Source organism: Gigantopelta aegis, chromosome 1 (genome assembly GCF_016097555.1).
Source record: "Gigantopelta aegis isolate Gae_Host chromosome 1, Gae_host_genome, whole genome shotgun sequence".
Classification (NCBI taxonomy): domain Eukaryota; kingdom Metazoa; phylum Mollusca; class Gastropoda; order Neomphalida; family Peltospiridae; genus Gigantopelta; species Gigantopelta aegis.
The window spans coordinates 33,186,702-33,317,607 of record NC_054699.1 but is presented as its reverse complement, the minus strand read 5'-3'; the positions used below and the strand labels follow the sequence as shown (position 1 = coordinate 33,317,607).

The window sequence follows — 130,906 nt, the reverse complement described above, 5'->3', positions numbered from 1 at the left end:
TTGTCCCCGCCACCATAACAAACAGCGAGTTATCATCTCGGAACTCCAGTGACAATGTGCTGCCGTGCGAGCCTCCAGAGCCAAACAAATGGATTCTCTTCCAGAGAAAATAGTAGGCACAATTATCTTTACATTGAGACGGCAGCGCTGCGATCCGAAGCACCAGTATTGATCGCCGGCCAGTCTATGACGCTGGCGAACCAAGACCTCCACAATCGCCTGTTGTCGTCTTCAACGTGTTTACAGCTCTTTTGCGATTGTTCGCTCTGAATGGTGTATAGTGAGGGAGGGAGTGGGAGGCAATTAATGTGTGTACGACTATCAGCCACAAAATAAAATTTTATTTAAACCCACAATGCATTATAGACAAAACATCGCAGTAAACCTCGGGAGATGCCAGCAATTGAGGGACCAATTGTATTATTTTGCTTTGTCAATTGCAACAATGCATAATCTTCAAACTTGGGGTTGGGGATGGTAGTGGGGTGTGTGTGTGGGGGGGGGGGGGGGGCGCTATACCTACAGGACAGTAATCAGCTGGTGTTACTTAAAGGGCAGTTACATTTTAATTAACGCATGCACACAATTTAGCAGAAACTCCGCGGAATCTAAGGGAGGCCAATAATTTTTCAGGGAAATATTCACCCATGCCTCTCTGGTTACGGACCTGACCACCCCTGTCAAATTACCCACCCCCACTTCCGTAGCCATGTAGACCCACTAGGTATAAAATAATAACAACATTGCCTCCCGTCCCGTCTCCCCTATTTAATGAATTCTGGAACTGGCCTTACTGGGGGGGGGGGGGGGGGGGGGGTCTACAGCTTTACAATCCATGCTTATTTTGTTGTGATACAGGGTTTTTCATATCTACATAAATATCCACTTTAATACATACATTCCAAGCATGCTGGGCGGGACTTAGCTAGAGTTTTTTTTTTATTATTGAAAACATATTTTATTGCATATAATGTATATATACAAAAGGATTGGGCAGAAGTCATCGAGCTTACGAGATCATCTCATATATTTACCAACATTAAATTTTACATCAACGGCGACTGCAATATTTAAATAAATGAATACATAAATAAATAAATAAAGTAAACGTTGATGAGAAACGATTGAATTAAATAAATAAATAAACTAAACGTTGTTGAGAAACGATTGAATAAACAGAAAAGGGAAAGAAATAGAAGCAATCAATGGTTTAACAGTAATAGTAATAGTATTCAATATTAACATTTTATCTTGGTTCAGTTGGTAGATCATTTGTCTAAAGTGCTTGTGTCGTAGGACTGAATTTCATCGGTGAACCATTAACACACACACACACACACACACGCGCACACATACACACACGCACACACACGCACCCCCCCCCCCCCACCAACACACACACACCGTCCGAGCCAGTGCCCTACTTTCTGGTATATCAGAGGCCGTGGTATGTGCTGTCCTATTTATGGGAAAGTGCATATAACATATATGTTGCTTCTAAATGTTTGACACCCAAATATAGCCGCCCCTGCGCGTGCTGTAACCTCACCGTGGTGCAGGGGTGTAACATTCTCTTTGAGAATGGCCAATACAGCACAAATTGAAGTTTAGAGTAAAATTCGGTGTCCGTAAAATTGTTTGATATTTGTATTTGTATTTTTGCACAGTTCTTTACACTGTTTTTGTTTGAACCTTGAATTTTTATATTGATGTTGATCATCACTTTATTTATTTGCATTACCATAGTTTGACACCCAATAGCCGATGTATTTTTCGTGCTGGGGTGTCGTTAAACATTCATTCATTCATTCATTCAAATATAGCCGATGATTAATTAATCAATGTTCGCTAGTGACGTCGCTAAAGAAAACAAACAATCAAACACGCTGTCGTATGCACACGCGTCATCTATTTACGACGTCTGTCCAGAACAGCGGTTACAGAAAGAAACGTCGTGTTGTATTGGCGGTTCATTCCATTGACTCTAAAAATCACTTTCGGCTGGAGAATGAAAATAATTATTTGTTTAACGACACCTAAACTACGAGAGGAAGAGAGAAAGAAAGAAATGTTTTATTTAACGACGCACTCAACACATTTTATTTACGGTTATATGACGTCAGACATATGGTTAAAGACCACACAGATTTTGAGAGGAAACCCGCTGTCGCCACTACATGGGCTACTCTTCCGATTAGCAGCAAGGGATCTTTTATTTGCGCTTCCCACAGGCAGGATAGCACAAACCATGGCCTTTGTTGAACCAGTTATGGATCACTGGTCGGTGCAAGTGGTTTACACCTACCCATTGAGCCTTGCGGAGCACTCACTCAGGGTTGGAGTCGGTATCTGGATTAAAAATCCCATGCCTCGACTGGGATCCGAACCCAGTACCTACCAGCCTGTAGATCGATGGCCTACCACGACGTCACCCAGGCCGGTAGAGGAAGAGAGACACATAGAGATATATATAGAGAGAGGGCGAGGGAAGGAAAGAGGATAGAGAGAGGGGCGAGTGAGAGAGAGAGAGAGAGAGAGAGAGAGAGAGAGAGAGAGAGAGAGAGAGAGAGAGAGAGAGACAGAGAGACAGAGACAGAGAGAGAGAGAGAGACAGAGACAGAGAGAGACAGAGACAGGGTTGGAGGGAGGTATAATCAGAGAGAGAGAGAGAGAGAGAGAGATGAAGGGACAGACAAAGATAGAATTATAGTTTGTTTCACGACACCACTTGAGCTCATATATTTATTAATCATCGGCTATTGGATGTCGAACATTTTGGTAATTTTTACATAGTCTTAGAGAGGAAACCCTCTACATTTTTTCATTAGCAGCAAGGGATCTTTTATATGCACCATCCCACAGACAGGATAGCACATACCACGGTGTTTGATATACCAGTCGTGGTGTACTGGCTGGAACGAAACAGAGAGAGAGAGAGAGAGAGAGAGAGAGAGAGAGAGAGAGAGAGAGAGAGAGAGAGAGAGACACACACACACACACACAGACAGACAGAGAGAGAGAGAGAGAGAGAGAAACGGGGACAGAGAGAAAGAGGGTGGGAGAGGGGAGGGGTCCCTTGCTATCACACTCAAACGGTGAGCTCCTAACCGTTGATTTAATCACTACATATGCACACCACCGAGGCCGATCCATATTGCTTGCTCTGCGACCAGCGATCGAATGGTGCAGTGAGCATATCGTATATACCATATACTTTACCACAGTCACGTGTAATTACGTCTGTTCCGTCTGGACACTGCACACGTCGTTTAACCGTAAATGTCAATTACCATAATTGATACTTTCCCGTACACCCTATCTCATGTTTGTGTGGTTAACATCTCCCACAATTTCTAATAAACTCTTTTCTAGGCTACAATGGCAATTTGACGGAAAGATGTATGGTTAAGCGTAAACATCACATAAATAAGTGTTATCTGAATTACGATATTTCATTCGCAAAGTATGTGCGTTCGTTCGTGGACTATTTTATTTTTCTATAAGGACATTGCCCCTTTAACTAGTGTATTAAAGGGACTTAGTCCTCGGACAACACTAAATGTTGTATTTGTCTAACGCTTAGTTTCTTTTAAGTCCCGTTCACACTGTCAAGGACCAGGATGCCGGGTTAGCCACGAATACGATCCGGCATCATTCGTGACACTCCGTTGTGGTCCGTACTAAACTGTACCGATCCTTAGCGACCCGTAGCGCAACCCATTGTCAACTAACCTCTATCCTTAATAATCCTTGGTTTATGCGTCGAAAACCATAGTTAAACCGTGGTGCATCAGTGAGGTTTTCATCCGTCGTGGATCCGGCCAGACGATCCTTGACAGTGTGAGAGGAGCTTTATATCTGGACCCCTTTTTACGAAGCGATCTTAGCGCTAAAATCACTTTGAGTGCATTTATAAGGTAGTTGTGTAAATTAGGTGATTTTAGCGCTTAGATTGCTTCGTAAAATATTGCCCTGGTCATTAATCACTAGAATTGGGTATTGCCATAATTTTCATACTGCAATATATTGCGATATTTAACCAAATGTATATTGCACAATCTTGAAGGCGAGTTAAATGTATCTGAAGTAACAATGTTTGACTTTCTAATAAACAGTTTAATTCTATTTTAAAAGTTTTGTTTACTGTAATGTTTGTCTGAAAATAAGGAAAACCAGATCTAGAATGACATTAATTTAACACTAGGCAAACACAAATAAAATAGTGTGAATATCTCACAGAAACAAGTTTAATACTGACAGGAAACAAAAATTGTTCCAATACAAAAGATACTGCTTCATGTTCTTAGTATGGAAGATTAAAGGGACATTCCTGAGTTTGCTGCATTGTAAGATGTTTCCGACAAATAAAATATTTCTATCATTAAACTTACATATTAAATATATTTTCTTGTTTAGAATATCAGTGTCTGTATATTCAATGTGTTTCTGGTCGTCTTAATATTTGTAAGAAGCTCAAACTGGATTTTGTCTTCAAATAATTTCGTACGTACGAAAAAATAATATTTTAGGAAATAAAATGAAATTTAACCTAGTACAAATATTAGAACGATCAGAAACACGTTTAATATACAGCCACTAATATTTTATGCAGAAAAAATATATTTGATATGTAATTACAATCGTTAAAAAGTCTCTGTTAGTCGATAACATCTTTAAAATTGCAGCAAACTCAGGAAAGTCCCTTTAATGTGTTCGCATTTTAGATTTCAAATTGGCTTTTCAACAGATACAATGTCACAAGTCCTATTAGAAACACGTTCCGAGGGAACGCTTGTTCCAGGGATGCATAATACTCGTTTCAAAGCTAGAATAAATAAAGTTTGATTTACTACACCACTGAAGCACATCGATTATTTAATCATCGGCTATCGGATGTCAAACATTTGGTCAAAGCTAGAATAATACAGGATGTTTGGGTTTGGTTTCCACCAAAGAAGGAAGGAAGGAAGGACATATTTTATTTAACGACGCACTCAACACATTTTATTTACGGTTATATGGCGTCGAACATATGGTTAAGGACCAAACAGATGTTGAGAGAGGAAACACGCTGTCGCCACTTCATGGGCTATTCTTTTCGATCAGCAGCATGGGATCTTTTATATGCACCATCACATAGACATAATAGCACATACCACGGCCTTTGGTATACCAGTCGTGGTGCACTGGCTGAAACGAGAAATAGCCCAATGGGTCCATCGACGGGGATCGATCCTAGACCGACCGCGCATCGAGCGAGTGCTTTACCACTGGGCTACGTCCCGCCCCTGGAAGACAGATAGTGTTTTCCCATGACATTTGACAAGGCATAGTACTTAGACTAACTATATTAACGTTTAGGGCATTTTCACAAGTTAGATGATTCTTGAGAATGGCAGCTAGTCGTTCTAATGGCGAAACCTCGCTCGTGGGAGCAATCATGGTAATGCTAAAACATCCTTTTGACTCTGCCTTGAGCAGAGACACAATTTTGAAAACGTAAATGATTTTTATCGTTCAGGTTATATCCATATTGCATTGTTGTTGTTTTATCACTTTTGTCATGTCGGTAGACAAGGTCATTTTCCTGAATTACAATTCCAGTATTCCGGATATAACACAGTAGAGATGCCTTTAGTTGTTGGCCAATCGCAAACCATCCTATTTCTAATGGCGGTATTAGGTGTATTGCTTAAATCAAAACTGAACTTTTTAAACGTCCCAATGGATATCTAGTTTAGAAGGATTTCGAAGTTATTGTAGAATCCCGGTAACTTAATATGAAAGCGTTTGCCTGTTAGTCGGTACCAAAACCGCTTATCTTGTATGGCAGTAATTAACATTGGTTAAACCAAAAGAAGACTGTTTACTTGGTCACATGGATATCCAGTTTTGAAGGGTTTTGTAATTTTACATTTCTGTTACTTCTTCTTTCAATACACTGCATGTACATGAAGTTATTAAATGTATTTTAGCGTAGATAAAGTAATTAGTGCACATTCCACTTTTCATACAGACACAATATACATTACATTTATTTCATAAAACAAGCTATACTTTTAACACAAAAAACCTAAATCACTCCCCTTCCCATCCATCCATCCATATCTCTGTCTCTCACTCTCTCTATCTAATTATATCTCCCTCCCTCTCCCCCTCTCTCGGTCTTACTCTCTCCGCTCTCTCTCCCTCGCTCCCCCCCCCCCCCCTCTTTCCTTCCCTAGCCTTCTCTCTCTGTCTCTCTTCCTCCCTCGCCCCCACTATCCCTCCCTCGCTTTCTGTCTCTTTTCCTCGCCCCCCCCCCCCCAATCTGTGTCTTTCTCTCTGTCTGTCGGTCTCTCTCTCACCCCCCTCTCTCTCTGTCTGATTATATCTCCCCCATTCTCTCTCTTTTTCTCCACTCTCTCTCCCTCGCCCCCTCTCTGCCTCTCTTCCTCCCTCGCCACCACTCTCCCTCCCTCGCTCTCTCTCTCTCCTTCCCTCGCCCCCCTTTCTGTCTGTCTGTCTAACTCCCATCTCCCTTCTCCCTCTCCTCGCCATCCCCTCTCTCTCTCTCTCTCCTCTCTCTCTCTCTCTCTCTCTCTCTCTCTCTCTCTCTCTCTCTCTCTCTCTCTCTCTCTCTCTCTCTCTCTCTCTCTCTCTCTCAGCCTTTACCACTTAAAGTAGAGTCTACCTATTGTGGTAAATTTATATTAGCGCATCGATGTACACTGACATGATCACACCGGTTTAGTGTGATTGATTCCACATGTCTATAGCGTACAACAAGGGACCGGCCGAACATTGGTCTAGTTGAACTGAGACTCAGTGCATTCTGTTCTGTATATTCAGCAACACTATATTAACACCAGTCAGTGGATCGTACAAATAAAGGCGACAGTTTAATATTCTATCATGGTGGAAAGGAAATAAGGAAATGTTTTATTTAAAGACGCACTCAGCACATTTTATTTACGGTTATATGGCGTCGGACATATGGTTAAGGACCACACAGGTATTGAGAGAGGAAACCCGCTGTCGCCACTTCATGGGCTACTCTTTTCGATAAGCAGCAAGGGATCTTTTATATGCACCATCCCACAGACATGATAAAATATACCACGACCTTGATATACCAGTCGTGGTGCACTGGCTGGAGCGAGAAATAGCCCAATGGGCCCAATGGGCCCACTGGCGGGGATCGATCCCAAACCGACCGCGCATCAAGCGAGCGCTGTACCACTGGGCTACGTCCCGCCCCTAAATGTCAGGGGAAAGACTTGTTTTCATTTCCATGGGGGTTTTCAGTAATCATGATGGATTATGTTAAATATCATAATGTGTAATGGACCCTTCGTTCTGTGGTGTTCTATGACTATGACTGTCAAAATGCGAGGAAACCCGCTGTCGCCACTTCATGGGCTACTCTTTTCGATTAGCAATAAGGGATCTTTTATATGCACCATCCCATAGACAGGATAGCACATACCACGGCCTTTGTTACACTTTGTGGTGCACTGGCTGGAGCGAGAAATAGCCCACTGGGCCCACTGGCGGGAATCGATCCCAAACCGACCGCGCATCAAGCGAGCGCTTTACCACTGGGCCTATCATGGGTACGCGTGCAGTTAAAAATTAGGTACTTTTAGGTTAATATTACATTTATACAAGATGGATAAGCGTACGAGACAGGGGGGGGGGGGGGGCAACTACCCCCCGTGCTGGAGCAAAACCTCAGATTCGGGCAAAAATGATACAGATATTCGGAAAAAATGCGCTAACCTGAGATCGTTTTAACCATGTATTTCCATCATTGTGCCCACAAAATTAGTTGTAGTCCATGTACAAATGCGTAGCGATTCTTTTGCAACTTTATATACATGTAGCTGATGATATGAATAAATGTTGTTATCCAGATTCGGCAACAACCAGCCTCACCCATCGCCCTACAAAAATGGGAGTCCGTATGCCTATGACAAGATGTCTAATTTACTTTTGTATGTATGTACGTACGTACGTACGTATATTGGTAAAAAAAAGAAAAAAAAGAAGAAGAAAAAACCCCCCACAAAAACAAACATACACATAACTAAACCCAGGCCGTGGTATGTGCTTTCCTGTCTGTGGGGAGTGCATATAAAGGATCCTTTGTTGCATTAAGATAATAATGACTACGTGTCAAAATTAGGCCTACCTAATGTTTGACATTCAATAGCCGATGATTAATTAATCAGTGTGCACTAGTGGTGTCGTTAAACAAAACAAACTTTAACTTTAACTTTAACATGGGGAAAATGAATGCAAAAAGATTCATTGAGCTGCGTTTCCTCTGCATGATTCTCTCAGTCAAATGTCGAAATAACCATGTTAGACACCATATTAGCTGTAATTTAAAATTTGCCGAGTTGTCGTTTAACAAGTATTCCCATCGTCCCAGTGAAAGACGGGACGTAGCCCAGTGGTAAAGTGCTCGCTCGATGCGTGGTCGGTCTGGGATCGATCTCTGTCGGTGGGCCCATTGGGCTATTTCTCGTTCCAGCCAGTGCACCACGACTGGCCGTGGTAGGTGCTACCCTGTCTGTGGGATGGTGCATATAAAAGATCCCTTGATGTTAATCGAAAAAGAGTAGCCGATGATATAGCGACAGCGGGTTTCCTCTCTCAATAACTGTGTGGTCCGTAACCATATGTCTGACGCCATATAACCGTAAATAACATGTGTTGAGTGCGTCGTTAAATAAGAACATTTCTTTCTTTCTTTCCATCGTTTTTCCGCCAAAGTATCATACCCTAAACCAAGATTTATCTGTAAAAGTGACGCCACATGAAACGAGCGTCCCATACCGGGATTTTCCGTATTTAAGCCCATACGAAATGAAGCCCTTGAAACGAGCTACTCTCGATTCACTAATATCAAAACCTATATTAGCTCGGCCATTTACCTTTCGACCGACCGTTCAAAATTGCGCCAAATTTCCTCAATCAAAATTGCGCACCCCTTTTCTCTTTGGCATTAACGGCTCCACTCAAAATTCCATAGCACCACCACCACCCCCATCCGCCTGCTACCGATTCGATCGGGCTGCTGGTGCTCCCTTGCACCTGCCAGTGCAGGCGGTCCCTCCTCTCCCCTCCCCCCACCTTTCCTGACATGGACGGAGGGCGTGCGACAGGCGTGCGCTACAACAGCTTGTTCTGAATGTGCACGTAGAACCCTATGACCTGACCTGACCTGAAGCCCATGGGCTTAAACACTGGAAATGTTACCGTATTGAATTCGGATAATTTATAATAAAAGTTAAAATTATAATAGGAATCTCCCCTGGGTTACAAAAAATACATATTTGGGTGATTCTCCAACTACGTGGCAAATTGCAGTGTTTTTGACATGAAAATATTTTTAATTTTGTAGTGTACTTTTGGTGTATTTATCATAAAACTAAATGTGTCATGACCCCAAAACAACCACAAGCATCGCACTTTTCTCCATTTTTGTAACTTTGTTTTGTAAATTCAATTAAAAAAAAAACCTTCAGAAAATCATTGTGTTCAACTCCATTACAACACTTTATTGACAAAATACCACATCAGTGGTAATAATTGAAACCAGCAAGATTACATTATCTAGTAAAATTTGCATAAAAACAATTAGGGGCATATGCCGGTGGATTCTTCTTCTTCTTCTTCTTCATCTTCTTCTTTTGCGTTCAAGCTATAGCTGATCATGCTTTAGATTTGGAGTGGTGGATTCAAATGTAATGTTTGCAGCGAAAATATGTTTTTGGAGTGTTTAAACCTGTTTTATGTTTCCAGGGGTATATTTTTTTCTCAACCAGTAAACATAAATATGAGAAAGTTTGTTGCGTCGGTCTTGTGGGTTATACTATCAACATTCAGTGCATACAAACGTAGATGTGGTCATTCAGTTCAACTTAAGCAGTCATAGCTGTAGCAACAGCAACCCTCTGGATCCGGTTATAACCAGTATATGTTGTTCACTTACAAAATGTAACGGACATGATGTTTTTGCAAAACCACATACTTACGTAGTTCCCAAAAGTCTTCAACAAAAGTAAAATCATGCATATACAGGGCCGTAGCTAGGATTTTTTGGTTGGGGGGGGGGGGGGGGGGTGCAACTGAGTAGTCAATAGTCTAAAACTGCTTAAACGGTTAAGAAGAGAATTTTCTTTAAGTTTCTATAATGCTAACCGAATTTGTTTCTGCCCCCATGCTAGCTACGACCCTGATATACCATATGCATTTTAATGTCCATATACCGTAATTGGAGAATGTCTATTCAAATTCGATAACTGATGGAAATAACAATGCAACATCATGCTGGTTTCAACAATTAAAAACTTTTGTTAAGAGGACTTGGTCTAGTCTGTGTGAATCCCGGTGTATGGGCTCGCTAGGCCTATACTCGGCATCCGTTCGTTTACTGATCTTCACACTATAACGGAATCTTCACACTGTTGTGTCCTAATAAGATATAAAGTATTTATGAAGCGTAGTTAACAATGAAATCCATAAATATTGTCAAATTAAAATACATTTTCTAATTATCACATTTCGTATTTCATTGGAAATGAATTCAATACAGGGCCCAATTTCACAAAACATCGTAAGCCTAGTTTTGCACGTAAACGTAAATCTACGACTCAACCACAATTCTTATTACTATTATAGTTCGACAAATATAGTTAGAAGAACACATATTTCATTTTATTTTGTCTTTAAAATACTCCAGCTTCCGTCATGATGTAATTTTCTGAGTGAACTGAATGCCAAACACGTGTAAACGGACGACCGGTATAACTGCTAGTAGCAGACGTTAAAGGGACATACCCTAGATTTTAAACACTAATGCATATTTTTTACTATTAGAACTGTTTTTGTTAACTGAAATCATACTTTACTTAGATTTTATTGTTTAGATTAATCCATTTACGTACATTCGAAATGTTTTTGGCCATCCTGGTGTTTTTAATATCACAAAATGCATGTCTCATATTTTTAAAAACGCACGTGCGTCTGAGAAGTAACAGTTATGGAGTCGAGTTTTAGTCTATTTTTAGAGGATATTTCACCATTTCAAAGCCACAGACTCTTGTTTCACTCAGTTGTAACTTTATCCAAATGTGTTACAGGTTTGTAGACTAACTAAACTTAGTGTTAATTTTCACGGGTTGAAACTAGAGCATGTCCCTTTAACTTACGATGTTTAGTGAAATGGGCCCCTGGACTACAAGACAGCTGTCTATTTCTAATCCTTGTAAGGAATATTTGTTTAACAACACCCTCATCAGAAAATGTTAGTGAGAAACTTGGTCTAGATAATGAGAGAAGAAATCTGCTGCTGACACATAAGCTACTTTTATTATATATATTCCACAGACAGGACAGGACAAAACATGCCATGGGTCCAATGAGAAGAATCGATCCTATAACCCATCACGTCTCAGCGGAGGGTTTACTACTGAGCTAGATAACGGAATTATGACAATATACTCCTTTAAAACAATGTTTGGTGAACCCGTCAACTCCTTTACAATTAGAAAAGTAACGGAGTTGACTGTAACGGAGTTGACGATTTTTGTCTTATTGTGCTAGCAGTGGTCACGTGGCACACAATGAAACTGAAACAAATGTGGTTCAAATAAATGACCCCTTTCAGTTATTATATTATTGTTTATTAGTTTCTATAGTTACTTATGTCTTAATTAGTGTGACAGAGTTGATGAATGAATAAAGTCACTAACGTGTTTTTCCAAAAAGAAATTTCTCACAAATTGCTAAAATATTTTTCCAGAAGCAGGGTCGTCCATTTTGAAGTTAATCACCGGCCTCGGCGATGTCGTGGTTAAGCTATCGGATATAAGGCTGGTAGGTACAGGGTTCGCCGCCCGGTACCGGCTCCCACCCAGAGCGAGTTTTAAGGACTAAATGGTTAGATGTAAGACCACTACACCCTCTTCTTTCTCACTAACAAGTAACAACTAACCCACTGTCCTGCACAGCGAGTTTTAACGACTCAGTGGGTGGGTAGGTGTAAGGCCACTGCACCTTCTTCTTTCTAACTTAATGACTAACCACTAACCCACTCTCCTGGACAGACAGCCCAGATAGCTGAGGTGTGTGCCCAGGACAGCGTGCTTGAACCTTAATTGAATATAAGCACGAACATAAGTTGAACTGAAATGAAATGAAATTCATCTCGTATGAAACAAAGCGCTGGGGCGTAGCCAGAGAGGACAAAACGCCGAGGAAATTTCCAGACCAGTAAAATAAATATCAGTGTCATGGGAAAAATAAAATAAATCTGGGGAAATTCCAGACGAGGCAAGCATGCTGGCTACGCCATTGGTAATTCATTCTTGGATTACCCTTACAAAGCAGTAATATAGGGCGGCAACAGCTTGACGTAACTGAGTTGATGAAAATTTAGTGCAAACCTTTGGAGAGCCTCTGTTATAGAAGTATTGGTACGACGTGACTGAAAATCTCAAAACATACATTTCGAAATCTGTCTCTCACCACTAAAGCCTGAAATGAGCGCAGGAACCAGATACAATGACGTATTTATAATACTACAGTTTTCACAGGATACCATGCATTAGGACAGGTATATTGGAAGACCCTCAGATGTTAGGGTTGAACATTTTAAAATAGATTATGTTCAATACCTATTCCGGAGAATGTTCTATATAAAAAAAAGAGTTTTATAAATGATCAAGTGACACTGAGTAATGCATAATATATAGTGTTAAATGTGTAGGGTCCACAATAGTTCGAACATCAATTTGATACCTTGGAGGATCACCCATTTATTATTACAAATAGAGGAAACTTTATACCGGATATTGTAGCATAATGTACTAGAATTAAAATGCATAATTATCATAGTTGCAACTATATCGCTGTCTTTAGATTTAACTGTGATTTAAACAAATCTTTAATATTAATTGATACCGTGTATAATTAATGTGCCCATACTTAAATACCTCGATAATATGACAATTGTAATGTGCTGACAGTGTCTTCGCCAAGAAATGATGGAAGGAAATGTTTTATTTAACGACGCACTCAACACATTTTATTTACGGTTACATGGCGTCGGACATATGGATAAGTACCACACAGATATTGAGAAAGGAAACCCGCTGCCGCCACTTCATGAGCTACTCTTTTTGATTAGCAGCAAGGGATTTTTTATATGCACCATCCCACAGACAGGATAGCACATAACACAGCCTACCAGCCGTGGTGCACTGGCTGAAACGAGAAATATCCCAATAGGCCCACCGACGGGGATCGATCCCACACCGACCGCGCATCAAGCGAGCGCTTTACCACTGGGCTACGTCCCGCTCCCTTCACTAAGAAATTAAAGCAGAAATGACACGGTACGCGTCGTTAGAATCTACCATTTATCTCACAACGAGTTGTTTAAAAATGTATCTAACCAGCGAAAGCGAGTTTGATACATTTTTTAAACAACGAGTTGTGAGATAAATGGTATCTAACAGACACGAATGTATTATTCTGTTTCTTATATATCATTAAAAAAACAGGTTTTAAGCACATTTTAACATCTTTTTCGACTAAAAGCTATTTACAGCCGTTGCACTTGTAGCTAACTAATTACGCTCCACAAACACATGATTGTCTAGTTAACTATACATCACAGTGTAATCTATTTCCGCCGTGTTGTTTTTCATTGGATGCATGGCACTGGTGATCTGGTCATTATCTAGGAGCAGCCAGTCGTGAAATTGTTAACACATGTACGTGTGTTAACAACCCATGTGTTATCCAAAATAACGCATGATGTTCTCACCAACGGGTGTGTAAGAAAGTTATATTCATAGGCGTCGGAAGCACTTCCCTCTTCCCTTTCCTTAACTAGAAAATTGAGTTGGCTTGAAAAAGTTAAAGTTTGTTTTGTTTAACGACACCACTAGAGCACACTGATTTATTAATCATCAGCTATTGGATGTCACCCGCTACATTTTTCCATTAGTAGCAAGGGATCTTTTATATGCACCATCCTACAGTTGGGTAAGGACAGCACATGCCTCGGCATTTGATATGGATGCATACATGTATGCGTTATTCCTCAGTTGAAAGTTATATTAAATCTCCCGGTCCTCCTCTAAAATTGAAGCATGTTTTGCATGTGACTATGTTGGTCACAAAACGATAATTATTATGTACTCCACTGCTGTCATAACTTCTACCTTTATTTATATTATAAATACTCCCCCCCCCCCCCCCCCCCCCCCCCCCCCCCCAACTTTTAAATTTAGCCCTGCCTAATTCCAGACAAAACAGTAGCCTAAATATCTTCTCTACGGTCGTGTTTTTCGAATTTAAGTCCGGGTCTATAATACGGGAAATCCCGGTACGAGTGTAGCTGATTGCATAGAAACCAATGCAAGCGTAATGTTGTCTTGTCACAGTCGGCTATTCTCGCACGAGACACTCGTATCGTGTTGCGTCGCCTTAATTCAGCATGTCGACGACTGTTGTAGTCTGAGGTTTGATTCGTGAAAGTAGCCGAATAAGTCCGAATGCACTGCCATCTAATATCGTTTTACACGTCACGATGTTTTGCAGTATGGGGTTGGGTGTAAGTTTGTTTTTTTAGTAACCTACACCGTCTCGTACTGAGGGAATTGAGTTATGAAGTAGCATGCATTCGAGGCTAGATACCAAAGAAACCGTAATCGGTCGAGATGTTCAGAATGATAGCAGACGACCTTTCTGCGGGAATGAAGTATTAATTATACATTATTTAAATGAATGAATAAAAAGCGCAATTAATCATTGGCTGAACATCTAACAGTTGACTTGTTTTAGTCCAATAAAGACTACAATTATTTGGGTAGAGTATTTAGTTGGACTACCTAAGTCTTTATTTTTATCCAATCAAAACTAACCACATCATACGAGGCGCTATTCGAAGCTACAATATGTCTGCGTCCATGAAAGTAAGTCGTGGAATTGTGTATATATAAATCAAATGGATATTTTAGTGTCCTTTATTAGCTTACCTTTCAACAAATAACAAAGTATTGTCCTTTGTTTTAGTAGTACTAATTTCAAATCCCGAATTTAGCTACAATTATCCACTGACTAAAACTTGTAACATGTTTTAAGAAACATGCCATAAATTTAATCGATGTAAATCGCCCAAACACAAATTGGCACTGTTAAACACATTATTATTATACATGCAGGATCACCACGTGTCACATACTGGCAGTCATAATGACAGGAAAAATTGTACACTGATTTAGAGCTGTTGTTACCAATCAACTAATGAGGCTGAGCATGAGTGACAGTGTTCTCCTTTACGCCCTCCTTTCACGTTCTCCGCCCTCCTTTATTTTTCTGCGCCACTCTTTATTTTCCAGTACTCTACTATATTTTATTTTACAGAACCTATCTCCATTATTTCCAAATGCACACTTTTTTCCACACATAAAAAAAACAACGATCAGTCTGCACACTGGACATCAAAGGAAACAAGCCACGTTGTGTACAAAAAAGCAAATGACGAAACCTTTACGACAGTTACCTTAACGTAATTTAACAGTATTTTTAACAGCCTCTATTTTGTCCCATACCTGTATCCATTTGTATGTTTAATGCACACAATAAAAGTTATAGTTTATTTGAGCAATCGCTGCAATGAAAACATTTTTATTTTTTACGGATTCGGCAATCTCCGATTGAAACACCCCCCCACCACCACACTATTTTTTCGCCAAAATCGTCACGTGATCAAAACGGTCATTCTGTTTTTTTTTTTCCACTAACTATCGTCTAATATTTTGTCCTGAATTGCCGATATAATTAGTTGTAACTGATGATTTTTACTTTCTGTCATTTCTGTTTATTCAGCAGTTCTTATAAAATATTGTAAACTTTTCATTTTGATGGGATATCACCGCTTATAAAAACAATGGAAGTTGTAGTGTTTAACATTAAAATCATTTATCTTGGGTGCCAAATAATATATATGTACACCACCTTTGCAAAAACGAAACTACATTTTGTCAGCTGGCGATAATATTTTATCACAGCGATCGATTCATTCGAAGATGGAAATAACAAAAAATGTATTCGACATTAGAGGATCACTTTACAAATATCTTTATTGTTTTTCGTATATCTTGAAATCTTTATTAAAATAATAATATTAAAACTTTGATCGGATCAGCAAAACCGGAACTGCCAATGATTGTCAGACTGATAACATTTTCAGTTCAATTAAAAGAGGAGTCGCCTTGTATTTCGTATAAACGTGTTTGCACTTTTTTGTTGGCAAAATAAGGAGTATGTCTTTCCACAAAGTCTACCAACACACAACAATATGGCAACCATGCTCCCCCCCCCCCTCCCTTTTTTTTTTTTTTTGCTTTTGGTTGTTGTTTTTTTGAAGGGTGGTGCCGTGCAGCCGCCCTCCTTTAATTTTCACCCAGCGAGAACACTGATTGAAGAAATATTTCTGTATTTACCCTTGCCATACCAGGTCCAAGACAATCGTTTGTTAAATATTTGACCATGATTTACCCTAAACCTTGTATCTACAGAATGAGTTTAGGCTAGCCCAAGCACTCTAGCAAGCTAGTGTAGTGGGTTTGTAAATTCCACTAGCACACCAACAAAATGTGCACTAGCCCAAATTATAACACACTTTATATAAGACTGAAAAACAATGTGTCAAGGAACCCAACCCCTTTAGTACCTAAAACCCCCAAAATGGCGGACCTGTTTTCTTCTCTCTTTTTTTTTATGTACATGAGTATACACATTTTTATTTTTTTTAATTTTTTTTGAGTATTATTATTATTAGTCCACTACCCCTGTGTTAAAAAGCCCTGGGTGTTGGGCTAGAGGATTTGTCGAACTCTGGGACAGTTATCACATTCTCTAACTGTTGGAAGTCTACCAATCTATATTGATCAATATTGTGCAATCTCTGCCTACCAAACAGTAGTCAAAGATTCCTGCTCTAATACAACAACAATCCTATGTTTGACGTTAAATACCTTTACGTCAATTATTTTCGAGTTCCCAGACAACAGATGTTTCACATAGTAATCACTAATACACACACTACAAGAAGAAACCTGTCGGCAACTACATATTTAACCAGAACATTATTGAAAAGGGGTGCAGTCAGGTTTTTTCATATAGTGTGTATTACTGTTAATGATTAATATGTGCTTTTTTTTTTTCAAGGAACTAAAAAATTATAATATGGAAAACTTAAGATTTTGGGTTGTAAACATACATCTATAGTACATGTCCAGGAGTGTCGGAAGTAATTAAAAGTTATTAAAAGCGATGTATATGATGAGATCTATAAGGAGCAGGTCAACTTGCCCCCTAACCAAATCACCTCCTTCCAACTTGCCCCAGCCGTTGGTCAACTCGCCCCACACTGTTTAGTCAACTCATATCGTTACTGTTTTATTAATTAAATATAACAATAGTTTAAGCTATATAATGTGCATTAAATATTGTTGAATATGCACATCAGTCACAAGTCCAAAAGCCTTCCCTGATCATTCCTTTAGTTCATTGTAATTGATTATTGGATCTCCTCAATATAAAACCATTTAATAAGTGATCGTAATACTGCAGTTTCACATATTAATAAATAAAATGACACCAAAGTTGTAGACGTCCATTTTTAATTTCATCACAATTATTTACGTACAGTAAAGTTTGGTGTGAGTTGTCCAAAAACGGGCGAGTTGACCACACACTGCTCAAGCCGAGTTGACCAGCATTCGACCTATACTATGTGAGCGCCATAGGAAGAGAAAAAACATTCCTGGCCCAAAACGTGGTATGGCCGTACCGCTTCCGACGCCCCTGATGTCTAAGATTGATGAGAATATTGAAATACTTTGCAATGTTTCAGATGCGGTTATCACATATCCTGAGACTGGTTCTGTTTGGCCTGATTACCCACAGCTGTTACGTACAAGCGAAGTCAAAGCATGTTGCCATCTCTCTGGATGCAAAATGGTCCTCAACACCTCTCCTCTTGGAAGCAAGGTTAGTTTTAGGCTGTTTAATATATGACCTACATGTACATTGAATTGTTCAATAGTTAAGCTGCCCTCTAAAATTCAGTAGCACGTTGATGCATTTGGTCACAATATCTTCTTAACATTTTCTTAGTCATCACAATTTTTTGGAATTTATCAATGTACAAAAGTCACCAATTGTATAAAATTGTGTACCGCGTAGCATATAACAGGAAGTTTGTTTTGTTTAACGACACCACTAGACCACGTTGATTTATTAGTCATCGGCTATTGGATGTGAAACATGGTCATTTTGACACCGTCATAGATAGGAAACCCGCTACATTTTCCATTAGTAGCAAGGGATCTTTTATATCCCACAGACAGGATAGCACATACCACAGTCTTTAATATACCAGTCGTGGTGCACTGGGTGTGACGAGAAATAGCCCAATAGGCCCACTTGACAGGAATTGATCCAGGGCTTCTAGATTATGCCATGCCCGACGGTTAGTGAATTTTTTTTTTCAAATGTTGCAGTTAAGTCTATTTTATAAATATGAATATACTGCCCACCCCCCCCCCCCCCCCCCAATGTTAGTGTTTTTAAGCTCTATCTCCCTCTTTAGGTGACGTATCTGATTATTACTATTATTTAGTAAAATTGTATTAAAGTAAAGTAGGGCTAGTGATTTTTTAATCGTGGCTAGTAAAAGTTTTAAATCACTGATCCCATGGTTAGTGGATTTGATAAAAAAAATTAGAAGGCGTGCGATCTCAAACTGACCGCACATCAAGCGAACTCTTTTCCACTGGGCTACGTCCTGCCCCGCATATAACAAAGTAATTTTATACTAAATTTATGATTGTTGGACATTTACACTTACAGTTTGATCAATTCACAAGGAATAAAAACCAGTTCTTGTAGTTCCTTTCATCCTTGTTATAGACTATAGTCTGGCAATGTTTCTCCCAGGATTTTTGTTCAGAGGGTTGACAAAATAGTTTGACGTTAACTGAGCCCCCAAAGGGCGCGAAAATGCTAGGGGAGTTCGGGGCATGCTTCCCAGTAATGTTTTTTTAAATTTCCAGTTGTTTTTAGATGCATTATGGAATACATGAGGGTGTCATGTAGGGTACACTTATAGAAGGAGATATTTTAAGGTAGATTTTAATAATAATGTTTATTATTATTAAATATTCTGTAATGCAATTTACCATTTTCTACAATGATGTATTTTTTTTGCATTTTATCAAACGATAACACAAGCCATAGAATGTTTTGGAATCTTTTGTTTCCATCCATGTTCATAGTATTTTAGCACATCACAGAACCAGGGGTCCATTACACATGATATTTAACGTAATCCGTCATGATTACTGAAAACCCCCAGTTTCCCATGGAAATGAAAACATGTCTTTCCCCTGACATTTGAAATCACGTGGCTTGATATCATTGGGGTTTTCTATTGACATCATCCGTTATGAATTGGTCAGTTCTAGCCAGTACACCACGACTGGTATATCAAAGGCCATGGTATGTGCTATCTTGTCTGTGGAATGGTGCATATAAAAGATGCCCTGTTACTAATGGAAAAATATAGCGGGTTTCCTCTCTATTACTGTCAAAATTACCATATGTTTGACATCCAATAGCCAGTGATTAATAAATCAATGTGCTCTAGAGACGTCGTTAAACAAAACAAACAAAACCGTTAAGAATTGAGTAACTGATATACGTGTAACAACAGAATGTTTGTGATTATTTAAACATATTTTTTATGTTTGTATTTTTCAGTGAATTTTTGGCACAAGAATCCAGTGATTATTTTTGGACTTTTGTCCAAGATATTTCCAATCTAAATCCAAATGGTCTACATGGAGGTAAGAAAACTGGACTATTATTAATTAGTCTAATGCATGCAGAGCTTGTGTTTTAAGAAGAGCGATTAGTCGCACCTGCCATTACCTGTCATGAAATTAAAATTATAACTTATGATCAATAATGACATTTTGTTTCCTACACTAGCATAATAGTCCTATATCTGTAATTGTGTACTTGTCATTGATTATAATGTGTGTGTATGCAGGGCTTCTGAAAAAAATTCAAAATCCATTGGCCATGGGATCAGTGATTTAAAAGATTTACTAGCCACGATTAAATATTCACTAGCCCTACTTTACTTAAAGTTGATACAATTTTACTAAATAATAGTACAAATCGGATATGTCGCCTAAAGATGGAGATAGTGCTTAAACGCACTAACATTGGAGGTTGGGGTGGGGTCAGGATATTCATATTTACAAAATGGACGTAACTGCAACATTTGACAATTTTGTTTTTCACTAGCCACCGGGCATGACAATAATAGTTATTTACTAGCCCAGAAACTCTTTGGATGTATGGAAATGGATAATCTAAACAATAAAATCTCAGTAATGTATGATTTCAGTTATTAAAAAAGACTCTTTAATAGTGAAAAATATGCCATAGTGTTTAAAAACTAGGATCTGTCGCTTTAATGTAAGTCCGTAACATACATGCATTTCATGAACTTGCTTGTAAAAACTGTTTACTTGTGTGTAATTTGAAGAGCAGATTGAGTAACAAAATTAACTGATATAATATTACTGTGCTTAATGTTTTGACAGGAATGCAAAGAGGAAAATGATATAATAAGTTTTTGAGACAAGTTTACCAATTACAAGTCTATTTAACTTTAATGGTGTATTTTATTTTCAGAAACAGACCAGTCCATTTACAACACAATTTTGAAGTATGCTTCGAGAGTTCTCTCCCCTGTGCAAATGAATTTGCTTAAATTCTCGCTTTCTCTCAGGATGTACTCGCCAACTGTACAGATGTTTCAACAGGTACGTTTTTAAATGTCCTTACTTTGCAGGTGTAATTTTGTTATTTGATTATTGTATGTTTTGTGAAAAAAAACCCACTCATTTCGTTGGGTACTTGCATTTGTTGATTAAGAAAGAAGTATCCTAAATTTATATTGTATGTTTACAAGTATTATATTTTTTGTTGTGTTCTTAAATTTGTTGACTGGACTAAACCACGAATCACATGGAAAAAGACCATCATAAACAATAGTGATTTTATAGTATATTATAAAGATTACAAAACACTTATTTCAAATAATAATTGAACAGGTACAGGGCTTTAGATTCCTGCATCAAAATCGAGGCAATAAACATTGTACCAAAAATACATATGCCCAAAAATAATCACTCCCAAATTAAGTACAAACATGTTGACCTCAAAATATTTAGTCTCAAAACCACTGAAGTGTTAAGTTTAATTAGATTAAAATAGCTTGAAATGCATTTCTGAATATTAACAACTACAGCAGCTGTTAATGATGGTCAAGGAACATTTTGTTTTCAAAATCTTGATTAGCGAGCGATATTTATAGACAATTAAAAAATGATTAGCAACTACTGTTTAATGTTTTATAATTGTGTAACAATCTCTAAAACTTGTGTACCGAATTGTGACATGATAGTGAACAAAATGTTTCCTGACAGTACTGAACTAAAACGACCTTCCTGCACTTACAAAAGACAAAAATCCCTGTTGTGCTCAAGTAGCGGGACGTAACCTAGTGGTACAGTGTTCGCTTTATGCGCGGTCAGTGTGGGATCGATCCCCGTTGGTGGGCCCATTAGGCTGTTTCTCGTTCCAGCCAGTACACTGGTATATCAAAGGCCATCGTATGTACTACCCTGTCTGTGGGATGGTGCATATAAAAGATCCCTTGCTGCTAATCGAAAAGAGTAGCCCATGAAGTGGCGACATCGGGTTTCCTCCCTCAATATCTGTGTGGTCCTTAACCATATGTCTGATGCCATATAACCGTAAATAAAATGTGTTGAGTGCATTGTTAAATAAAACATTTTCTTTCTTCCTTCCGTTGTGCCCAAATTAGTGAGATCTAAAGCCCTGATGTATATATAAGCCCGTGTGTAATGACCAACTGTAACAAATGTTTTGTTTGTAGATTGCAGAAGACGACGATGTCCCGGAGAAGTGTGGTTCATTCATCAGTGTTCATGGAGAAATCACCTGTGATCCACACAAGCTCTCCAGTTTGGTGCAGACTGCTAAAGACAGGTAGGTTGTCACATCACAAAAGAACTTCATTATTTAAGAATGGTCTGTTATTTCTTTTACGTTCATCGGGGTATGAAAAAAAAAATCATCCGCACACTGTGTGAATCAGCGAAGCCGTTCTCATATAAGTTTGCAGATAATTGTTTTTATTCATACCCAGATGAACGTAAAAGAAATAACAGACAATACTTATAATTAAATCAGAATCATGCTTGCTAATAATAACACTAATTAAAAAACTTCATACTGTATTATGATTTGTTTTTGGTTCATAAACAATAGTGCTCAGTAAGAAAGGTTGCCCATATAAAATGATATGACATTCCCTGACGTAGTAATTTTTACGTTCATCGAGAAATTAACAAACTCCCATTGCTACGTCTGGATCACTGGGATGATGTTATGTTGTAATGAATGTAACAGAAATTTAATTATAGTCATTTATATTAAGTATATATTATTTTTTGCAGAAATTATAAAGTGACAAATTTGAACAAACTTTTATTAGCTAAATATCTAAATAGATGAAAATAAGAAATTGGGTAATTTGGCTATTGGCAGGGCGAGTCCTCATGATTATGATATATGTGTTTAATAGCTGACAAAAGCCTTTTTGGAAAAAATTGGCAGTTTTTAGCCTGCGTACAGTAATTTTAAACCAGTAATTTTTGGAACCAATGAACACAAAGTTAAAAACCAAAAATTATCCCATCAACCAATATCATTAATTTTTACCCAGTTGAAAAAATCTGCCATCAGTGAAGTTAATGGACTATGGCAGTTCATATTGTAGATACCACATTTGTTTTTGGTAAGTACTGCTGTTAAGTTGATCCCACAAACTACAATGTACCAGTTGTGTTGCACTTGTTGGGACAGTGGGGGCTGGATTTAACTCAGTCAGTTGAACGCTCGCTTGACAGTGTTTCTCACAGAAATAAATTTTTGGGTATGGTACTATGGAATTGAATGCAACCACAGTCAACAGGGAATATGGAGGGGGGGGGGGTGCCTCCCCCAGAAAGAAAATGGGTTACTGCCCTGCTACATGATACGAGTGACTCGTACGAGTCACTCTGATTGCAACGCCAACAAGCAAATCGTAACGTGTGGCATGTCATACGATTGAATCGGCCCGAGTCACTCTTACGAGTCGTAGTTTAGAACCTGTTCTATTTCCATATGATTGACAAGTACCGTGTGGTAACACATCCGATCAACTCGTGCGATTGACTTGTATGAGTGACTCAGTCCGATTCTATCGTAAAGTGTAGCAGGCCCTTTAGGGTTAAGAAAATTATATAGTAATTAATTTATATAGTATTTAATTTTTTCAAAATGTTAACATTTTTGGGTATGGCGCCATATCCGTTTTACCCTCTGGCAGAAACCCTGCTTGAGGTGCTTGTGTTACAGGATTGATCCACATCAGTGAATCCATTCAACTGATTAGTTTTTTTCTCGTTCCAACCAGTGCACCACAACTGGTCAAAGGCCGTGGTATGTGCTTTCATGTCTGTGGGAAAGTGCATATAAAAGATCCCTTCCTACATTAGGAAAATTGTAGCTGGTTTCCTCTGAGACTGATGAATATGAGTCAGAATTACCAAATGTTTGACATCCAGTAGCCGATGATTAATTAATCAGTGTGTTCTAGTGGTATCGTTAAACAAAACAAACTTTAAATGTTTGTTGAGACACAAAAAGTTCAATCACAATGGTCTACTAAGGGGATTTAATCCTACAGGGCTTCTAGATTATGTTAGCCCACTCCCATGGCTAGTGTTGGGCTAGTAAATAACTATTATTGCGATGCCCGATGGCTAGTGAATTATTTTTAGGTCCAATATTGCAGTTACATCTGTTTTGTAAATATGAATATCCTGCCCTCACCACACCTCCCATTGTTAGTGTTTTTGAGCTCTATCTCCCCCTTTAGGTGACATATCCAACTATTACTATTATTTAGTAAAACTATTAACTTAAAGTAAAGTAGGGCTAGTGAATTTTTAAACGTGGCTAGTAAATTTTTGAAAGCACTGATCCCATGGCTAGTGGATTTTATTAAAATTCTAGAAGCCCTGTCCTCTGATCCAAACATCCAGGGTGAGTGCTCAGATCCTGCCTCTTATATTCTCAGAAAGAGTGCAGTGGAGATATTTTCCCAACCTACGTATCTCATTTCAGACCAAAGCCGGCAGTATACAAGTTTGATCACTTTTTTCCTGGAGCTGTATCTGACGATGTGATAGTGATTTTGTACGCTGAGCTAGGAACCGCCAGTTTTACACAGTTTCATGCAACGCTGGCCAAGATGACCGGCAACAAGGAAATTACGTACATATTGAGACATTTTATACAGGTACTTGCTTTCATAGAAGTGGGCCACTTGTGTTATTTTTTATTGCATATTAAGTAAAAAATATGTCGTTCTCAGTTTTAATCTTTTTCATGAGTGTTCAAACATATGGTTTTTTTTATCTCCATCCCCCATTTAAAAGTGTACCAGTACATCAAACATGTTGAGTTTTTAAACATTATTGTTATAAATGATTTTTGTTTTTTAAAACAAGTTTATGCTAGTATTAACTTCCTTGAGCAAGTTTCAGAGATCGCTACACAATATTAAAACATTAAACAATAGTTGCTAATCAATTTTCATTTGACTAGAAATATTGCTAATCAAGATTTTAAAACCAAATGAAAATGTTGATAGTTGTGAATGTCCCCTAATATATAAAACAAATAATGAAAACATTTGTTCAGATAAATGTCCAAAGTAGCCAGTGCCGTGTTTGTTTTTCAACAGAATCCGAGTCCGAAGAAGGCACGATTGTCTGGATATGGGATTGAACTGGCTATAAAGAGTACAGAGTACAAGGCCAAGGATGACACCAAAGTTGAAGGTTAGAAATGTTGTGGCATGATATGTCACAGTTTGTCCGGGACAAGTGGTTTTGGGTTCTGGACATTTAAATTAATTTAGCAACGTATCCAACAAACCAACTGTAAATTACAATATATTGATAAAACAGTATTGTATAAATTAATGTAATGTTCACTGTTGTATATTTGACAGTTTTGTTTTAATGGAGTGCATGTCTTTTGTTGTAATGGAGTGCTTTGTTTTAATGGAGTGCATTTTCTATAGACATTACCTGTCCTCAAACAAGGGCACCTCCTCCCCACGCAAGTGGTCTGGTCCGAACATCCCAACAGCCAATGGGATGGCCTAAATTCTTCTACTGCATACTGCTCTCTAGTTCCGGTCACATGACTGTAACTTCCTTCTTTTTCTCTTCGCTAAAGGGTCTGGACATCCTTTTGCTTGGCTCTGTTTGGAGTCAACTTTTTTATAAGACCTTTGATTTTGTATTCGTGTTTGGGTGAAATGTTTTTCACCTTCGTTTTCGTTAGCTTTCGTATGTTTTTTCGCGTATTTCGCTTGACTTTCAAAGCGTTTAATTACATGAAATGTTGTTTCTATTGCCGGTTGTCGTGTCGGACGCCATTTGCAAAATGGCGTCTTTGTTGACTGGCTTTGTGTTTGGGTGAAATGTTTTTCACCTTAATTTTCGTTAGCTTTCGTATGTCTTTCGCGTATTTCGCTTGACTTGCCAAGTGTTAATTACATGAAATGTTGTTATATCGCCGGTTGTCGTGTCGGACGCCATTATTTACCGGCTTTGTGTTTGTGTTATGGTTAGTTTTTCTTTCTTTTCACAGATTGAAAAATTACTATTATCATATCTGATAATGTTCAGCGACTAGTTCGAGTGTGTTTACGTTGCAAGAAGTTTACTGCCGGCGGCGACCCACACGACTTATGTCCAGGTTGTCGTGTTCCGTGTGGCCTCACTTCAAGATGCGACCATTTGTTCGGGCTTGTCTGATGTCGAGTTCGCGGCTTACCTGAAGGTGGTGTCAGTGAGGACCAAGAAGGTGGAATCTTCGCCTTCGATTGCTGACTCCGTGGCAGAAGTGTTACGTTCAATTCTACCGACCATGCTGAAAGAAACAATGGCGGCCTTACCCAAACTGGCGGGTTCGGGGTCAGGTCCTGTTCCAGTCCCCTCTTCAGGGGGTGCGGCTTCTTCAGCTCCACCGATACCTAAGACTTCGGATGACAGGCCTGCGGTCTCTACGCAGCCCTCTAAGAAGCCGGCTCATTCAGATAGACGCTCCACGGATTACAAGGCTCACCGATCTTCGGCGGGGAAGTCCTCTTCGGCGCATCGGAGCCGGGACCGTAGCCGCTCCACACGACCTGTACGGCTCCCTACGGGTTCCACAGATCGTCAGCGCCAACCTTCAGTTGATGTGGCTTCCAAGGCCTCCAAGGGATCTACACGGGACCATCCACGGTCCGGTTTAATCGGCGGCTTCCATTACGGTACATCGATTGGCCTGTGCTCGAGTTCTACGAGACTTTGGTGATGAAGCGCCTGCGGCATCTGTCATTGAAGAGCCCGACTCTACGGACCATATGACTATGAGGGATTGCTTGGCGGCCGTCTACGACATGTTGCCGTCCTTGCCACATCCAACGACGATGTGGTCATCCGTTCCTTGGTATCCACACGGGACCGCCCACGGTCCGGTTCTCCGGTATCTCCATCGGGCCATGACCAGAGCGACTGGCCTGTTCACGGGTGCTACGTGACTTTTCTGATGATGTATCAGTTTTTGCGGTGCTGGAAGATCTGGATGCGGCGGAACACCTGTCACTGAGGGACTGTCTGGCTGTCATATCTGATATGCTACCGCCTCTGGCCCATCCACCGGTTTCAGCCAAGAAGGGTCCGGTTTCGATGATCGCCACGGAGGTTCCACCGGCAGATGTCGGCATTCGATCGTTGGCTGCCATAGGCCCCCATCGGTTTACACGGCTACCAGTAACCGGCCCGTGCGGATCGTTGTTCCAGCAAGCAGACGGAGCCCTGTAACGAACTGGAAGATTGCGTCATCGGCTCACTGTTCGGTACCGTCGTCCCGTGATCGATTGAAGTGGTGCAGCGTCCAGGGTTCCACCGGCTCCTGTCGGTCCGTGTACATCGTACCGTCCACACCAGTCGGCAGCTGATTCGGCGTTCAGGGTTTACACCGGCTCCTGACGGGACCGTCCACGGTCCGTGTTTCCGATTGCAGCCAGTACATTGGATCGAAGTGTCTGTGCCAGGTTACTGACCGATTTTCCAGATGATGCGTCGGCACCTTCCGTTATAGAAAATCCGGACGCAGTGACCCACATGGCTGTGACTGATTGTCTCGCTGCGGTGTATATGCTTTGGTCATTGCACAGTCCACTGGCACCATTCTACAAGGTTTCCGTTTGAGGACTGATCCGATGTCGAGGTTTACTTGAGTAGACTTCGTTTGTGCCGTTCCCCATTCGTCACAACGAACGTATCCCGTCTTCAACCTATCCTTCAACGGTGTGGCGCCGGCCTTGGATGACGCTGTTTCCGGCGGGACCATACGTCTTCCTAGAACTTACAGATTGGCACGTCCTGTCGATGGCTTCAGTTCAGCGTACATGTTTGTACATGCTGTCCTATTTGATGTTATCCTGGTGACCATAACTCCTCATGTGCAGGATGCCAGAGGATATGCCTTGTTCTAGCCATCGACTTTGATGTTGGTCTACCTTATATCTTCCGTGACGTCGATGTGCACTACGATTGCACACTATCGTCAACCGACTTGCCTGAAGCGATTCATTCGACTTTCAGCACAAGCCGGTAATCTTGGCAGACCTGTGGTCTACATACGGCTGTTTGCCGTGAAGGGGTTCGACGTTACAAGCGTTCCGGGTTGGTGACGAAGACAGTCTACTGGTCCGGTCACTTGTGTTGAGATCCCGTGCACCGATATTCTCTTGTTCGAGGAAGGTTCAGCGACATTCGGCAGATCGTTCTCTATATCCGGTGGCGATGCAAGACAGTCGCTACTTCCGCTGGTTCCGGAAGTTATCCAGTTGCCATCACGTGGTACGAGGTTTTTACCGTCACCGTTTTCCTATGGTTCATTGCGGCTTATCAACTCACTGACGTTCACTGTTGTTACCGCAGAGTTCGTGACCGATGCTGTCTAGATGGTCTCTGCTGCTGTTTCGCACCGGGTGGTGTGACGGCCGTGGATTTTAGCCGGTTGCTGTTTTGCGGTGCTTCACTTCCAGGTATATCGGGCATATAGCGTAGCGAGTTGCTACGCTGTCTTGGATCTTGCCTGTATCACGGGATCGCTGTTTCCGATGTCTTGATTCCTGAATCACTCTATTACTGTTTCATGAAGTTTCATTGCAAGAGTAATTTTGACGTCGGCGCAACATTTGACGCTTAGAGGTCGCGGTATCCAGTTTGTTTCTGAATCCATGCATTCAGTACAATAACGCAGATTTGCTGATCCGGTTACCAGTCGCCTTGCAATCCAGTCCCTGTTGGTGGCTGTGGTTTCCAGATGAAGCTGATCTACACATCAACCTGTTGGAGATGTTGGCAGTTACAATGTCATCCTTCATTGGCGAGAGATGCTGTCAGGCACCTCTCTCATGGTAGCCACAGACAGTACCACCGCGGCGGCTTATATCAACCGTCAGGGCGGAACCCACTCCAGCAGTCTGCTGCAGTTGACTTATCATCTCTACAAGCTGGTCGACGAGATTCCGTTGCAACTTCGGGCTCGCCATATTCCAGGGGTTTCCAATGTACTAGCCGACACACTGTCTCGGCCGTCGTCTCCACAGCCGACGGAATGGATGCTCCATCCCGAAGCGTTTCGATGGGTGTGCAACAGACTTTGGACACCAAACATCGATCTCTTTGCCACACGATTCAACCATCAGCTGAGGGTTTACGTGTCTCCGGTGCCAGATCCGGAAGCTCTGGATCTCGACGCCTTGGCCATCAGCTGGGAACAGATGGACGCGTACGCTTTTCCTCCACCAATCCTCCTTCCAAGGGTGCTTCAGAGGTTTCAGCTGTACCATTGTCGCCTGTTGCTCATTGCTCCGACGTGGCCATCCAGGATGTGGTATCCAGATCTAATACGTCTTGCCGATCCACATCCTTTACCGCTGCCAGACTGGGATCATCTGTTGCTTTATCCCACGTCAAGACTATACCATCCACGTCCGCAGTTGTTCCAACTGCATGCGTGGACTTATCTCCAAGAGTTTGAGGAAGAAAGGTTTTTTCTTCACAGTCTACGGCAGCCATTTTGAAAGCTCACAGATCATCTACTACTGCGGCTTACAACGTCAGATGGCTTTGCTTTCACCGATGGTGTGTCCGGCAAAAACTCAAACCTCAGACGATCCAGATACCTCGTCTTGCTGATTTTTGCTGTATCGGCGGACCATTTTACAATTGAAGGGGTCTACCATTGCTGGGTACGTTTCGGCCATCGCTACTGTTCGTGATGTCGCTACTGGAACGAAGTTATTGGGTATTCCTGAGATCCATAAGATGATCAAAGGGTTTCGCCTTGATGATCAAGTACACCAGTTTCGGCCACTAAGATGGGACCTGAATCTGGTGTTACGATCGTTATCGACCGCACCTTATGAGCCGATCGAATCCTCTTCCCTGCAAGACTTGACGCGGAAGAAGGTGTTTTTACTCGGTTTTGCCACGGCTGCCCGTGTCTCAGAACTCCATGCTCTTGATGTAGACTTGGTACGTTTTCACCGAGATCGGCGTGCAGTCAACTTGGGGTTACTCATGAACTTTGTTGCAAAGAATCAGTTACCAGACCAAGCGCCTCATTCGTATGTTGTGCAGGCCCTCTCCTCTATCGTTGGTCCAGCGGACGTTGAGGACTTGGCGTTGTGCCCTGTCAGAGCACTGCACCAGTACATCGAGAGGACCAGATCTTTTCGACAACATCGAAAAAGACTTTTCCTTTCCTGTAACCAGAGTCGGTTGAGGAATATTACCAAAAACACGGTGGCCACCTGGATCCGGTCTTTTATCCTGACCGCCTATCAGGAGGAGGGTTTACCTGCTCCATCTGCTTCTAATCTGCATGAACTCCGTGCCTTGGCTGCCACGATGTCCCTGCACTGCAACACACCCATTCAGCACATTATCACTGGTTGTTTCTGGGCTATGGACTCCCATCTTCGCCAACTATTATCTGAGGGATATCTCCACAGAAGACGTTGAGGGGTTCCATCATCTGTGTCCGGTTGTTGCTGCACAGACTCTGTTGAATACAAGCTGTCCTCGTCACCATTGATGTCTGTCTGATTCTGGGCTGCATACTGAGATGTCCATCGAATCGACAGGTGAGGATTGCTTAGACTTTTGTTCTTTTGCACAGTTCACGTACTGGTGCCGGAACTTTTGTCTCGATAACCTTTACCCTGCACTGCATGTGGTTATTTGTTGTCGTTATTGAACTAACAGTTCTTTGGTGTACTAGACAGAAAACACTCGGGGGTCTTGTTCTGTTCAATGTTCTGACGGATGCACCTCATTAGGTTGTCGCTTGTTATTACAAAAATAACACTTCAATACGTGAGGGTTACCTAACACCTGCATCCCTGGTGGCTACGACTTCCCACCCTGTCAGAACCAGCATGAGATGTGGCAGCCGCCTCCTGATCCTTGTTCTGGGAGCCGTACCTGCCACTGCTGACGGATGCCACCATTCTGGTTGTTGTTACTAACATCACCTGCATTGGTCTGTGACGGGCATCCCTAGGAGGAGAGCTTACCAAGGTTGGCCTTATTCTTCCACTAGTCAGCCTCTTTCCGGTTGGAGAGTTATCACAAGCATCTACGGATCTCGGCACCCACCACCATCTGTTGAATGCTGCCCTTGTTTGAGGACAGGTAATGTCTATAGAAATGGAGAAAACTTGGAGTGTTTTCTCTTTTATAGATACATTACCTGTCCTCAAGATTTTATCCCACCCGGGCCTCCCCGCTTCCTGTTCTCTGTGTGATGCGCTCAGGGAAAAAGAAGGAAGTTACAGTCATGTGACCGGAACTAGAGAGCAGTATGCAGTAGAAGAATTTAGGCCATCCCATTGGCTGTTGGGATGTTTGGACCAGACCACTTGCGTGGGTGGGGAGGTGCCCTTGTTTGAGGACAGGTAATGTATCTATAAAAGAGAAAACACTCCAAGTTTTCTCCAGTCTTTTGTTTTAATGGAGTGCTGGTCTTTTGTTTTAATGGAGAGCATGTCTTGTAATGGAGTGCATGTCTTTTGTTGTAATGGAGTGCATGTTTTTTTGCCTAATAAGAGAATTCTTAAATATTACTTAACTCAAATACATTTCAGATGAGATGAGTTGAAATGGGTTACAATATAAATTCTCTCAGGACAGATAATCGATAATTCCTCATATCTCGTTAGTTATTCTCTCAATACCTGTTGTTGGCTTTTTTAATATAATAATTGTTTACCTGAGTGATCAGATCTGTACACTTAGAATATTGATTTCAATCAGTACAGACTACATGTGATTTACATAAATGTTTTTACATCATAGTTACACTTAGTGACAAAGGTATGTATGAAGGGATCCACCTTGGTTTATGTTTTATTAGTCATTTCAAAGTAGTTACAACCACAAAATCACAAAAATTAATTTTCCACATATCTATGCTACTTAGTTCTGCAGTAAACTTGATGAGTCTACTGTGACCATTTAATTAACAAAAATGTTAGTTAATTGGCCATTAAGTTTTATCTATCTATTCTCAACTGCAAAAATTCAGAAATTAGCAGAACTTGTAATGTCAGCCATCGTGGGATTGCCCACATTTGGAAATAAATGTGATAATATCTGCTAATGTCTCTTTTTGTTTTCTATACATTTTATTTTCTTTATTGAAAGAAAGAAGAAATGTTTTATTTAACGACACACTCAACACATTTTATTTACGGTTATATGGCGTCAGACATATGGTTATGGACCACACAGATTTTGAGAGGAAACCCGCTGTCGCCACTACATGGGCTACTCTTTCCGATTAGCAGCAAGGGATCTTTTATTTATGCTTCCCACAGGCAGGATAGCACAAACCATGGCCTTTGTTGAACCAGTTATGGATCACTGGTTGGTGCAAGTGGTTTACACCTTACCATTGAGCCTTGCAGAGCACTCACTCAGGGTTTGGAGTCAGTATCTGGATTAAAAATCCCATGCCTTGACTGGGATCCGAACCCATTACCTACCAGCCTGTAGACCGATGGCCTAACCACGACACCACTGAGGCCGGTTTTCTTTATTGAATATCCAGTTACATTTCAAGTTTGTTGTCCTAAGAATTCTTACTTGCTATGGTTGCCTGTCCATTTGAAGATGTTAGTGGATTGAGATAAGAAGATGCTGTTATTATTTTCAAAACCACCTCTGCATTCCTGCTTAAAACAAAAGTACAATCTTATAGTTGGTGTACGGCATCTTCATTCATGTAGGATGTTTTTTAGTTTTTTAAATGACATCCCACTCCAAAAGAAACCCCTATGACAAGTGAGATACGGGTGTTTGTGCTGTTATTATATTCAAGACCACCTCCCTATTCCTGCTTAAAACAAACCAAATGTTCACATGAAGCATGCTTCCCATAGTCTGCTTTTCTTCCCATAGTCTGCTTTTCTTCCCATAGTCTGCTTTACTTCCTTGTAGGATTATTTTTTTATTTTTTTTCTTGCATAACACCCCCCCCCCCCCCAACACCCCTGACAAGACAAGTGGAATAAGGGTGTTCTTTATGCTACTACTCTCTGTCGATAAATGATTTTTAATGGTTATTTTTTATGTACATGAAGATAATATGTGATTTCAGATGTATAAGCAAGATTGTTTCCTGTTTGTATTATGTTAATTAATGTATTTTGTACTTGTTGGTATATGCATTGAAGTTTGTATTGTCTTTGATTTCTGTTTGTTAATCACTATTACATGTACATGTAGATCTGCCAGTAAGTGATAATTTTCCCTCACAAATAATCAGTATGATTAATACATGTACCGTACTGCCTCATATTATTAACTCCTGCGTGATACTTGAAATCAAAACCAGGGACATAGAATCCATTGATTCAAAATATTTCTTATAAGTTTATCTCCCACCAAAACTTTGACATATTTCCTGCACCTTTTACACCAGCAATATGTATTAGTGTGTGATTTTGAGGAGAGTCCGGGATGCCTGAGGCTCACAAAAATCATATAGGACTCTCTAGCTTGCAGGGATTCTAGATTATGGTAGCCCCACTCCCATGGCTAGTGACATTCAGTGTTGGGCTAGTAAATAATTACTATAACTAGCCCAACAGGTAGTGGGGAAAAAACTCATGTCAAATCCTGGAGTTACATATTTTGTAAATATGAATATCCAGCCCCCTCTTTTCACCCCAATCTAAGGATTTTACCGCTGAATCTCCAGAGACTTGGCCTACAACAGACATGCCTGAAACCGTAGTGGTATATGGGCATGTTAAAAATACTCACTCCCTCTTTAGGTGATATATCAGATTAGTACGATTAGTAAAACTGTATTTATTTAAAGTAGGGCTAGTACATTTTTAATCATGGCTAGTACATTTTAAAAATTACTGATCCCATGGCTAGTGGATTTTTATAAAATTACTGATCCCATGGCTAGTGGATTTTTATAAATTTACTGATCCCATGGCTAGTGGATTTTTATAAAATTACTGATCCCATGGCTAGTGGATTTTTATAAATTTACTGATCCCATGGCTAGTGGATTTTTATAAAATTACTGATCCCATGGCTAGTGGATTTTTATAAAATTACTGATCCCATGGCTAGTGGATTTTTATAAAATTACTGATCCCATGGCTAGTGGATTTTTATAAATTTACTGATCCCATGGCTAGTGGATTTTTATAAAATTACTGATCCCATGGCTAGTGGATTTTTTATAAAATTACTGATCCCATGGCTAGTGCATTTTTATAAAATTACTGATCCCATGGCTAGTGGATTTTTTTTAAATTACTGATCCCATGGCTAGTGGATTTTTATAAAATTACTGATCCCATGGCTAGTGGATTTTTATAAAATTACTGATCCCATGGCTAGTGGATTTTTATAAAATTACTGATCCCATGGCTAGTGGATTTTTATAAAATTACTGATCCCATGGCTAGTGCATTTTTATAAAATTACTGATCCCATGGCTAGTGGATTTTTTTTAAATTACTGATCCCATGGCTAGTGGATTTTTATAAAATTACTGATCCCATGGCTAGTGGATTTTTATAAAATTACTGATCCCATGGCTAGTGGATTTTTATAAAATTCTACAAGCAATGGCTTGGCCCGCATGGCTCATAAGAATTATTTGTACAAATTATATTGATTCTTCGAAATGACAGTTAACATGTATATTAAAATCCTGGGAAACCACAGTCTTGAATCGCGATCTTTTCCATGGTTTAATGCAAAACATTTAGTGTATCTTCTGTTCTACTGGAGATGCACAGCAGGGCTTGCTGGGTTGGAGGTGGTCTTTAAAGATTTTGCAAACAGGGAGTCCTTATGACACTTACAGTTTTTTAAACCAAAATCACCCTGAAAACTACTTTCCTTATTATGCCTTTGATGTTTTTCTCTGTCTGTTTCAGTGCAGTGATGTGAATAACAGTCATTAAATGCAGACATTTTCAACTGAATTTAATAATGTATAAATATTGCAATATTGAAGATCGTGTTAATTTTGTTTTAGGTGAAGGCACCGAGGGGTTTCACTCTGACAGTACTGAAGAAGATATTCAGGGCTTCGTGTTTGCTAAATTAAGGTGTGTGCTGGCGTTTGTGTTTATCGAATATTACATGAATGGCCATTAGATGACATTTATTTTAATAGTACTATCAGTCTTGCAAATCTGTTGCACAGTCGACATTCTTTTTATCCTGCACAGTCGACATTCTTTTTATCCTGCACAGTCGACATTCTTTTTATCCTGCAACCACTGTTTCTTTTGACAGAATATGATGACGGATAAAGCAAAGTCATAGCCTGCTACTAACAGAATACGACTTTTGACATTACTCATGTGATATCAAACACATAGCTACAGTGTATATTACAAAATCACTCATTTGACCTCTAGGTCATTGTACATTGTAGCTGAAACAACAGAAATAATAGCTTTTTCCCTTAATTTTTATGGTCTGCAGGATAGAGATAATAACTAGTTAATGAGAAATTCCACTCAGCAGAACCTCGCAAAATTTCCCATTCTTACCATCACAGGATAAAGCAGGTATCCGACATCTTTAACTAGTTATTCTCTATTGAAAAATACTGGTTGTATTTAGTCACACTGACTGGTCCAATGAATCTTATTAAAACTCTTAATTCATAAATTAATAATTTTTGTTAACTTGGACACATCACAAAACTATATTTGTATATAGGTTAAAGTAAATGCCCAAAATTTTGAAATTTACCTAGTCACATCTTGCCACTGTTCCATAGTGAACACATAATAAACATCCATGTCCAGAAGGAAGTATGTAACATGAACCATGTGCTAGTTTATGAAATACAATTATTCGCGGCAGTACATTTTCATGATATCAAAAATGCAGGCGTTTTTTTTTAAATTATTATTTTTATTTTTTTATTACTGACACGTACCAAACTATACTTTGGTACATAACATTAAATCGACACTAGAGTGGTCAACAGAGGTATACGTAATATTATCCCTTTCTAAGCGACTCCGCTAAGTGCTGCAGCCACATGTCCAGCGGCGACCACACTGTGTACAAATAATGAAATTAATCCAGGATGTGTTTAATGATAAAAAATTACACATTCGCGAATAATACCCATTTTACAGTATTATACCATTTTGGATGTTTTCACCAAACGTCTTTTCAAACTTTTCAAACTACATGTAAGTCGGGGCTGGATGTAGGACAGTGGTAAAGCAGCTTGATTTGCATTTCGTCTAGGATCAGTGCCCGTCAGTGGGCACATTGGGCTATTTCTCATCTCAGCCACTGCACCACTACTGGTACATCAAAGGCCATGGAATGTACTATCCTGTCTGGGATGGTGCATATAAAAGATTCCATGCTACTAATGAAAACATTTAGTGGATTTTCTCTCTTAATATGTCAAAATTACTATATAATAATAATGTTTGACATCCAATAGCCGATGATTAATAAATCAATGTGCTCTAGTAGTGTCGTTAAACAAAATAAAATTTTAACTTCTTCAAATTGTAACAGCTTAAACACTGACTTTGGTAACAATTAATTTGACATGCTATTTACTCTTAAGGTAGTACTAAACCAGAGAACTTCCGGCTGGGTCAAAGTTCGAGTTGTACCATGTATGGGGTACCTGTAAAAAAAAGTACTAAAATTTTGTGTGGAACTAGGGTAGTCATAGACGCTACTCGCTTATCTCAGAAATGAGCAGCTTGACCCCCAATTTTTTTCTGATTCACTTTAAGGGTGAGGGGTGGTAGTATTTATATCTGTGGCGTTTATGTCGATTGATACGCTGCAGTTAGGAGTTTTAGCCACATACATGTATGTTACTATTGTGGTCTATGGAGTTTGATTTGGTAGTATACACCCTTAAAGCTCATTACCCTGTTACTAATTTTAATTTGTTGTAAATTACTGTTCACAGAGAAATTCATCCAGATAAGAAGAATGACCTGAAGGATTTCCGTAACCATCTGATCGACTCAACCACTGAACTTCCCACCCTCAAAGTCTGGCAGTTACAAGGTCTGTTGCGGTAACAGTTATTTTCACCTGGTCAAAATATATTTTGAGAGATTCAGAATTTAACTGAGTGAAAGATCCCTTGTTACTAGTAGAAAGTAGTAGATTTGTGGGTTTCCTCTTTCCTTTTTTTTTTTTTTGTTCTTAATATATTTATTACCCCAGATATTTATATATTGATAATGTCAGGGTTCTCTTTCCTGTTAATATTATCAAATGTTTGATTAATTAAAGCATTATAGTGGGTGTCGTTAAACAAAACAAACTTTATCTATATTTTTGCTGTTGTAACAGTGATAAAAATAAGCAGAATGTTTCACTAGTCCCCCAGACAATGACAAAAAGATCTAGACATCTATCAGTATTTTTACTTGTCTAAAAATAACATTTTATGGTTGCTTAAAATGAAACAATTTGTTTTTGTTTTTTCAATTGTCTGTTGTATAACCACTGAGGTGCGTTTTGCTTGTCCAAGCAGATTTTCATTTGTCAGGACAAACGGACATGTTAAGTGCTTATTTCAAACACTGAGTAATTTTCTTTGTTGAGCACAGAACCTGTAATATGTTTTTCAGTTGTGATCTGTGTTTTGTTATTTCCAGATCTGAGTATCCAGGCTGGTCAGCGAGTTATATCAGCCCCACCTGACGATGCGCTCCGGGTGCTCCGAGATATCAGTCAGAACTTCCCCACTCAAGCCAGGTAAACATTGTTTTCTGTTTGGATCAGTGTGGCATTAACAGGGCTATCAGAACATTTTGTCAAGTTATCTCAAAAATGCAAAATGTACCTAGCTATTTTCTAACAAAACATCAATTATTATACCAATTATTTTTGCCAAATTGAAATAAAATTGTCCAGTTGTTCACAAAATTTGCAATGAGATAGGAAAATTATGGATTATCTACCCTGAGAGAATTAATGTATGCTCCATACTAATTAAGGGCATGTAAAAAATCCCCAACAACCCATAAGTGCCCCTACTAGGTGGATATAGTTTTAAAATTGGACATTGCATTTCATGCACTTTTACAAATTTTAAACAAATCTTATCTTATCATTTATTTGAAAATTATAAAAATATATCCATTAATTTGCACAATTTTATGGTACATAATTTTGCTATCCGTGCCCCTGGGTAGAAACCCTGACTGAAAGTGTTTTTTGTCAGTAATTTAAATGTACATGTAGGGTCAACTCAAACAAGAGCCTTATGTGTTGGAAAGGTGCATACCCGGACCACCAACACATACTGACACTTTAGCAAATGAAAATTTTTAGAGTTAATAAAACCCCATGATTATTCCTGATAATTGGGGGCAGCCATTTTGTTTTGTTTTTGTGACGTCCGGTGGGATAGCTTGGGGCGAAGTGACGTCAGCTCCTGACCATCTCCTGTATGTACAGTGTAAACAAAAGCAGTAATTTTCGACAAGGCGCTTCTCTTTGATCAACCTGACTTGTAAAACAGCATAAATGACATAATAATATAATAAACTATTTAACTAAATATATTTCAAGTTGCATTAACGGAACAAAATGGGGGTTATAGTATTTTTCTCTGTTAAATAATCCAAAGGAAAAATGTACACTATTAGGCCTATTGATATGCTACGTTGGAGCAAAAACAACAACCCACGATACCCATGTGATAATTTTCTTTTCTTTGGGACTACGTAATTGGTCAGTTCTGTGGTTTTAGATGGAAAATCAATAGTTTTACAGAACTATTTACAGTAATAAACCATGTCCATTACCATTTTAGGGGCGACAGGTAATATTCCACAATACCAGTATGTATTTTTGTGTCTAGACAGCAGCATCAATTAATTGGCTTGTCTGGTTACCAATCAAATACACACCTGCCAATCAGGAATCACAGGTAGAAGCAACTAACAGCATAGACCAATTAACTAAGAAAACACTCTGTGTATCATTTCGGTACGTAGGTTAGTGCATGGGAAAAACATTGTTAATTATTTCGACTTGTTGTGTAGCCACTTTGACAATAGTATTTTATTTTGTATTGAAAAAGAATAAATATAGTGCTGGACATACTTATTGCTGGCTTACTGGGATGTATATTATTACAGAACATTGCAATGTATGACTATTTGTCATCCCGCAAAAACCAGGTAGATTGTGTTTCTCTAGTTCTAAGGCTCATTCCTGACGTTACGCGTTAAGTATTAAGTAACCACCAGCTCGCCAGAGGGCGTACTCACTGAGATGGTACAAAATGGCTGCGCCTGTTATATATAATAGCCGTCACATTTAACCATTTTATTAATTAACTATACGATTATACGTGTTGATATTAAGCAATAATGTGCATTATATATCGTTGAATATGCATAACAGGCCAAATGCCTTAATTGTCCCTTCCTTTAAGTTTTATAGTCATGTAAAAAGAAAAGGGAAAAATGTTTTAGGAAATAAATGTTTTTATGTTATATGCAATTTGTGAAAACTGGCCAAGATATAAATAAAATTGCTGTTTTCACTCATAGGGGAAAATGTTGTCTGCTCCACAGAGTTTGAAATTATATTTTCTAGATAGTTACACACACCCTACAAAGCAGCTCTTCTACTAGTAGACAAACTAATAAAAGAATAATCAAGCATAGAGTTTGCTAATAATTATAGATTAATAAATTACATGTATGACTTGTGTTATCAGGAAAGTTTACAGTGATTTATCCAGGATTTTTTGCCATGGTCCCATGACTGATGGGATTTGGAAAATTTGCGCCAGTAAATCAAACTTGGGATATGTTTCAGGCAAACTGAATGATGCAGTACACCACTGTTAAATTAATTTATTAGAACAGACATAATTAAATATATAGACAATAACTTAGGAGTTATGAGGAATTATGGATTATCTGTCCCGAGTGAAATTAATGTTGTCAGTCACAAGCTTTAGCGAGTGTCTGACAACATTAATTTCACGAGGGACAGATAATCTGTAATTCCAAGTATCGAGTGGGTTATTGTATTTATTACCCATAGTGTAAATAGTTTAGAAACTTAAACTTTAAACTTCTTACATGACACATACTATATAATATACAAGATGTGAAAATCTGAGGAAACTGATGACGTCACGAATGAAAAGCAATGACGTCAAAAGCTATCTTTAGGTACACAAATCAAATTTAAGCAAGAGAGGTCACCTTCATAATGAACTGATATTTCTAGTGGGAAGTGAATGAACTACAAAGAAATTAGTTTAGAGCATGTTTAATTGTTAACAAGAACAAATTGCTTAAACGATTTCAACAAAAACTGAACACTGGTGGAGCTAAATGTTTTCTAAAATCTCATCAACGAGAGATGACAGTCGAGGAAACAGATGACGACACCAAACTGTTCGGACCCACAGAATGCCTGGGGAAATCCCTGCTTTAAATATTACATAAAATGACTAGCTCTATACGATAGCTTCGATCATTATTTTTATATAGATATTAATAGGAATACATGATTAATTTTTAGTAATTTGAAATATTACAGAGGGATGCAATAAGTAATAATATCTTCTTTTTTTTATCTTTATTTAAAAATATTTTAAAATCCTTCTGAAATTTTGTAAAAGTTAAAGTTAAATTTTATTTTGTTTAATAACACCACTAAGGCATATTGATTTATAAATCGTCGTCTATTGGATGTCAACTATTTAATAATTCTGAAGGAACCTATGACATTTTTAGCAAGGTGGTTTTTCTAGAGTAGGTGAAACGACAATAAAGCTAATTTCATCAGCTTATTTTATTTTGCAGGTCTTTAGTAAGAGTAAAAGTTGATAATGACTTCAAGATGGAAATGGAAAGAAATCAGCAGGTATGGTTTAAGTGTTTTGAGTATTTGGCTCAAAATTATTAATTTAAAACATACATGTACTGATACAAAAACTAGTGTATACAAAAAAGAAGAAGAATGAAATGTTTTATTTAACAACGCACTTGACACATTTTATTTACGGTTATATGGCGTCAGACATATGGTTATGGACCACGCAGATATTGAGAGAGGAAACGCGCTGTCGCCACTTCATAGGCTACTCTTTTCGATTAGCAGCAAGGGATCTTTTATATGCACCATCCCACAGACAGGGTAGTACATACCACAGCCTTTGATATACCAGTCGTGGTGCATTGACTGGAATGAGAAATAGCCCAGTGGGCCCACCGACGGGGATCGATCCCAAACCGACCAGACATCAAGCGAGTGCTTTACCACTGGGCTACATCCTGTCCCACTAGTGTATACAAGTGCAGATAGCAGAGTTTTGTTTTAAAGGGCATTGGTTACCACAAAATATTAATAATATGTCTTAGAGTATCAGTCAACAGACACAGCCTGTATTAATTCAGTTTGACAACAGATACATCAGACTAGGACATATCTGGATAGTTTAATATTTAAAGTTCGATAATAAAAAAAAATCCAAACTGGTGAATTAAAGAATTGATGTATATGGGTACTTGTTACTATGAGTTTACTTGATAGTATTTCCACGCAAGTTTTCTCCACAAAGTAAAAAAGGCGAAACATACAATGTAGGAATTACTTTTCCATAGTGGTGGTGGCTATGGTGTCAACTTTAGCGCTTAAGTTTAAAATTAAAGGGACAGACCCTAGTTTTTAAACACTAAGGTATAATTTTCACCTAGACTCGACCTGTAAGAATAGACACTAAGTTTGGTTGATTTACAAACCTGTAAGAAATTTGGATACAACAGAGTGAAACAAGAGTCTGTGACATTGAAATACCCTTAAAAATAGACTAAAATGCGACTCCATAACAATTACTTCTCAGACGCACGTGCGTTTTTAAAATATGACAAATGCTTTTTGTGGTATTAGAAACACTGAAATGGATAATCTAAATATATACAATTTACCCAGTAAGTAATCTTTGATTTCAGTGATCATAAACAGCTCTAATAGTGAAAAATATGCCGTAGTGTTTAAAAACTAGGGTCAGTCCCTTTAAAGTTTGCCATTTAGATCAGTTTCTCACAGACTATAATATTATCCTAGCTCAGTGAAACTGTTCATCACAGGCACCAAAAATACTTTGGGCAGGCGAGACATTTAATTACTCAGAATTCTTGTTTATATGTGATACTTTTTATCAGTCCTGTCCTTATAATTACACAAATTTGCCTTTCAGATGTTTGAGAACAACCACGGAGTGATGCCCGGAGAGTCTGCCCTGTTTGTGAACGGGCTGCAGATTAACATGGACGTCTATGATATCTTCGCTCTGATTGAAGCCATGAAGTCCGAGGCCAAGATTCTCGAAGGCTTGCACTCCCTAGGCTTCAAGGTTCGTGACATTGTCATGTACACAAAACACACATTTAATTTGGGGAATGCACTCCCGAGGTTACATTGTCGTGTAATCAAAACAGACATTGAATTTGGGGATTGCATGCCCTAGGTTACATTGTCGTGTAATCAAAACACACATTGAATTTGGGGATTGCACTCCCTAGGTTACATTGTCGTGTACACAAAACACCCATTGAATTTGGGGATTGCACTCCCTAGGTTACATTGTCGTGTACACAAAACACACATTGAATTTGGGGATTGCACCCCAGGGCTCGAAATGCAGTGTTAGTACATGCACCGGTGCATGCCGATTTTTGCATGTGCATGTAACTTTTAAAACTGGGTGCACGCAGTGCATGCTAATATTTTTCAAGTACTGTGTATTGCTTATACTATTATCCTGTTGTCTACCAGATTCAGACTCAAGTTGTTGAATTTTGCGTATGCATTTCATAATCTGTTCGCCACATGAAAACGATAACTTTTATCTTATGGGCGCATCCATTTTGTATCCCATAATCCTACTTACAACAATGGCGCCCTTTCGTTCATTTCTGTGAAATATATTTGCGAAAATTGTGGGCAATATCTCGGTTATATCCGTGAACGGTATTAGGGAAGGTGGTCGAGACCAACTTTAGGGTATCCACGTGCATAACACAGATGTTGTCGTCACTGACAAATTGGACTCCGCCAGATTTGTGATCAATACAAAGTACCGTAACTGCCTTGAACATTTTCGACCTCAGATATGGGCACTTGATCAGATGATTGCGAACGTGCAGGTGCGTTACTCGCGTAGTTGACTCGAAGTCAGCCAGTGATTATTTCAATCGCAACTTCTCGTCGAATTCCGTAGGCTAATTTATATTATACCAACAGATCTTATCGAGTTAAAAAAGTTGATAACTTGCTTAATACAAAACACAAATATTCGTACGTTTTTGTAATAGGCCTATTATAGATTTCTGTAAGGCATGTCAGACAGTGATACTGATAGTAACAATTAAGACAGTTAAATTAAAAAGAAAATGACAATCAACACTGTAATCAAGGTAATTAAAATAGTATTTTCCTCATTGTTAACAGGATTTACCTTATTTTTGGTGCATGCAGAATTTAATGGTGCATGTAACTTTTTTTTCAGCATGCGCCTGGTGCATGTAGATTTTTATTTTTATTTCTAGCCCTGCACTCCCTAGGTTACATTGTCGTGTACACAAAACACACATTAAATTTGGGGATTGCACTCCCTTAGTTACATTGTCGTGTAATCAAAACACGCATTGAATTTGGGGATTGCACTCCCTAGGCTTGAAGGTTTGTGATATTGTTATGTACACAAAACATGCATTGAATTTGGGGATTGCACTCTCTGGGCTTCAAGGGATGTTTGGACTAGAACACTTGCGGGGAGGGGGTGGGGGGGAGATGCACTTGTTGAGGACAGGTAATGTATCTATAAAAGAGAAAACACTCCAAGTTTTCTTCATTTCTTTTTAGGGTAAAAGTAAGTGATGTAATGTAGATATCTGGGGATTCGGATTTGTGGAAATAAATTAACAACTTTCAAAACAAAACACAGTACAATTAATCCTTACATAACAGGACTGTGAGTGATCATGTGGTACCATTTAAAATATTACTATATTGAACATTCATGATAATCCTTTTGTAGTAATAATGTGGGTTTTTAAAAAAATTATTCACATGCTAAGGGGAGGTAAACATTGCTTGAACTAGTTTCAGGGGAGTGACGGGGAACCAGTTTGGTAGCTCCTTTTAAATGGTGAGGTCATAATTTCAACTCCAGAATTAGATTTATTTATCTGGCAATCACTGTATACATTGGCAAGATATGATGACTAGATAAATCTTTATATTTTCGGTCACTGACCAAACATATAGGTTACGTGACCTAAGCTTGACTTGACTCGATAATTCCAGACTAGATTTTCAATAAATATACACTTTAAATCATATGTTGAAGTACAGTAAATACAAATAACTTTTACTTTTGCAATAACAATACAAAACTTGTATATTTATTTATGAATTGGAGTTTAGAAATGCTTTTTGAATGTGACAGAATGTAGCTTGCATCTTACAAAAAATGACGTCATGTACCTTGTGCGTACAAAAAACTGGAATAAATAATGATGTTCCTGCTATTCCCGTAGGATTGCAGGATAAAAGAAATAACTGGTTACTGTCTTAAGTTATCAGCTTTATCCTCCTCAGGTCGATTGGCAGAGCCTCGCTGCATTCGCCATTCTAACCTTCGCAGGATAAAGCTGATATCTTAAGACAGTAACCAGTTATTCCCTATATATTATGGCTAATTCAGAAGGCAAAAAGAAAAATACTGATGACACCGTATTTGATATTAATACAGAATTTACATTTAGTATGTGATTTCAGTAAACAATACACATCTGACATGGACTTTAATAATAATACTAACCACAATTAAAAATAAATGTTCATTACTAATCAAAAATAAATAAAGTTTTACACTGTCTTGTTGTGTTGCCTGCAATTTATGGAACTTGTATCATAACGTTCATACGGCACCTTCTTCTCAAGCAAAGTGTTCTAGTTAAACAAAATAAAACTTTTAACTTTTTAAATCTTATTATATACACAACATGGGCCAGTCAGATTCGTAACTGTAAAACATTTAATTGATTTTAAATAACAGGATGTATTCTGGTAAATAACCCCTCATGTAAATAACCCAAACCTTGAATTCATGGGTCAGGTTTATTGTTTGTTTTGCCATATGATAGCAGTAACAACTGAATTATTTTAATGGAGTTCTGTATATGTACATGATGTGTGTATTGATGAGAGTGACTTGTTTCAGGGAGATGACGTACCAAAGCTGTTGAGCATTGACCTGAAGGGCAGTGACGACACTAAATACGCACTGGACATCAGACACACAGCCGTGCAGGTAAACCGCAGTCTTAGCTAGGATCTGGGTATAACAGGCTTGTGATTTTTGTAGCATTATATCAATATAAGAACAATAGATAGGTCGGAGTATCATTTCTAAAATGATTATTATCAAACATATCCAGTGAAATTCCTCTGAGTGGACACCCAGATGACCATGTAAATAGCTTTTGTTTAATGACACCACTAGAGCACATTGATTTATTAATCATCGGCTATTGGATGTCAAAGATTTGGTAGGGAGAGGCCTTAATATAGGCTCATGCCTGTTGGCCGATCCCAAAACAGCATATTTAATGGTTAATAAATATTGTTTAAACCAAACATTTGGTAATTTCAACATAATCTTTAGAGAGGAAACCTGGTAGAGTTTTCCATTAGTAGCAAGGAATCTTTAATATGCACCATCTCACAGACAGAATAACAGATACTACAACCTTTGATATACCAGTCGTGGAACGAGAAATAACTAAAAAATTCAGTGGTACTGTGCTCACATCATGCGTGATTGATCTAGGATCGATCCCCGTCGGTGGGCCGGTTAGGCTATTTCTTGTTCCAGCCAGTGCTCCACAACTGGTGTAACAAAGGCTGTATGTACTATCCTGTCTGTGGGATGGTGCATATAAAAGATCCCTTGCTGCTAATCGAAAAGAGTAGCCCATGAAGTGGCGACAGCAGGTTTTGTCTCTCAGTAATTGTGTGGTCCTTAACCATATGTCCGACGCCATATAACCGTAAATAATAAATGTGTTGAGTGTGTCGTTAAATAAAACATTTCCTTCCTTCTTTCTTCCTTCCTTTCCTGGCCAAGACTGACTCTTGACAATAACTTAACATTTTCACATAATATAATGTTCCTATTAAAACATGTTTTACGTCCGGTATTGTTTTCAGTTTGTGAATGATCTGGAAAATGACAAGAAGTATATGGGCTGGCCAAACAGTCTACAGGACTTTCTACGACCCACATTCCCAGGCATGCTGCGACACATTCGCAAGAACATTTTCCACCTTGTGAGTTTAATTTAAGCCATCTGGTTTTTTCTGTTGGTTTAGTCACTTTTTTTGTGTGTGTGGAATACCTTCCTACACATTACATCTATCTTTTTACAGCTTATTTTGGTTTAATTCACTTTTTTCTAAATGTTATTTCCAAGCTTGTAATTGTCACTTGTGTCGGTAGTCAGCCGCCATTTTCCTAAAATGGCAGCTGCTTTGTTTTTGCCGACTTATGTTATTTAACTTTATTTTATCATAATTTGTGCACTGAATTTTTATTTACTGTTAATTATTTTAATATAAAGGATAAATTATATTGGTTTAACCATTTTTGTTAAACCATGGCACACATTCAGTAATTATTGTTAAAATGAAACCTTTGTTCTGATCAAAAATATTAGTTGTTGAAAAATGTGATATTTTATTGATAGTGGATTCTGTAGTTCTATAGAAAAGATAAATTCTATTAAAGAAAATGTAATTTCAAGCTAGTGTAATACTATTCAGTAGTTTAATTATTATTTTTCTTCATTTTTCTTTTTTAATTGAAAAACAGATATTTATAGTGAATCCCGCAGAAAAACAGAGCCGAGAGTTGATTCGGATGGCAGAAGCATTTTTAGTTCACAAAGCTCCCATCAGGTAACTAATTTTTGTTTTGTTTTAAATGTTACAACTATATAACAAAAAGATAAAGACATTTTTTGTTTTTTTTTTGTTAAGACATCATAAACATATATAGATGATAATTTCAATGATGATGCCACGATATTTCTCTTTAAGTATAGGCCTACTGTGCTCCTTGACACCATTTCTTTTCTACTTCACCTGACCTCAAATAAAATGACGTCCGCACCAAAGGCAGGAAGGAAATGTTTTATTTAACGACGCACTCAACACATTTTATTTACGGTTATATGGCGTTGGACATATGGTTAAGGACCACACAGATATTGAGAGAGTAAACCCGCTGTCACCACTTCATGGGCTACTCTTTTCGATTAGTAGCGAGGGATCTTTTATATGCACCATCCCATAGACAGGGTAGTACATACCATGGCCTTTGATGTGCCAGTTGTGGTGCACTGGATGGAGCGAGAAATAGCCCAATGGGCCCACAAACGGGGATCGATCCCAGACCAACCGCGCATCGAGCGAGCGCTTTACCAGTTCTACATCCTGCCCCCATGTCTGAACCAATACAGTGAAGGAGAAAGAAAAAAGTTAGTCACGTGACCGGAACAGGAAGCAGAGGACTCATTGGAAGATTTTAGCCTTCCCATTGGCTGTTGGGATGTTCGAACCAGACTAATATCCCTGGAGGAATACGCCATTGTTTGAGGTCAGGTTAAATTTTCTTCAAAGAGAAAACACTCCCAAGTTTTCTCCATGTTGTGACATTTTTTTTAATGATTAGATATTTTGCTTGCAGACTTGGTTTGGTTCTTGCTGTGAACTCGAATGAGTCGGAGGATGAGAAGTCGGAAGCAGGAGAGGCGTTTGCTAAAGCCTTCAATTTCATCAAAGTGGATGAGAGTGCTGCCAAAGCTCTGTCGTTTATCACAGATGTAAGTATTTACTGTTATTATTAAGACCACTGGCAATGAAACAATTTGTTTTTTTGTACATCGTTCATTATAGATGTTATCAGGTGGACATAACCCAGTGGTAAAGTACTCACCTGATGTGTGGTCAGTCTAGGATCGATCCCTGTCGGTGGGCCAATTGAACTATTTCTTGTTCCAGCTAGTGCTCCACGACTGGTGTAACAGATGTTGTGGTGGAGTGGAACGTAGCTCAGTGGTAAAGCACTCACTTGATGCATGGTTGGTCTGGGATCGATCCCCATTGGTGGGCCCATTGAACCATTTCTCATTCCAGACAGTGCTCCACGACTGGTTTAATAAATGCCTGGCTATGTACGATCCTGTCTGTGATATGGTACAAATAAAAGATCCCTTGTTGCTAATTGAAAAGAGTAGCTCATGGTGTGGAAGCAGCAGGTTTCCTCTGATGATCTTAACCCTATGTCCGCCACCATATAACTAATTAAAATGCGTGGAGTGTGTTCGTAAATAAAACATTTCTTTCTTTCATTAGACACACATCTAAAATAAGTTTGGAATAATCACCTTGCATAAATTTTGCCTTTTGTTTTGAAGTTGTAATATATGCTTTCATTTCTTACATAACCTGATCTAAGGCACTTACCCTCTTAAGAAACAAAACATTGTTAAAATAAAAACACCAAAAGTATGATAAAACGTGGATAAACAAAATCCACTGCTAAAAATCGCATCAAAAACAACAGCAAATACAAGATGGCTTAATTAAACGGAAGCAAAAGAAAAGATGTTCGGACCGAAATGGAAGGAGAAAGAAGTAAGTAGCTGCCATGTGACCACAACAGGATACCTGTGGCTCATTGTAAGATTTTTCAAAGGAGGGGCAAAATATGTAATACATAATTTATGTATATAGATGTATATCTCTTACATCCAATGTAAAGCTAACATATACCTTGACTGAGAAATATACAATTTTTGTACATGCAAACATGTTTTTGGTATAGATCATGGCCCTGTTCCACGAAGCGATCTTAGCACTAAGATCATCTTAAGTTCATAAGATTGTGATGCACTTAATATGATCTGAGTGCTCAGATCGCTCTAAGGGATAAGATCGCTTTGTGGAACAGGGCCCTGATATAGAACAAAAACATTGGGTGTAAAGTGTACCACTTCCCACTTACTCCCCCTCCCCCCCCATACCCCCCCCCCCCCCCCATCAGTGGATGCCCATGTTTCACTCAACGTACATTCTCCTCTCTTACAGGTGTATGAGAAATACGATGATGATGTTTTGACTGCGGAGAGTGTGAAAGCAGAGTTTAAAAACCAGTATCCTGGGGAAGATTTGAACATTGTGTTTGGTAAAGAGAGTGACTATGACGATGTCATGAAGGTACGTACTTGCAATTACTTCACCAAAGTTAACAAATTTGTTCTTTTCTATAACTGTTTTGAACTGAATCTTGTTAGTTGGCTGTTTCAGCAAGTTTTTTTATGATGCATATACTAAAGCTGTGGTATATGCTATCCTGTCTGTGGGAAGACTGCATATAAAAGATCCTTTGCTGTTAAAGGAAAAATGTTGCAGCTTTTCTGTGAAGAATAAGTGTTAGAATTACCAAATATTTGACATTCAATAGCCAATGATAAATTAATGAATATGCTATAGTTGTATTGTAAAACAAAATAAACTTTTTACTTTGTATTTGTTTTTTTTAAAATTGATTTGTGGATTTTTCTCTCACCTTTATGAAGTAAAAAGTCAATATTAATAGGATATTAAACGAGCTTCCATTTCGTATCATGTTTATGCCCCAAGTGAAATAATTTTCAGTTGTCACAATCTTTAGCGAGTGACAATGAAAATTATTTCACGAGGGACATAAACATGATACGAAATAGTAGCGAGTTTAATATCTTATTTATTACCATAATCGATCTTAATTTATATCGCTCAACTCGCTTGATTGTAAGGTTGTACTGCACCAATTGATAACATCATCTTGTGACGTCGAAGTGTTACATCCCAAGTGGCATTTTAGTGGGACGTAGCACTATGATATGTACCAAGATATTTTTAACCATATGGGTAATAAATAGGTATTATTTTTTTGGACACTGCAGCAGTGGCATCAACTTTTGTATTAAAGTTTAAAGATTCACATTTAGATCAGTTTCTCCCAAACTATTAGTCCTGGGTCAATAAAACTCGGTTTATAGTTGCACCTATAGATGTTTATCAAAGTGCACCAAGAAACCTTACGGTAGGTGAGACATTTAATTTTCACAGAATTCTTGTAATTTACTAAGGATGGGTCATCATAAATGAGCAAACTTGTGCCGATCCTTTTGTTCTTTGTACAACAGGTCATAGGATTTCAAATTTCATGGGAAACACTTTTTCGGTTCTGTGCCTTGTGATCACGGGAACCCATCGGAAACTGTTTTTAGGTTCTGTTGAATAGTCGTACTCGATACAATAATCAATCGTTACTGTGAAATCCAAAAGCCTGGTACAATAAAATAATATGTGTTTTTATCAGTCTGTTTAATTTTCTTTTGCAGGCAGGATCCGACTACATCAGTCAGAGTGGCCTAGACAATCTGCCCCAGGTTCTGATGAACGGAATTCCTCTCAAGAAGAAGTTCCTCAGTCAAGACCTCTTTGAAGAGGGAGTTGTCAGTGAAATTCTCGCAGCAACTACTGACATCCAGCAGGCTGTGTACAAGGTACATCCAAGTTTTTATCTTTCTATTCTCATAGATCTATCCCCTGTAGTCCGTCCCATCTTCCTTTCACAAATGGGTTTTTTTGTGCAAATAATTTCAGTTTGGTTTGACGTAAGAAGAAAAGGAAAAATGTTTTGGAAAAGAACCCCAAACAACTATTTCTTGTGTACAATTTAGAAAACAATCAGTTCAGAAATAAATAAATAATTTGTAGTAAATTTTATAGTATGAAAAAAAAGGCATTCTCTGTGGGAAGGACTATAGTCTACAAAATAATGCTACATACACTCAGTGATACAGATTTGACATTTTCCTTCCAATACAGTTTTGAATCTCACACTGGGGATCTTAGCATTGTTGAATGAAATATTTTATCTTTACAATTCTTGATTGGATTTAAGCTTATGGCATTTTGGGGCGGGACATAACCTAGTGGTAAAGCACTCGCTTGATGAGCAATCGATGTGGGATCGATCCCCATCAGTGGGCCCATTGGGTTATTTCTTGCTCCAGCCAATGCACCAAGACTGGTAGATCAAAGGCAGTGTTATGTGCTACTCTGTCTGCGGGATGGTGCATATAAAAGATCCCTTGCTGCTAACTGAAAAGAGTAGTCCATGAAGTGATGACAGTACATTTCCGCCCTCACTATCTGTGTGGTCCTTAACCATATGTCCGATGCCATATAACCGTAAATAAAATGTGTTTAGTTCGTCGTTAAATAAAACATTTCCTTCTTTCTTCTTCTGTCCCAGCCTCCTTCACAGATGTTGTTTTTTACTAATAATTTCAGTTTGGTTTGACATAAGAAGAAAAGTAAATTTAAAGTGTTTTGGAAATAACGAAAAGATACAAATTTTTGTGTGCAATTTAGAAAGCAGTCAGTTCAGAAATAAATAACTTGTAGTAAATTTCATATTATGAAAAAAAGGCGTTCCCTGTGGGACGGACTATAGTCTACAATATCATGCTGCATACAGTTTTGGCATTTTCCTTCCAATACAGTTTTGAATCTCAAACTGGGGATCTTAGCTTTGCTGAATGAAATATTTTATCTTTACAATTCTTGATTGGATTTCGGCTTATGGCATTTCAAGTGAATGTACATCCAATAATAATAGACTCCATCATATGCGGTCATGTGGGATAGAAAAAGTACACCCGAGGTAGTGGAAATTTCTACCCAGAATGAGGCTTGCCAAGTCCCAGGGTCCCATGTTTCCACCACCGAGGGTGTACTTTTTCTATCCCACATGACTGCATATGAATGAGTCTTTTTCTCCCATCCATTCGATAAATAAACCATTATTTTACACAAACAAACAAAGATGGCTGAAAAAGTAACTTCTTTATTTGATCATTTTATCATAAATAAACCACTATCATATTTGCCGCTTCTGTTTCATGTGTTAATTAAAATGTAACACTACAAATTAACAAGATAGCTTTTATAATGAAGGTTTTAATAACAAACTATTGATCTAAAACTAATCATCTCACATTAATATGATGTCATATATTACCAACGACGTACTACTCCCCATGTTAAACTTATGACGTCATAGCCTATGCCAAACAGCTTTATTCAGTATGGGCTGATGTCATGGAATGGGTCTGTCTTGCATAGCTAGGAATGGGAGAAATAAAGGTTGTATGTATTTGCTGTTTGTGAGAGATAGATGCATGTCTCAACTTAAGCACTTGTTACCTCTAGCAATTTTGAAAGGGTTTTGCCAGAAACAAAATAGACACCTACGGCAATTTTAAATCAGTAGCTTTTGCAACAAATAAGCTATATTAAAAACAAAAAATTATCCCTTTGACCAATGGCAATAAAGTTTATCTAGCCCCAGACCGAAAGCAGTTCATATTGCAGCTACAGAAATTGCTATAAAGTGTCACCATTAATTTCACGATCCCCGTCAGTGGGCCCATTGGGCTATTTCTCACTCCAGCCAGTGCACCACGACTGGTACATCAAAGGCCGTGGTATGTGCTATCTTGTCTATGGGATGGTGCATATAAAAGATCCCTTGCTTCTAATCGAAAAGAGTAGCCCATGAATATCTGTGTGGTCCTTAATCATATGTCTGACGTCATATAACCATAAATAAAATGTGTCGAGTGTGTTGTTAAATAAAAACATTTCCTTCCTTTCTTCCTTCCGTTAATTTCAAGCTCTGTACATATATATTGTAACAGTTGTTAAAATGAACCTTTGCATGCTTTAGGATGCTTTATAGTTTACTCTCATTATGGTAAGAGGCCGGATTTAGTTCAGTGCTCGCCTGAGGTGCTTGCATCGCAGGATCGAACCACCTTAGTGGATCCATTCTCATTCCAACCAGTGCATCACAACTGGTCAAAGGCTGTGGTGTGTACTTTTTTGTCTGTGGGAAAGTGCATATAAAAGATCCCTAGCTGCGTTAGGAAAAATGTAGTGGTTTTTCTCTGATGACTATGAGTAACAATTACCAAATGTTTGACATCCAATAGCCGATGATTACTGAATCAGTGTGCTTCAGTGGTGTCGTTAAACAAAACAAACTTTTTTCTCTTTGTTTCATGTGGCACAAATTCATAGCACATGAATAAGTCTGCCACTTGATTTAGTTTGTTACTTGAACACAATTAGTAGTTTTATTTAAATCTTTTCAGGGTCATCTTCATGATGGATTGACTGTTTTGGATTGGTTAATGGAGAGGGACAATGTGCTGCCTCGTCTGAGTTCTAGAGTGCTCTCCCCTTCTAAAATCACACTGGACATCACAGAGAACATTGGTAGGGGCTATTCAGAAATTAAGTAAATGCTCGGAGGGGTAGGTAGGTGGGTTTATAAATCCAAAGGTTATTTGGCATTATACGGAGTGGGTATCTGTGTATAGAACAGCTGTATGTAATAATTTTTGATTTACTCATTTGGATTTTTTAAACGTTTTATACCATAGCAGTGTATAATAATTTATTATATTAGGTTATTTTAGCTGGATGTATTCACAATAATGATTATAAATCAAGTTCATTTAAACAATATTTATTTCTGTTTATATTAACAGATGGGATTGGTCAACAGGCATAGCCTATGTAAAGACCTTTCCCTACATTATACAATTGAAATATTTACTGGTCAACATAGAAAGTACAAGATATGCATTTAGTGTTGAAGAATATAAAACTATTGTATATTTAACCTGTCATAATATAAGTGTTTGTATATAAATTAAATCAAGTTAAACCATTAGTGTTTTTGTTTGGTTTGAAGTTTACACATGAAACAAAGCTCAATAAATGTTTTACCTACTGCATAGATGGTACTGAATATTTGTTTTCGAGTAAATGATTTTTATTTTTTTATTTTTTTGACATTAGATGATGAGATACTTCATGATCCAGATACTTTCTCCCATCTTCCAGCTAGAGATAAGACATCAGTCATTGCAGGCAACTTAAAGTACTTGGCACGCAAAGGTATGTTGAATTTGTCATGGAACTTAAATATTTTGCATGCAAAAGTAGGCTGACTTTGTCAGTAAATGGAACTTAAAGTACTTGGTATGCAAAGGTATGTTGAATTTGTCAGTTCATGGAAATTTAAGTGTTTGGCATACAAAGGTATGTTGAATTTGTCTTTTCATGGACCTTAGTGTTTGGTATGCAAAGGTACACATGTATGCCAGACCTGTCAACCCTCCCGGATTCCGCGGGAGTCTCCCGGTATTTGATCAAATCACCTTATCCCTGTGCGGGAGACAGTTTCTCCTGTTAAATGACATTTTTGTAAGCATAAAAAAAAATCGATCCTCTTTTGTCAAAATAACAGAAGGGAAGTAACTCTGCCTTTTTTTCTCATTCGGAAAATGTCGGCTACTTTCGGTTTCTGAGAATGTAACAGGCCGAATTGTCCCGACTGTTTAACCTTTGCCGAAGTGAGAATTGTGGGATAGCCTATTTATATTGTTAAAAAAGCACATGGAGTTTATAAAATGACGTGTTAACACTGTTATTATAATGTTTGTTGTCATTGTAATGGCTACGAAGCGTGTTGCCGCTAATTCAAAAGGCTGTGTATTGACATTCAGTGTTGCCATATAAAAAAAAAAAAATATCCAATTTAGTTCTAATAACACCTCCGACTTCCCACTGGATTACATAATGCAACTACATGTATGTCGAATCTGAACTGCCAGACTCCGAGTTGACAGCGATACACACGATCCATGTTAAAATCACATGTCACAGCAAGACAACGAAAAGACCAATTAGCTGTATAAACATACTTGTGCCAGTTAATTGTGTATGTTTGTGCAGTAAAATGTTGGTTATAAGGGTATACTTCAAGAAATTATTTTTGTACAATTAAAAAATGTTGTGTTTGACATTGACATAAAGTTACTCACGGAAATGGGTATAATTCCGGTATATTTCGCACGATGTCCGTAATGAGGTTTTACTTATGATTAATGAAAATACAATGTTTATTGCATCATTTTAATGATTTTAAATAAGTACCACGCCACCGTTCCTCATTATAGTAAAAACTGAATATTAATTTATAAGATTTATATAAATTCGTCTTTGGTACTTAGGTACACTAACCACAAATGATAATGTAACGCAACCTGTAAGGCTGTAAGTGTAATACCGTAAATGTACTAATTAAAATTTTTATTTCTTGTTCAAGTTCTTAACATTTTTGGATAAAATATTATTATTTTTTTAAATATGTATTAAATCATAATAATATTTAAACTTAAAAAAAATAAAATAAAAAATAAAATAAAAAATTAATTTTTTTTTTTTTTTTTAATGCCAAGATCTAAGGTTAAGAAGGTATATATGACATTATAAAGTATTCATATAACTTATTGTAATAATGTTTTTTTTAAATCTTGCGATTTTGGGTTAAATTGTGTGAATTTAAAAAATCTCCTGCTTTTTGACAAAATCTCCTGCTTTTTCAACACACACCTCCTGCTTTCTCTTGACTAAAGGTTGACAGGTCTGATGTATGCTGAATTTGTCAGTACATGGAATTTAAAGTGTTTAGCACACAAATAATGTGGAATTTGTCAGCTTGGTTACTATATATTGTTGTGTGTTGGTTGACTTTGTGGATAGACCTACTTCTTATTTTGCCTGTCAGTATCTGGTACAAAAAAATTGGTATGATGTACAAGCTGACTCATGTTTTATGTACGATTAGTTGAACCGGAGATATAGTCGATGAATGTTTTAATATTATTTCAATAAAGATTTCAAGATATCTAAAAAAACTTATAACAATTGTTTTTAAAGTGATCCCGAATGTGGGATAACATTTTTCTGTTGATTTTACTTCCATTTTCATCGAATGAATCAATTGCATTGATATCGCCAGTTGATAAAAGCTTCGTTTTTGTAATGGCGGTGTATATTGTATTTGGCACCCAAGATAAATATTTTACTGATGAACACTACCACTTCCGTTGTTTTTATAATTTATAGGTGATGATATCCCCTCAAAACTGAAAAGATTCTAATATTTTATAAATAATTGCTGAATAAACAATGAACATAAAGTAAAAATCATCAGTTACAACCAATTAAATCTGAAATTGTTGACAAAATATCAGACAAGAGTTAGTGGACACAAAAGACAGAATGACTGTTCTGATCATATGACAAGAATGACCGTTTGATCATTTGACAAATTTGTTGCCAAATAAGTGGTTTTTCAGTCGGAGATTGATGTAACAATGAAAACAAAAAAGTTTTTTATAGCTCAAATAAAATATAATTTTTATTGTGTGTATCAACCATACTGAAGTTTTTTGTCAGTTGAAGTTTTTTGTTATACCACAGCTTGTATCTGTTGATGTCCAGTGTGCAGACAGATCAGACTTCTCCCTATTGCCATATATGTTGTGTTTACTGTGTGTGTTGTGTTTACTGTGTGTCTTGTGTTTACAAAGTGTTACTCTAATTATTTAATTTTCATTCATGATCATAGAGCTTGGTACATGTACACACATTTCCTTTCGGTTTCCACGCTAATGCTGATGCATAGCTTCTGTACTCTGACTTCAGTGGACTTGGTTTGAGTTTGGAGTTTTCCTTCTCCTACAAGAGTTTCCTTACTAGGATTCTGAGACTCTCCAGCCCAGTTTTGATTTTGGAGGTTTTTTTCTCCTAGACAGTTGTCTTTCTTGACTCACGTCCTCTGTCTTTCCAGTCCATATTAGTCTAGTCTCTACCCTTTGACCAGTCCAGCTTGGGTGACCCTACCAGGAGCTGATGCTCCAGCTGGCATAGCTCTCCGAGTCCAAGAATGGACTATGAGATACATTTTCATTCATTTCAACTTATTTTCATGCTTACATCCAATTAAGGTTCAAGCACGCTGTCCTGTGCACACACTTCAGCTATCTGCGCTGTCTGTCCAGGACAGTGGGTTAGTTGTCAGTGAGAAAGAAGAGGGTGTAGTAATCTTACACCTACCCATTGAGTCGTTAAAACTCGCTCTGTCCGGTCCATATTAGTCTAGTCTCTACCCTTTGACCAGTCCAGTTTGGGTGACCCTACCAGGAGCTGATGCTCCAGCTGGCATAGCTCTCTGAGTCCAAGAATGGACTATGAGATAGATTTTCATTCATTTCAACTTATTTTCATGCTTACATCCAGTTACGGTTCAAGCACGCTGTCCTGTGCATGCACTTCAGCTATCTGCACTGTCTGTCCAGGACAGTGGGTTAGTTGTCAGTGAGAAAGAAGATGGCTTAACCACGACAACACCGAGACCGGTAATTATTTCAGAGAAGGAAACTTCACCCTGTCACTATGTGTGTTGTGTTTACTATATGTTGTGTTTACGAAGTGTTACTCATTATTTCAGAGGAGGAGACTCTTCACCCTGTCACTATGTGTGTTGTGTTTACGAAATGTTACTCATTATTTCAGAGGAGGAGACTTCACCCTGTCACTATGTGGGTTGTGTTTACTATATGTTGTGTTTACGAAGTGTTACTCATTATTTCAGAGGAGGAGACTCTTCACCCTGTCACTATGTGGGTTGTGTTTACTATATGTTGTGTTTACGAAGTGTTACTCATTATTTCAGAGGAGGAGACTCTTCACCCTGTCACTATGTGGGTTGTGTTTACTATATGTTGTGTTTACGAAGTGTTACTCATTATTTCAGAGGAGGAGACACTTCACCCTGTCACTATGTGGGTTATGTTTACTATATGTTGTGTTTACGAAGTGTTACTCATTATTTCAGAGGAGGAGACTCTTCACCCTGTCACTATGTGGGTTGTGTTTAATATATGTTGTGTTTACGAAGTGTTACTCATTATTTCAGAGGAGGAGACTCTTCACCCTGTCACTATGTGGGTTGTGTTTACTATATGTTGTGTTTACGAAGTGTTACTCATTATTTCAGAGGAGGAGACTCTTCACCCTGTCACTATGTGGGTTGTGTTTACTATATGTTGTGTTTACGAAGTGTTACTCATTATTTCAGAGGAGGAGACTCTTCACCCTGTCACTATGTGGGTTGTGGCTGATCTGGACTCTGTTGAAGGGAGACAACACATGTACAATGCAATTAAACAGTTGGTGAGTTTCCTCACACAGATTTTTATCTTAAACAAATCAAACTTTAAATGGCAACAGTTTAAAATGTGCTGTATTGTTGTTAAACAAATAAACCCATGATAGATGCCATGGGCCGAATTTACGAAGCCTGTTTTTTTAAACGCAGGTGTTTAGCTGTTTCCCTCCCATTCTCCACTGCAATCGAGACGTGACTTGTCTTTGTAAACACAGCTGTCAACATTCACAGGAGTTATCTATCTTCAGTCTGTGAACGCTACAACATAGAATGACAATCGAACATGTTGAGTGTATTTTGTTGATTGGTATTCGTATTTAAGGTGTTATTGCAATATCGAAAAGAAAACAAAAATATTATCTAAATTTGAGTAAATGTTATTGATGACGTAACATGCACATGGGTTCAAGTTCTCACTATTTGTTTAATTCTTTCTTTTAAAAGATATTGGACATTATTATTTAATAAAAACTGAAGATTTGTAAAGGATGTATTCACCGAAAATAACTGATAATACAGACTTTGAAGTAGATGATGGATGGATTACTCATCGTCGGTTGAAAGTGAAAATAAACTGTCGTAAACAATGACTTTGTGGATCGTGATCATAGGGTTTAAAAAAAATATTGTTCTGTAAATTTTATTTTGGTAATTAGACTCACTTATATGTCTCTAAACTATGACACACATCAAAATAGTGTTAAATTAGTTGGGTTTTTTTTACAATTTGAGGTTGAATAATATAGGTTCAATAGGGATGCAGAGATGATTCGTCCTCTGGACCTTTCGTCCACAGACGATTCGTTGACTAAAAATTCATCCATTGTTGAATTCGAGACGGTTGTCCACAACCAATAATTGTTCTTGGACAATTCGTCCACTATAATTTATTTTTGTATTAATTGTTTACCGTATATTTCGTCCACAAGTTGATAGTGCCACTAAAATTTAGTTTGTTTCATATACTAATAGTTTACCACAAAACAAAAACAGTTAGCCATTTCAATGGCTAAGAAATAATATTTTAGATATTTTGGTCTAAATGTTGTAATCGAAACGTCCAGAGAAAGAACTATCTGGAAAGCATTCAAAATTACATATTTCATGTTGAAAAGCTGGGTGGATAAGAGTTAAGCATTATAAATGCATGTAGTTACATGTGTTTAAGTCATAAACAGGCTTTGTAAATTCTGCCCCATATGTGCTCAGGCGTTGTTAAATAAACATTTAATTTCCTTTCCAGAAGCACAGTGGTGACATGCGACTGAGTGTTGTGTTTAACCCGGTTTCCAGTGACGGCGAAAACAAGATCAACAAAGCTGTGAATGCTGCTTTGAATGTTCTCGTTGGAAACAACGCCCGGAACTTCATCACGAAACTCGTCAAAGAAGAGACTGTCGAAGAGCTGAAGTCAGGAGAGAAGACGATGGAGGATTTAGCTGTCCATGTAAATAAATATTATAATATTCATCATCACCGATAATTGTCCATGTAAATAAAAATAGTATTCATCATCACCGATAATTGTCTCCCCCTGCCCCTTCAGCTCCTTGCTCCGTGGCCGTGATTAATTGTTGATCGATTGATTGATTGATTCATCAATTGATTGATTCATCGATTGATTGAATGATCAATTGATTGATTGATTGATCGATTGATCGATTGATTGATTGATTGATTGATCCATCCATCCATCCATCCATCCATCCATCCATCCATCCATCCATCCATCCATCCATCCATCCATCCATCCATCCATCCATCCATCCATCCATCCATTCCCTCCACAGGCTTTCTGCCAGAAAATAATTTGAGGATATGTCACAAAAACAAAACAAATCACAAGAGCCCTTGATAGGTGATTATGGGTTTAAAATGTTTTGAGCTTGGACGCTGCATTTGATGCACTTCACAAAATTTTAAATAGCAGTTCTCTTACTATAATCCGTCTGAACCTTAAAAATATACCCATTACTTAGCATGAATTAATGGTATGTAATGTTACACCCCCCCCCCCCCCCCCCATACCCTCTGACAGAAACACTAGTCCACTGAGATGAGAGGTACATGTATGTATTTTGTCTTGTGTCTGCCCATGCATCTTTCACAGTCGATACATATAGCTTTGTGAGTGCTGATGTAGCTGGTATTGTTGAAATTCAAGATCCCTAGCTACTTATAATGGGTTTCCTCTGAAGCCTGTGTGTCAGAGTTGCCAAATGTTTGACATCCAGTAGCCAATAATCAGTGTGCTTTAACTTTTTAATTTGAAATTATTGATTGATTTTTACTGGACAACCCTTCTCAGAAGCTCCTCGTGATTGGTCATTTCTTTGCTGAGTAAATATTTCTTCATACATGTATCTCTGTTTGCAGGGCATGGATATTAAGGCTTACCTGTCGGCCCTGGAGAAACAATCGGACAAGTTTTTACAATCTCACCAAGTATTTGCCCAGCAGGTGCTAGGCTTTCAGCCGGGAGACCGAGGCGTTGTCACAAACGGAAAGGTAACACTTATAGGATCAGGACTAGCTCTGGGTGAACAGAACATTTCGCCAAATCAACATTTTAAACTTTAAAAATGGCAAAACCCGAAGTTATTTTCTAATAAAATAACATTTATTACACGAAATTTATTCTCCTAATTAAAATAAAATTCGCCAACTGTTTTTAAAATTAGCAATTGGCGAAATTGGCAAGTGCCAGAGCCAGCCCTGAGGATATTAAACGAGCTTTCAATTCGTATCATGTTTATGTCCGCAGTGAAATAATTTTAAATTTTCACGAGCTTTAGCTTTATTACCCGTAATTGATCTTAATTTATATCACTCATCTCGTTTCGTTGATACCGGCCTCGGTGGCGTCGTGGCAGGCCATCGGTCTACAGGCTGGTAGGTACTGGGTTCGGATCCCAGTCGAGGCAGGGGATTTTTAATCCAGATACCGACTCCAAACCCTGAGTGAGTGTTCCGCAAGGCTCAATGCGTAGGTGTAAACCACTTGCACCAACCAGTGATCCATAACTTGTTCGACAAAGGCCATGGTTTGTGCTATCCTGCCTGTGGGTAGCGCAAATAAAAGATCCCTTGCGGCCTGTTGTAAAAAGAGTAGCCTATGTGGCGACAGCGGGTTTCCTCTAAAAAAATCTGTGTGGTCCTTAACCATATGTCTGACGCCATATAACCGTAAATAAAATGTGTTGAGTCCATCGTTAAATAAAACACTTCTTTCTTTGTTACGTTGACGTTCCTGCCAATCGATGACGTCATCGTGTGATGTCAAAAGAGTTACGTCTCACTTTGCATTCTAGTGGGATGTATCACTTTGATATGTACCAAGATATTTGTAACCATATGGGTAATAATAATAATAAATATCAGCTGATATGTGCCTCTCATTACTGTAAACTGGGTGGGTGGGTGGGGGGATGTATAAATATCAGCTGATATGTGCCTCTCATTACTGTAAACTGGGTGGGTGGGTGGGGGGATGTATAAATATCAGCTGATATGTGCCTCTCATTACTGTAAACTGGGTGGGTGGGTGGGGGGATGTATATAAATTTTGCTTTGTTCACCCTAACTTCCAATTTGTGAAATTTATCGGCAGTTATATTTCACAAACATTTAGGTGATATTCACGAAACAAATTCATGTCATAGTATTAAATGAAATGTGGTTTAAAATACTCTTAGGATTTAGTAGTAACACAGCAGTCATTGTCTGTATTATTATCATGTTTTCTGAGGGGCAGGACTTAACACAGTGGTAAAGCTTTCACTTGATGCACGGTTGATCTAGGATCGATCCCCGTCAGTGGACCCATTGGGCTATTGGTTTTATTTCAAATCCTGTTATATTTGATGTTTTTAGGTTCTTGGGCCCTTAAGAGACGGTGAGAATTTTACAACAGACGATTTTGCTCTGCTGGAGAAATTCATCTACTCTCAGTTCGCTAAGAAGATATCTGACCAGATCAAGACCCTGGGACATAAAGGAACCAAGTAAGGCTTTTAAAGGGGGGACGTTTGCAGAATTTAAGGTCGTACTGTACATGAATATGGATACCAAGTTTAGTTAACCTACAAAACTATACTACAGTTTGATAAACTTACAACAGAGTGAAACAAGAGTCTGATGCTGAAATGGGATTAGATCTGTCTCCACCGGCCTTGGCATAGTAGTTACCCCATTGGTCTACAGGCTGGTAGGTACTGGGTTTGGATCCCAGTCGAGGCATGGGATTTTTAATCCAGATACCGACTCAAAACCCCGAGTGAGTGCTCCGCAAGGCTCAATGGGTAGGTGTAAACCACTTGCACCGACCAGTGATCCATAACTGGTTCAACAAAGGCAATGGTTTGTGCTAACCTGCCTGTGGGAAACACAAATAAAAGATTCCTTGCTGCTAATCGGAAAGAGTAGCCCATGTAGTGGCGACAGCGGGTTTCCTCTCAAAATCTGTGGTCCTTAACCATATGTCTGACGCCATATAACCGTAAATAAAATGTGTTGAGTGCGTTTGTTAAAGGTAGGGTCAACTCCAACAAGAGCCTGATGTGTTGGACGGATGCATACCCGGACCACCAACACATACTGACACTTTAAGAAATGAAAAACACATAATTTTAGAGTTAATAAAAAAACATGATTATTCCTGCTAACTGGGGGCAGCCATTTTGTTTTGTTTTTGTGACGTCCGGTGGGATAGCTTGGGGTGAAGTGACGTCAGCTCCTGACCATCTCCTGTATGTACAGTGTAAACAAAAGCAGTAATTTTCGACAAGGCGCTTCTCTTTGATCAACCTGACTTGTAAAACAGCATAAATGACATAATAATATAATAAACTATTTAACTAAATATATTTCAAGTTGCATTAACGGAACAAAATGGGGGTTATAGTATTTTTCTCTGTTAAATAATCCAAAGGAAAACTGTACACTATTAGGCCTATTGATATGCAACGTTGGAGCAAAAACAACAACCCACGATACCCATGTGATAATTTTCTTTTCTTTGGGACTACGTAATTGGTCAGTTCTGTGGTTTTAGATGGAAAATCAATAGTTTTACAGAACTATTTACAGTAATAAACCATGTCCATTACCATTTTAGGGGCGACAGGTAATATTCCACAATACCAGTATGTATTTTTGTGTCTAGACAGCGTCAAATAATTGGCTCGTCTGGTTACCAATCAAATACACACCTGCCAATCAGGAATCACAGGTAGAAGCAACTAACAGCATAGACCAATTAACTAAGAAAACTTTCCGTGTATCATTTCAGTACATAGGTTAATGCATGGGCAAAACATTGACAATGGTATTTTATTTTGCATTGAAAAATAATATATATAGTGCTGGATATACTTACTGCTGGCTTACTGGGATGTGTATTATTACAGAACATTGCAATGTATGACTATTTATCATCCCGCAAAAACCAGGTAGATTGTGTTTCTCTAGTTCTAAGGCTCATTCCTGACATTACGCATTAAGTATTACGTAACCACCAGCTCGCCAGAGGGCGTACTCTCTGAGATGGTACAAAATGGCTGCGCCCGTTATATATAATAGCCGTCACATTTAACCATTTTATTAATTAACTATACGATTATACTTGTTGATATTAAGCAATAATGTGCATTATATATCGTTGAATATGCATACCAGGCCAAATGCCTTAATTGTCCTCTCCTTTAAATAAAACATTTCTTTCTTTAGATCTGTCTTCATACTTGTCAGAGGTATGTGCTTTTATTCCCCCACCCCTCCAAAAAGGGGGCGGGATGTAGCCCAGTGGTAAAGTGCTCGCTTGATGCGCGGTCGGTTTGGGATCAATTCCCGTCGGTGGGCCCATTGGGCTGTTTCTCGTTCTAGCCAGTGCACCACGACTGGTATATCAAAGGCAGTGGTATGTGCTACCCTATCTGTGGGAAAGTACATATAAAAGATCCTTTGCTGCATTAGAAAAAATGTAGCAGGTTTCCTCTGATGACTATATGTCAAAATTACCAAATGTTTGACATCCAATAGCCGATGATTAATGAATCGTAATTCGTAATTCACATGAAACATATCATACACCCTCAGGATAATTCAGAATATTTTCAAATTATTTTCAGGCATGATTCTGCAAGTAAGGTTTTGATTGGTGGACATGAGCTCCAACTGGCTGCTGTTAGATCCACATGTAATAGTGGAGCTAATTTTAATTAGATTGTCCATTATTCATTTTAAAACATTACGTGACTGCTAAATTAACTTCTGTTTGATCTGTTTTTTAATGAAAATATTGGTGAAAATGGCAAAGAATATTTACAAAACTAATAACCCAAAACGGTAGGATCCTTTCGGACCTAACCTGAACGATTCGGTCAAGAAAACCTCAGCAGTGGATAGCTGGCATTAAGTGTGATGCACATGCTAAACGTGTAACCTGTGATTTACGATTTAGTTTCCGACAATCTTCATTGTGTTCTGCCAGAATACATTACTATCACTAGTATCAGGTTTATAAGGCTTAAATTACATGTTCATTTGATGATGCAGATGCTTGGCCTCGTGGGCTAATGTATTGTACTTGTTTACAATGTACAAGTTCTGTCGGTAGTGGGTTCGAATCCCTGTCCCAAACTCATAAAAAGTTCAAATTGCATTGTTTCACAGGTGTTGATTCATGAAAAATAATCTACACCTTGAACAATAGTGTGACGTCACAGATATGGATTAATTAGACATAAGATATAAACATTTAGACATAATACACATGTCATTTCTTTTCAACATCACCTGTCCTCATAACTAGTGCATATTCCCTACCATTAGTAGACTGATCCAAACATCCCAACAGCCAATGGGATGATCTAATTATTCTACTGTGTATCCCTTCCTGTTCCGGTCACATGACTAACCTTCTTCTTTTTCCTTTGCTTCTATGGTTCGGACGTTCTTTATTTTGTTAATCAGTTGGTAATAATTGCTCTTTATAGCAAAAATAAAACATCTAGTACAAAAATATTAAACATTATGATAGTATTTAATGATTCTCATTTGTTTTCAGGGGGAGTGAACTCTCATTGAAGGTGGGCGCTCTGCTAACTGCTAAAAGCCAGTCAGAGAGCAGAAAGAAGGTTATATTTGGGTCAGATAAACACAGGTAAATATCCAGTATTATTATCCACGTTAATAATCATACGAAGCACACGTGTAATAACAAGTGTTATGACATAATTTTGGGAAGTGATGTAATAACATGGCGTTGCTTCTCCAGTCCTAGCTCAGACTGGGCAGTTGAAATATGTCATATCGTCGTCTCCTTCTAGTTGTGGCTTAAACATTTTGAGTTGGGTCTTGTTATTCATAAAGAAAACAACAATGATAATATGGATAATAAAGAAATTATTACACTCGTGTCAGGATTCATATATTGCAGCTCGGGCAATACAAAAATTTTGACACTCGTTTCGTAAAAATCAGTACGACTCACAAGCTTGTTTAATAATCTCTATATAGGGACGGGATTTAGCTCAGTCGGTTGAGTGCTTGCCTGAAGTGCTTGCATCGCAGGATCGAACCACCTCAGTGGATCCATTCAACTGATTGTTCTAATTAGTGCACCACTGCTGGTCAAAGGCCGTGGTACGTGCTTTCCTGTTTGTGGGAAAGTGCACATAAAAGATCCCTTGCTGCATTAGGAAAAATGTAGCGGGTTTCCTCTGATGACAACAAGTCAGAATTACCAAATGTTTGACATCCAATAGCCGATGATTAATTAATCAATGTGCTCCAGAGGTGTCGTTAAACAAAACAAACTTTATTTCCAGTAATAATACTGTGGTTTTAAGTGTCTTCATTTTATTTCCATGCATGCTATCCTGTCCATACACATCAGCTAAGCTATCTGGACTCTGTGTTCAGGGCCTCATTCCACGAAGCGATCTTAGAGCTAAGATCACCATAAATGCATAATTACCTAATGCACTTAAGATGATCTTAGTGTTAAGATCGCTTCGTGGAATGGGGCCCTGGACAATGAATTAATTAGTTACCAAGGCTGTAGATCTCACTAATTTGGACACAACGGGGACTTTTGTCTTTTCTGAGTGCAGGAAGGTCGTTTTAGTTCAGTACTGTCATTAACCGCTGCTGGAGAGTTGTCAATATTCAAAAATACATTTCGATTTATTGAGGTCAAATATTTTGAGGTCAGCAAGTAACGATGACGTTTGTACTTAATTTGTATTTTGCGCACAACTTTTATCGCCTCGACTTTGCTGCAATCTAAAGACCTGATGACAGTCACTCTTCGCAACCTTCCTCTCAAGACAATGTGTCACAAGTATCAAACAATAGATGATTAATTAATTAATGTGCTCTAGTTATGTTAAAGACATATTGTCACAGACCACTGACCTATTTAATGGTCTAACAAAGTATTACCTGAACAAACATCATTTGATTTGTCCCTAAATGTACTTTATTCAACCATCTTCATAACCACAATACTCCATTTATTAATGATATTTTGTAAAAATAATTGAATTATGGCAATGGTCCACAATTAAAAAACTAAAATTGCCGAGAGGGTTGACATGGATTTCACTTCGTCATGGTTCAGTTACGGTGATGCGATAGCTAGATTTGGTTTCCAACAATTAATGTAATTTTTATTTATTATCCATTTTTAGAGAGATAAGGTCCTTAAATCTGTGACAGTATGCCTTTAAACAAAATCGACTTTTTCTGTGAAGATTATGTGTTCGATTTATCACACAGTCGACATCTTGGAGATGATGATCAACCCTTTAATAGCTGACAGCGCACGGTGTGCTGTTAATTTAATAACGTTGTGGACATGGTGGTGCACCCACACTGCTGTTGCTTTGACCATGACCTCATTCCAGCATGGGGCGGGATGTAGCCCACTGGTAAAGCACACGCCTGATGCACGGTCGGTTTGGGATCGATCCCCGTCAGTGGGCCCATTGGACTATTTCTCGTTCCAGCCCGTGCACCACGATTGGTGTATCAAAGGCTGTGGTATGTCCTACCCTGTCTGTGGAACAGTGCATATAAAAGATCCCTTGCTGATAATGGAAAAATATAGAGGGTTTCCTCTTTATGACTGTGTCAAAATGACCATATGTTTGACATTCAATAGCCGATGATTAATGTGCTCTAATGGTGTCGTTAAACAAAACAAACTTCTTCATTCCAGCACAGACAGCGAGACAGCGTTGGGCCCATTGGTGTAACAAAGTCTGTGGTATGTACTATCCTGTCTATGGGATGGTGCACATAAAAGATCCCATGTTTCTGATCGATAAGAGTAGCCCATGAAGTGGGTTTCCTCTCTTAATATCTGTGAGGTCCTTAACCATATGTCCAACACCATATAACTGTCAATAAAATGTGTTGAGTGCATCGTTAATTAAAACATTTCCTTCCTTCCAGCACAGACAGGAAATGTTTAAACAAAACAATATTTTTGTTGTTGTTATTGCACTATTGAGATTGTCTCCCTTTGTTTACAGCGTGGTGAAGATTCCTGCAGATGAGACTGCCCCTGCTTTCTTTATTGAGGCGATTGTTGACCCGGTTTCCAGAGACGCACAGAAACTTGCTTCACTCCTGGAAGTAACTACGTGTTTTAACTTATAACTTGCATATTACCACAATCTCGCATTTATCACTAGAATCTTAAGTTACTTGTTACTAGAGACGCACAGAAACTTGCTTCACTCCTAGAAGTTCCGATCTGTTTTAATTTATAACTTGCATATTACCATAATCTCAAATTTATCACTAGAATAAATTACTGTACGTTATTTGTTACTCAAATAATGTGAATTTTTTAGTTGCTTTTGGTCTATAAAATTTTGTTGTTGATCACAATTTCTTTGTAGTGCAGCAGCCCAAACTGCTTTGCAAAGGCAAAAGGCAGTAAGTCTGAATAAAAAATTAAGCAGTTGAAAAATTTAGTTTCTCAATATTAATACCTCAAGAAGATATTTTTCTGGTATCTGGTTCTTATTTTCAAATACCACAATTCACACGTCATTTCATACTCAATTGATTTTAACTGCTCTAAACATTTTAAATAAAGTAATATTAACTTATTATAAACTACAAAAAAAAAAAAAAGGAAAAATTAACCAAAACTTGCAAAAACAGTGCTTCAATTCTTTTTGTTTCAGGTTCTAAGGGAGGTAACTAATGTGGAAATCAAGCTTTACCTGAACTCGAAGGACAAGCTGTCAGAAATGCCCCTCAAGAGGTTTGTTTCTTAGTGGATGTTCAAAGTTATCACTGAGTGTTTTTGTGGGTGTACAAACCATAGGTTAACAGGGAGGGGTAAATAACAGCTTAAACTTTTATGACAAACCAGAAATGTTCCTAAAAATGTTTCTTAAAAATTAAGAATTTTTATTTCTCCTTTACGAATTAAAAAGAGAGATACAGGTATTAGTTTTTCAACAACAGCGAACATGTTTAGCTCAGCATTATATTTCTCACTCCAGCCAGTGCACCACGACTGGTACATCAAAGGCCGTGGTATGTGCTATCCTGTTTATGGGATGGTGCATATAAAAGATCCCTTGCTGCTAATCGAAAAGATTAGCCCACGAAGTGGCAACAGCGGGTTTTCTCTCTCAATATCTGTGTGGTCCTTAATCATATGTCTGACGCCATATAACCATAAATAAAATGTGTTGAGTGCGTCGTTAAATAAAAAGTGTTCAGTGGTTTTCAAATGTGCACATGTTTTGTTAAAAGTTTCCTTTTCTTTTAGCTCAGCATTAAGTGCTAGACACAAATATCAGTGGTTTTCAAATGTGCACATGTTTTGTTAAAAGTTTCCTTTTCTTTCTTCATCACTATGTGTTTATATTTCAGTTTTTACCGCTGCGTGCTGGAGCCTGAAGTGAATTTCAATGACGATGGCAGCTACACGTCTGGTCCGTACGCCCGATTCAACGACCTGCCCCAGAAGACTCTCCTGACAGTGATCATGGAGCCCCCCGAGAGCTGGTTGGTCCAGGCCGTGAGGTCGCCGTACGACCTCGACAATATATTACTGGAAGAGGTAGGACACGACCAAGTGTCATAGTGAAAGTTATAGATCTGCACATTTTAAGTTCCATTAAAGGGACAGACAGTAGTTTTTAAACACTAACTTAAAGGCATATTATTCACTATTAGAGTCGTTTATGATCACTGAAATCAAACATTACTTATATTTTATTGTTTAGATTATCCATTTCCGTAGAACTGAAGTGTTTCTGGTCATCCTGTTGTTTTTAATACCACAAAATGCATTTTTTATATTTTTTAAAATGCACGTGCGTTTGAGAAATAACAGTTATGGAGTCGAGTTTTAGTCTATTTTTAACAATATTTCACCGTTTCAATGTCACAGACTCTTGTTTCACTCTCTTGTAACGTTATCCAAATATGTTACAGGTTTGTAATGTAACCAAACTTGGTATCCATTTTTACGGGTTGAAACTAGAGTTTGCGCCTTTAACATAGTTGTAAACATCATATTTTGCTAGTTTTGCGACGACAAAATTTTGTCATTAAAGCTACTAACTAATCAGAGTTAACAGGCAGTGTAAAAATATATTTTGGTTATTACATTTTTATCTATTAAAATTATGCAATTGTGTATTTAATTTTTAATTTTTTTTTTACTATCCTTTTGTAGGTTAACTTGTCTCTTCTTCTGTTTTTAAACATGTTTAATAAGATACATGTGCACAGAAATCATGGTACCGTATTTTTTTTGTATTTGTTTTTTTATCCATATATGAAGTATTTTTCGGAATCCCAAAAGAATAATATGCTTAAATATATGATCATCAATGATTCTCTATATATTTTTAACTTTTTGTTGTTGTTCATACATTTATTAAGCTGGCTGTTTTGATTTTATGATATAGGTTGATGTTGCTGTAACTGCAGAGTTTGAATTGGAATATATTCTTCTTGAAGGTAAGAAAATGATCACTTAGTGCATTTGTGACCAGGGGCCTAATTCACTAAACTCTCGCAACTTTGCGATCTCGCAGTGCAATGCTAAAAGACTTGCAAAGAGGATGCTTTGTTGTCGAGCAGAGCCTAAGAGACCTTTGTGAATTAGGACCTAATTCACTAAACTCTCGCAACTTTGCGATCTCGCAGTGCAATGCTAAAAGACTTACAAAGAGGATGCTTTGTTGTCTAGCAGAGCCTAAGAGACCTTTGTGAACTGGGACCTAATTCACTAAACTCTCGCAACTTTGCGATCTCACAGTGCAATGCTAAAAGACTTACAAAGAGGATGCTTTGTTGTCTAGCAGAGCCTAAGAGACCTTTGTGAATTAGGCCCCTGGTGTCCATTGTAACTTTATGGCCGTTATTCCCAGTCACATAATTAAAATGGTAGGAAATATGAATTAGTAAATGCACTGCATGTGATATACAGTGTGCCAGGTTGTGTGACGATGGGCAAGATATCTCACCTGCACTATTCAGAAGAAGGAAGGACATTTTTTATTTAACGACACAATCAACACATTTTATTTATGGTTATATGGCGTCAGACATATGGTTAAGGACCACACTAATATTGAGGGAGGAAACCCGCTGTCGCCACTTCATGGGCTACTCTTTTCCGATTGGCAGCAAGGGATCTTTTATATGCACCATCCCACAGACAGAATAGTACATACCACGGCCTTTGTTACACCAGTTGTGGAGCACTGGCTGGACGAAAAATAGCCCAATGGATCCACTGATGGGGATCAATCCTAGGCCGACCACGCAACAAGCGAATGCTTTACCTCTGGGCTATGTCCCGCCCCTGCACAATTAAGAAGGTTAAACAAAGAAATTATGTTGATAAACATATGCCGTACAAATTCTACATATTTTATATACACATTTTGGAATGGGGACGATACCAAAGAATGTTGAAGGGTTTTTTGTTTAACATCTCCACTGACCACAGCTACTGGAGGTCAAACATTTGATCATTCTCATGTACAGTCTTCAAAGGAAATGTTTTATTTAACGACGCACTCAACACATTTTATTTACGGTTATATGGCGTCGGACATATGGTTAAGGACCACACAGATATCAAGAGAGGAAACCCGCTGTCGCCACTTCATGGGTTACTCTTTTTGATTAGCAGCAAGGGATCTTTTATATGCACCATCCCATAGACAGGATAGCACATACCACGGCCTTTGATGTACCAGTCGTGGAGCACTGGCTGGAATGAGAAATAGCCCCAGTCTTCAAAGGAAAGATTAATTTTTTCATTAGCACTTGCTAGGAAGAAATGTTTTATTTAATGACGCACCCAACACATTTTATTTACAGTTATATGGCGTCAGGTCATTAACACTTATATGCACGTTCCTACAGACAGGATAGCATATACCATGGCCTTTTATATACCAGTCAAGGTGCACTAGTTGGGACCAAAAAAACCCAAATGTACAGGCCATGAAAATGTTGATGGCAGTGAATATTCCCTTAATGATGATTTTAGGAATTCATTTTTTGATTTGTCCAGGGCTTCTAGATTATGGTAGCCCCACTCCCATGGCTAGTGATATTCAGTGTTGGGCTAGTAAATAACTACTATAACTAGCCCGAAGGCTAGTGGAAAAAACCCTTGTTAAATGCTGCATTTAAGTCTTATTTTGTAAATATGAATATCCTGCCCCCTCTTACCACCCCCAATCTAAGAGGTTTTAAGCTCTATCTCCATCTTTATGTGACATATTTGATGATTACTATTAGAAAAATTGTATTTATTTAAAGTAAGGCTAGTGAATTTTTAATCATGACTAGTGGATTTTTTAAATCACTGATCCCATGGCTAGTGGATTTTTTAAATCACTGATCCCATGGCTAGTGGATTTTTTAAATCACTGATCCCATGGCTAATGGATTTTTTAAATCACTGATCCCATGGCTAATGGATTTTTTAAATCACTGATCCCATGGCTAATGGATTTTTTATAAACTTCTAGAAGCCCTGATTTGTCACAGCATAATATAGGGATGTCACGATAGTACTGCTGACAATTTGATACACAATCCCATTGCTTGATTATCGATTCATAGTTTGTATAGATTCCTATTTTAATTGTATACCAATTTATCAACACCAATCCGTACTAATTACCGACAAGTTATTTCACTCCATACAACGCAGTGAAGTGGACAGAGAACATGGTATGAGTGCTTATGTCAATATGTCAAACTTCGTTATCTCGACCTCTGTAAACTCGAGTACCCAGTATATCTCGAGGTCCATTGCTGGACCAGACAATTTTCCTATGTAATGTTACGAAACTAAACACTGTTATCTCAAGCATGCTAATCTCGAGTATGAGGCTTATCTCGAGCATATTTTGGTATCCCTAGGCGTACTTTCCTGTTTTTTCTCAAAGTATATACAAAATTTACACGTAAAATGACTCCTTTTTAACTTACGTTTAGAGTATTAATTTGATATGCCATTTCCTTCTTCTAACTATGTCAGCAAAAAGAAATTCACACACAAATAGGATTATTTTAAAATACAAAAATGACTATACTGTTTAGTGTTCTTCGTTAACAAACATAAATTTATATTTGGGTTAATTTGCATCAGTTACTATTATGTTTATCTCGAGCTGCTGATATCTTGAGCATGTTGGACCAGTCCCTTCAACATCGAGATAACGAAGTTTGACTATATTTCTACAATGTCAGTGTCTATGGTGTGGTATTTAAACTGTTTAATCAGTGTTTCACTTTTATCATTTTTATTTCTTATTTTTAAATAATTTTAAATTAAGCTTCAGCTTCTTGTTTCACTGGGAAAACACTGTGAATCAGGTATCGTGGGTTGTGTATTATGATATGTATTATATTGTGAGGTTGGTATATTGTGACACCCCTTAGCATAAAAGGCAAATGTTGATCTATAACTTTTGACAGTAAGAAGATAATTTTATTATGGAGAATATTTATTTTGATGATGTGTTTACTGATGATGTTTGTGTTGCAGGTCACTGCTATGACGCTAACTCCATGCAGCCTCCACGTGGTCTGCAGTTCACTCTCGGCACCAACAGGAGTGACACGCTCATGGATACCATCGTCATGGCCAATTTGGTGGGTGAACATTCAGAGTTAAACACACATTGTTAGAAATAACTGTTCTACTTTACAGTGGGCCAAGTGAAACCGATTTGGTGCATGTGCACGTGCACACAGCCATTGCAATCGACGTTGATGTCGCCTGGGTGTAAATTGTGGACCAATGTAGGGACGTCGTGGCTTTTAGTTGAATTCCCGCAAACTATTCCTAACCATGGACATACTGGGCGACCATGAGTGCCTACATCCTGACTCGCCGTCTCTGTAGCCATCTGTGGCCTATTTCACTAAACATCGTACGTTTACGTCTGCTACCAGCAGTTATACCGGTCATGCGTTTACACATGTTTGGCGTCTATTTCACGCAGAAAATTGATCTTTACGGAAGATGGAGCATTTTAAAGACAAAAGGAAAGGAAATATGTGTATTTCTGACTATATTTGTTGTAGTATAATAGTAATAAGAATTGTGGTTTAGTTGTAGATTTACGTTTACGTGCAAAACTAGGCTTACGATGTTTTGTGAAATTGAACCCTGAACTCTATCTTGACATGGCAACATAATGTGCAGACATCCGCCCCTGGGACGGTCAGCTAATCTTCCTGTGGCTCTGAGATGCCCAACTAAACAAGCTATCATTGACTTACCCCAAGTTGCTGGGCGACGCGATGTTGTGTTTGCCCCTGCATAATTAACTTGTAACGTTCGTAGCATTTTGCTTTTCAATCTTGTTTAAATAAAATGCTGTGCACTCGATATGTACATTTCAAAACATTTGGTATGGTGTCCAAATACAACGAAATGTATTGATGTCATCAATGCAGAGATGTGGACATACTCGCTTTTAATCCAGTGTTTAGTCACTTTTCAGAGACATGAGCTAATTTTACTGGATCGGTCACATTACGAATCATCTCATTTTGACACACGCACACACACACACACACCAGTGTCTTTGTGTTTGTTACTCGAAAAGATTTGGCTTATATGAAATAAAATTTTGTTTACAACATGCCAAAATGCCACTCTCATCAATATATATCTTTTGAACATGCAGGATGTTTTGTTTTTTCTTCAATAAACTCTCAAGAGTCTTGGTATACATGTAGTTTCTTTTGGAAATTAGTTTATTATGAGATCATATACTTGATATATTACAGCAAATCTGTTATATGTATGGTATACTACGGGATTATATGCTTGATCTATTACAGGATTATGTGGATATGTGTTTCATATATCACAAGATTATATACATGTACTTCATATATTACAGTCAGGTGCATGATACATTACAGGAATATGTGTTTGACATATTAAGGGATTATGTGTTTGTTATATTACAAGATTATATACTTGATATATTACAGGGTTATTTGCATAATATATTACAGGGTTATATGCATGATATATTACAGGGATATGTGTTTGATATATTACAGGATTATGTGTTTGATATTTTACCATATTACCGTATGTGTTTGATATTTTACCATATTATGTGCATGATATATTACAGGATTATATGTTTGATATGTTACAGAAGTATGTGTTTTATACATATTAAGGGATTATGTGTTTGATATTTTACAGGATTATGTGTTTGATAATTTACCAGATTATGTGTTTGATATATTGCAGGGTTACTTTCAACTAAAAGCTAATCCCGGGGTGTGGCTTCTGAAGCTAAGAGAGGGACGTTCTCTGGAAATTTATGATATTGAGAGGTATGTAAGTTGGATAGATTGACGGCTGACAAACAGCTGGTTTTGTTAATTTATGATACTGAGAGGTATGTAAGTTGGATAGATTGACGGCTGACAAACAGCTGGTTTTGTTAATTTATGATATTGAGAGGTATGTAGTTGGATAGATTGACGGCTGACAAACAGCTGGTTTTGTTAATTTATGATATTGAGAGGTATGTAGTTGGATAGATTGACGGCTGACAAACAGCTGGTTTTGTTAATTTATGATATTGAGAGGTATGTAAGTTGGATAGATTGACGGCTGACAAACAGCTGGTTTTGTTAATTTATGATATTGAGAGGTATGTAAGTTGGATAGATTGACGGCTGACAAACAGCTGGTTTTGTTAATTTATGATATTGAGAGGTATGTAAGTTGGATAGATTGACGGCTGACAAACAGCTGGTTTGTTAATTTATTATATTTATGATATTGAGAGGGTATGTAAGTTGGATAGATTGACGGCTGACAAACAGCTGGTTTTGTTAATTTATGATATTGAGAGGTATGTAAGTTGGATAGATTGACGGCTGACAAACAGCTGGTTTTGTTAATTTATGATATTGAGAGGTATGTAAGTTGAATAGATTGACGGCTGACAAACAGCTGGTTTTGTTAATTTATGATATTGAGAGGTATGTAAGTTGGATAGATTGACGGCTGACAAACAGCTGGTTTTGTTAATTTATGATATTGAGAGGTATGTAAGTTGGATATTGAGAGGTATGTAAGTTGGATAGATTGACGGCTGACAAACAGCTGGTTTTGTTAATTTATGATATTGAGAGGTATGTAAGTTGGATAGATTGACGGCTGACAAACAGCTGGTTTTGTTAATTTATGATATTGAGAGGTATGTAAGTTGGATAGATTGACGGCTGACAAACAGCTGGTTTTGTTAATTTATGATATTGAGAGGTATGTAAGTTGGATAGATTGACGGCTGACAAACAGCTGGTTTTGTTAATTTTTTAATAAATGTCACTTGTTTTGATTTCGTAAAAAAAATTATTTGCTAAATAAATATTTTATGATTTACAGTATATTCAACCTTAATAATGGAACTTAATTTTCCCCATTGTCAAACTTACTTTTTTCTGTTTAAAAATGATTCAGCTACATGTACACATTGTCATAATTATTTCATAAATTACTATATTATTATTATTAACCACCACTTCCTTCAGAACATGCACATACACATCACTGACTAAGCACTGTTTACTGACTGATGACTGATGGGGTGTAAGTACATGTTTAAAGCAGGACTTCTGTTTAATATATTTTTGCTGTAAATAAATTTACTGGTTTCTTTTTTTATAGTCATGAGTTTACCGACACGCCCCCAGGCTCGAACGATCTTGTGGTTGCTATTGGAGGTTTCAAGAGCAAAATCATCCGTGTCAAGGTTAGAAATATAGTTTTTTTACTCATATAGGGCGGGATGTAGCCAAGTGGTAAAGTGCTCGCTTGATGCGCGGTCGGTTTGGAATCTGTAAACGAAACAAACTTTTTATCACTCATATGGACATAGAGAAGTAGTTTGTTTTGTATAATGACACACCTAGAGTGCATTGATTTGTTAATCATCGGCTATTGGATGTATAGAGAGGAAACCAGCTACTTTTTTCCACTAGTAGCAAGGGATCTTTTATATGCACAATGCCACAGTCAAGATAGCACATACCACGACCTTTGATATACCAGTTGTGGTGCACTGGTTGGAACGAGAAATAGCCCAATTGGCTCACCAACTGGGATTGAACCGACCGCACATCAAGCGAGCGCTTTACCACTAGGTGATGTCCTGCCCATTGACAGAGATGCAGGCTGCGATTTTGTGATCCATTCCTAGATCAGTTTTTATGATATCATAGTCCATATTTAATACTGTGACATCACAATATGCAGGGACCGGACGTAGCTCAGTGGTCAAGTGTTCGCTTGATGCGCTGTTGGTTTAGGATTGATCCCTGTCGGTAGATCCACTGGGCTATGTCTCGTTCCAGCCAGTGCTCCACAACTGGTGTGACAAAGGCTGCGGTATGTACTGTCCTGTCTGGGATGAATAGCCCATGAAGTGGCAACAGCAGGTTTCCTCTCAATATCTGTTTGGTCCTTAATCGTATGTCTGACACCATATATCCGTAAATAAAATGTGTTGAGTGCGTTGTTAAATAAAACATTTCCTTCCTTCACAATATGCAAGAAACTAAACATATTCAAAGGCAGACCCACGAAATTGTAAGGAGGGTACCAAAGGCAAAAGGGCACTTGGACCAGTTGCTAAAAAGGGCACCCCTTTCATTTGTAACATGACAATAATTGTAAAAACTAAATATTAGTGTGTGATGCTGTTAGTTTATGTGAAGTTTGTTATACACCATCTTTGCTAATATGACTACACTGATCATTCTAGTTCCAACCAGTGCACCAGCACCACAACTGATCAAAGGCTGTGGTATGTGCTTTCTTGTCTGTCAGAAAAGTGCATATAAAAGATCCCTTGATGCATTAGGGAAAAGATAGCAGTTTTCCTCTGATGACTAAGTGTCAGAATTACCAAATGTTTGACATCCAATAGCCGATGATTAATGAATCAATGTGCTCTAGTGGTGTCGTTAAACAAACCAAACTTCTTCCCTCCAAAAAAGAAGAAAAATGCATTTAGTTGTATTAAAAATAGGCCTACCAGGATGACCAGAAAGATGTTGGGTGTTTGGAGACGATTAATCTAAATAATAAAATATTGAATTAAGTCTGATTTCAATAGGTATATTAAAAAATAGCTTTAACAGTGAAAAATAAGCTGCAGTGTTTAAAAACTAGGGTTTGTCACTTTAAAAGTGTGTGTGTGTGCATTTTAATGCCATTGTAAGGAATACATGAACTAATAGATCTGAGGATTAGGTAATGGAGAATACAGGTTACAACTGTCGATTCTTGAAAAATATTTATATATGTATATTGTCAAGAAAAAAATCTGGATTTTTTTTTTGCAAACTTAAAGAAAATTCTCTTCTTAACCGTTTAAGGAGTTTTATATGCTCAAACACGTCCCGGACACGCTACACCGAGCATGCGCATACCACCTGGTATAGTTAGTAACACCGCGACTTTGACAACTAATTGGTATGGTCGAGACAGGCGATGCTCTTTCAAAGTTTTTAATTGTTCGGTCTTCAGAGGTAAAATTTGTATTGAATAAACAAAATGGGACCCGGAAATTCGTTCGGTATTCAGAGTAGAAGGGTTTTCAGTTTTCAAGGGTTTATTTCAGTGGTTAAAGCTGCGTAAAACGCGGGACCGTGAAAAAAGTTCGGTCTTGAGGGAATTCCGGTTTACTGAGTGTCCGGTTTAGAGAAGTTTCACTGTATATATCTAATAGCCAATGTTTAATTAATCAGTGTGCTCTAGTGGTATTGGTAAACAAAGTGTTGTACACTGATCATAGGAAGGTGTGTGCGTGTACTTCTACGATCAATAATACATCACATTTCACATCCTCTTGTTATTTGCGTGTTTGTCCCATTCCAACCAGTGTCCCATGACTGATATGTCAAGGTCTGTGGTAGGTACTGCCTTGTCTGTGGTAAAGTGCATATAAAAGATCTCTGCTTTATCATGATCAGTAGCCTGTGTTGTGCAGTGGGTTTCCTGTTTCTCCTTGTGTCGACCAAATATCAAAATTACCATATATTACAAACCAAATATATGCAGCTGTACTTTAAAATATGCCGTGTTATCGTTAAACAAACATTCAATATTCCTTTCCTTTCCCTCTTGTTTGAAAATGTTCCACGAAGTCAGAATGGAATTAGTATTTTGTATTAGAAATGGGGCTCATACTTCATGGTCAAATTGTCAGAATTTGACTTGGCTGTAATATTTATTGCCATAGATCAGGGGTTTTATAGTTGCCAGTGTTTTTTTTCTTCTGGATAAAAATTATCACTGTTAAAAGGGATAATTTTTGGTTTTTAATTTTGTGTTTATTTGTTGAAAATTGCTGTAAGCAGGCTCAAAATTGCTGTGTGAGCATTTTGCATTCGAAAATTGCCATACATGTATGGTAGGTGACAAATTCTTAAATTTCTAGCCATAGAGATTATTCTGCAAGCTTGTGTGTCGTACTGATTTTACGAAACGAGTGTCAGGAGTTTTGTATTGCCCGAGCTAGAGCGAGGGTAATATATAAATCCTCACACCCAGTTTCGTAAAAATTGTACGACTCACATGCGAGTGTAATAATTTCTTTATTATCCACATTAAACATAATAATATTATTTTTATTAATAACAAGCCAAACGTTTCAAACTAAGCTATGACTGGACAAGCCACATTAAGTTATGATGTCGCTTCACAAAATTACATCATTCGTTATGCACGTGAAATCATTATGACAAACATGGGTTATACTGGTTATATTTCCCTGTATATCTTGAACTATGAGGATAATAAATATACAGAACTTCACCTACATTGTTTTCACTTCCTATTTATTGCACATGTTTATTTTGCACAATAATATATACCACAAGACTGTGTAGCAGTCAAGTGGTACATTGTATGTTCTTTTGCAAAATAAACTCATGCAATAAATAGGAAGCGAAAACAACATATGTGAAAATCTGTATTTATTACATACCTTCTTTTATGTTTTACAAAAACATTTTTTTAAATTAAACGTCATAACAACACGGTTAAATCTATGATCAATCCTCCTTTCATGGATTCACTTAACATTAACAATCTTACTCTGCGGCAGCCTTGTGTAATGTTTCAAATACGATATGACATAATTTGTAAATCATATATGACATCATTAAATAAAATGTGCTAACTGCATTAAAAATAAAAAGGGAATTCCCTATTTAAAAATTCCGGTCCAGATCGCACATATGCACGATACAAAATAAATTTATCACACAGCTAGAAAATCACTATAGTAAGATTGAATAGGTATGTAATAAATTATTTTATCACACCACCAGGTTGCGAAGAAGTCTGACAAGCAGGGTGAACAGCTGCTACAAGACGGTGACGACAGCCCCGGCCTGTGGGACTCTCTATCAAGGTCAGTGTGGGCGCTTATACAGTAAGTCGTTTGTTTGTTCTGTCACCTGCATGGTCGGCACACTGGTGTATGTGTGTAGGCACAAACTGTCTGCATGGTCGACACACTTGTGTATGTGTGTGTAGGCACAAACTGTCTGCATGGTCGACACACTTGTGTATGTGTGTGTAGGCACAAACTGTCTGCATGGTCGACACACTTGTGTATGTGTGTGTAGGCACAAACTGTCTGCATGGTCGACACACTTGTGTATGTGTGTAAGAATTAACTGTCTGCATCAGCTACACACTTGTGTATGTGTGTGTAGGCACAAACTGTCTGCATGGTCGACACACTTGTGTATGTGTGTAAGAATTAACTGTCTGCATCAGCTACACACTTGTGTATGTGTGTGTAGGCACAAACTGTCTGCATGGTCGACACACTTGTGTATGTGTGTAAGAATTAACTGTCTGCATCAGTTACACACTGGTGTATGTGTGTAGACACAAACTGTCTGCATGGTCGACACACTTGTGTATGTGTGTGTAGACACAAACTGTCTGCATGGTCGACACACTTGTGTATGTGTGTGTAGACACAAACTGTCTGCATGGTCGACACACTTGTGTATGTGTGTGTAGACACAAACTGTCTGCATGGTCGACACACTTGTGTATGTGTGTAAGAATTAACTGTCTGCATCAGCTACACACTGGTGTATGTGTGTAAGAATTAACTGTCTGCATCAGCTACACACTTGTGTATGTGTGTGTAGACACAAACTGTCTGCATGGTCGACACACTTGTGTATTTGTGTGTAGGCACAAACTGTCTGCATGGTCGACACACTTGTGTATGTGTGTAAGAATTAACTGTCTGCATCAGCTACACACTGGTGTATGTGTGTAAGCACAAACTGTCTGCATGGTCAGTGTTTCTGCTAGGAAGAAACTTTTGGGTTTGTCACTGTAGAATTGAATGCAACCAGTCAACAGGGGGTGTGGGGGGGCCTCCCCCAGAAAGAACATGGGTTAAGTTTAGGCTTAGGGTTATGACAATCATACAGTAATGATAAGAATAATTAATTTTGTCAGAAAGTTAACTCGAAAAAATATATAATCTGACAAAACATTTTGGTATGGCGTCATACCTGTTCTACCCTCTGGCAGAAACCCTGATGGTCTACACAGACTGTCTGCATAGTCTACACACTGTGCAATGTATGTGAGCACAGGCGTTCTAGTTCAGTCAACCAGTAGAAAGGTGTTAGAAAGCCGTGCTAGAAAAACAAATCCTGCACATGTCCCCTAGACGGTAATGCGCCCTTTTCATTTATCAGTTGTTCTCGTCGTTTAGGAGGTAGACAGCCGTTGCTACCTCAGGGGACAATATTTCAAAATCTTAGGTAATTGGAAGTCAGTTCACGTGAGTTTTACTTAGGTAAACGATTGTTCGGTTAAGTGAATATAGTTCTCATAACCGTTGAGTTAGGCCTACCGAATCCTAAAACACTTAACTATACAGTTCTGTGCTACATTGGTGGTTCAGTAACATATGTGGTACTTGTAATTTTAGAATGTAATTGTTCTTAAATAACATAACCACATAACCAATTGGCGGTTCTCGTGATTTTAAAGTTGCGTAACTGACACACGAACAGAACAGCGGTGGGATGGTGCATATAAGAGATCCCTTGCAGGTGTGCCTGCCGGACCAGAGCCAACTAAAATTTAGTAGCCCGCCAGAATTTCTACTAGTCCGCTAGTCTATAGAACAATATATTATTAACAATATTATAATAATGAGTGTCTTCACTTCAAATGATGTATATAGATATACTGACAAAACATTATTAAGAACACTTGATAAGAGATCAACATCACATGTCAAACAAAATAAAAAAGACATGTAGACCATCTAGCTGGTAGTTGCATTTTTTAACTCGTCAATCAGAATTTTTACTCACATTTGCCGAGTGGGTGAGTACTTTCTGCGGTCCTGCCTTGCTGCTAATCGAAAAGAGTAGCCCATGAAGTGGCGACAGCGGGTTTCTTCTCTCGATATCTGTGTGGTCTGATGCCATATAACCGTAAATAAAATGTGTTGAGTGTGTTGTTAAAGGAAGGGACAATCAAGGCAGTTGACCTGGTATGCATATTCAACGGTATATAATGCATATTATTGCTTAATATCAACAAGTTTAATCATATAGTTAATTAATAAAACGGTTAAATGTGACGGCTATTATATATAATGGGTGCAGCCATTTTGTATCATCCCAGTGAATATGCCCTCTGGCGAGCTGCTGGTTACGTAATACCTAATGTGTCATGTCAGGAATTGGTCTTCGAACTGAAGAAACAAAACATACTTGATTTTTGCGGAAGTTCGCAATATTCTGTAATAATAGTCATCCCAGTAAGCCAGCAACAATTATATATTATGTTTAATACAAAATAACCCACCATTGTCAGTGTTGAAATAACTGTATTATGTTTTGTACATAAATTAACCTACATACTGAAATAATAATCGGAGTGTTTTCTTAGTTAATTGGTCTTTTCTTTCCGTGGCCTGTACCTGTGGTTCCTGATTGGCAGGTGTATATTTAGATGGTCCCCAGACACTGTGTCTAGACACACTAAAAAGATATGCCTCTTTTTATTAAGATCACAGGGTATTGTGTTTTAACCGCACGGACACCACTCTAATCGTAATCGATCAGCCGTCCTGCTTTATTACTGTAAGTAATTCTGTAAAACCCTTGATTAAGTAGACTTTCCCATCTAAAATCACAAAACTGACCAATTACGTAGTCCCAAAGAAAAGAAAATTATCACTTGGGTATTGTGAGTGGTCGTTTTTGCTCGAACGTAGCATACCTATAGGCCTAATAATATGCTTTTTTTTTCTTTGGATTTTTTTAAAAAGAAAAATACTATAACTCCATTTCGTTCTATTGATGCAAATTGAAATATATTTAGTTAAATAGTTTATTATACTATCAAGTCATTTATGTTGTTTTACAAGTCAGGTTGATGAAAGCAAAGCGCCTTGTTGTAAATTAGAGCTTTTGTTTACACTGTGCATAGATGAGATGGATGGAGCTGACGTGACTTGCCCCAAGCAATACCACCGGACGTCACAAAAATGAAACAAAATGGCTGCCCCCAGTTAGCAGGAATAATCATGTTTTTTTATAAACTCTAAAATTACACGTTTTTCATTTGTTAAAGTGTCAGTATGTGTTGGTGGTCCGGGTATGCATCTTTCCAACACATAAAGCTCTTGTTTGAGTTTACTCTACCTTTAAATAAAACATTTCCTTCCTTTCATCTACAAAAGGACGAGTGTCAGAAACGATTAGTCTGCATGGTATGCACATTGTGGTATTTGTGTCTGCATGCTGTGCTGCTTCTACTGCTATACACGTCACAGGTATGATGGAGAAGTTACTATGCACGCAATCATTTGTTCCTTTCCTGTTAACTTTCAGGATACTGAAGGCAAAATATCTCTCATGGCATTGCACAAGACCACACTATAAACTGCATGCAGAATATACAATAACTAATATTGCAATTTTGCACACCCATTTGGTAAAAAATACTAACATAACAAGAAGTTACTTGTTTTTTTGTCAAAATGGCCAACATTCTAGTTTTTCTGTTAGAAATAACAGAATTATGATGTGAAAAGGTCAGTTTTTGGAAAAAGTATTTGGCTTGTCAACTGAAAATATTTGAATAAACGTTATAAACTTTTATCTGTTCAGTGTGACTCTTGTCAGAATTAATCCAGTAGTCTGAAGATTCAAGATAAACTTGAGTACGCCATTCCAGATATTCAGTAATTGTAGAATGGATGATGTGTCACATGTCACAATTTTGGTGGAGTTACTCTGCATGCAGTCTTTTATGCACTGTTCTTTTCTTTATAAATATGTACATCAGTAATATTGTAGAATGGATAAATGAACAATTTCTGTATCTTCCCCTTCCCCCACCTTCCATTTCAGCATTGTATTAAATGTAAATCCATTGATATATGAGAAATATTCACATTCATGTATCTAAGCATTTCGGCAGTATACTAAATACTTTGATATATGGGAAATATTGACATACAAGGATAGCATATCAACAATATACACTGATATATGAAACTGCAGATGTCTTCTATTTGTTCATTTATTTCCCTTCACTTGTTTATTGAGGGAGGGATAGGGTCAGCTGTGTCAAAAGATTCAAAGTAAAATGCAATTATAGCACTAGTTTTGCTAATAGTACTGCTGTTACAGCATTTACTAATTGAGATACATGTATATGTACAGGTAAGTAATTGCTATGCATGTATAGTGGTACGAGTTGGTATGGAATAGGGAATCTGTGATGGCATTCTTTGTTGTTGGGGTTGTGCTTAAATTACTTTGTTTCTTTCATTTCTTTATCATGCATTTGTTTTTATCTGTGCATACATGTACACTGTAGTTCCATCACTGTTATAAGAGGGGTGTGTTTTACACTGAGGGATCTGTTTTGTATTGTAGTTCCATCACTGTTATAAGAGGGGTGTGTTTTACACTGAGGGATCTGTTTTGTATTGTAGTTCCATCACTGTTATAAGAGGAATGTGTTTTACACTGAGGGATCTGTTTTGTATTGTAGTTCCATCACTGTTATAAGAGGGGAGTGTTTTACACTGAGGGATCTGTTTTGTATTGTAGTTCCATCACTGTTATAAGAGGGGAGTGTTTTACACTGAGGGATCTGTTTTGTATTGTAGTTCCATCACTGTTATAAGAGGAGTGTGTTTTACACTGAGGGATCTGTTTTGTATTGTAGTTCCATCACTGTTATAAGAGGGGAGTGTTTTACACTGAGGGATCTGTTTTGTATTGTAGTTACATCACTGTTATAAGAGGAATGTGTTTTACACTGAGGGATCTGTTTTGTATTGTAGTTCCATCACTGTTATAAGAGGGAAGTGTTTTACACCGAGGGATCTGTTTTGTATTGTAGTTCCATCACTGTTATAAGAGGGGGGTTTACACTGAGGGATGTTTTGTATTGTAGTTCCATCACTGTTATAAGAGGGAAGTGTTTTACACTGAGGGATCTGTTTTGTATTGTAGTTCCATCACTGTTATAAGAACGGAGTGTTTTACACTGAGACATCTGTTTTGTATTGTAGTTCCATCACTGTTATAAGGAGGGGAGGGGGTGTTTTACACTGAGTGATCTGTTTTGTATTGTAGTTCCATCACAGTTATAGGGTGGGGGGGGGGGGGGAAGTGTTTTACACTGAGGGATGTTTTGTATTGTAGTTCCATCACTGTTATAAGAGGGGTGTGTTTTACACTGAGGGATCTGTTTTCTATTGTAGTTCCATAACTGTTATAAGTGGGGGGGGGTACACTGAGGGATGTTTTGTATTGTAGTTCCATCACTGTTATAAGGGGGGGGGGGGTTACACTGAGGGATGTTTTGTATTGTAGTTCCATCACTGTTATAAGAGGGGTGTGTTTTACACTGAGGGATCTGTTTTGTATTGTAGTTCCATCACTGTTATAAGAGGGGTGTGTTTTACACTGAGGGATCTGTTTTGTATTGTAGTTCCATCACTGTTATAAGAGGAATGTGTTTTACACTGAGGGATCTGTTTTGTATTGTAGTTCCATCACTGTTATAAGAGGGAAGTGTTTTACACCGAGGGATCTGTTTTGTATTGTAGTTCCATCACTGTTATAAGAGGGGGGTTTACACTGAGGGATGTTTTGTATTGTAGTTCCATCACTGTTATAAGAGGGAAGTGTTTTACACTGAGGGATCTGTTTTGTATTGTAGTTCCATCACTGTTATAAGAACGGAGTGTTTTACACTGAGAGATCTGTTTTGTATTGTAGTTCCATCACTGTTATAAGGAGGGGAGGGGGTGTTTTACACTGAGTGATCTGTTTTGTATTGTAGTTCCATCACAGTTATATGGTGGGGGGGGGGAAGTGTTTTACACTGAGGGATGTTTTGTATTGTAGTTCCATCACTGTTATAAGAGGGGTGTGTTTTACACTGAGGGATCTGTTTTCTATTGTAGTTCCATCACTGTTATAAGGGGGGGGGGGGTTACACTGAGGGATGTTTTGTATTGTAGTTCCATCACTGTTATAAGGGGGGGGGTTACACTGAGGGATGTTTTGTATTGTAGTTCCATCACTGTTATAAGAGGGGTGTGTTTTACACTGAGGGATCTGTTTTCTATTGTAGTTCCATCACTGTTATAAGAGGGGGGTGTTTTACACTGAGGGATCTGTTTTGTATTGTAGTTCCATCACTGTTATAAGAGGGGTGTGTTTTACACTGAGGGATCTGTTTTCTACTGAGGGATCTGTTTTCTATTGTAGTTCCATCACTGTTATAAGGGGGGGGGGGGGTTACACTGAGGGATGTTTTGTATTGTAGTTCCATCACTGTTATAAGAGGGAAGTGTTTTACACTGAGGGGTCTGTTTTGTATTGTAGTTCCATCACTGTTATAAGAGGGGGGTTTACACAGGGATGTTTTGTATTGTAGTTCCATCACTGTTATAAGAGGGAAGTGGTTTACACTGAGGGATCTGTTTTGTATTGTAGTTCCATCACTGTTATAAGAGGGGTGTGTTTTACACTGAGGGATCTGTTTTCTATTGTAGTTCCATCACTGTTATAAGGGGGGGGGGGTTTACACTGAGGGATGTTTTGTATTGTAGTTCCATCACTGTTATAAGAGGGGTGTGTTTTACACTGAGGGATCTGTTTTCTATTGTAGTTCCATCACTGTTATAAGAGGGGTGTGTTTTACACAGAGGGATCTGTTTTGTATTGTAGTTCCATCACTGTTATAAGAGGGGGGGTTTACACTGAGGGATGTTTTGTATTGTAGTTCGATCACCGTTATAAGAGGGGTGTGTTTTACACTGAGGGATCTGTTTTGTATTGTAGTTCCATCACTGTTATAAGGGGGGGGGGGGGGTTTACACTGAGGGATGTTTTGTATTGTAGTTCCATCACTGTTATAAGAGGGGTGTGTTTTACACAGAGGGATCTGTTTTGTATTGTAGTTCCAGCACTGTTATAAGAGGGGTGTGTTTTACACTGAGGGATCTGTTTTGTATTGTAGTTCCATCACTGTTATAAGAGGGGAGTGTTTTACACTGAGGGATCTGTTTTGTATTGTAGTTCCATCACTGTTATAAGAGGGGTGTGTTTTACACTGAGGGATCTGTTTTGTATTGTAGTTCGATCACCGTTATAAGAGGGGTGTGTTTTACACTGAGGGATCTGTTTTGTATTGTAGTTCCATCACTGTTATAAGAGGGGTGTGTTTTACACTGAGGGATCTGTTTTCTATTGTAGTTCCATCACTGTTATAAGGGGGGGGGGGGGGTTTACACTGAGGGATGTTTTGTATTGTAGTTCCATCACTGTTATAAGAGGGGTGTGTTTTACACTGAGGGATCTGTTTTCTATTGTAGTTCCATCACTGTTATAAGGGGGGGGGGGTTACACTGAGGGATGTTTTGTATTGTAGTTCCATCACTGTTATAAGGGGGGGGGGTTATACTGAGGGATGTTTTGTATTGTAGTTCCATCACTGTTATAAGAGGGGTGTGTTTTACACTGAGGGATCTGTTTTCTATTGTAGTTCCATCACTGTTATAAGGGGGGGGAGGTTACACTGAGGGATGTTTTGTATTGTAGTTCCATCACTGTTATAAGGGGGTGTTTACACTGAGGGATGTTTTGTATTGTAGTTCCATCACTGTTATAAGAGGGGTGTGTTTTACACTGAGGGATCTGTTTTCTATTGTAGTTCCATCACTGTTATAAGAGGGGTGTGTTTTACACTGAGGGATCTGTTTTGTATTGTAGTTCCATCACTGTTATAAGAGGGGTGTGTTTTACACTGAGGGATCTGTTTTCTATTGTAGTTCCATCACTGTTATAAGGGGGGGGGGGTACACTGAGGGATCTGTTTTGTATTGTAGTTCCATCACTGTTATAAGAGGGGTGTGTTTTACACTGAGGGATCTGTTTTGTATTGTAGTTCCATCACTGTTATAAGAGGGGTGTGTTTTACACTGAGGGATCTGTTTTCTATTGTAGTTCCATCACTGTTATAAGAGGGGTGTGTTTTACACTGAGGGATCTGTTTTGTATTGTAGTTCCATCACTGTTATAAGGGGGGGGGGTTACACTGAGGGATGTTTTGTATTGTAGTTCCATCACTGTTATAAGGGGGGGTTTACACTGAGGGATGTTTTTGTTTTGTAGTTCCATCACTGTTATAAGAGGGGTGTGTTTTACACTGAGGGATCTGTTTTCTATTGTAGTTCCATCACTGTTATAAGAGGGGTGTGTTTTACACTGAGGGATCTGTTTTGTATTGTAGTTCCATCACTGTTATAAGAGGGGTGTGTTTTACACTGAGGGATCTGTTTTCTATTGTAGTTCCATCACTGTTATAAGGGGGGAGGGGGGTTACACTGAGGGATCTGTTTTGTATTGTAGTTCCATCACTGTTATAAGAGGGGTGTGTTTTACACTGAGGGATCTGTTTTGTATTGTAGTTCCATCACTGTTATAAGAGGGGTGTGTTTTACACTGAGGGATCTGTTTTCTATTGTAGTTCCATCACTGTTATAAGAGGGGTGTGTTTTACACTGAGGGATCTGTTTTGTATTGTAGTTCCATCACTGTTATAAGGGGGGGGGGTTTACACTGAGGGATGTTTTGTATTGTAGTTCCATCACTGTTATAAGGGGGGGTTTACACTGAGGGATGTTTTGTTTTGTAGTTCCATCACTGTTATAAGAGGGGGGTGTTTTACACTGAGGGATCTGTTTTGTATTGTAGTTCCATCACTGTTATAAGAACGGAGTGTTTTACACTGAGGGATCTGTTTTGTATTGTATTTCCATCACTGTTATAAGGGGGGATGGAGTGTTTTACACTGATGGATCTGTTTTGTATTGTAGTTCCATCACTGTTATAAGGGGGGAGGGGGTGTTTTACACAGGGATCTGTTTTGTATTGTAGTTCCATCACTGTTATAAGGGGGGAGGGGGTGTTTTACACTGAGGGATCTGTTTTGTATTGTAGTTCAATCACTGTTATAAGAGGGGAGGGGTATGTTTTACACTGAGGGATCTGTTTTCTATTGTAGTTCCATCACTGTTATTAGGGGGATGTGTTTTACACAGAGGGATCTGTTTTGTATTGTAGTTCCAAAACAGTCCTGCACTGGGTGTTCATGATCAAATGAGTGAACTTTAAGGTGGTACTTAAGGTGTTGAAGTTTTCTGCCATGGTCCAGTGGCATAATATTAAATTCTGCTTCTAAACTTTGTCCATTAGTATTAGCTGGTACCCTAGCGATTATTCTAAGAGCTTGATTTTGAATACTGCTATTTTTGCTGAAGGTTTTGCTGAGTAGGTTAGCTTTTTGTTTGTTAGAAAGAGCTGGTTTATGTTTTTGAAGGACTGTGGGTATGGTGCGGTGCCCTTGGATGCCTTTAACTTTTTTCCACATGTCCCTGACTGTTGTTCTATTATCTATTTCACTACAGAATGTTTGCCAGCTGTTTTGTTTAGCTGTAATTATTAGTTTGCTGACTTCGTTTTTAGCTATTTTGTATTTATTGTGATATTCTGGTTTGCCAGTTTTTTTAAAGATTTTCCTCATACGATTTCTGAGATTACATTTACTTTTGATCTCTTCAGTCCACCAGCTGACTGGTTGGTTTTTCCTAAAGGGTTTAGTTATTGGTATATGTTTATTCACTATTTTTAGAATCTTATTAGTAAGTTCGTTAGTAGCTTCATTGACATTTAGTTCGATATTAACTTTAAGTTTTAGGCATTCTTTGGAGAATCCTGCCCATGCAGTTGGCTTTTGAGAAGTTAAATTTAGGTGTAAATATTTCTTCTTCTATGAAAGTTTCATTACAGTTACTGAGTTATATTTAGTTAATATGGGCAAGTGGTCACTATTAAGAGTTTCCAAGACTTCCCAACTTGAGTTAGCTCCTATATTGTTTGAGGTGATTGTTAGGTCGAGGGCTGAGGTGCCTCCATTGATATCCAAGATAAAGGTGATGTCACCGTCGTTTAGGCAGACTAACTTGTTATTGTTGATGAACGTTTCTAATATGTCGCCTTCAAAGTCTGTGGTGGGGTTTCCCCATAAGCTACTATGGCAGTTAAAATCTCCTACTATGATTACATTATTATTCGAGCTGATAAGTTTGTTATAGTCATTTAAATTTAATTTATTGTGCTCCGGACCTGGCGGGCTGTATACGTTGATGACGTCTACGTACTCCTAGTATCATGCTGTATGGTTAGGCCGAGGATTTCTAAATTATTATTGTTAGGTTGGAATTTTATTTCTAGATGAGGTATATTATTTTTTATTAGTGTGGCTAGTCCACCTCTAGTATTGTTTTCTTTGTTTTTGAAATGGCTTGTATATCCTGGTATTTTGAATGGTTTGGTTAGATTATTTTTATTAATATTTATGTTAGCTTTATTTTTGGAGATTCCTAGCCAGGTTTCCTGTAAGTAAATGATATCTGGCTTGTTGTTACAGGTGCTAATTAGTTGAATGAGTTCAGCACCATGTCCCATTGAATGGAGGCCTTTGGCGTTCCACTGGAGAATGCTAAGGCCCATTTTGTCTGGTTTATTATTATTTGGGGAGTGTGTGGAGACTTGTCTCCCATTATTTGGTCCCATAGTTGATTAGTTTTAATTTGGTTTTAACTTATTTAATTGTTTGTACGGTTGATGTTATTTTTAATTTCAGAGATTTCTTGTGCTAGTTTTTCTATTATTTTGGTTAATTCGCTAACTTGATTTTGTTCCCTAGTTTTAACCATTTCGGCATACGAGATGGTTGCTGAGATTGGCGTTGGTTTATAGACTGTTTGGTTCGTTTGGTTAGTTTGGGATTTTTTAGTATTGTTAAGTTGCCGCAATGCGTTTTGGAAGTGGTGGCAGCGACTGTCGTGGGCCATGTGCCGGCTTAGGCAGTTGGGGCACTGGATGGGTCGCGTGTATTAGGAATTTAGGGAGCTTCTTTGATGTTTTTGGCCGCATCTGTGGCAAGTTGGGAGCTCTCTGTGTTGTCTACATTTGTTAGCCCCATGGCCCCATTGCTGACAGTGGTGGCATTTAGATGGTTTTATTTCATATGCTTGGAGTCTATGACGGCGGCCTAGGATGTATATCCAATTGGTAACGGTTGTATTTGCTGTAATGAGTAAATAACCGTTAGTCCAAGTGCTAATCTCTTCTAGTTTGAGTTGGGGGGTTTCCAGCCTGCAGCGCAGATTTGGTCGTTTCTTGGGGGGGGGGGGAGTGGGTAGAGTTTTACCAGCCATTTGTTGGCGGGTTTGGCCATTTGGCTGCTTGTTGAGTTGGTTTGGGTCATAGGTGGTGGGTTATTGGGTGGTGTCAAGGTAGGGTTGGGGGTTTGGATCGGGGTGGGAGTGAGAGAGGTTGGGGTATCAGTGAGAGTGGGCTTTTGGGTTATGTTGGAGGTAGAGGTTGGCGTAGGCGAGGTGGCGGTAGTGGTTGGGGTGGTGCTAGAGGTGGGGTTTTGGGTTAGAGTCAGTGTTGGGGTGAGAGAGGGGTGGTTGGTGTTTGAGAAGGAGATTGAGAGCAGGGGTGGGGTATAGTCTTGGAGGTGGAGGTAGTTGGTTGGTTAACGACTTTGCTGGCTGCAAATCTGTCTAGTTTGGTGACCGTCACTCTGCTTTGGTTGGGTTTTGTTTTAAGAAAGTTTACCGCGTGTTGGATTTTGGTATTTTTTGCCGGGGTTTGTTTAAAGCTGGTTATTCTTTTGGAGTTTACTGTTTTTATTGGCAAGTAACTTTTGGTTGGTTTGATGCTCTGGTTACCTGATCGTAGTTGGGGCCGTAATTTGCTGTGGGATTCTTTCCTGGTGCTAAGTTTATTGGGTTTAGTCTGATTTTTTTGGCTTCTCAACTCGTCGTGTTTTTGGGTGTCTACTAGTCGGTCCGTCGTGGCTCACTGATTCAATTTTTTGACAACGGCCACGGCGGAGGCGGTTGTTTTGATCCCATCCGCGTTGGTTTGGCTACCTGATATTTTGTCAGTTGAGAATGTGGCGGACGCGGTGACTTCCATGGGGTCCGCCACTGTTGTTGGTACTACGTTTGGGCTTGATATGGGTTTTTCAGAGAAGTTTTTTTTTTTTTTTTGGCAGGTTTTGTTTACATTGAGGGATCTGTTTTGTATTGTAGTTCCATCACTGTTATAAGAGGGGTGTGTTTTACATTGAGGGATCTGTTTTGTATTGTAGTTCCATCACTGTTATAAGAGGGGTGTGTTTTACATTGAGGGATCTGTTTTGTATTGTAGTTCCATCACTGTTATAAGAGGGGTGTGTTTTACACTGATGGATCTGTTTTGTATTGTAGTTCCATCACTGTTATAAGAGGAATGTGTTTTACACTGAGGGATCTGTTTTGTATGGTAGTTCCATCACTGTTATAAGAGGGGTGTGTTTTACACTGAGGGATCTGTTTTGTATTGTAGTTCCATCACTGTTATAAGAGGGGGGTGTTTTACACTGAGGGATCTGTTTTGTATTGTAGTTCCATCACTGTTAAAAGAGGGATGTGTTTTACACTGAGGGATCTGTTTTGTATTGTAGTTCCATCACTGTCATAAGAGGGGTGAGTTTTACACTGAGGGATCTGTTTTCTATTGTAGTTCCATCATTGTTATAAGAGGGGAGTGTTTTACACTGAGGGATCTGTTTTGTACGATCTGTTTTGTATTGTAGTTCCATCACTGTTATAAGAGGGGAGTGTTTTACACTGAGGGATCTGTTTTGTACTGTAGTTCAGTCACTGTTATAAGAGGGATGTGATTACACTGAGGGATCTGTTTTGTACTGTAGTTCCATCACTGTTATAAGAGGAGTGTTACACGGGGATGTTTTACACTGAGGGATCTGTTTTGTATTGTAGTTCCATCACTGTTATAAGAGGGAGTGTTTTACACTGAGGGATCTGTTTTGTACTGTAGTTCCATCACTGTTATAAGACGGATATGTTTTACACTGAGGGATCTGTTTTGTACTGTAGTTCCATCACTGTTATAAGACGGATATGTTTTACACTGAGGGATCTGTTTTGTATTGTAGTTCCATCACTGTTATAAGAGGGGTGTTTTACACCGAGTGTTTTACACTGAGGGATCTGTTTTGTACTGTAGTTCAGTCACTGTTATAAGAGGGATGTGATTACACTGAGGGATCTGTTTTGTACTGTAGTTCCATCACTGTTATAAGAGGGGAGTGTTTTACACTGAGGGATCTGTTTTGTACTGTAGTTCCATCACTGTTATAAGACGGATATGTTTTACACTGAGGGATCTGTTTTGTACTTTAGTTCCATCACTGTTATAAGACGGATATGTTTTACACTGAGGGATCTGTTTTGTATTGTAGTTCCATCACTGTTATAAGAGGGGAGTGTTTTACACTGAGGGATCTGTTTTGTACTGTAGTTCAGTCACTGTTATAAGAGGGATGTGATTACACTGAGGGATCTGTTTTGTACTGTAGTTCCATCACTGTTATAAGAGGGGAGTGTTTTACACTGAGGGATCTGTTTTGTACTGTAGTTCCATCACTGTTATAAGACGGATATGTTTTACACTGAGGGATCTGTTTTGTACTTTAGTTCCATCACTGTTATAAGAGGGATGTGTTTTACACAGAGGGATCTGTTTTGTATTGTAGTTCCATCACTGTTATAAGACGGATATGTTTTACACTGAGGGATCTGTTTTGTACTTTAGTTCCATCACTGTTATAAGACGGATATGTTTTACACTGAGGGATCTGTTTTGTATTGTAGTTCCATCACTGTTATAAGAGGGATGTGTTTTACACAGAGGGATCTGTTTTGTATTGTAGTTCCATCACTGTTATAAGAGGGGTGTGTTTTACACTGAGGGATCTGTTTTGTATTGTAGTTCCATCACTGTTATAAGAGGGAAGTGTTTTACACCGAGGGATCTGTTTTGTATTGTAGTTCCATCACTGTTATAAGAGGGATGTGTTTTACACTGAGGGATCTGTTTTGTATTGTAGTTCCATCACTGTTATAAGAGGGATGTGTTTTACACTGAGGGATCTGTTTTGTATTGTAGTTCCATCACTGTTATAAGAGGGGAGTGTTTTACACTGAGGGATCTGTTTTGTATTGTAGTTCCATCACTGTTATAAGAGGGGAGTGTTTTACACTGAGGGATCTGTTTTGTATTGTAGTTCCATCACTGTTATAAGAGGGGAGTGTTTTACACTGAGGGTTCTGTTTCATATTGCAGTTCTATCACTGGATCTGTGACTGATGGAGACCAGGATAATACACTGAACATTTTCTCTTTAGCATCAGGACATCTGTATGAACGACTACTGAGGTAATACTTAACGGTGGTTAACTTGTAAGTTTAAAAAATTTGTTTCATTTGTGCAAAACCTTAATTTTGTTACATAAGAATTTTTTTTTTTTTCTGTAAATTTATCGATGTATAAATTTGTGACTGTTATACATCGATATATTCACACACACACCCCACACCCCCCACCCCCCACCCCAAAAAAAAGAAGAAAGAAAAGATAAACAATTCTTATAATTACTAACAGCATAATATACATGTATTTAGGCTAGTTAAGAATACTCATTCATTAATCAGTTTGTAATGTTCTGGCCATGATCTGTTTTATGTAATGATGTCCCAGCTGGCATAGTGATGTTATTTTCTGATGTTTATCGCAGGATAACATTAAAAAAAATGTAAACATTGTCTAGTCAGAATGAAGTAAATCATATAAAAGTAGAATGTTTGTTTGGCTGATTGAGTAACTCAGTTGTTATTTTTTTGTAATTTGTATTTGTCTGAAGATTTCATGAGCCAATTTGTCACATTTTAAAAACTATTTTTGTTGCCCATCTTAAACCATTCTTAATGCTATGTTGGATATAAACGCCTGGGGCATAATTCACAAAAACCAGCCTCGGTGGCGTCGTGGTTAAGCCATCTGACATAAGGCTGGTAGATACAGGGTTTGTACATGTAGCCTGGTACCAGCTCCCATCCAGAGCGAGTTTTAACGACTCAGTGGGTGGGTAGGTGTAAGGCCACTACACCTTCTTCTTTCTAACTTATTACCGGCCTCGGTGGCATCGTGGCAGGCCATCGGTCTACAGGCTGGTAGGTACTGGGTTCGGATCCCAGTCGAGGCATGGGATTTTTAATCCAGATGCCGGCTCCAAACGCTGAGTGAGTGCTCCACAAGGCTCAATGGGTAGGTGTAAACCACTTGCACCGACCAGTGATCCATAACTGGTTCAACAAAGGCCATGGTTTGTGCTATCCTGCCTGTGGGAAGCGCAAATAAAAGATCTATTGCTGCCTGTCGTAAAAAGAGTAGCCTATGTGGCGACAGCGGGTTTCCTCTAAAACAGTGTCAGAATGATCATATGTTTGACGTCCAATAGCCGATGATAAGATAAAAAATCAATGTGCTCTAGTGGCGTCGTTAAATAAAACAAACTTTACTCTTTTTTTTTTAACTTACCGACTAACCACTAACCCACTCTCCTGGACAGACAGCCCAGATAGCTGAGTTGTGTGCCCATGACAGCGTGCTTGAGCCTTCATTGCATTATAAGATGGAAATAAGTTGAAATGAAATGAAATTCACGAAATTCTCCCAACTTTGTGATCTTGCAGTGTAGTTGAAAAACGACTTGCAAGGATGATGCGGAGCTGCCAACTGCTACGCGGCGTAGTTTGCTACGCTTAGTCGACGTTTGCTACGCTCATGCCCAAATTGCTACGCTCAGTTGAAAAAAATCCAGTGATACGCTTATGAAAACCAGTAATAACTTTTGCAACAGATGATTAGTGTATTTGGCCAAAGTTTCTACAAACAAATTATGTTTTATTTGGCAAGTGTATATGTTTTATCGACATCACAAATTATAGGTCTACAGAGCACAGTTGAAAAGTGGCAATTTCTGGCAATTATACTGAAAATTAGATGTAATCTTGGAATACAGTAACTAAAAACTGAATTCCGCATTTCTGTAGCTTTTAAAAATTTTTTATTCCAACATATAAAAGTATAATTTGCAGATTAAGAACCATTGTAAAACAGTTATAGTAAGATGCATTCAATAACAGACATGTAGTTTTACTGTAGGCCGACCCCAGTGTCACATACTATAAAACCTTTTAAGAACTGTTCTTTATTTATGTTATGCTTGCATGCCATGAATATAGAAAATTGCATTTGAACGTATGCCAGTTAGGAATAGAGTAATTTTAATTTTAATTTGAAATAAGAATATAAGCATTCAAATTTAGTATTGATCATATCATCGCACAACAGTTAATTTTGGGTTTATTGCATTTGATGCTGTTTTCAAAACAAAATTTAGTCATTCATAATACTATTCAAATCACCCGACTTATTTGACAACATTCGTTACATTTCGGGTATGTCTGTATCCTTTAACCGACAACAAGCGTTATCTATGCTAAAATAGCATGACCCAGTCGTTTGCGGTTACTATGACTATGTAGTTATTCGATGTTATTTGGTTTTTTCCTTTCCTGTTGTTTATGATATTCAGCCATGCTACGCTCAAATATCATTTGCTACGCTCAGCTTGTCATGAATGCTACTCTCACTTGTGGCTAGGGGTTGGCAGCTCTGACGATGTGATGTTGTTTAATAGAGCTTCAGGAATTATGCCCCAGTCTCATCCTTTTAAAAGTATTTTTGCGACATATTACAAATAAAATTATATTAAATTTGTTTGTCTTGTTTTTTCTTTCAGAATAATGATGTTGAGTGTTTTAAAACAAACGAAGTCTAAAGTGAAATTCTGGTTTCTGAAAAATTATTTATCACCAACATTTAAGGTATGGATTTGATGTGGTTACAGTGAAGGTAGAAAAAGAATACAAATTGATATTAATAAAACAAGGTTAAAGAGACATACAGGTTCCCTAGTTTTCAAACACTACAGCATATTTTTCACTATTAGAGTCGTTTATGATCTCTGAAATCAAACATTACTTATATTTCATTGTTTAGATTATCCGTTTCCATACAACCGAAGTGTTTCTGGTTATCCTGGTGTTTTCAATACCACAAAATGCATTTTTTCACATTTTTAAAAATGCACATGCGTCTGAGAAGTAACTGTTATGGATTCGTGTTTTAGTCTATTTTGAAGGGTATTTCAACATCACAGACTCTTGTTTCACTCTGTTGTATCCAAATTTGTTACAGGTTTGTCAATTAACCAAACTTAGTGTCCATTTTTACGGGTTGTAACTAGAGTCTAGGTGAAAATTATGCCTTAGTGTTTAAAGACTAGGGTGTGTTCCTTTAATGGATGAGTTTCATATTTGGTTTGGCTGTCCACCAAGTGTCAACATTCTCATATACACATTGAACTACACATTTATAGTCTGTCCCACAGGAAACGACTTTCTCCATACTATGAAATTTACTACAAGTTATTTATTTCTGAGCTGATTGATTTGTAAATTGCACACACAAATACAATTTTTTTGTTATTTCCAAAACACGTTTACTTTTCTTCCTACTCCAAACCAAACTGAAATTATTTACAAAAAACAGTTTTATAGAATGATGACTATAGCTGCCCTTTTGTTTTCTCTGAAATGTCCTATGTCTAAATACCCATTCAACTGTTCACTTGTTTTAAACCATTGTTCACATTTCAGGATTTTATACCATATATGGCCAAGGAACATGGTTTTGAATATGAGCTTGTCCAGTATAAGTGGCCTCGTTGGTTGAACCAGCAAAAAGAGAAGCAGAGAGTTATATGGGGGTAAGTCACGAGTCCCAGACTTCAAATGTGTACCAGCAAGAGTTTTCTTTTTCTATCCCACATGGTTGCATATAATGACTGACCTCGGTGGTGTCGTGGTTAAGCCATTGGACTACATGCTGCTAGTATACAATGGCTAGGTGTAAGGCCACTACACCCTCTTCTCTCTCACTAACCACTAACAACTAACCCATTGTCCTAGACTGATAGCCCAGATAGCTGAGGTGTGTGTGTCCAGGACAGCGTGCTTGAACCTTAATTGGATATAAGCACAAAAATAAGTTGAAATGAAATCATATAATGGAGTCTTTAACTCAAATTCGTTTGGTAAATAAATTATTATTTTAGACGAAGAGACAAAAAAAAGAGTTGTATATTACCAACGATGTCATACTCCACATGTTAAGTGATAGTTGATGAAAGACAGAAATATTTTTCATAGCCGTCTTTCATGGGATAGCTCTGTCATATACTTTACAGTAGCCTGGAGCCAAGTTCACAAAACGTTGTTAGTTTACATTAGCCATTTAAAGGAACAGTCCTGAGTTTACAACCATTGTCAAATGTTTCCAACCAATAGAGCCTTTTATTATTTAGAATATCAGTGTCTGTATTTACAAAGTGTTTGTTGTTGTCCTAATGCTTGTAGCAGGCCAAACCGTATTTTACCTCCCAATAATTTTGTATGTTCGAAAAAAATATATATCGCGAATTAAAGTAAAAACTGAGTGCTACAAACATTAGTATACGACCGCAAACACATTCGATATACAGACACTGGTATTCTATACAAGAGAATGTATTTAGTCTGAAATAGTAGTCGCCAACAAGACTCTGTTATCTCAAACATCTTACAATGGCTGCAAACTCAGGACAGTCCCTTTAAGACTGTTATCTCAAACATCTTACAATGGCTGCAAACTCAGGACAGTTCCTTTAAGGTTCTGTTACCGCAAACATCTTACAATGGCTGCAAACTCAGGACAGTTCCTTTAAGGCTCTGTTACCGCAAACATCTTACAATGGCTGCAAACTCAGGACAGTTCCTTTCAGGCTCTGTTATCGCAAACATCTTACAATGGCTGCAAACTCAGGACAGTTCCTTTAAGGCTCTGTTACCGCAAACATCTTACAATGGCTGCAAACTCAGGACAGTTCCTTTCAGGCTCTGTTATCGCAAACATCTTACAATGGCTGCAAACTCAGGACAGTCCCTTTAAGGCTCTGTTACCGCAAACATCTTACAATGGCTGCAAACTCAGGACAGTTCCTTTAAGGCTCTGTTACCGCAAACATCTTACAATGGCTGCAAACTCGGGACAGTTCCTTTCAGGCTCTGTTATCGCAAACATCTTACAATGGCTGCAAACTCGGGACAGTCCCTTTCAGGCTCTGTTATCGCAAACATCTTACAATGGCTGCAAACTCGGGACAGTCCCTTTAACATCTGTGAATCTGTTTCACGTAAAAGATAACGAAATTGCGATGGACAGATCAAATAATGTATATATATTTCAAGATTTATTATTTCACATGTACTGTTAGTATTCACAGAATCAATTTTAAATCGGAGATTTATGTTTACATACAAATTAGGCTTATAACATCATTTTCTGACATTGGTCCCGTAACTATTACTCAAACATAAAATATGAAATAGGCTTAATTTGTTTTATTATAATTTAAGAAGTAATACTAATAGGCATAATATTAGAATGAGATAACATGCAAGGCCTGGTGCTTATAAAGCGTTTTGAGTCTGAGACACTAATGTCATGACAACGCCATACATATTGTATGCATATGACGTCATTAGAGATCGAGTCCAGACTCGAGACTCTAATAGAGTCTGAGACACTAATGTCATGACAACGCCATACATATTGTATGGGTGTAACGTCATTAGAGATTGAGTCTAGACTCGAGACTCTAATAGAGTCTGAGACACTGTCATGACAACGCCATACATATTGTATGTGTGTAACGTCATTAGAGATTGAATCTAGACTCGAGATTCTAATAGAGTCCGAGACACTGTCATGACAACGCCATACATATTGTATGTGTGTAACGTCATTAGAGATTGAGTCTAGACTCGAGAGACTAATAGAGTCCGAGACACTGTCATGACAACGCCATACATATTGTATGTGTGTAACGTCATTAGAGATTGAGTCTAGACTCGAGACTCTAATAGAGTCCGAGACACTGTCATGACAATGCCATACATATTGTATGTGTGTAACGTCATTAGAGATTGAGTCTGGACTCGAGACTCTAATAGAGTCTGGACTCGAGACTCTAATAGAGTCTGAGACAGTAATGTCATGACAACGCCATACATATTGTAAGTGTGTAACGTCATTAGAGATTGAGTCTAGACTCGAGACTCTAATAGAGTCCGAGACACTGTCATGACAACGCCATACATATTGTAAGTGTGTAATGTCATTAGAGATTGAGTCTAGACTCGAGACTCTAATAGAGTCCGAGACACTGTCATGACAACGCCATACATATTGTAAGTGTGTAACGTCATTAGAGATCGAGTCTAGACTCGAGACTCTAATAGAGTCCGAGACACTGTCATGACAACGCCATACATATTGTATGTGTGTAACGTCATTAGAGATCGAGTCTAGACTCGAGACTCTAATAGAGTCCGAGACACTGTCATGACAACGCCATACATATTGTATGTGTGTAACGTCATTAGAGATCGAGTCTAGACTCGAGACTCTAATAGAGTCCGAGACACTGTCATGACAACGCCATACATATTGTATGTGTGTAACGTCATTAGAGATCGAGTCTAGACTCGAGACTCTAATAGAGTCCGAGACACTGTCATGACAACGCCATACATATTGTATGTGTGTAACGTCATTAGAGATCGAGTCTAGACTCGAGACTCTAATAGAGTCCGAGACACTGTCATGACAATGCCATACATATTGTATGTGTGTAACGTCATTAGAGATCGAGTCTAAAGTCGAGACTCTAATAGAGTCCGAGACACTGTCATGACAACGACATACATATTGTATGTGTGTAACGTCATTAGAGATTGAGTCTAGACTCGAGACTCTAACAGAGTCCGAGACACTGTCATGACAACGCCATACATATTGTATGTGTGTAACGTCATTAGAGATTGAGTCTAGACTCGAGACTCTAACAGAGTCCGAGACACTGTCATGACAACGCCATACATATTGTATGTGTGTAACGTCATTAGAGATTGAGTCTTAACTCGAGACTCTAATAGAGTCCGAGACACTGTCATGACAACGCCATACATATTGTATGTGTGTAACGTCATTAGAGATTGAGTCTAAACTCGAGACTCTAATAGAGTCCGAGACACTGTCATGACAACGCCATACATATTGTATGTGTGTAACGTCATTAGAGATTGAGTCTAAACTCGAGACTCTAATAGAGTCCGAGACACTGTCATGACAACGCCATACATATTGTATGTGTGTAACGTCATTAGAGATCGAATCTAAACTCGAGACTAATAGAGTCCGAGACACTGTCATGACAACGCCATACATATTGTATGTGTGTAACGTCATTAGAGATCGAGTCTAAACTCGAGACTAATAGAGTCCGAGACACTGTCATGACAACGCCATACATATTGTATGTGTGTAACGTCATTAGAGATTGAGTCTAAAGTCGAGACTCTAATAGAGTCCGAGACACTGTCATGACAACGCCATACATATTGTATGTGTGTAATGTCATTAGAGATTGAGTCTGGACTCTAAAAGTTTTATAAATATGGGTCCTGAACCTCTTTTGGATATAGGCACGTTAATAAAGTTAAAGAAAGGAAGAATAAGGGTTTTTTGAAAATGGGACTCCAATCAGATACATTGCATATACAAAGATAACTTGATTAATTGTTTGTTTTTGGAATAAAGATGTGGTAATAAACTCTTCAAAAAACTAAATAATAAGAATTTACAATTGCCAAAATTGTAAGGTATATTAGCTGTGGGGAATGGTTATATGATAATGGTAAATTAATTGGGCAAACATTACAACCGGTAGTTCAGTATTACAGTAGGTGTTATGACCACCAAAGATCTTGAAGGAAGATTGGGGTCAGAAATGAAATTTGAAAGTTGACGGTTTTTTATCGGTAAATCACAAATTCAAACAATAAAAATGACTAAAAGCAAAACAATAACAACTGTATGATCAACAATGAAAAAGATTGACAGAAATAATGTTCCACAGTGATTAATGGACCTTCCTGAAAATAGTCAAAATCGAGGATGACACCCCATGCACGTGTACGGGGCAACTGTGTGATGTATGTACAAACTATGGAATGTGTTTCGGTGTGTTGATAAACAGACCTGAACGTTCTTTACTAGGATGTCTGTGGTCTAATAGTTGATATTAATATTTCAGGTTCCCCTACATTTTTTTGAAGAGTATATTTAATGTGTCGTTAATGGACACTAATTACTCTAGGTGTTGGAAGTGGGTGGGTGGGTACAGGATAAGGCATTGCCCCCATTGAAAAGCAAATTGATATATTACTGGCGCGTCTTGTTGCTGACAAGTTCCAATGCTTAATATAATGATTTGTTTGTTTTCTTTAGGTACAAGATCCTCTTCCTAGATGTTTTGTTTCCCCTTGATGTTAAGAAAATTATTTTTGTTGATGCCGATCAAGTAAGTAAATGGGGATACATGTCAAACAGCCATTGTGCAATTATTTTACTGTATAATTTCTTATGTCCACTGCAAAACTGAGATCTGGGCCCGTGCTTATAAACCTTTTAGAGCCCAGACTCAATCTCTAATGACTTAACACACTTGCAATTTGTATGGCGTTGTCATGACATTAATGTCTCAAACTCTTATCAGAGGATATACATTGTATTTGTAATAGGAGTGACACATTTATTTTAACCCCTACATGGTCCAATCGAAGAGGACTATAGGTTTCATCTCTGTCCTTCTGTCTATCTGTCTGTCTGTCTGTCTTTCTTGTCTGTCCTTCTGTCTATCTGTCTGTCTCACATACAGTTTTCCAGATGTTTTTTTCACAGTGCCTTGATATATTGAGTTCAAATTTTGTGTATAGCTTTATCATGTATTGTTACAGAACTGATTGGGTTTTTCTTTTTTCCAACCAGTGCACCAGAACTGGTAAAAGGTATGTGCTTTCCTGTCAGTGGGAAAGTGCATATAAAAGATCCCTTGCTGCTAATGGAAAGATATAGCGGGTTTCCTCTGATGACTACGAGTCACAATTACCACATGTTTGACATTCAATAGCCGATGATTAATTAATCAATGTGCTCTATTGGTGTTGTTAAACAAAACAAACTTTAACTTTTGTACTGTTACAGATCAAGTTTGGCCTTTTAATTTATGAGATATGAAAATTTGTTTTCCAGACTTTTTATTTTACAATACCTGAAGTTATTGAGATAAAATTTTGTTTATATCTTTATCATGAACTGGGGGCAGAATTTAGCTCAGTCGGTTGAGTACTCACTTGAGGTGCTTGTGTTGCAGGGTCGAAACAACCTTGATGGATCCATTCAGCTCATTGTGTTTTTTCTCGTTCCAACCAGCGAACCACAACTGGTCAAAGGCTGTGGTATGTGCTTTCCTGTCTGTGGGAAAGTGCATATAAAAGATACTTTTCTGCATTAAGAAAAATGTAGCAGCTTTCCTCTGATGACTACCAGTCAGAATGACTAAATGTTTGACATCCAATAGCCGATGATTACCTAATCAGTGTTTTCTAGTGGTATTGTTAAACAAAACAAACTTTATCATGTACTGCTACAGAACAATTTTTAACTTTCATGATGATTTACCAATTTGTCACAGAGTTATGGCCCTTGAATTTTGGAGATAAGAAAATTGACCAGGTACATGTAGGGGATTATGTACGTGCAGTACTGATGATAACTACATGTAGTCTAAATATCAGAAGTCAAATTGCTTCTTATTTGCATTATTATTTCTCAAAGGCAAGTATTATCATTAATAATTGTTAAAAATTGTGGAAGACAAAAAAACCCAAAACATTGAGCCATTCCATTAAACATTATGATTCTTGAGTTTTCTGTGTTGGCATGTCTGTTTAACCGATGTTACATTATGAGTACTAACAAATTAATTACATCGTTTTAGTTTCTATAATGTTAAAACACACTGGCCTTTTATCACACATTTTTATCATTATAGATCATAGTAGATAAATATTCCTTTTCTTTTAAATTTCAGATAGTTAGAGCTGATCTGCAAGAGTTACATGACCTTGATCTGGGTGGGGCTCCGTATGGGTATACACCATTCTGTAGCAGTAGAAAGGAAATGGATGGCTTTAGGTAAAACTTTTACAGATCTTGTCATGGCTCATGTTTAATTTACCAGTGAAATATTTTCAAATTGTAGCCCTTAAAGGCTTGGTTGACCATTGGCAGTTGACCTATTAAAAGGTGTAACAAAATATTGTCTGAAAATAATTGCATTTAATTTGTCCCAAAAAGAAGTACTTTATTCAAGTAGCTTCACAGTTTTTGTTTCCCGTATATTATTGGTATCTTGATATTTATAAAAAAAAAATGCTACATGAGTGATTGTTAGATACCACTTATTTGTGGAGGTATTTAAAAAAATATAAGGAAAACACGAGTTGAATACATTTTTATATGAGTTGTAAGATAAATAGTATCTAATGGACACAAATGTAGTATTCTGTTTCTTACATATCTTCAGAAACCAGGTTTAAAATAAATTGACATGTATTGGCTACTAAAACATATTTATGGGCTTACCGCTTGCAGTTAAAGTACATTTATGCATCACAGAGCAGTCAATTTTGACTACTTTTTTAATCGGATGGTATGACTGACGACTGGGGTAATACTTGGGAGCAGCCAATCATATGTTTTTAAATTGGTATAAGCCCAGTGGTAAAATGTTCGCTTGATGCACAGTCAGTTTGGGATCGATCCCCATCGGTGGGCCCATTGGGCTATTTCTTGTTCTAGCCAGTGCACTACAACTGGTATATAAAAGGATGTGGTGGTGTGTGCCATCCTGTCTATGAGATAGTGCATATAAAAGATCCCTTGCTACTCATAAAAAAATGCAGCAGGTTTCCTCTCTAAGACTATATGTCAAAATTACCAAATGTTTGACATCCGATAGCTGATGATTAGTAAATCAATGTGCTCTAGTGGTATTATTAAGTAAAACAAACTTTAAAAAAAAATCCGTATAACACGTGTTATTGGTGTGTGTCATCATAAATAACAATTGATGTTCTCACCAAAAGGTGTGTAAGAAAATAAAATTATAGCTGCTTAGCCATAAATCAGAAAATGTACTAGATTTAAAAAGGTTTATTTTTAGTTAACCTACATGTATCTGTTTAAAATGTTTGTGGAACAGCTTATGGTAATGAGTGTTGGCTGAGGAGGATAATAACATTACATGTTGTCTAATTTTCAAGTCAGATAATCTGTTCAAGCTTGGCTTTAAAACGTCAACACTTTATAAACTATCTCTTAGCTTGTACTATGAAAAGAAACATGACTGAAGTATTTTCTTTTATTCCAATACAGATTTTGGAAATCTGGTTACTGGGCGAGTCATTTAGCAGGACGGAAATATCACATCAGGTTTGTTTTGTGTTAACCGAGTTGGTTATAGACATGTTCTGTGTTACATGAAAACAAATTGGTGTCGACTGAGTTATCGACATGTTCCGTGTCACATGACAACAAACTGATGTTAACTGAGTTAGTTATAGACATGTTCTATGTCACATGACAACAAACTGATGTTAACTGAGTTAGTTATCGACATGTTCCGTGTCACATGACAACAAACTGATGTTAACTGAGTTAGTTATCGACATGTTCCGTGTCACATGACAACAAGTTGGTGTTAACTGAGTTAGTTATAGACATGTCACATGACAACAAATTGGTGTTAACTGAGTTAGTTATAGACATGTCACATGACAACAAATTGGTGTTAACTGTGTTAGTTATAGACATGCCACATGACAACAAATTGGTGTTAACTGAGTTAGTTATAGACATGCCACATGACAACAAATTGGTGTTAACTGAGTTAGTTATAGACATGCCACATGACAACAAATTGGTGTTAACTGTGTTAGTTATAGACATGCCACATGACAACAAATTGGTGTTAACTGAGTTAGTTATAGACATGCCACATGACAACAAATTGGTGTTAACTGAGTTAGTTATAGACATGCCACATGACAACAAATTGGTGTTAACTGAGTTAGTTATAGACATGCCACATGACAACAAATTGGTGTTAACTGAGTTAGTTATAGACATGCCACATGACAACAAATTGGTGTTAACTGAGTTAGTTATAGACATGCCACATGACAACAAGTTGGTGTTAACTGAGTTAGTTATAGACATGCCACATGACAACAAGTTGGTGTTAACTGAGTTAGTTATAGACATGTCACATGACAACAAGTTGGTGTTAACTGAGTTAGTTATAGACATGTCACATGACAACAAGTTGGTGTTAACTGTGTTAGTTATAGACATGCCACATGACAACAAGTTGGTGTTAACTGAGTTAGTTATAGACATGTCACATGACAACAAATTGGTGTTAACTGAGTTAGTTATAGACATGTCACATGACAACAAATTGGTGTTAACTGAGTTAGTTATAGACATGCCACATGACAACAAATTGGTGTTAACTGAGTTAGTTATAGACATGCCACATGACAACAAATTGGTGTTAACTGAGTTAGTTATAGACATGTCACATGACAACAAATTGGTGTTAACTGAGTTAGTTATAGACATGTCACATGACAACAATTCTGTTATAGAGCTGTGCTGATGTAAATAGCGCAAGTTTTAATATGTAAACAGAGCAAGTCCTTCAGTGCATGTAAAACTTTAGTTGGAGTTGTGTCCTAATTATTTCAAAGCTTTGTGACTTGGTAAATTCTACAATGTCACTACTTATTAAAGAAAATTTGGATGGATTTCTGAATGTTTTTTAAAATTCTAAATTGGTTGTTAAAAATACGTGAAAAATACAGGTATTGAAGAGCTTTATTCCGTTATTTTCTGTGTATTGTGCATAATATATCAAACCCTCCCCACCCACCTAACCCACCCACGAAAATGCCACAAAAAAAGAAAAAGAAAAAAAAAAGGGACAAGTATGGAGGTATCTACAGTTTTCGGTACTTTACAACTTATAGTAAGCAACATTAATTTGCCACAATTTTGCAGCATGTTTTCAAAAAATTAATACTTAAAATGACCAGCTTTGTCATTCCCTCAAATTTTATAATGTTTGTGAGACAACAATGCATGATTTATCAAGTCATATTTGTAATTGTATACCCTGTAATGTTATAAAAGGTTAAAGATCTACTCAAAAGCAACCCTGGTAATAAAGAAAATGATCACAGCAAAACGTATGCCGTGAAAAAAATTGTGTTGCAGTTATGTGTCAGGCTTTTTTTTTTTTTTAAAGAAAAGAAAAAGAAATGTGAGATAGAAAATTGAAAGTTCCACCGTAAACTAAAGTACTTGTAACGGAACATTGAAAACACTGCAGCAATCTCCACATAATTACCAGTTGCCATGGTTACATGGTTAATTGCCTGTATTCCAGATAGTGTTGTTTTACTGTTGCTGTTTTCTTTCAGTGCCTTGTATGTGGTTGATTTAAAACGTTTCCGGCGAGTTGCCGCGGGCGACCGACTCCGGGGCCAGTATCAGGGTTTGAGCCAGGATCCTAACAGCTTGTCGAATCTGGACCAGGATTTGCCAAACAACATGATCCACCAGGTGGCAATCAAGTCTCTGCCGCAGGAATGGTTGTGGTGTGAGACGTGGTGCAGCGACGAGGAGAAAACTGTCGCCAAAACAATAGATCTGGTACGTGATGCCTCGCAGGGGCAGATCTACATTATATATATCAGGTGGCCAAAAAAACACCGAAACTGATAACCTTACTGAATATGAAATAATTTAGGAACTATGATCAGTGGCCAAAAAAACACCAAAACTGATAACCTTACTGAGTATGGAATTGTTTAGGAACTATGATCAGGTGGCGAAAAACACCAAAACTGATAACCCTACTGAGTATGGAATTGTTTAGGAACTATGATCAGGTGGCGAAAAACACCAAAACTGATAACCCTACTGAATATGGAATTATTTAGGAACTATGATCAGGTGGCAAAAAAACACCAAAACCAATAACCCTACTGAATATGGAATTATTTAGGAACTATGATCAGGTGGCGAAAAACACCAAAACCAATAACCCTACTGAATATAGAATTATTTAGGAACTATGATCATGTGCCAAAAAAACACCAAAATCGATAACCCTACTGAATGTAGAATTATTAAGGAACTATGATCAGGTGCCCAAAAAACACCAAAACTGATAACCCTACTGAATGTGGAATTATTTATTAACTATGATCAGGTGGCCAAAAAAACACCAAAACTGATACCGGTAACCCTACTGAATATGGAATTATTTAGGAAGTATGATGACTGTAACTTTGATATCTCACAACCATTATTATTTGATATTAGCCACCTTTCAGTGAACATCTTTAGGCCCATTTAGTATACAGTAGAACAAATATTGTTAAAATAACTGTAAGAAAAACAAATGTGATGCTCATGATACCATCCTTTGCCATCCTTTCTTGCGGTGCATTTTTTATTTTACTTACAATTACAGATAGTCCAAAATGGTAATTCTTTAGTGTAATACAGGTATTATTGTCTTTTTTAGTGTAATAACCCACTGACTAAAGAGCCCAAGCTGAAGGCAGCTATGAGAATTGTTCCCGAGTGGAAGGAGTATGATTATAAAATAAAGGTTTTATGGGACAAGATATATGGAACAAACACTCGATTACAAACAGAGTACGATCCGTCTACGTTTGAAGATAGTAGTAGTGAAAAAGGTGAGTGTGTTATTAGTGGCATTGTTTTGTTTGAAGATAGTAGTAGTGAAAAAGGTGAGTGTTATTAGTGGCATTGTTTTGTTTGAAGATAGTAGTGATAAAGGTGAGTGTGTTAGTGGCATTATTTTGTTTTGAGGTAGCCCAGTGGTACAGCACTCGCTCGATGTGCAGTCGGTCTGGGATCGTCCTCGGTCGGATGGCCCATTGTGCTGTTTCTTGTTCAAGCCAGTGCACCACGACTGGTATATCAAAGGCTGTGGTATGTACTACCCTGTCTGGGATGGTGCATATAAAAGATCCCTTGCTGCTAATCGAAAAGAGCAGTCCATGAGGTGGCTACAGTGGGTTTCCTCTCTCATTATCTGTGTGGTCCTTAACCATATATCTGACGCCATAAAATGTGTTGAGTGCGTCATTAAATAAAACATTTCTTTCTTTGTTTTGTTTTGATTTTTTTTAAATTAATTATTTTATTTTTTTATTATTAGTATTACATTTCTCTGGGGAACTAATTACAGATAACTAGTCTTCATGGATAATTTTATTTAATTTTTAGTTTGTCCTTTGAATATTTTCACAAAGACAGATAATTTTAAAGTTTAGTAAAAAAAATTAACTCAGTGGATAGGTACAATTTCAAGTTTACATACCATGAAGGGACTACTGTAGATCTTGAAATTAATGCATTGCTAAATTAATGTGAGTGACGTTGGGCAGACTAAAATGCGACATGAAATTAATGCAAATGGCCTCCCTATGAAGTATTACTTTCCTAACAACACACGTCTGTGTACTTTTCGGTTCAATCTAAGTTACAGGCATCTTCAATGAGATCAAACTCATTAACCTGTCAGCGTACACATCAGTTAACCTGTTTAGTCCCTAGTGTTTTTCGTGAGATCAACTCAAAGAATAAGTTTGCAGCATTGATTTACGTAACATGTGAATCTGGCTAAACATTAGCATACATGTACCATTACAACTGTAGGCGAACTTGGAACATTAAAAACAAAGAAATGGTCGACCTCAGGATTAGTGTGCTAAAACCCATATTAATGAGCGATGGATTGATCGTGTCAGCTTTTTCTGGACTATTGGACAATTAGTCTGTCTTGCCTACGATGAATTGTGTTTCAGTTGTTTTATAAATGTATTAGAATTTTAGTCTTTGCTTGTTTTAATAGCGTATGACACATAACTTGCTGGACTATTGCTGGACAAAACAGAGAAATAAATGCGTCATATTATTAATGCGAATAACACAAACTCACATTTTTCCATTAATATTATGATCGCATTAATTTCAGAATCTACAGTATATTTCTGTTAATAGGAAGATTTTTGTGTGTGTTTCTATATGAAGAATTTTGTGTGTGTTTCTTTAAGTTGAAATGAAAAACAAATTGGTTTCAGTTTAATCAGAAATGGTTTTATTTCAACACAAGAAAGCATATTTAAAAAAAAAAATTATCATTTAATTTTATTATTTTTGCTTTTCAGATAAATCTGAGAAGGAGGAATTATAACATCACGTCATCTCTAGGTTATTGGTGTTTAATTTATGTCATTTACGATGCCATTCCATGTTTGACACATTTTTTTTAATACATCAAAATTACTTCATTCGACCATACAAGTCTTACTACAAAGTATTTAATTGTATTACATATTCAGACAGGCAGTATGTTATGTAATATAGATTAAAGTAAAGGTAATAATTATTTTAATACAAAATGTAATTGTTGGATCAACCTCTGCTAAAGGAAGTTGAACCAGGGCCCATATTTTTTAAGCTATCATAGTACTACGATATCGTAAAATTGTTGTAGTGAATGTCGTAGTGACGGTTTTATGATATCGTAATGCCAAGATAGCTTCGAAAATCTCTAGCCTGGACTAGAGATATCAATATTCTGCTGGTTTGCAGATTTCCGACTTTGGTCCTCAGAAATTTATAATGATCCAGAGTCTTTTAACCTTGGTTTAAAACAGGGTTCATGGCAGTCTTTAAATTCATTGAAAGGCTTTGAATTTGAAAACAATATATATATTTTTTTTGGGTCTTTGAAAGTCTTTAAATTGTAATAAAAGTCTTTAAAAGTCACAAATTATAGGCGAAGCAATTGATGACAACTTTTACAGCTGCATGCACTTGATATTTTCCAGTTACAAGGTTTAACCTGTCATGATGCATATAAAACAAAAACAATTTTTTGCCATGGATAGCAACGTAAACAAACTGATTTGGTATTATTATCTCATTGTACCGTCTTTGACAGCTGTGTGTGTACCGGCCTCGGTGGCGTCGTGGCAGGCCATCGGTCTACAGGCTGGTAGGTACTGGGTTCGGATCCCAGTCGAGGCATGGAATTTTTAATCCAGATACCGACTCCAAACCCTGAGTGCAAGGCTCACTGGGTAAGTGTAAACCACTTGCACCGACCAGTGATCCATAACTGGTTCAACAAAGGCCATGGTTTGTGCTATCCTGTCTGTGGGAAGCGCAAATAAAAGATCCCTTGCTGCCTGTCGTAAAAAGAGTAGCCTATGTGGCGACAGCGGGTTTCCTCTAAAAAAATCTGTGTGGTCCTTAACCATATGTCTGACGCCATATAACCGTAAATAAAATGTGTTGAGTGCGTCGTTAAATAAAACATTTCTTTCTTTCTTTCTTTTTTTGACAGCTGTGTAAGTCTTTGAAAGTCTTTGAATTTGTTTGGTCTTTAAGGCTATGAACCCTGTAAAAACTACTGTTTCATAGAAAGTTTCCATTATGGAAGCATTTGTACGACCTCCCATGAGCTACGAACTTTGATGGTTTTCTTCCTGCACTCAAATTCAGAATTTAAAAAAATGTCTGTTCATATCTCTGTATGTAAGAGTCCAGAAGTTTTCCCACAGAGCTAATAGGGAAATTCCTCCTACATACTGCCAGTAGGAGCACATGTACAAACCCTAGTTCACAAATGCCATAGTTCCGCATCTTGTTAGCTTTAACTGGTGTATACTTACATGTGTTGCTGGTATCCGTTACCATGGATCCAGTGTTGAGTCTGGGGCTGGGAAAAAATAACTTTGCTCATTTGTGCCATCTAGCACTGAAGTCACAAGTACCCATACATACACATTTATTTATTACCCACATCGTTAAAAATATCTTGGTACATATCAAAGTGATACATGTACGTCCCACTAGAATGTCAAGTGGGACGTATCACTTTTGACGTAACATGATGACGTCATCAGTTGGTGCACTACAACCTTACAGGAACATCAAAGAAACAAGATGAGTGATATAAATTAAGATCGATTATGGGTAATAAATAGGATATTAAACTCGCTACCTTTTCGTATCATGAAGCTCATGACAATTGAAAATTATTTCACTCAGGACATAAACATTATACGAAATGAAAGCACGTTTAATATCCTATAAAAGTGTACTGAATCAGGGGACAATATTTCACGTGAGCTGTCGTTCTGGAAATTTAAAAATTTCCCATTTTCATCAAGAAAGGTGAGTATTCCCTCCCACTCTCCTCCTCACTCACCTGAGAAGGTTTAGGAGAGTGACAAATTGATCGCCTTGCAATAAAATATTTACTGAATTTAATTTGAAACTTAGATGGATTGCTTGCCTGGCATCATTTTACAGGGACATACATGTACACATATTTTTTTACTATTATAACCGTTTTTGATAACTGAAATCATACTTTACTTACATTTTATTGTTTAGATTATTAATTTCCGTACATTCAAAGTGTTTTTGGTCATCTTGGTGTTTTTAATATTATAAAATACATTTCTCATATTTTTAAAAACGCACATGTGTTTGAGAAGTAACAGTTATGGAATCGAGTTTAGTCTATTTTTAGAAGGTATTTCACCATTTCAAAGTCACAGACTCATGTTTCACTCAGTTGTAACTTTATCCAGATGTGTTGAAGGTTTGTAGATTAACTAAACTTAGTGTTAATTTTCACGGGTTGAAACTAGGGTATGTTCCTTTAAGGAGAGTGACCTTCAGCTCACGTTGATTTTGCTCATGTTGAAGACTGAATTTCAAGATCAGTCTCATTTTATTTGCTATGTAAATATATTTTATGTCACAACACAATCGATTACCAAGTTGAAAATCTTGTGAACAGAGTTCCGGTTACCTAAATTAAAAAAAATATATTGTCCCTTGTTGAATAGCATAACTCCTTGTCATGTTATGCAAATTCTGATAGAGGCATGCTATCCTAGGTCAGGTCAGGTCAGGTCAGAGTGTTTTATGTGCACATTCAGAGCAAGCTGTTGAATCCCATGCCTGTCATGGGCACAGGTGCTCATCTTCAGCCGGCTCCTCCATCCAGGAAAGGGTTGGTGTGGGTGGGAGAAGGTACTGCCTACACTGGCAGGTGCAAGAGAGCACCAGCAGCCAGACCGAGGTCGGTAACAGGCTGGGGTTGTTGCTATCCCAGATAACTTGCTAGTTGGTGTAGACTGTCTTTAGTTGATGAACTTTGATAATCAACAGGGTTTTTTCCTGTTCCCAGATCACTGGCTAAAGCCAGACACAAAAAAAAAGAGGAAAAAACCCAACCCATTTTCCCCCAGCTCCTGTTCACATCACTGTGGGTGAGGGTAATTTCTGTGATGCTTCCATCACAGAGCTGTTCAAGCATGCCTGTCGTGGACACAGCCTCTGAATTAACCAGGGAGTTCTGTTCAAGAGCAGTATGCTCACTTATCTCATTCATTTGATATTGGTGACAAGGCTGACGCATTACATATGTATGTGAGAAACAAAAATAGAATTGTTATATGTACAATATGTGTTTGATAAATCATTTTGAATTGTTTGTGAGGGTGTTTTGGTGTGTGTGTGTGGGGTGTGTCTGTTGTTTTTGTTTTTTTAGGGTTGTTTTTAGGTGGGGTGTGTCCATTTACTGTAACTAAGTAACGATCATCTAAAAGAAACATGTACATAGTGTTGTAAAAACAGATGTGGTCACATATTTGTGGATGACCTTTCGTAGTTGGTGTTAGGTTTCACCAGTAATATTCTTTTAAACTGAATTCCCTTACATCCATGAATGAGAAATCAGCTTATTTAAGGTACGGTAGAAATTTGTAAAAGTGGAAAATAACTTTATAGTTTAAATGTTTTAAGCTAAACTGTTAAAACTATCTAATGAGGAAAACGTTATAATTCAATAATTGTTTGATATTTTGTAAAGTAAGCATGGTTATCGAAAGTGTTACAATATGTTAAGGTTATTGTAATGTTAATTGTCATTACTGCTCACTACACACTTTTAAAAACCATCAAGTTTGAGCATTGAGTACAGTGACTTTCAAACACAACACATGAGCCAACAGTAACAAATGCAAACAATCAAATGTGTCCAGTCCTACCGAATGACATTCTGCTACTGTAATAGCATAAATAATTTGTAGATTGTAATTCAACGCAGTTGTAAAAACCAATCAGATTATAATTCAAGGCAGTTGTAAAAACTGATCTGATTGGGTCTCTCTTAAAATCTAAGGTACATGTAGGTAATAGCATAAATAATTTGTAGGTTGTAATTCAACGCAGTTGTAAAAACCGATCTGATTGGGTCGCTCTTAAAATCTAAGGTAGGTAATAGCATAAATAATTTGTAGGTTGTAATTCAACACAGTTGTAAAAACAGATCTGATTGGATCTCTCTTAAATTCTAAGGTCATAAAAACCTACCTTTTTCCAGCTACAAATTTCCAGTCGAATTAATATGTTAAGAATTATAGGACCAAGCTACATCTACTTACTTATATGTTGTATTCGTGCATTCATGCGTTCATTTTGTGCTTATATCTAATTAAGGTTCAAGCACACTGTCCTGGGCACACACATCAGCTATCTAGTCTGTCTGTCCAGAACAGTTGGTTAGTGATTAGTTAGAGAGATGTCAGTGTAGTGGTCTTACACCTACCTAATGAGTCGTTAAAACTCACTCTGGGTGGGAGTCGGTACCAGGCTGCGAACCCGGTGCCTACCAGCCTCATCTCTGATGGCTTAACCATGACACCACCGAGGCTGGTATATTGTATATTGTATATTGTCAATTGTCAAGAGAATTAATGTGCACATTCAGAGCAAGCTGTTGTAGTGCACTCCTGTCCTGGGCACAGGTGCCGACCTCGGAAGGCTCCTCCGTCCAGGACAGGAATATTGTATAAAGGGGGGAGTAATACTAATATGGTTTGTCTTGTTCCACTATATGGTGTTTGTGTGTGTTCTTTGTAGTTGAATTAATAAGTGAATGAGTGAATGTTAATGACACACGGACTTGCAGGTGTCAAACAAAGGTGAGAATGTGAACTGTTGTTAGGAACTTTGTAGTTTGGACCAAATACATTAATAACATTTTATAAATTGTGGTGAATGAGGAGACTACAGCGTTGGATGTTATCTTAATAATGTTAATAACTGATTAACAACTGAACATTTATCTCATCTGTTGGGTGCTAATGAAGTGGTTGCCATTAACATTTGAACATGGTTTGTCAGTTATCTGATCTTTAGCCCAAGTGATAATAATTGCGTTTTTCGTAAGTGACAATGATTGTGTCTGTCGTTTGTACTCATGCTGTCATTCACTGAATATGAATGGATGTTTGATGAATATATTTCATAATACATTTACCAAATAACTCATTGATTGATTTGTGAGCCATTTCCAGGAAATGTGCTTTTTTTGCCAAAGTGTAAGAATTTGTTTAAGATCATATACATGTACAGCATATCTTTCTAACCTAATTTGCGGATGATGAAAAAATAATGTTTAGTGTGTTAATCTGGTAAGTTAGCAAACTTCTGCTCGATTCTTTGTACAATAAAATATGTTTTTAATCAGTTTGGTGAAAATTAAATGACCATCTGTGAAAATAGGAATGTTATAAATATACAGGTATACTCAACAGAATTCAATAAGGACCACTAGAATATTTGGTAAATTTTTGCCAGTGCTGTATTATGTCAGCATGTGTGTTTTATCACAGATGATTTCAAAACATCCTTTGAGCAAATTTCGTTTTTTTTTTTTGTGGACTAACTTATGCAAATATCAATTTAGTTTTCTTTATTTTTTGTTTAATTATTCAATTTGAATCCCATTATTATATATAATTCTATATATATTGTTTTAATTCTGATGAAATCATTTATGTCTTGTGATAATTTTAGGCCAATTTTGACAGTTCCTTTACAAAAATAATGATGACATGAAGATATACTTGTATTTACATTTGCTTTTGTTTTGTTCATTTTAGTATCTTTGATTTATGAAGTCATTTGCATAATGTGTGTAAGCTGTTGTGTATGCACACCAGTCAGAACTGATGAATGTGTGTGGAAGATTAACAAGAATAAGTTGCCTAGAACTAAAAAAAAACCCAGTGCCGCTTAAACCTGTAGGAACGGGGTGGGGTGGGGTGGGTAGGTGGAGGCCCTATTAAATATACAGTGAAACCTCTCTAAATCGGACACGCATGGGACCAAGGAAAAATTCCGGTTTAAAGAGGTTTCCGGTTTAGAAAGGTTCTATTCTGTACGGATATTTTTCCTTTCTTCCTTCGAACTTATGTTCATGCTTTTATCCAATTAAGGTTCAAGCATGCTGTCCTGGGCACTCACCTCAGCTATCTGGGCTGGCTGTCCAGGACTGGGTTAGTTGTTAGTTGTTAGTGAGAATGAAGAAGGTGTAGTGATCTTACACCCACCCACTGAGTCGTTTAAAACTCGCTCTCAGTGGGAGCCGGTACCGGGCTGCGAACCCAGTACCTACCAGCCTTATGTCCGATGGCTTAACCACAACACCACTGATGCCGGTGGATATTTTTAAAAATGATATTGAAGAACTTCCGGTTTTGAGGGAATTCCAGTTTACAGAGGGTCGTGTTTTTCTGATGTTTCACTCTGTATGTGTGTGTGTGTGTGTGTGTGTGTGTGTGTGTGTGTGCGTGTGTGACTCGTCCATCAACTCCCCTCCCCCTTCCCCCGTTCATAGTGACTTCCATTTTGGTTATTGATACTAGGGATGTGCTAATGTTATCACATGCATTCTTGTTCATGAAATTCATCATCTGTTTCAGTGTTACTGTTTTGTTTCGTTGGTGAATATTTGCAAGTTATGTATATTTTGATGGATATAAAACTTATGTTTTAATGATTGATATATACATTATTGTATGGACATAAATACCACTATCATGATAATGTTGTTTTGTTTTGTGGTTATCGGCTGTTAGCAAATGGGAAGGGAAATGACAAATTTGATAATAAAAATAAAAACTGGATTTAACATTGTTATTGTCGCATATTGTGGCATGTTGTTGACAATATGCAAATAAATTTGTTTGAAATCTATAGAGTTTATTGTTATTTTGTAATTGTTTTTAAATCTACTGTTAGTATTGTAATAAATAGTTTATTCTATAACTTACAAAATATCCATATCGCAAACCCAAATGGTATATAGAGAATACTACATGAGTGGCCGTTAGATACCATTTCAGTGTTTCTGCCAGATAGAAATGTTCTAGTATGGCGCTATGAAATTGAATATTTACAATGTGTGTGCTGAATGCAACCGCAGTCGATAGGGTGTATAGGTTTAGAATTAGGATTAAGAAAATCATACAGTAATGATAAGAGTAATTACTTTTGCCAAAAGGAAAACTTAGAAAACTAAATCTGCTAAACAGTTTGGGTATGGCGCCATACCCATTTTAGATTCTGACAGAAACCATGCATTTATCTCACAAATGCTTGTTTTTAAAACGTATTTAATGAGCGAATATATTCCAACGAAAACCTATTTACGGCTCTTGCGCTTATAGTTAACTTGTGCGTCAAAAACACGTCGATTTCAGGTTTGTACGTCACTGAGTGATCGACTCCACCGTTTTGGTTGTGTTTTTCCCATTGGATGGTATGGCATTAGTGACTGGTCATCACCTAGGAGCACGAAGTCGTATGTCTTTAAAATCTTACCGCACGTATAAGTGTTACCAAAAAATAACGAATGATGTTCTCACCAACGGGTGTATAAGAATTTGCTTTCTGTGTCATAAACGCAACGGAAGTGCAGTTTAAATAGTGCTGATAAAAGTACCCATCCTGCCATTGGTGGTAACCTTGAGACGTTTTAGTACTGCAGTATACTATACGGAATATTAGTATGTTGGCTTGCGAAGATGCTGTGTCGATTACCCTAGTGCTTGAAACATGTTTTGGCTACCTGTACCTGTACTACAATTTTGTGTGAAAGGTTCCACTTTCTTTAGCTAACATAAGCGTACGAGACGGGGGCAGAGGGGGCAACTCCCCTCCCTCCTCCCCCCTCCCCCCAATGCTGAAGAAAAACCACCAATTTCGGAAAAAAATAGAGATATTCAGGCAAAATCTGCTAAACAGACCTTTTTACCGTGTACCGGCCTCGGTGGTGTAGTGGTTAGGCCATCGGTCTACAGGCTGGTAGGTACTGCGTTCGGATCCCAGTCGAGGCATGGGATTTTTAATCCAGATACCGACTCCAAACCCTGAGTGAGTGCTTCGCAAGGCTCAGTGGGTAGGTGTAAACCACTTGCACCGACCAGTGATCCATAACTGGTTCAACAAAGGCCATGGTTTGTGCTATCCTGCCTGTGGGAAGCGCAAATAAAAGATTCCTTGCTGCTAATCGGAAAGAGTAGTTCATGTATTGGCGATAGCGGGTTTCCTCTCAAAAATCTGTGTGGTCCTTAACCATATGTCTGACGCCATATAACCGTAAATAAAATGTGTTGAGTGCGTCGTTAAATAAAACCTTTCTTTTTTTTACCGTGTGTTTTCATCATTCATGATAATATAAATAAATGTTATCCAGATTCGGGCATTTTCGTTTAATTCCTGCAAAAATCAGCCTGCCCCCACCCACCCACCCAACAAAAATGGGAGCCGTACGCCTATGTTAGCTAATACTTTGGTGGAGATTTAGTAGTCATATGCTTCATATTTGGTATATTGCGTATAGTACTTCTAGCCTCATACGTTAGCATTGCCGCATCTGTGATTTAACTTGATACAGTACAACTTGTATTATATGCAAAATATCAGTTGTCTTATATATGTAATACGCAAAGCCGTTTTAATAGTTTTCCATTGTCCTGACCGCTTCTACTCTTTTTGATGTGTACTGCCGATCGCCTTCTTCGTACTTCGGGGCGAGACGTAGCCCAGTGGTAAAGCGTTCGCTTGATGCGCGGTCGGTCTTAGATCGATCCCCGTCGGTGGGCCCATTGGGCTATTTCTCATTCCAGCCAGTGCTCCACAACTGGTGTAACAAAGGCCGTGGTATGTACTGTCATGTCTGTGGGATGGTGCATATAAAAGATCCCGAAAAGAGTAGCCAAATGTGGGAGTGGCGACAGCGGGTTTCCTCTCAATATCTATGTGGTCCTTAACCATATGTCTGATGCCATATAACTGTAAATAAAATGTGTTAAGGTGCGTCGTTAAATAAAACATTTCCTTCTTCTTCATACTTAACCGATACAACGTTTCGTAAGAATCTTTTCTGCGCTCAAGTGCTATCGACTACCGTACACACACCGTGCTAAATATTACGTACAAACGTGGATTCCATAAATACGATCATAATGGAGGTCGCCATATTTAATTTGATACTTAATGCAGAACTGGCTGTATACACTGCGGCCGTGTATATAGCCTCTGCTAATGAACGCAGACTTTCTACACAGCGGTCCTATTTTTGGAGGAAAGTCCTTAAGGCTACCACACCCTATCTAAATAGCACACAAGCTCGTGCGTAAGCACGCTCTTGTCCACGTTATGTAAAAGTTTGTTTTGTTTAACAACATCACTAGAGCACATTGATTTACTAATCATCGGCTATTGGATGTGAAACATTTCGAAATTTTGACATATAGCCATAGAAATGACACCCGCTACATGTTTCCATTAGTAGCAGGGGATCTTTTATATGCACCATCGCACAGGCAGGATATCATATACTACGGCCTTTGATTTACTGACACTGACACATTATGTAAATACGTGCATTCTTAACAATCAACTATCTCACACGTGCTTACATTCACCGAGGGTTAAAGTACGTCTGTCTTGGGCATATCTTTTAAGACAGGATACACGTATGTTGTATAAATACAGAAATTCGCACACTCATATAATATTGCCGAAAACACTAAACTATAAACTAGTTGATTGTGGTGGATGGATTATGAAGTTAGCATTCATAAGAAACTGGTTCGGGGTGTAACAAAGGCCGTGGTATGTGCTATCCTGTTTGTGGGATGGTGCATATAAAAGATACCTTGCTACTAATGGGAACATGTATCGGGTTTCCTCTCTAAGATTGTCTACATTAACAAAAGTTTGATAATCCAATAGCCGATGATTAATAAATCAATGTGCTCTAGTGGTATCGTTAAACAAAACAAACTAACTTTTTTCATCAGAAACTGGTTCGGGGTGTAACAAAGATCCATTGCTGCTACTCAAAAAGAGTAGCCCATGAAGTGGCGACCGCGGGTTTCCTCTTTTTATATTTGTGTGGTCCTTAACCATATGTCCGACGTCATATAACCGTAAATAAAATGTGTTGAGTGCGTCGTTAAATAAAACATTTCCTTCCTTCCTTCTTTAATTGTGGGCCTACTGTAAATAATTGCCCGGGTAGGAGCTGGGTGGATTGTAAAGTCTGCATTCATCATAAACTTGTTCGGGCACATATTTTACAGTACGTTGTTCCACTCTACTGGATTGTTAGTTCATACTCTGAACTAAACTGTTGTGTAAGTTCCAAACTACGGTTTACTCAATAATCAGTCTTAAGACGTCTAAATATAGACTGAAACAAGCCTTAGCGTTATGAAATATTCCACAAATGCACGTCGCTTTTATTGCACACACTTTAAATAAATTCTGAAGTGAGCGAAGACATAAAGACATTCACAAAGTAATAAACGTACGTTTGCCTGGACTGCAAGCCGAGGTAAAACCCGGCCGAATTATACTAAAGGTACAGAGTACCATAGCCCGCCCGCGGAACAATGCATTAATACATATAGCTTGACATACAAACTTTTCCTTTTTCAGTCTATACACCACGTGACATTAATGTCATATGTGTAGACGACTGATTATCTTTGATATAAGGGACGACCATACCCGCATGTATTTCTGGAAGTTGGGGAGTTTTTGCAGTGTCCCCTGTGTTGTTTAAGTAGTTCATTATCCCATTGCTTAATTCTGTTTGTGCTTCTGTTTACTGGATATATATACCCGAATATTGCCCGCCTACTTACTGCATATACCTGCATGCGGTTCGCACTGTCAAAAAACCGGTTTCGTCGGTGTATTCGCGGAGTTTCTTTGTCAACTTCATGAATAGGAAAATAGGCTTCAGTTGAATCTTCTCTTAAATAGTCACCAGCAATTTACCTGTCATCCAGGTCACTCGCTACCGCTTCTGGACGTTTTACCCCAGGGTAGTTGGGGAAGAGAAACCTGTGGGTCGGATTCTAAGGGGCTCAACTCACCCCGGACGATCGCATGGTGTCGGGTGGTGTTTTTGGTAGTGATGTATTTATAGTAGAGATACCTAAACCAAAATAGGTACATCTTGTGATTCTGAGACCTGCTTGGTGATAGAAACTAGGTAGCTCGTCCCATTTTTTGTATGGAGAATGCCTTTCAGCTAGTTTATTTACGTTAGGCAATCTGGATTGAAGAAGAAGTTATTCAATCAGAAATTCTGGATAGAAGGATTTTTTATTCACGATACGAAATATGGATAGAAGAATTTGTACTCCTGTTTTGAAAGCTGGATAGAAGAATTTTTATTTGCGCTTAGAAAACTGGATAGAAGTTTTATTTATGTTTCTCTAGATCTGGATTTAAGGAATTGTATTCACGTTGGCAAATCTGGAGTGTTATTCACGCTAGGAAATCTGGATAAAAGGATTTAAGAGTTTGTATTTATGTTAACAAGACTGGATAGAAGCAGGATTAAATGTCTTTGATGCCAGGTAATGTTTTGTTTGGAGTAAATTATCTAGTGATTCGTTGAGAGGATCTTGTTTTATTCATACGTTGTTCAAAGGATCTATTTGTGTATGTGTGTACAGCAGCAGCAGCATCAACAACAGTAGCAGACGCCATGATGCAGAATCACGTGAAGGTTTATACTCAAGGCAACTCCCTGAAGTACACGGACAACGTGTCCTGGCTACAGATCCAGAGGAACACCTTCACCAACTGGCTCAACGAGCAGCTAAAGGCGGTCGGAGTGGTCATACAGGACTTACGCACGGACTTCGCCGATGGAGTCAACCTCATCCGCTTGGTGGAGACCCTGCAGGGCAGAAATGTGGGGGCCATCGTCAGGAAACCTCAAAACCAGTACGAGAAATTTCAGAACATCACCGTGGCACTGGATGCCATTCGAGCTGACGGCGTCCGCATTGTCAATATTGGTAAGCCATGCCTCCAGTTTAACTGAGATCATAGCAATTCTAACTTCCAAACAGGTTTTGCCGTGTCTGTACCCACTCACTTGAGATTCAGACACGTCTCTCCTGGGCCCATCCTCTTAGATCGACATAGATTGTAGATTTGTTGCTATTTATAGTATCCATGTAGACATTGACTGCCAATGTGGCCTTGAACTCTGTACGGTTTGGCGCCTAAGCCATGCCTCCAGTTTAATTAAGATCATAGAATATGTATTTACGTTTATTTATAGGATTCAAGTAGCCTCTAAACCAGCCACTGATCGCAAATGTGGCCTTGAATTCCGTTCGTTTAGGCGGGCGGCATAGAATCCAACCATATAAAAAAGTATTTAACGTGTTTAGCATATCCAATGGATGTTCGAAAACGTCACCACCTGCGATATATGTCGTGTGGATTCGTCCAGGACAAACTGAATAAGAATGTTTGTTTATATTTATTTTCGTGCTTCTATCCAATTAAGGTTCAAGCAAGCTGTCCAAGGATCGCACCTTAACTATCTTGGCTGTCTTTTCAGGACAGCGGGTTAATGATGAGGGTTTTTTTTGTGATTAGTAAAAGAGAAGGTATCTTACACCTACTCACTGAATTGTTAAACTCACTATTGGTGGAAGGCGGTATCGGGATGTGAACCCAGTACCTACCAACCTTGAGTCCGATGGTATAAACACTACACCACCGAGTCCGGTTGTTAAAGACTGTGAAATTGTTGCTATTTATAATCTTCAAAGCGCCTCTGTTAACTAGTGGCGTTTTACGAAAACAATCTTGAAAAGCGCTCGAGAACAATTTGACTGGTTCCCACTGTATTCAGTCCTATCACATCGATTTAACGTCAAATGTAAAAAACAGTCTAGCGAACGACCGCGAAGGCCGATCGTCAACGTGGCGTTGACCTCAGTACGGGTTGGCGACGTTCATCTCATAATATTGGTGGGCGTTGTTGTCTCTTGGTTTTTAAAGCATGGAGACGAGACCAGCTACATGTGTTCAGACATAATATGAAATGTTATTAGTAGGCTTAATCGGATAGTAAGAATAGTTTGTTACTACGTGTATATCCGTTACCATAATTATCCTTTCGTGCAGTCACAGAGGTGTTTCCATTGCCAATAAAATCAGAAAAACACAGGGCCGGTTTATCATAGTGACACATGTAGCACGTGCTATGGGCCCCGTGCTTCAGGGGGGCCCGCGGTGATGTATACATTTATTTCCCCCAGGTCATTTCCCCCCTCTACCAGAGGGGGTTGCAAAATATATATCCTGAGAAGGAGACCCCGCTGTTATTTGTGCTACAGGCCCCGCGGATCGTTAAACCGGCTCTGGAAAAACACATCTGCGATTGGAAATTTATGTCATTCTTTTGATGATGTTCGCATGGTTTCATTCAAACAGAACAGATTGCTTTAGTATTATTATAACTGTGTCCATTATTTTAATAAACAGGGTTTGTTCTTTTCTTGGGGCGGGATATAGCCCAGTGGTAAAGCGCTCGCTTGATGCACGGTCGGTCTAAGATCGATCCCCGTCGGTGGGTCCATTGGACTGTTTCTCGTTCCAGCCAGTGCACAACGACTGGTATATCAAAGGCCGTGGTATGTGCCATCCTGTCTTTTGGATGGTGCATATAAAAGATCTCTTGCTACTAATGGAAAAATGTAGCGGGTTTCTTCTATGACTATATGTCAAATTACCAAATGTTTAACATACAATAGCCGATGATTAATAAATAAATGTGCCCAAGTGGTGTCGTTAAACAAAACAAACTTAATTTTCTTCTTTTCTTCTTCTTCTTCTTCTTCTTCTTCTTCTTCTTCTTCTTCTCCTCCTTTCTTTTTTCTTCTTCTTTTTTTCTTCTTTTTTTCTTTCTTTTTGTGTTCTTATTTTGTAATAGCACATCTGAAATCTCACGACTCATTGGCGTTCCATTATCTTGGTGAAAATGCTTTGGATTTGTAAATGCAATTATTAGCTATTCATTTCTTTAGTTTACAAAAGTGGGAGAAAAGAGAAAGTAATTAGCGTATATTGTGCTTTCTTGCCAATTAGAGGGCGAGACGTAGCCCAGTGGTAAAGCGCTCGCTTGATGCGCGTTCGGTCTCTGATTTTTCTCGCTCCAACCAGTGTTCTATTTTGTTCTGCACCACGACTGGTATATCAAAAGCCGTGATATGTGCCATCCTGTCTGTTGGATGGTGCATATAAAAGATCTCTTGCTACTAATGGAAAAATGAGCTGTCGTTAAACAAAATAAAGTTTACTTTGCTTTTTTTTCCCCATGTTTTTATAACACAAACTGTAGAGAGAAAAAGTAGGTCATCAGATGTGTCGATCTCGAGATGTTAATGTGCGTGACTGCCGGCATACAGCCCTACATACACGATAAGAACAATACGTTTTACCCCGTGGCGATCAGTTTCCGACAGTGATCGTACACGTTTTGAGAGACTCTCTTTCTTAGAGATGGTAGGTGATTGGCGAGGGGTCTCTACGAAAAGCTCATTACCCGTGGGAACTTTGTAGTTCTAGACAAATGGTTTATAATTGCCAAGCGGTAATCTTTGAAAGTTGTAGTTGTTTTCTACAAACCAATAATAAAAACACCAAGAAAAAAAGAAACACACACACACACACACACACACACACACACACACACAGAGAGAGAGAGAGAGAGAGAGAGAGAGAGAGAGAGAGGCAGAGAGAGAGAGAGAGAGAGAGAGAGAGAGAGAGAGAGAGAGAGAGAGAGAGAGAGAGAGAGAGAGAGAGAGAGAGAGAGAGAGAGAGAGAGAGACACAGAGAGAGAGAGAGAGAGAGAGAGAGAGAGAGAGAGAGAGAGAGACAGAGAGAGAGACAGACAGACAGAAACAGAGATAGAGAGACAGAAACAGAGAGAGAGAGAGAGAGAGAGAGAGAGAGAGAGAGAGAGAGAGAGAGAGAGAGAGAGATACAGAGAGAGAGAGAGAGAGAGAACAGAGAGAGAGAGAGAGAGAGAGAGAGAGAGAGAGAGAGAGAGAGAGAGAGAGAGAGAGAGAGAGAGAGAGAGAGACTATAAGCAAAACAGCAATACTTGTTTATTCGTTTGTTATTCCAAGTCTACTGGGTTGAGATGCGTTTTAAGTGTATGTACGATTTTTGAAAACAACAACAAATGTTAAAGAAAGAAGAAAAGAGATAAATTATTATTATCAAGTCAGTCTTGGCAGAGTGTTAGTCTTCCTACAGACGTATCAGGAAACATAAGGAGTGTTAGAATGTATCTAAATGGTGCAGCGTTTCCCCGAGTTACGAGCGGTGGGGGATTGTGGGGTGGAGGGGTATCACGGGATTGGTCGTCCTCAGTGCACTCGGTTTTTTTCCACCCCAGCAAGTGCCACGCGGCCATTACACTTAAGGCCGTAGTATGTACTGGGAAAGTGCATATGTCAACACATATCATTTCTCCCGCAACCAAGTCTGAAAATAACCATATTTTAACAACAAATAGCCGTAATTAAACATGTGCTGAGATATTCTGGTGCGTGTACAGGGAAGAGGGTTTCGGGGTTCGAATCCATTCCCTACTGAAGCCAATTTCCTTTTTTTCTCAATATATTTTCCAGGGAAGCATGATTTAACTCCCTTATAAACTTCCGACGCCATATAACCGTAAGTAAAAATATGTGATGAGTGCGTCGTTAAATAAAACATTTCCTTCCTTTCCTTATAAACTTCTAGCCCCTCATGCACCCCACCCCACCCCCGCTTATAAACTTCGGTCGCCATTGTCTAGCCCCTCATGCACCCCACCCCACCCCCGCTTATAAACTTCGGTCGCCATTGTCTAGCCCCTCATGCACCCCACCCCACCCCCGCTTATAAACTTCGGTCGCCATTGTCTAGCCCCTCATGCACCCCACCCCACCCCCGCTTAAATACCTGCACACGCGCCTGATATGGTTAAACAAATATCACATTCCCTAAAAAGAGGAGTGGCATTCCTCCTACATACGAAGCGGCGAGTCACGGGGGCATGGTTTTTTAAAAACACCCCTTGCAAGTTTGATTATATTAACAGTTTCGTCGCTTAGAATAGGAGAGAGGTCCAGCCTTTATCGAATACAAAGTAAAAATGCTCGGTGAAGACGGAAACCCGTAATTTCATCTTCAAATGAGTTCAGGTGTTGGTCGTGCCTGAACACACTCTCAAGCTAGGGGGCGAGACGTAGCCCAGTGGTACAACGCTCGCTCGATGCTCGGTCAGTGTGGGATCGATCCCCGACGGTGGGCCCATTGGGTTATTTCTCGTTCCAGCCAGTGCACCACGACTGGTATAACAAAGGCTGTTGTATGTACTACCCTGTCTGTGGGATGATGCATATAAAAGATCCCTTGCTGCTAATCGAAAAGATTAGCCCATGAATTGGGGACAGCGGGTTTCCTCTCTCAATATCATTATCTGTGTGGTCCTTAACCATATGTCCGACGCCATATAACCGTAAATAAAATGTGTTGAGTGCGTCGTTAAATAAAACATTTCTTTCTTTCTTCCTTTTTTTTCTGCTTCAACAAGTGTCCCACGACTAGCATACCGATAGGGACGTAAGGGGGTACAGAATAATACGAAACGGTGCCGCTTTATTTCTAAAATTTTCTTTTTTATCTGCTCAAAACTGTGCCTATTTTCGTTTTGCACTGCCACGCCTCCCGTTTAGGCAACACACGGGCCTGTCCCATTGATGATACAAAGCTGGGCATTTTCGTATTTTAGAAAAAGGACATGACCAATAATGTATTAACCTGCCCCCTCCACCCCCACCCCACCCCAAATAACACATCATCATCATTCATTTATAGTTATTTTCGTGCTTATATTCAATTAAGGTTGAAACACGCTGTCCTGAGTATATAAGCGTACGAGACGGGGAGGGGCAACTGCCCCCTAGTTCTGGAGCAAAACCTTAAATTCGGGCAAAAATTTTACAGATATTCGGACATAAAATGTCCTAACCTGAGACCATTATTTCTATCAGTCTATCCTTATGCGTTGGCAACCCTAATATAAATAAATGTTGCTATCCAGATTCGGGCATATTCTTTTAATTCGGGTAAAAGCCAGCCTACACCCCTCTCCCCCCTACAAAAATGGGAGCCCGTACGCCTATGCCTGGGTACACACATCAGCTATCCGGACGGTCTGTCCAGGACAGTGGGTTAGTGCTTAATTGTTTGTTGTTGGTGAGAGAGAAATCGGTTTAGTCGCCTTTCACCTACCCATAGAGTCGTCGGTATAACTCGCTCTGGGTGGCAGCTGGTAACCAGTACCAACAAGACTTCAGTGCGATGCTTAACCACCACACTACCGAGGTTCCTCGTACATTCATGTCAACTTATTTTCCGTGCTTATATCCAATTAAGGTTCACACACGCTGTCCTGGGCACACGCCTCAGCTATCTGGACTGTCTGTCCAGGACAGTGGGCTAGTCGTTAGTGGTTAATGGTTATTGGTTTTTGAAGAAAAAAAGTAGGTGTAATGGCCTTACACCTACCCGATGTGTCTCTAAACTCGCTCTGGGTGGGAGCCTGTACCCAGTACCAACAAGTCTTAAGTGCGATGACTTAACCACGACACCACCGAGGCCCGTGGTAACAAAAAGTGGCCAGTTTAGGCTTTTATCGCCTTAATCTGTTCCCCCCAATAACATCATCTGTACTACAAACTCCTAATAGGCTTTGCCAACCGCGCGTTAACGCCTCCACATTACGAGATGCGAGATAACTATTGAATATTTATAACCTGACAACATAATGACTGACGCCTTGTTATTGAAGGGCCGAGGAATGTATACCTCCGCGGAAAGCTCTCCATCCTGTCACACTTGGGCGGGTTGGAATACTTTCTCGAGAACTAGTAATAACATTCGCAAACTGGTACGCCCGTGGTTTCGCATAAATTGTTTATACGTCTGTGACTTATTTTGTCGATGGTGTGTCCTCATTTGACTTCTTTACCTGCAGACTAATAACTCAAGTCTAAATTAGAGAAATTAGTATGGAAATATTAAAAGTTACTCAGTCCTCTTACAAGATTGAATGGTATTTCTCTCTAAAACAATTTCCCTCGGTTGGCCCATTGTCCCTCGACTGGTGTATCAAAAGCTATGCTATGTGCTGGTGTGTCTGTGGGAAGGAAAAAAAGAGAAAGAAATGTTTTATTTAACGACGCACTCAACACATTTTATTTACGGTTATATGGCGTCAGACATGTGGTTAAGGACCACACAGATATTGAGAGGAAACCCGCTGTCGCCGCTTCATGGGCTATTCTTTTAGATTAGCAGCAAGGGATATTTTATATGCACCATCCGACAGACAGGGCAGTACATACCACGGCATTTGATATACCAGTCATGGTGCACTGGCTGGAACGAGAAATTGTCTGTGGGAGAGTGCACATCAAAGATCCTTCGCTACTAATGAGAAAATGCAGCCGGTTTAATCAAATTAAATTTCTGAAGACTATTGCCAGAATTACCAAAATTATGTCAGGCATCCAATAGCCGATGATCAAGTGACCGATGTACTCTAGTGGTAGCGTTAAACGAAACAAACTTTCTCTTGTACTCTAAAACCTAGTTTCTTTCTTGAAGTATTAAATTCATGTCCACATCTAATTCTGTCAAATTATTTCGGTCTCTATGATCATCTATAAATTCGTAACAAGCAAATGTCTATCTCCATTATTAGGAGAATGAATAAATGAATGAATGTTTAACGACACCCCAGCACGAAAAATACATCCGCTATTGGGTGTCAAACTATGGCAATGCAAACAAATAAGGTGATGATCAACATCAATATAAAAATTCAAGATTTAAATAAAAACAGTGTAAAGAACTGTGCACAAATACAAATATCACAGATAGATACTGACTTTTACTCAAAATTTCAATTTGTGCTGTATTGGCCATTCTCTAAGAGAATGTTACACCCCTGCACCACGGTGAGGTTACAGCACGCGCAGGGGCCATTATTAGGAGAAGTCTTTTGAGTGGTCATACATCCTGACTATTCCGTATAATGCACGTCTGCAGACCTTGAAGTGAAAAAAAAAAAAAAAAAAAAAAACGGTGGAGAGTGATTAATTATATTATTGCTTCCCTATACTGACTTTTATTCTAAATTTTAATTTTATTTGTCTGTGATATTTATATTTTTGCACAGTTCTTTACACTGTGTTTTGATTTACCTCTTACATATTTATATTGATGTTGATCATCACTTACCATAGTTTGACACCCAATGGCCGTTGTATTTTTCGTGCTGGGGTGTCGTTAAACATTCGTTCATTCATTGCTTCCCTAATGGCCCGATCACACTGGCCCGAATGCCATTCCGTTTATTTTCCGAATAGGAATTTGGGTTTTCGGGGAGCGAACGGATCATATTCGGGAAGCATTCGGTGTGTTCTAGGAGCATACTGGCTGTTCGGCTCCGTACGGATGCATACGGAACGGCATTCGGTAGCTCCAAAAATTTGTTGTGCATGTTCAAAATAATTTTCATCGACCATCCGAATGTGGCGTCCATGTGTATTCGGGAAGTATTCGGGAAGCATTCTAGGAGCATACGGCATGTACGGAAAACGTTCGGGAAGCATGCGTCTAGTTCTTGGTGCATTCGGAATGAAAATTTGGAGGTGCTGGGTTCCGTATGCTTTCCGAACACCCCGAATGGACCTAGAACATGACGAATGCTTTCCGAACGTTTTCAGTATCCTTTCAGAGTAAGCCGAAATGTTCGGAAAGCGTGCGGAAAGCATGCGGAAAGAGTTCGGTCCATTCTAGGTCGATTCGCCGTGTTCTGAAAGCATTCGGAAAGGAAACCTTTCGAAGTCAACATGCGGGAAGTATTCGGTCTATTCTGAAAGCATTCTGAAACCATACTGAAAACATTCGGAAAACAAACGGAAAGCATTCGGTGATACATTGGGGAAAACACATTCGGAGGGACATTCGGCTAGTTTAAAAAATCACACCACTTTCGTATACGGAAAACAAACGGAAGCTCATTCGGGCCAGTGTGATCGCCCCATAACAGATTACTGGAAGCCATTTAATATATTACCTTGTTGAGCATTGATATGTAATCCATTTGTGGATATTTGTTAAAACTCACATTCTATGAAATGGCGGCTATAAATTACTCTCCTTGAACGAGTCTCAATAGACTTATAGTGGTGGGGGCAGCGTCATAACCCAGTATCCAAACTAGTCTAACATTAGCTAAACGGTTCCGTCAAAACGCTGTAATGAGGTTCTTTACACATTAGAATATATCAA

The 130,906-nt window shown here is 38.3% G+C and overlaps 2 protein-coding genes across 3 annotated transcripts in view; both read left to right on the top strand.

The window, feature by feature from the left end:
- Positions 1-14,957: 14,957 nt before the first annotated feature.
- Positions 14,958-111,408, top strand: LOC121376456 (UDP-glucose:glycoprotein glucosyltransferase 1-like). The gene is made up of 42 exons (XM_041504366.1): positions 14,958-14,975; positions 17,924-18,060; positions 19,831-19,916; positions 20,776-20,906; positions 22,046-22,158; positions 24,346-24,520; positions 24,968-25,064; positions 34,873-34,945; positions 36,802-36,902; positions 37,502-37,601; positions 40,682-40,742; positions 42,079-42,234; positions 45,109-45,198; positions 46,098-46,217; positions 46,759-46,844; positions 47,635-47,770; positions 49,038-49,166; positions 50,339-50,503; positions 53,162-53,285; positions 53,874-53,972; positions 58,006-58,100; positions 59,339-59,542; positions 60,472-60,603; positions 61,969-62,099; positions 65,162-65,257; positions 67,635-67,737; positions 68,298-68,377; positions 68,998-69,187; positions 70,044-70,095; positions 73,154-73,260; positions 74,888-74,973; positions 76,319-76,403; positions 79,990-80,072; positions 94,456-94,548; positions 96,978-97,062; positions 97,897-98,006; positions 102,629-102,701; positions 104,274-104,377; positions 105,620-105,676; positions 107,728-107,959; positions 108,840-109,014; positions 110,515-111,408. Exons 1-42 carry the CDS (start codon positions 14,958-14,960, stop codon positions 110,538-110,540), a joined length of 4,596 nt encoding a protein of 1,531 aa, XP_041360300.1. The 3' UTR covers positions 110,541-111,408.
- Positions 111,409-121,488: 10,080 nt separating this feature from the next.
- LOC121374016 (filamin-C-like) overlaps positions 121,489-130,906 on the top strand; it is a 96,895-nt gene continuing 87,477 nt past the window's right edge. Inside the window, exon 1 of one of the 2 annotated variants that reach the window (XM_041500891.1) lies at positions 121,489-122,547. In XM_041500891.1, coding sequence (XP_041356825.1) covers positions 122,232-122,547 — 316 coding nt within the window. In that variant the 5' untranslated portion in view covers positions 121,489-122,231. The remainder of the gene's footprint in view (positions 122,548-130,906) is intronic. The other variant, XM_041500901.1, reaches the window with a different exon arrangement.

What these genes read in the sequence shown, in the direction of transcription:
- LOC121376456 (XM_041504366.1), top strand. An exon ending in CTGTGGGACTCTCTATCAAG is followed by an intron (nt 80,073 to 94,455) that starts GTCAGTGTGGGC and finishes TTCATATTGCAG; the next exon opens with TTCTATCACTGGATCTGTGA. An exon ending in AAGCAGAGAGTTATATGGGG is followed by an intron (nt 98,007 to 102,628) that starts GTAAGTCACGAG and finishes TGTTTTCTTTAG; the next exon opens with GTACAAGATCCTCTTCCTAG.